Here is a 144,179-nt window from a genome sequence, read left to right on the forward strand (position 1 = left end):
GGAACGTGAGGAATGGCTGAAAACTGTCGGTGATCTTGTTAGGAAACAAACCATGAGTGTCCGGTATGTTTAACTGAACATTTCACCGCTACCGGATCAGCCTGTTAGCGACGCATTAGCAGGCACCGCTCGTTTAGTTTTTTTGGTTATTTAATGGGACAACGAAAACGCAAAAAACGCAAGGTAGGCTACCGCTCCTGTCGCCAGCCCTGCTACTTTATTTTCATGGACTAATACGACGCACAGGGGGGTTGAGAAATGTTTAACAGCAAGGTAAAATACTCGTCTTCGAAGACGATGTTTGGTTTTTAACGCTTGCCAAACCGTTAACGTGGATATTTTTTGGTCGGGCTCGTTAATGTATGAAGTGCTCGGACGTTATATTTTGTTTTGAAAAGCGTCGGTTAGGCTTCATCTCTTCATGCCTCAACCGACCAACCACATGAGAAGTCGACGTCCGGAATAGCTAGATTAAACCACAAAGAAAGGCCCCCTTTTTATCGCTTTCACCTGAACCTACGAGCAAAAAATGCGTGTGGATTTGTTTTGGATGTGTTTGTGGTGTTTCCTTCGTCCTGGTGCCACCGGTCAAGGGCAGTCGACGGCCGTTTGTTCGCCCTCATGCAGCTGCGATGAAGATGGGGGTGCAGACTGCTCCGGGAGAGGGCTGACCACCGTCCCAACTGGGCTCAGAGCTTTCACCTACTACCTGTAAGTAGCTACTAACTAACGTCCACAGTGAAATAGAACCTCAAAACATGTCTGTGCACTTATGAATGCCTCATCGTAAAGGCCTGAGTATGGGATATTGTTGTGTTTACATCGTAAGTGAATTATGGACATAAAACATCATGATGTAGCTAGGTTAAACTTTCTGCAAATGGCCCACCAGAATAAAATGTCCAAATGAATATGTTAGGAAGAGCCTAAGGGTTTCTAGTCATTATTTAATATGGCATAACTCTAACAGTTAAGTTAAACCAGTGGCTTCCAAACTTTTTCATGTCAAGGACCCTAAACTGACTTAAATTAGACAACAAACCCCATTTAAAGATTTTGTCCCAGGGTGCCCCATCTGATAAGATTTTTAATTTTTGTTTTATTGCAGAAAGGGTACATTTTGTCATGGTGTTACTTATGGATGGAATTATAGTCAAAATAATTATTCCTTTTTGCCAGAGACCCCCCTGGAACTCCCATAAGGAGCCCACTTGGGAACCACTGAGTTCAACTAAACACAGTTAGCTAAAGCTTGACAACTTGTCACCAACTTTCAACAAACAGTAATCTTTTTCAGAAACATTAAATCAGCTCACAGTTTCTACTCATGCTAGACATGAGTAATGTAGGGCTGCAACTAATGATGATTATATAGCCTACATTATTATCAGTTATTCAATCAATTATTTTAGAGTTGAAACAGTCAGCAGATTCAGCGAGCTACAGAAAATGTATCTGCACCCATTCTGATAATCCAGCACGTTTCCTCAAAGTGTTATTTTTTTACCTGGTGTCCAGCAGCAGATTGCATCTTTAGAGGTATTTTTGTGATCTTAAAGATATACTTTTTGCCAGGAATGATACATTTTATTCAAATGTAAACATTGGTTTGGCCCCTGACAAACATTTTATTTTTTACGGACAAAAAGAAAACGTTTTAGGATCACAAAAATACTCTTTAAAGACAATTTGCTGCTGAATAAGAGTTGAAAACATAATGTCCAGATTTGTTCCCCCCTAAGGTTGGGGTAAGGCATGCTATGTGACTGAACCACCAAGTAATGTACAGAGTGTAAGAGAGTAATGCTGTGCGGATTGTAGCCAGCGGTATGTTTAATCTAAAATAATTTAGGAGTCAAGGTTGTGCCATTTTCGCATTCTCACCACAAGTCTGATTAAGAGTTTAACTACTGCTTCATGTAAGGGCACTATTTTTTTTAATAAAAGGTGGAGCTAAATGTATACCAGGTAGGCTAAGTCATATCGTTATGGGTGGTGCAGATACAGTTGATGATTGCCCCATGAAGAAACTCCTCAGTTTGTTTCACAACCTCTGGGTTAATCATAAACTACAGTACCCACCTCAGCAACAGCATTCAAAACAGCAATTTATTGTGGCTTTTTGTACTGTGCACCCTCAAGAAGTTATGACTTTAAGTTTACATAGGCACTTGTCTATTTGAAATGTTATTTGGATAAGAAAATAACCTGTATTTTTTTTTCTGTCACCTTGGCTGAAAGTGTTATGGTTCTTGTTCTTGTTTGGGGAAACCTCTGTGCTGTTTTACCACCTTTTGAGAATTGTGGCCAAAGCCTCGCTACACCAGAACCAATATTGTGCCACTTGAAATCACCATTGTTTGGAAAGTGTTAGGTAAAGTAAACAGAGGAAGTGGACTCATATGCCAGGCTCTCAAGACATGTCACACTAAGGCCTACTCCTTACAGCTGGAACTCTCAGCATACCTTTTCCTTATTATGGGCAGTCTGACATCTTAATCTCAACATGAAGCATTGTTTTCACAAAGTGATATCATTGCTTTTACTGCCACTCTGCTGGCCTATTTCATTCCAAAATGGAAAACAATATGTTGTTTCCAGATTGTGTTATCTTCTTGTCTCTGCTCTGCACATTTCTATCTAAATGCTCTGTGACAGCAGTAAACTGCCTCATATATTCGCTTCAACCTCTTAAAAGTATGTGAAAGGTTGCTTGTCCCTCTCTCTGTCCTACTCTCATTTGTTCTCCTGGTCTCTTGAACTTAAGTTGTCCTCTCCCACTCCCTCCGTCTTTTGTATGTGGAGCATTGGGGTTAGGGATCATGATGGATTAGTGAGACATATTGCAGCTGCAAGGGCTCCTTCTCTCAAGGCTAATGCACCCACCATGGTCTGCTGATGTGTAAAGAAAAAAATCTCATGAGTGTTTTGTCAATACGTTTGAACTGAACTTGTACAAGTTTGTTTGCAGTTATCATGTCAATATAATCAGTTTGATGGCTTAGACAAAAAAAATCTAGTCTAGTCAGTGCCAACAGCGTGAAGGAAGGTGTATGAAGATACACACACACACACACACACACACACACATACACACATATACACATGCATGATAGCAGGAACAGACAGATTTAACATAGTGGGTTGTAAGCGTAGCAATGCCCAAAGGTCAAGAAGTCCTCATTACAAGGACGAGTATTTTAGGCTAGGCTATTTCTATTATATTGTTGCCTCTCTACTGTTGATTTGTGTCTTTGCTTTGGAAAAATATAAACTTATGGCAATAGAAGACCACAGATTATACAACAAATCATATGACGATGTTGGAGTGGACTCTTACCTACAGCCCACAGGGGCTTGAGATTTGGCATCTGTAATGGAAACAGCCCTGTCACAGAAAAGCAGATGAGAGAAAAAAGGGAGGCCCCTCAGCCAGTAACAAAGCAAACACTCCTTTTGAAGGTATGTAGTTTACCTGCCACCGACTCTCTGCACAGGTTTTAAACTTTTGTGCATTTTAAGGGAGCAAGAGGGGGTTATTACAGCTTACATTTCAGTTGTGGTAGGTCCTTTCATAGCGTGAACAAGGTTGAGACTGAAAAAGAAGGGGTGGTGTCAGGGTCTTGCACTCTGCTGGTGGAGCTTGCCGGCTTCACCATTGATGCCCTCAATCCATTTTTAGCTGAATGATACTTTTGTTCTTGGTCAGCAGAGGTGAAAGGAGCCAGTCAGTGGTTCCCAATCCCAAACAGGATGACTTGTGGATGGGAGAATATTAATGTTCTCTCCCCCTCTATATCCCCAACCCTGTCCTCCACTTAAACACCTATTCCCATCACATCCCCCCCATCACACAGTTTCTAACTGCTAATGGTTGCTGGTTTTCTGAATTTGTGCTCAGTATTCAAAAATAAAATGCTACCCCAAGTAGAGTTTGATAGAGTTTTTTTTTTTTTAGGTTTTTGACTTAAATGGTTTGAATAGTAAATATGTTTAATGTTTAGTAGTATTAGCAAGCAAAATCTTAGGGCACGTTTACTAAAAATGACTGATGAAGTAAAGACCATGATGTCTAAAGGCAGTTACACACCAACCAGACGGCCGACTGTTGGCAGAAAAGGCAGCTGGACTAATCAGTCTCCCCGAGTTGGTCAAAAAAGTGCCTCGGAACACACCTAGCGACGAGACGTAATACGTCTCCATAACAGCAGGCGGCGCTAATCTGTATTGTCGCCCAAAAAATGAAAACCGGCAGCTGATTGGACGAACGAGTCACATGGTTCTGGCTGCTGCTTCCGGAATTTGGATTTTTCAAACGGCCATTACTGGCGACTCATTCAGATTACGATCTCATATTGTACTAAAATAGTTCTCCGAAACGTGTTTCTGAAAACATTTTAAGCGAGAAATAGGCCATGCAGTTGCTGAATCTGTCTTAATTTCAGATCGACAAAGGTTAGTTTAAAAGATTTTCGTCAGATTTTGAGGGGCTTAGTCACATTATCGGCCTGGTGTGTAACTGCTTTAAGTTGTAGAGGGTTGAAGGTAATATAAGAGTTTTAGCAAATCAAGGACTTGTGACCACCATTCTGCAGGTTTTGGTAGTTGACCTTTATTCAGGTGGACTATGAACAACTTAAAGTGTAGTAGCTGTAGACTGGAGCAGAAGGAAGAGCTGCTAATTTTGCTTCCCACCATTCATCCATACAGTAACTGTGCTGAACCTTTTCAGAACATTTCTTTGCCTAAATGTAGACCTACTCTGTGTTTCTACATCTCTAAGTCTTCATTTCTGACATTTATTTTCAATTTCTTGATTAATCTTTTGATCTTCAAAACATCATAAAATAGTGAAAAACATCCATCCCACATTGGAGAAGCTGCAGAAAAAGAATTTTGGCATTTCTTTTAGTATCCAAATAGTGATCTGATCTGTGGATTGACTAATCTATTAATCAACTAATCGTCGCAGCTCTAAAAAAAAAATGAAAACTACTTTTATTTGTTACAAAACCTATGCATTTCCTTTTTAAACATTATAAAAAGGGGCCTTCACAGGGGCATAACATCATGAGCGGCTGAGTGAAAGGGAAATAAAAAATAGTGTTTGCAGACTGTAGAGCTGCTCCTCACATCTGACCATCTGACTGACTGAGTGAGTGATCAATGGAGAGCCTGAGTCACCTTACTGTCCTTATGTCCATTACTAACTGTGACAGAAATGTGAATGAGAACATGTGACAGATTTGTCTCTATAAGTGCCATCAAATGTCTCTATGAGAAGAGGGGCTTTTGTGCATTTTTTTCTGGGGTCCATTAAGATCATATAACATGATGTGAAACTGTGGTAAACCGTTAAACCACCATCAGTATGTTGGTATTTAGAACTAAAGACCAACAAAACAATATATTATGCAGTAATATAGTTTTGTTGTATCGTTATATTGGTTTTACACACTTGAGCATATGAACACTATTAGAAAATGCTGGTCAGTCAATTCCACAGACTCTGTATGTACTGTACTGTATGTTTCACTTTCCGTTTCTCCTGTTCTCCTTTTTCATGTCTTATTGTTTTACAGCAGTGAATTACATGATATGCTTTTTTCACTCCGATTGAGAGAAAATAACTTTAAATGTCAAAGTGAAAACAAATCTCTACCAATTGATCTGAATTAAGTACAAATCTAAAATAAATAAAATATTGATTGCATAAGTTTTCTTGAACTTTTTTACATGATGGTGTTACAAATAGGGCCGTGATGGTATAGATTCTTTCTTACCGCAGTGAAGAACAAACGTATCACTGCGATATGGCGGTTAACCGCAACCCCTTTTTACGAGAGTAGCGTAAGTTAGAGCGAGAATGGCAGGTGCGTTGAGTGAGTGACGTCAGTGCCTGTGTGGTCGCGCAAGAAGAGCGAGCGGTGATAGTAGTGTATGAGTGCAGCTGTGAGGAAAAGCAAAAGGAAAAAGAGATAGCAAAAATGATGTAAAGTCAGTTAAAGTAAACAATAAAACAACAAGCTGCTCAAGACACAGTGGCTTCATATGTTATCAATACAGCCGGTAAAGGGTGTTACCCCCGAAAAAGCATTGGCTTAAACCTTCCGACACAGACAGACAGAGAGCAGAGAGGGCAACTCTGCAGTCCGCTAAGTTGTTGCAATATAAGCTGCTCTGTTTTAGGCTACAAAAACGTGCAAGCTAATAATTAACCGTGCTGTTTTTTCGGGGTAAAGCTATAAGCACAAGGCAACTCCGCTAGCTGCTAGGCTAATGCATGCAGTGTAAAGTGCAATGGTAAAACACCGCAGCGCTATGCTGTGCACTTTAGCTGAGAACGGAGAAATGACCTTACCTTCCCTACTGTGTATTATATTAACAAGTACACAAGCCTAGAAATAATTCATAACAATCGGACACACAAAATAACCCCTTACTCCACATAAAATGCTACATTACATCACTTTCAGCAAACTTCATGGAGGGCAAAATAGCATCACTGATCTGTTTTTACCAAATATTCAAACAAAACAAAACACTAAATCCATCAGCACGTTAGCGTGTCGTTCACTACCGAGCGTGTTTGTAACCGACAACGCAATCTTCGTTTGGATAACACACTCGACTGTCCTGCTCTTACAGACGTGAACTAGCCACAGACTCGTTCATGGACTCATGGCAGTGCGTCGCAGCAGAATGAATATACGGGAAACACTAAGTATTTGGCGTTATTTTTGGCATTTAAAAAAATCAGAAGATTTTTCTCGCCCGGCGGGGTTCCCGTTTGGTCTGGCAACCTGCAAGGCATGTGCAATTATAGGGGAAACACTGGTTTTGGTTTCCACTCACTCCACTCATGGTTGAAATGTTGGATAGTAGTTTTATCAGACCACAAGATCTTTGTTCAAAGCATGTGCCTTTTTCTGTTTGTTTTGTCCACTCTGCCACGAAGGCTTGATTTGCGTGCTGCATTGATTGTTGTCCTTTTGGTGAAACCTCCCACAAGAGGCAATGAACTCTAGTTATGTTAGTTAGTTACTGTAAGTGTCTTGCTTCTTGGCAGTTAGTAGTTTTGGTCAATTTTCAGTTTATTGTCTGCAAATACGTCGGGTTGTAGGAAGTGTCAGAGATGTAACAGATCAACACGTGTTGCTGCCTGGTTGGGCAAGTGAGAAAAAAATTCTACTTTCCCGAAGCCAATTTTACTATACAAATAGTTTTTTATTAGTGGTTATCAAGTAATGACAAAAACTCAAGCAAATTGTTCTATTTGATCTTAATTTACAATTTATAAACACACTATATGTCCATTCAGCTTTTCTGATATCACACATAGCTAATAAACAATTCCAGATACATTTTGCAATATGCATCTCAGATCACATTTTCAGACTATGACCACTACTACTTTCATTACTAAACATTGTGCCAAAATATGAACAATAACGTTGCCATGAGTGGCCTTATTTGCTTGCTAACCACCGTTAAGAAAAATAAAGCACATAGATGGCACCTTAGAATAACGTTAAGTGAAACGTGATTTAATGTCACCACTCATTTTACATACAGTTTAGCAACAAAACAAAATGCTGTGGGAACATTACTAAAAAATGCCATGTTGGTTTTGAGCGGTATGCATCCCCACTAACCTGGAAAACATTTTAAACAGTGAATGAATACAGCGTGTCCTGCAGCGGGGAGTCAAAGGCAGAGAGACCGCAGGGTTCGCTAACGTTAGCTTCTTGTCTCATCTGGGGTCTGATAAACAGTAACTTAATTGTTTTCCAAGCTACTGTAGCTGTCATATTTCACGGGACCTGCGTGACCGCAGTTTTAATGGTAAATCAGCCTTTTGTTGCTGTTTTTCACTCTGCCTGAGGAGAAAATGCTGTACTCGCGCTGCTGTTTATTTGGTTGTCTTGACTTTATGAGTGATGACATCCTGTCACTGTTCCAGTTGCTCATCCTCAAAGGGGAGAGAGCAGATGACTGTTCTTGAGTTCGGTGGAGCGGCCACTTTCCCAAACGGGCAAGTGGGTTGTTATATGTACTTAGCCAACGTGGCGTTTTGCTTGCCCCCGGCCATCAGGCAACCCTTATTGATGAACCCTGATACGTAGTATTTATATATATTGTATATTGTACTTTTAAAGGGGTTGTATTTTGACTTTTAGAGTATGTTCATACTTCACCTTAGCAGTCATATATAGTTTTTCTCAAAGCATGTCTGCTACCTTTTTCAGATCCTCTTCTTCCTCTGGTCAAATGAAGCCAAAATGGCACATGGGATATACATTTACTGATACCTGTTTGTAGAAGCGTTTAGGCTTGTCACCATTTATCACAGCTGCATTTTTAGTGTCCCCTTCAATCTATCTTAGCAGGGACAGGCCAGGACCTTGATGAGTAAAGCAGCCAGACACAGGAGGAGGGAGGAAGTGTGATAGAGTCATGCAGGCCTCCCGTACTCCCAGCACTGCATGTGGTTCAGACCAGTCAACAGTCTACGGAAGATTTTGTCAAACTGTTTAAAATGTGGTTAGGGATGTATCCATCTGGCCACCAGTGGTGGCAGATGTGCAGCAGTGGTTGCAGAACACCACCAGAGATGTTGTCTCGGTAGGAAAGAACGATAAGGAGTGGGTGGATGTTGAAGGAAGTTTAGCTGCACAGTCTGTATGGTAATTGGATAACCAGGTAAGTGGAGATGGGACACAGGTCGCAGAGATGATTAGGGTTCTGTCAGGGCCCACCTTTAAGGCTTCTCTGTGTGTGTGTGTGTGTGTGTGTGTGTGTGTGTGTGTGTGTGTAGTTTGGACTGCAGAGGAAGGGCAATATGATCCTTGTAGGATTCAGGGGCCCACACACAAGGTCCTAGGGAGATCTGGCAGTGAAATTCAAGATGGGCAGTTGGAGAGTGAAAGGGGGGCAGGGGGTTGCTTCATTTGTGAATCCCGGATGTTTTTTCAGTCTTGATATGTGCCGTCTCTTTACATATGGCGTTGAGGGGGGCTTTTTTGAAGCAGGTTATGGGGCCTCCTAATCAAGATGCAGAGCTGAGTTTGCTATCACTGTATAGGTATCTTCAGCCCAAGACAGCATTTTGTCCCCTGTTTAACTGTGACAGTCCCTTAATTTAACAAATTTCCACTAACATAAACTTAACAGAGTTTTTTAAATTATCATTATGAAGATGTAGACCTATATACTCACATTAGCTTAGGTGTGGAAGCAAATCAAGTCCTGTGTGCATATTTTTCATGCTGCTACATGCCTATCTTTACTTGAAGTTGGTTTGAAAATGAAGATCCCTGGGGCTAAGGAGAAGGGCTTTTTCAAGGCTATTTTCTTTGGTTGAGGTTACACTCATGCAGGCATAGTCAAAAGATTTAAAAGTGCCATATGGGATGGGTGGCTATTGCTTGTAGTTTACAAATACAGTCAAAACCTTAACTGCATGTATGCTATAGTTTAGTTAATAAAGTAAGGCCTCAAACACAGATGATTTTGAGAATTAAGTCTGTTATTAAAATCACAGAAAATGCTATGTAAGTACATTTTTATTTATATAACACTTTTCAAAACCAAGGTTAAAAGGGCTTCACCATAACAAAAGGCGAGGCAATACAAATAATTTAATTGGCAAAATGGTTAAAGAATTAAGAACAAAATCAGAGCAAGGAATCATCAATAAAATATCTTTTGAGAATAAAGTGAAAGTGAACAAAAGTGACCTGTTATTGGAAACAGCTTGAAAACTATAGAAGTGTTTTTTTTTTTTTTTATGTATAAGAAAGGTTAAAAACTGTGATTTTAAGGTTATCAATGAACTAAAAAACTGTCTTTCTAACATTTTTATTTTTTATTTCCACAGTGACCTGAGCATGAACAACATCACTGAGCTTCCAGCATTTGTATTCAAGAACTTCCCCTATCTGGAAGAACTGTGAGTACATGCCTCGTTTTTCTCTTGCTAATGATGTATTTACTCTGTACAATGTTGACATGAGGGCTTATGATATGCACCTGGGTATTTGAGTTTGCGCTGCAAAACACACAGTATAGGTGCACAACATGCCCTTCTTCTCAGCTGGTGAAGATAAGCGCAGCATTACGTGAGGTTACGAATCACTCAACCATTCATGAGTTGAACAAGGGCGGTTATAAAAGGTGCAGTAAAGCTCAATTAAAAAGATGAGGTGAGACAACATGTATTGAAGCTACGATCATGTGACATCCTGTGTGGATTTTTGCTTTTAAGGGATTATCAGGGTGGCAACAGCACATCTGTGCTCTGGGGCTTTGTTGAGTGGCGTACATCTAATCTTAGTGGGTGTTTGTTATTTCTTTACTCTTTAAACACTCCACTGTCTGGCTCGGTGCTGCTGGAAGTCAGAGATAAAATCTGTCTACCTGATATCAGGTAACATGCAGCCCTGAGAAAGCAAAATGACCAGTGGAGTGAACAAATCCAAGCGCTTCCAGCTCCACTTGGCCTTTTGCGGGCATGGGTTTTTTCATCTCTCGTGCATCTTTCAGCCGGCAGAGTCTTCACCCTCTTCTTTTCCATACACCACTCCAATCTGCTTTGTTGAAAGGCAATTTACTTTTCATCGCATTGTGTGGAGGAATGCAAGGCAGGAAGGAAGAGGGCAAAACAATGGTTTCCATGGCAACAAGGGTGAAAAAACCACACGGTCTCGTTACTACTTCTTTCTCATAGGTCATCATGATGGATGGACTGTCATCAGGGAGTCATTGATTGACATATACCCTTAGTTCATATGTGTGTTTGTTTAACCTTCTTTCTGAGAACAAATCTGCAGGCTTGCCTCAGTGAACTTTGGTCAAAGACTTTTTTTTCACTTCAGGGCTGCAGCAGTGTCAGTGAACCAGAGCCTGGGCCCTGAGGGCAAATACAGGGAGAGAAAGAGTTGACAGAGGAAGAGATCAGGGAGAGAAGAGAGAGCAGGACATCCTCATACAAGATAGGAATATTCTCTCCTTCATAGTCATGCAATCTCCGCTCTCTTTCTTTCTTGCCAAAGGCATCACAAAGCTCAGCAGACGTGATGACAGGTATTCTCTGTCTCCTTAGCAGTTTGTTTATAGTCTTGGAATCACCTGTGACCGATAGGCTCTCTATATGTCTTCAGTAATTTGTGGTTATGACATCTGGGTCAGTCTGTTGTCGATAAGGTTGCATGTTGTTGACAGAATGATTAAAAGTGTATTTGTTATTTTAATAATGTTCTTGTAGTTTCGGTTAAGTAACTGTGTATTCTCCTATTTTTCATGTTTTGTAAAACACATGGTATTGCATCCATTTTGTGATGTGTGCTATAAATACAAATTTTTTCGTTCTTGCTATTTTTAATCGGTATGAATCTGCCTGAGTGATATGCCATAAAATCCATATTGGTATACTTTATCCTAGGGCTGGACAATTAATCGAATCCAAAATTCAGAACCTCTAACCAACGTAATTTTCCCATGTCGGTTATTTTGTTTTTTTTAATCCTGTTAATACTTTCCCTACTGTGTGTGTTCCTGTACTTTCCCCTTAAAAACATACTACCGCGTGTGTAGTCACCATCCAGTCTGCGGCATGGAACCACCATGGAGGAGAATTCAAACGCAGAGTCAACTGAGCAACAGGAGCAGATTGTACCAAAGAAAAACATAGTGCCCGTCGTTTGGACACATTATGGCTTCAGTAAAGACAACACCGAAGTAGTAAGTTTAGCCGGTAAAAGGTGACCGTGAGCCGGTTACCGGTCACCGTGAGGTTCCAGTCGTTTCAGTTATCTTTACATTTAAGTTTAGCCGACAAAACGTGACAGTCAAGCGGCGACGACTAGACACGTTACGTTTAGACACCAAAACAACCAGGAAAATTACAAACACCTGTTTCCTGGGTAAAAGTCTGGTTAACTTTTCCGGGACATGCACTCCGCTCCCCTGCTTGAAAGTCTTTTCTTTTACTTTTGACATGGCAATATTTTTCTTTACGAGAGATGCTGTTTACTTTCTACTTTTTTAGGAAACTTGCCTTTTCCATTCAAACTAAAATGTAACTTTTTTCACAAGACCTCTTCATTTCAAGATATTAATTAAATAACCGTAAATAGTTTGTCTCTGTGTGTTTCCTTCAATTATTTTAAAATCACAAGAATGAGACATGCACTCTTTTAATTAGAAATAAATATCCTACCTTTAATAGTTTAAAAAAAGCTAAAATGAAATAATCTTTCAGTAATCGTAATCGAGGTAAAATGTTAAATTAAACGTGATTTTAGGTCATATCGTCCAGCCCTAATGTATCCTTTACCTTGATAACAATAATGTAACAATACCAGAGATGTGGACTTGAGACTTGGTGACTTTGACTTGAGTCAACTCGAGTCACCGTTTTGATGACTTGCGACTTGACTTAACAAAAAATAAATGACTTGAGACTCGACTTGAGGCATGATGACTCGAATGACTTGCGTGTATTCATAAGTTTGAATGTTAGCTGTAAAATATTAAATAATATAATTTAATGTAACAGTTGTTGGAACAGTCTGATGTCGCTGTTTTGGTGTGGAGTGGATGGGGCAAGGAGAGCGTGCTTTACATGTAATCAGGAGAAAACTTTTGGACCCACAGCCCGCTGCTCTGAAGCCTGGCATCACCACACAGCCAGGGTACGGTACTGTCTTCCATGAGTTCAACTGAGACTCCCAGACAGCAAGCATGTTTAGTTAGTCCGTTTCTCTCTGCTGTTGTTGTTTTCACATAGAACCTGTCTGGTTAAATTCAATTATATTATAATTTAATGTTGTCACGTTTCTGTCTAAGTATCAAGTATGCTATGCAGCGGTGGCAGCGCAAACTGTGAATCATGATTGGATGACTTAAAAAGCTGCCCGGTATGTGATTGTCATGGTTGGATGACTGGCTGTCAGTCAAACTCCTTGCTATGGCAACGGGTAACATCAAAGACCCCTGATGAAGCCTCTTTAGTCGAACCAGACCACCACAATGGCTGTGTCTGTGCCACGAGTAATCACTTCTGGATTTAAAAGTAATAATTAGTTTTTGCTTTGATTACATTCATTTCACTGAATATCAATACATGTGTATATAATACAGATTAAATTCATTGTCATACGTTTTGTACTAGTTGTACAAACTAGCCAATCATTTTAGTAGATGGGCTGCTATACCTTGTCTTTTCTCTTTATAAAGACAGGATACTACAGGTAAGAGTACTGTATCATGGGTGTAAAAAAAACTTGATTGACTTGATTTGGTACATTACTTGCTTTAAGTAATGACTTGACATACATGCATTTAAGTTTTTGACTTGTCTTTACTTCCAGCAGTCAACTCCCCTCATGTCCACAGCTGTTATATTTTACACATGCGGCTGGCGTTGATAAGCCAGCTAAGCTGCATTGTTTTGACTTGACCTGAACGCTCTGCTGTGAAGCTAGCGCTAATGGGATCTCAGTTTTACGTCCAGAGTCAGGCTGTACCAGACTCTGCCAGTGACCTTGCTGCCTGGGGAGCGGCGGCGCAGTGAGGAGCCGCTGCTGTCGGGCACGGAGCACTCAGCCTCCCGCTGGAGCTCCGACTGCTGTTTGTCCGCGGCGGGCTGCCTAGCCGTCTGATGGCATCACTATTAAATTGAGACAGTATTAATAACTGGTTTTAAAATGTCTCTTTAACAGTAGCCCAATTCCGTAATTTGGTACAGTTGGTTTTCACACCTGATGCGAACCATAGGGGAGTACACATGAACTTTTTCGTTTGCAAGACCACCTTTTCAAGTGGACTTGGGCACGGATCGACCAACCGTGCCTGGGTACGGTACACAATGTTCATACTAATCAAACAAACTGGACTTTGGGGTCAAGTGTATAGTCGGATCCGCACCCATGTCCCGGATGCGTAAGCCCCCTTAGTGCATTATATTCCATTATGGAAATGATTTCACCCCAGACCACACTTCATATGTGTCCCCCCCAAAGGCCTGTTCTAAAACAGGAAAAACCCTGGTATGTGTATGCTTAGATTTGAATGTTGGGTTCTTGCTGCCTCTCCCTAACTGTGACATAATAGGCATAATAAACTTTGAGTTCTGTTTCATACATTGACCTGTCGTACATGATAGAGATTTATTCCTCTGCAGTGGCAGTTAACATAACACATTGGCCCGCCAATTACTGTGCTGTATTCAAAGTTTAACAAGATATTTAGGGCTGAGACTAACAATAATGTTAACATAATAAACAGCAGGGTTAAGCTATGTACTGACACTCCCCCACAGCAACACGCTGTAAAGCCTCTCGTAGTAGAGCGGCTAGCTTAGCTTTAGCACAGGTACCCTCACAGTAACTCTTGTCAAAGGACCTTAACTGTGCTTCTAGTGATCGTCTAACCCTCTGTCTTTCCAGCAAAAAAACAGAGAATTTGTCTTAGAAATTTATAACACTTTGCAGTTGGGAATAAAACACAGCTGCTGATTTGATCCAAAATTAACCAAGAATACAGAAGAAAATTGATTTGAAATGCAGATGGTAAAATGTGTTTTTTTTTCAACAGCATGATGTTTAGCATGCACTGTGCTCAGCTTGCTCCGCAGTTACCTTGGTGATTGGATGTTTCCTGCTGATATGCACCTTGGAGGTCATAGTTAACTTCTTCCCTGAAGTTTTTATGAACACAGACTTAGTACCTTTTTTAAATCAAAGAACAAGATACTTTAATATCTAACAATGTTGTTTATCTTTTGTACTGACGAGTTATCTGACAAAGTTGTTAATCTTTTGTACTGTTGAGTCAACCAGGAAAGGGTCATGCTGTTCCAAGCCTTAGGAGTGCTCTAACTTTGAGTCACATTGTCTGTGGGAAAATGAATACAACTATTACTTCTTGAACCAGAGGTGCCTGAAATAGCTCCTCTCACTTCACAACTCTGTTAAAATGACATGATAATTGGAAATTGTGATATAAACACCCTTTCCATCATGAACATAGGACATTAAGTCACAGGCTTATTATCACAGCTACCTATACCAACAATGGTACAACAAGGTGCGTACTGTGCATGTGGGAGCATGTTGCAGGGGATGGCTGCTTGTTTGGGCTTTGCCACAGTAGTTTCCTAAATAGAAAGTTAAATTGTATTGTTTCAGCAAAATTTGAAGCCCAAATGCTTTTTTATTTTTTGGTGGTAAATCATTTGTGTAGCCCTTTACTGTCTGAGTGCATAGCAGGGCTCTTGGTGAATTTGCTATTGACAAAGGTAGACCTGTGGGAGTGGTGTTGCACAAGAAGAGGATTTAGCCTTTCCTCAACGAGATTTAGCACATTCTTCTTTCCTCATCGAAGCCTGGGGGGGCATGTACTGAATTTGCTGAAAGATGCAAGAGGAGGAGAAGCTCTTTGTTGTGCAACCTGAAGGATATCTGCATGATTTGTCAAACCATGTTTGCATGTGGTGGTTAGCGGCTTGTGACAGTGATTGCAGATTCTTGGTTGTGTGAGTTCTAGCCACATAGCCTAGGTCACTGTATGTTGAAAAAAACCAAGAAGAATGACTCAACAGCTAAGGACATAATTTGTGTCATTTTGAATTTGTTTGCATCCATCTGCATGTGACAACATGTACTACATAACTATAACTGCAGGTCATAGTCATGAATGGCCTTGGAATTAAAATCTTATTTTTTATTCAAGCTGTCACAAGACATCCTCTTGACAATTTGTGGTTCAATAGAGACACATTGATTGGCTGATTTAGCTGTATTGTCAGTTGTGGAATGCAGCTTTGGAAGTTATTTATTGGGGTTGTCTCAAAACCAAGTCAACCTGAATTGACAGCCTTTTTATAAAGCTAGTGAACATTCACATCCTAATATTCTGGTGGAGGCTCTTGTATAAGACATGTTGTTTTTCACATATCACATTCAACATCTTCTAAATGAATGTGCAAATATGAATAAAAATACAGTAAAAACTAAATATTAACATGTTTTTCAGTTTTCACAGGGGGGGTTTAGTTTTTAGACTAACTAAAAAGCATGTTTAGTTAGTCTGTATCTCTCTGCTGTTGTTGTTTTCACATAGAACCGGTCTGGTTAAGGTTAACTTAACTGACGTTGAATTTTGGTACCGAAGTACCCGGTCTGGGAACAGGTAATTCACTCAATACTTAAGTCTCATCAGGGACTCACAGCTATTCATACTTGTCAACTCATAGTTTTACTACCAAATGCCTTACAGTGGACTAATTCAGTTAAATTTATGGCAAACAAACAAAAGAGCAGTTTTGAGTCTATATGAAGGGTATGTGGTCTTCAAACACAGCCTTGATTCTCAGGCTCACACCCACCAGCTCTTGTTGCAGGGAATTCAGCCTGGTCCGACTCACATTGCAGAGTGATAAATCTGTTGCTAATCTCTCAGGTCAGATAGTATACTTGGGCTGTGTGTCCCAGTCAGCTTGTCCCATGCTTATTTACACCCCTATTTCCGATACACTTCCTGTTCCCATCAGGAAAGGGAGGTGTCCCCCTCAGTCTCATGTAATTCATGCATGGACTGAAGAAGCTGCCCACTGAAAAAGGTTACAAGGCAAAGACTGTTACAAGGCTACACTGCTTGCATCGACCTCAGAGAGGTGAATCACTTTTTCACTCACTCTATAGGGAGCACTGAATAGTAATGGTTGGGAGGCTTGGAAAGGGAGCTAAGGAGGGGATATCCAGGAACAGCTCTAATCACTTGTGGGTGACAGACGAAGTGACAACAGGACATGGCACAGACACATGTCTTTGATACCCCAGGCCCCATGTTCAGCTTCAGAGCTGGAACCTAATCTACTGAGGTGCTGGATGTGGAGAAGTTTAAACACTATGCATTACTTTAGTCAGAAATATAAATGTTCTCAGTGGTTTTGTCACAGTGTGTTCTTTTAATGCAGAAATGTCTCCTGTAGCTTTAAAACGTTTGAGAAATTTCCAAAATATAAGCGTGACTCTTTCTCTCACCACAGGCGACTTGCAGGGAATGACCTGTCATTCATCCACCCTGAAGCCTTGTCTGGACTGCATCAGCTCAAAGTCCTGTAAGCATGCATCCTCCCTGTCACCACCACCGCCGTCAACATACACAAACACACACGCTTATGGCTGTGACGGTGTGAAGTTTTCCACACACTGGGGGAGAGAGTAAATATTGCAGTTTGTGGTAACATTGTGGTGCTGTCAGTTATTGCCACCCTAAACATAGTCATACCATTTACATCCACTTCGAGTAGACTAAATTCCCTTTTCCATCCCTTTCCCAACAGTATCTGTGGCTGTGAAAACACTTAACAGAGCATTGCATACAGGCCCTGTGTAAAAATTAGTTCTGCATAATTTAAGTCGGGCAGCACACCCTAGTGTGCTTGCACAGACTCGAACACATTGTGCGTCACACAAAGCACTGCCCTGTTGATTCTGCAACGGGCCAAGAGTTCAAAGTCCTGTTGATCTACAGGTGAGGTCTTGATTACATGACTGAAAACACAAACACATGGAGGTATTGTATATGCTTATCATATCAACTGATTTATTCACATTGTTGCTTGCAATTACACAAGTAAAAACAAACTGAAGTATTTTGACTACATGCAGCTCAAACAAACCCCATTCACATCAGATTTGGGTCAGTTTTGACAAATACTGCAACTATGTAAGCATACATAATTTTACATTATCTTAATAAACCAAATACTTAAAATAAAGTCTAAATAAAGTGATCGTTGTATACCTTTATTGGTGTTAAAAGTTTCTTCATTAGCTTGGCAGCAGTTTGTAAGAGAATTCTCTGATATTCTGGAGTTGTCTGTATTGTTTTTTCCATTTGTAAACACAAAGATCTGGAAAACTCCATGAAGCTAGTGTCTCTTCCAAAGAGAATAACTGTAACCAGTGCGAATCCATATAAACAACAGGAACACACAGAGGACAAAGCTCACTTAGAAAGTTAGCATAGCAAAGAATTTATCCGTGGATACATACTGTTTTAAATTCATGGTGCAAGAAAATGTGTTGTGGGTTGAAATCATAATTTTTTGCCATTTTGCCTTCAGTATGCTCCAGAATAATCAGCTGAAGACTGTACCCAGTGCAGCCCTGAAGAACCTTCACTCTCTGCAGTCTCTGTAAGTCATCTGACACACACACACACACACACACACACACACACACACACACACACACACGTGCGTACATGCACACATAAACACATGTAGGGTATTGTCTGCTCAAAGAACCTTTGAGTTTCAAGTAGACCTTTCCATCCTGCATTTATTGTATTAGGGAAACACTCACTGCTATTACTGCGAGATTGCAGTACTGTAATTATTTGTCAATGTTATCATACTGGTAAATTTATTTTGTTGTAATAATGTAATTTCAAATGGTTGTAAACTGCCAATCATGGCAGAAGAGCTACAGCCTTGGCTTTGGACGGAACAATGTCTCTTTTGAATTGCTGATGTAACATTAACATGATCGAAAGGTGGTGGTGGTGGTGCTGCTGCTGCTACAAAAATCAGTAATTCATGTTTATTTGTAAGAAATCACTCTAATCTGACAATCTCAAGCCATAATATCATACCAGCCCTGTTAGTGAGTTTTATGAATATCCCCCATTTTCTCTAGATGTTGCACTTAATGGGAAAGTTATTTTGTCCTGAATTCCTGCACAGGAAGATACGCTGCAGTCATCAGTGCTGTTGTCAGGAAAAGCACTGCAGTGTATTTACACAGCTTACTATCCAAAGTGGAATTCATAGTGTTTGTGCCAACCTAACAACAAAACATTTTCGACAGTTACTCACTAAGATAATATAAAACGCAACAGGAGTACTGCAGAACAGTTTATCTACTAATGTATGTAAAGATCTAAACGTTGTGGTGCTGAAGATTTGCTAAACAAATGTATGCAAAAATAGGTATATAGGCAACAATGGAGTTTAGTTTAAGCTCACTGGCCACTGATTTCTCACTGTGAATCACAGAAGAGATGCACTAAAAGTTTGTGTAGAATTAAAATCAGTACTGTCAGACTGTCATGATTCTTTTTGTCAGTTGTTGAACTTCTTATATCGAGGATGAGGGTGTTGTTCTTGTCCAGACTAAAATATCTAAACAACTACTGAATGGATTGCCATGAAAAATTGTATAGACATTCATGGTCTCCAGACGATGGGTCCCAATGACTTTGCTGATCCACTGACTTTTCCTCTACCATCACCATGCAGTTCACATTTTTGGGTTCAAGTGAAATGTCTAAACAACTATTGGATGGATTGCCATTAAATTAGCATGATAACATGTTAAACTAAGATTGTGAACATGGTAAACATTATACCGCTTGAACTTTAGCATGTTAGCATTGTCATTGTGAGGATGCTAGCATTAGCATTAAGCTTAAACTACCACTGTGCCAGAGTAAAATGTCACATTGCTGCTAGTATGGCTGTAAACTTTTAGTCTTGTTAAAAAATGTGCAGACTTTCTGACAAATGTGCTTGAAAATCACACTTTAAAATCAGGTATTTTTTGCACCAAAAACAGAAATAACATGCATTTCTGCCACATTTTAATTTGCCAGAATTAAAGTTCACACTCGAAATACCAAGTTGCATTGTGTTACAGTTTGTCAAACTTCACAGACCAGACTGTACAGACCAAATTCACACAGATGGCTGCCGTTCACCAAGGTAGTTTTATATGTGACTGCAGCCATCACTTACAGTATTTAAAATGTTCCACTACTGTAAGATGGCAACATTATGAAAGTTAAGACTTTATTTTCTGTCAAGTCGAGAATAACTGTTGAAATACCAACTATTTACTTGAGACATTTACTTGACGTCATTTAGGGGCGGTTCCACTCATATCACCTAATTTACTCCTGCTGCAGTTTTTGTTGTGCTATAAACCCAGCAATAGACCTGTGCAAATGTAATTCAGTCTTATTCAGCAGATCTGTCGCTAACTTTTCTCGTCTTATGTTGGATTGTTGAGTTTTCCAAGAACTTGTGTTTTTCCATGTCTTCACTCAGCCCCCTCACAATTTCCTGCTCCACTTGCCCTCAGTCTTCAGCATTGTTTTTCTGTGACTACTGAATGTCATTATCATTGTGCATGGCTCTATTTTTGCCACCTCCAGGGACTAATGGAGGAATATACCCAGCTGGAGAACGCACTGAAAGTCCAGCTTTCAGCTATTATCACCCCTCTATAACCCTCCCCTTGTCCCTTGCTTCCCCTCTTCTTTTTTCTCCCTTCTTTCTTTTTAACAGATGTCTTTTCTCTGTGAGGGTTTTAATGTCTGTAGCTGAAGTAATATGCTTTGACAGAGCCAGGACTTGGTTTGTACAAAGTCTTAGAGAGCTAAATGTCAATCAAGACTGTTTTTCTTCCAGCCCAGACACTTGAGGAATTTTGAGGGAGGACGAGACACTTAGCGAGGGAGGTTAGCAGGAGAAAACAGGATGGTGATGGTGAAAAGAACACTTGTGCATTCATAATACTGCTTGAATAAAAAAACATTTTCTTTTTTACCGCCAAACTCATGGCTCCTGATCAGAATTTCAACTGTTTGTAGTGTCACTGCTCTGTAGTATAATATAGTCAATGGGGGAAAATCAAATATTGGATTCCGTAAATATTCACATCATGAAACTTGAGACTATTGCTAATTTTACGTACAGTTTGTTAGAAAATGTCAAGTTAATTTATCAGATTTACCTTTCCAGCTTCTGCTCCTCTGCATTGAGAGGACCTGTTTTAGGTGCAAACACTTGGGTGCCTACTTTTGGAGGTATACAGGTTGTGGCTTATTGGGTAGAGTAAACATGAGTTGTCTGGTCAATGCACATCAAAATTAGGTGCTAGTTATTGCATTAACATACATCCAAGACCTTTCAATTCCTTGAAGGAGTTCAAGTGTGGTCAAAATGTTACTGGTTAAGTTGGAGATTCAGATTTTACTCACAAAATATCACAATTAAAATATGATGCATTATTATTCGTTACAACTATCCAGCGTTAAATTAAAGTTGAAAACTCTACCTTGAACAGACGTAAATTTAAGTACATTGTGCTGACATAATGCCTCTCTTTTCATTTGAAGTAAATATTTGAATGCAGGACTTGTACTGTGCTCACACACACACACACACACACACACACACACACACACACACACACACACACACACACACACACACACACACACACACACACACACAGGGTCCTCGCTTTATAGTTAGATGACCATGACCTAGAAACGTGACAATAAAATTAGGGGAAGTTTTGAGTTAAAAAAAATCTTGTAATATGATAAATGTGAATTTTTCTTTGTTGTTTTCTTTGCTGTTTGTAAGGCATGTATAGCAATGTCATATGCCTGAGCCAATGTCAATATCATATTCATTAAATGAAGCAATGCTTTTTCCTTGCTTCTCTGTTCTGCAGTCGCCTGGATGCGAATCACATTACCACAGTTCCAGACGACAGTTTTGAAGACCTTCAGCAGCTGCGTCACCTCTGGTTGGATGACAACAACCTGACGGAGGTCCCCGTCGGTTCTCTGAGACACCAGGCCAACCTTCAGGCTCTGACGCTGGCGCTTAACCGCATCTCGTACATACCCGACAACGCCTTTGCAAACCTCACCAGTCTAGTTGTACTGTAAGTTATATTAAGCTATTGTTCTAATTGTGGTGTAGAGTTAAAATTTGCACAGTAGTGTTAAAGTACAAATATTTACTGAAGAGAAAAGGTCCGGAGTGCTCGGAAGTTGAAACAAATAATGAAGGTGCTCATTGGAAGGGAACACGAGTTCAAAAAGAAGAAAGGTCCAAGGCACCCTTCATGGCAAAAAGTAAAAAATCCTTTATATTAGATGGCTATTTCATGATGAAATTACTAGTACATGTTAAAATAGACCTGAGTAACATCCCACACGTAGCGGCACAAACCTTTTTCAGATGTTATTGTATATATTCACTGTATATCTGTTTTACTAATGTTATTGGCCAGTCTGGGCTTTGCCACAGAATGCAGGGTGGATAAAAAAGACCATAGGCATCAAACTATTCGGTGCATTCAGCTGTATTTTGTGTACTTTACATCACTATTAAAAAAAAAAAAAAAAAAAAAAAAAATCTAGAATGCGACAATTGTAAGTGGATAATTAGCCCTATCGTGAAACCGTCACTGCATTAATTTCTTTAAAAAATAGTTTATACTTTTACATACCAACCTTTTGGTGGGACGTCATTTAAAAGCCACAGTATTTAAGTAATAAACTGTTTCAGAGTCATTAAAGTGAACTCCCCAGGACAGCCAGGAGAACTTTGCATGTAGTCTTCATAGACCTATACTCTGAATAACTCAGCAGGAACAACCTGCTGGTGTACTTTTTTTTAAAAACCTTAATTAACCAGGCACACTGACTGAGAACATTCTTTTGTTGACTAAAATTACCTGAGGGAGTAGCTGAAGAAGTCATTGGGTGTTAAGTAGATCAGGATATTTCTCAAGTTGAGAGCCAACACATGCAAAGTCTACAGTGAGTATACAGTACAGCAATGGTTTCATGTCTCTTTAGCTTCTGAACCATGCTGTGTAATAAGTGGATGGACAGTTTTTTGAGTTAACGTTTTTACATTTTTTTTGGGGGGGGGATTTTTCCAATTAACTAACTTGAAAATCTATTCCCTACCTGACCATGTAGATTACCATCCAGTTAGTAAAATATGGCTGTACTACTAGTGCTCTGCTCTAAATAAAAAAGAAAAGGTGCAATTCCTATTTAGTTTTTTATGCATTATATGCATTATTTTGTCACCACCAATCAATGCAAAGTACCTTTCCTTGTTTCCTGCTCTAGCTCTGAATGTATCCTCTGAGCGATTGCAAATCAGATTCGAAACACAAACATACTGTAGTATTTTTTTCCACAGCTTACAGTTAATAAGTTAACAAAATGGTTTGCTACTCACACCCTGCTGTGTTTTTGCATGCACTTTTTGCAGTGAAATGTGCCATTGGGATTTGAATTTGATTGTTAACGACATTTTTTTGTTTTTGACTATGAGCAGATTTTGTTGTTTTATGCATGGGAGGGAAATGCTAAAACCTTCTTTCAGAGAAACTTGCAAATATGTGATGATTACGAATCTGAGGGATTGTTCCAAACTGTTATACATTCACACAAACACACACACACACACACAAAAACACACACACACACACAGACTTACATTGAGTGGTATTGCTGCAGGGTTAGTATAAACACGTCAGGATAAACAGGAAGAAAAGACCTGGAATCTATTAGGCAAGGAAAGCCTATTGCATACACACAAACAGTATAGACACCTGATTCACAAATCACACTCTGGCGTTCAGAGATGATTTGTGGAACGTCTCACAAAAGCTGCAAACCAAGACTGGAATAAAACCCATGATGAATGTGGAAGATTATTTGAAATCTGTCATGGTATATAAAAAGAAATCTCACAGATATGTGTAAAACTGCTTTTGCTTTTCCAGACATCTTCATAACAACAGAATTAAGGAGATTGGAGACAACTGTTATTCTGGACTTCTGAACCTGGAGACACTGTAAGTGCACAGCAGTCATAGTCATATAGTAGTTTGTGTGTGTGTGTGTGTGTGTGTGTGTGTGTGTGTGTGTGTGTGTGTGTGCGCGCGCACAGCTCCCCCACCCACCTCTGCTCCGGTCCTCTAGACATCATTGTGTCCACTTCCTCCTTTAATTGCTCTAGGATAAATAGAGCAAAGTACATGATGCTTATCAAATCTGCCCTCCCACTGTTCACTTCCTCCTGCCACACAGCTATGAAAAGTCTTTTAGTGGCAGCCTTACCTAATGGCTAACAGCTACTGTACAGGCCTTCACAGGAGACTAGTAGTCATGTCCTCATACTTTGTTGTTTTTTTTGGTCTAAATCCCAATCTCATTCATTTAAAGTCAAGTATCTGCTGATCCAGTGTTTACATTTTCCTTCATAATAACACCGCACAGTGGGCTCTTAGCCACAAGAAGGCCTATATTAAAATTTGAGTTCAGTTCTGCAGTCCTGCATTGCAGTGTCTTCCAATGGTGTTTTATTGCCTATAGACGTGCACCATGTTTCTTTAACCTGAATCTGGTTAAAACCTATTTAGTCATATGCCATCAGTGTGGATACTGTATCATTAAAATTGTTGGTCTGCTCTTTATTTGCTTGTGTTGCTTCATGTTGTGCTAAAACAATAACCATTCACCTGTTAGTCGATCGACAGAAAATGAATTAACATTTTTAGTAATGGATGATCATTTATGTCATTTATTAAGCATTTTGGCTGTTCCGGTTTTTCAAATGTTGTTTCCTAACCTTGGTAATTGATTACCTTTTAGTGTTGCAATAAACAAGCAGTGTGAAAAAAAACAAAATCAAAAAAAAAAATTCCACACATTAAGTGTTAATGAAAATAATCATAAACTGCAGCACTAGCTCCGTGGTCCAGTTGCTTGCAACATAGTATGTTAACAGTGCAATGGGATGTTTTTTACAGTAGGCTCAGATTCCCATTTAACAATGGACCAGTGATCAGTTAATCAGGATTATGTATTTACAGTGAGTATTTGTACTGGTCAGTATTTCATTGCATATTGCTGCTTAAAGAGTAAATCATTCAGCACCGTTAGCAAGTCATATATTTTGTTATTAGGACTAATAAATTCTAGTAATCCTAGTTATTAATAATTAGTGCATGACTTGGCGCTGACAGCAGTCACAGAGGGAACCAGATAATTGAACACTCCTATTAGCAATGTCAATTGTAGACATTTTTGTTTGAATGTACCATTAATTAGTTGGCTTAGGGGGGTGGATTTGTTAATGTCACAATGCAAGAAAACAGCGCTGACTTCCTGTGTCTCTCTGTGTGTCTCATCCTAGAGATCTTAACTTCAACAACCTGATGGTTTTTCCCAAAGCTATAGAGGCCCTGCCCAAACTCAAGGAACTGTGAGTATATCGTCCTGTTTCTTTTCTGTGAGGGAAACATTTTGTACTAACACTAAAGTCAGGGACCGGTTAACTCATCAGAGCGTGAAACACAATTCTTACTTCCTGGTGTTCCTGAGGAGCACATTCATTATTTAATTGAAAAGATGATTTAAATGAATTGACAGACCTCAATTTCTGTAGCAGAGATTGAAAGTTAATTGACACCTCCAGTTTGTGCTTGGTTGGTTGAACTGTGTACTGTTTGCCTTCCGCATCATTACTTTTGGTGTTTTTATTTTGCATACGTCAACTTAACTTACTTATTATGTCATGGTTTCATATTGAGCAAAGTGTCTTCACACTGTCTCCGTGATGTTCTTCCCACAGCGGGTTTCACAGCAACGATATTGCTTCCATACCTGAAGGGGCCTTCCATAACAACCCCCTGCTGCGAACCATGTAAGGTCAAACTCACTGACACTAGCACACTAATAACTCACATTTGTACAAATGCTACTATGCCCAGTGTACAGCAATGCCTTCTGATAAGCACACATAGAGTATTAGGCTTCAGTAGATGAATGTCCAGAAGATGGTGCCATTCTCGCATAGTAAATGATTTGGATTTGAACTCTCCCCCTCTGCTCTTTCTGCCCTCCCAGACATCTTTATGACAACCCTCTGTCCTTCGTGGGCGCTTCGGCCTTTCAGAATCTGTCTGACCTGCACTCCCTGTAAGTCACGCTGTCAGGCATGACTCCTGACAAATCAGTGTTAACAAGTTTTGTTTTGAACTTGGTGTCCTAAACACTTTAAAGGGTCCTTGTATCTTGTTTCATTCATTCTGACTCATGCTTTGATGTTCCTGACTTTGTGATTTTACCATTTGTCATTGTGTGTGTTTCAGGATGCTGCGTGGGGCCAGCATGATGCAGGACTTCCCCATCCTTACATGGACTAATAGCCTTGAGAGTCTGTAAGTGAACTTGCAGCATCTGTTCCTGCTTGTGCATTTGTGTATCTCAGGAGTGACTGATTAGGGTTTTTTTTAATTTCCAGGACCCTGTCGGGAACCAAGATATCGTCAATCCCCGCTAATCTTTGTGAGGACCTCAAGTTGCTTCGGACACTGTAAGAGACTTTACCTTTCCTGTCACCTGCAGCAGTGCTTAAAATATATCTACTACGGGCACCTGGGTAGCTCACCTGGTAGAGCGCACGCCCACATATTAAGGTTCACTCCTTGACGCAGTGGCCGCGGGTTTGACTCCGAGCTGTGGCACTTTGCTGCATGTCATTCCCTCTCACTCTCTCTCTCCCTTTTCATGTCTTCAGCTTTCCTATAAAATAAAGGCCTAAAATGCCCAAAAAAAAAAAAAAAATATATATATATATATAAACTATGGTTTTTAACACTGGTACAGAAAGTTTCAGAGACCAATTATATCTTACAGAGTGGGACATGACTTACAATCCATCCTTTTGTCTTCATTCTTTCATTGTAAATTGTCCCAGTTGTCTAATTGTTGAGGTGGTTTGTTTTCCTCCATCAGAGACCTGTCCTACAATGAGATCAAGGAGCTACCATCCCTCCAGGGCTGCGTCCGGCTGCAGGAGATGTGAGTGTTGAACATGTAGCAGTCAGTGCACAAATCATTTCAGACAAGGATGGTTAAAAGTAGGGCTGGGCGATATGCAGAAAATCAAATATCACAATATTCCTGACTAAATACCTCAATGTCGATATTGCGACGATATTCTAGGGTTGACAATTGGTGCTTTAACAAAAGGTTATTTATACAATGAGATTTTTTATAAATTATCATCAGAAATGTCAATTTAATGACTAAGTGGGTAAAGGCAAATAATAGAACAGCTAGACCAGTCGGCTAAGTTCAGAAAAATACATCACTTTACTCTAATGCAGCTTTTGAAACCAGGAAAAGACAACACTTACCATATTACAATTTTACGATATCCAAAATCTAAGACGATATCTAGTCTCATATTACGATGTCGATATAATATAGATATATTGCCCAGACCTAGTTAAAAGACAGATTCTATCATAAACTTTAAAGATTATATTGTAAAAGCGAACAACTAAGGTAGTAATAAAGATAATCTTTATTCTTTTTTTTTAGAATTTATTTTTATTAATTTCTGTGGGTCATCATTATTAGGTACCATGAATTACATCATATAAAGGCGAAACAAAGAAAAATAAATAAAGACAAATTTCAAAATTTCATCAAAATCACAGTTTCGTCAGAATTTCATCTCTATTTTTATATACTATGCTTCCCTCAATACATTGATTATATGGACCCACCTCTACCAACCCACCTCCCTTCCCCCAACCCACCCTACCATCCGCCCATCTCTCCCAACCCGTCCCCATTTACCCGCCTACCGCACATTTCTGGTCCTCATTCAGGACAGATCTCTCTGTCTCTCACACACACACACACACACACACACACACACACACACACACACACACACACACACACACACACACACACAAAAACAACAAATAAGTAAAATAAAATAATAAAATAAAGGGGGTTCTAAAGACATGCTCTAGAGGGCATTATAAATTTGGCTCCATTGGCTATCAAATTGTTTATTTTTATTTTGGTCCTCTGACATTGATCTTTCAATACACAAATAATACTTTGTTAGAGCCTTCCAATTCCTATTAAAGGTGCTTCTTTATTTTTCCAGTTTTGCAATATAAATTTTTTAAATATAAGCGAGGAAAAAAGTATCTGCCAACTAGTTGGATATCTTATTCCCTCTATATATTGAAAAATACACATTTTTGGAGTGAATATGATTTTTCTGTTAGTATACTTAGATAACCAAATTTCTATACTCTCCCAAGTCTTCTTAATTGCTTTGCAGTACCAAAAAGCATGCATAAGGGAGTCACCATATAGGTTACATTTTAAACATACTCTGATGATGTGTTATCAAACTTGTACATTTTATCTCTAGTGTAATATATTCTTGTCATTATCTTAAACTGTATTAGTCGCAGATTTTCGTTAGTAGTTAATTTGTATGTTAGTGACAAGCTTTCTTTCCATTTTTCTTTAACGTTAACCCCTAGGTCTTCCATCCATTTATTGTATATACTTTGTAATAATGCATCACTGCTTTCCATGCTTATCAGTAAACTGTACATAGAGCCGATCAGCCTCCTTTTTTTGTTGCTTTGGCTTAAAATGTTAGACATTTCAGGGCTGATGTTCTTTTCCAAGTCAACATTGCAGGTAATCCAGTTTTTCAGTTGCATATACCGAAATAATTCTGTATCTTTTAGGTTATATTTGCTTTTTAATTCACTGAATGGTGCAACAGTGTCGTGGTTTGTGACATCTAACAACTGCTGGATTCCACCTTTTATCCATGTTTCCCAGTAAAGCTGCGTGCTCTGTATATTTATTGATGGATTGCTCCAAATTGGTATATGTCTGGGAAGCCCTATTTCTTGATGGAGAATTTTTTTTATTTTGTTCCAGGCCTTTAATGTACTATTAATAACAACATTTGTTGATTCAATATTGTCCTTAGAAAAAAGTGCTAGCAGTAAACTGTTGCACTGTAATTGATTGTTGTTGATTGTTGTCTTCGTTTGTTTTACTTATTATGCGTTCAATATAAAATGACTGAGCTGCTACATGATAGAACTCTAAGTTTAAGTAAGTAAGAGATTTAGACCCCCTTCTGCTCTTGAGTGATACAAAAGTTTCCTTTTCAATCTACATGCTTTATTTGACCAAATGAACAAAGAAATTATTGAGTTTACCTCTTTAAAAAAGGTTTTAGGAGGCGTTATAGGAATAGTTTGAAATTTAAATAAGAATTTCGGTAACCACACCATCTTAAAGAGGTTTACTCTTCCTATTAAATTAATCTTAAAGTCTTTCACAAGTGGCAGAAAGTTATCTTTATACAACTTGGTCTTATCGTGGCTAATATAGGTAATAATAGGTAATAAAGGTAATCATTTGCTTGTTTATAATCTGTTAAATTCTTGTTTTCAATCTACAGAAGTTTTCAGCACAACCATATTCAACAAATTGACAGGGGCACTTTCCAAGGTCTCTCTGCTCTCCGTTTACTGTAAGTCCACTCAGTCACACACTCTGTAACATAAATAGTAACACAAGTTGGATGCTGTAAAAACAAATGTTTTATGGCTGTGATTTTACACAGAGACCTGAGTAGAAATGCAATCCGAGTTATCCACAGAGACGCTTTCCTCTCCCTCACTGCGCTCACCAACCTGTGAGTATGATGTGTAGTATTATTTTACCACCTCCCATCATAATGAGTACAGAGAATAATCTTTTCCTTTTTTGCAGAGATTTGAGTATGAACTCTCTCACTGTGATTCCGACAACTGGACTGAGCGCGCTCAGTCAGTTGAAACTCTCGGGGAACCCGCAGATGAAAAATGTGCTGACTGCGAAAAACCTGCCCAAACTCAGGTGAGGAAGAACTTCTGTTATCTGACGTGTTTGGTGCTGACTATGTAATTGCAACGTTCCCCTTTCGATTACTGAGAACCTTTCATTGCATGTGATCCCCCACCTTTCTCTCTCCTCGTTTTCTGTCTGCTCTCTACTGTCACTCTCTAATACAGGCACAACATGTCCCCAAAAATATTTCAAAACATTGTGATTTGTTGAATGTTAAAAAAAAAATCAAGCTATATTGAAATAAAAATATTCAGCAAAAGAGACATTTCATTTATGTTGTAAACTGTGGAAAATGTACAAGGATTATCTTCAAGATTGGAATAAATCCCTGACATTTCAGTTTTCGAAAGAAAGATCACATCATTACAGGATGTAGACCATACACAGGTATGGCCAATTTTTACAGACTGATTTCTGGCCGTCAAAATTGAGCTATATTGGGAAGGCTCTGCATAGCAACATCAGGCCTCTGTGGTGTTGAGGAAGTCAGGATGTTCTGAAGACTGTACCGGTACTGATGTATTCAGTCAGTGTAATTAACCCATTTTTAACCATTTAGTTTCCACACCTTTTGGTTTTCAATGGGTAGTGACAAAGGGAACACATCTCTGCGTTTTATAAATATACTGATTTTTATATGTATTTTTTGATTGTATCTTATCGTTACACCTCCTAAATTGCCATACTGTATATATACATAAATATGAATTTCCCCAAGGAAATTAAAGTATTTCTTCTTCTAACTATATTTTTCACATGGAAATACTTCTCTCATGATGTGAGTGTGCAGTGTTCTGCATCTAAAACAGACTTGCTGTAACACACTGAGTCCAAAATGGTGATGTAGAAAACACAGCATACATGCTGTGCTGCACAAACTTGAGCCAAGCAGTTGAGTTGTTGTTAATCAGTCCGGCAGATGAACTGGAAACGCTCGCCAATGCTAACTTTGTAAACAATATAATTCGAACTAATCATGTAGTGAACAAAAGGTCTACAGAAGATAATAATATTCTATTCTATCTGTTTTTCTGTCTGTTGTGATTTTATGTTTGTGGCAGACTGCCTGAAAAACAGAGACAAACTCCACCTCTTCTCTTACGTTTAATGAGCAAGCCAGCTGAAGTTTAGACACGCTATGGAAACATCCAAATGTTATTTTTGAAAAACATCACGAGCCAAATATTTGCAGACAAACGTTATTTATGCTTTTCCCAATAAGGTATTAAGATCCAGCACCATCTGTATTATCAACACTGGAGCTCAGCAAGATGCTCACAGCCTTTCTAAATGACCAATGTTTGTTTGTAGGTCCATCTCCCTCCCTTATGCCTACCAGTGCTGTGCATTCGTTGGCTGTGACTCAATGACAAGTTCTTCCGAGGAATATGATGTAAAGAAATCTACAGGTGGGAATGCTGCAGTCAGAGCCTTTTCTTTGGAACAGTTGACATGTTAGCTAAACTTTTTTGGGGAGTTTATTTACATAAAAACAACTAAAAATATCAACAGTGTTTCACATGAGCATCCAGGTACATGAGCATACTAACAGCATTCATTCTTGCCAGACCACCAGTTATCAGATGTAAATATTGTTGTTAAATGTGTAAAACATTTTTTGCCTTTTTCTTTTACCCACTCTGGCATTTACCTGCTTCAGATATACAGTATATGTCTATAATTAGTTTAAAAAAAGTAACTGTAAATAAATAACTGTATACAGAACATGAATTTCAGATTATGGAAGCTGTCATAATTCAATAACTATTGTTGATTTTTGTATAGCAGAAACAAGAATTTAGAAAGTCACACAAATGCACTTGTTGACATACTTCCTGCTGTATACACCTGACTCCTTTTTTTTTTTGGCCAGGCTGCTATCTTGAAATAAGATTGTCTTTTTCACATTTGCATTTCTTACATGACATTTTTTATTTTAGGCGGGGAGGATGTGGAAAGAATCTCAATGATTATGCATTGCTCTCCTTCACCAGGTAAGCATTAAACAGCTTTCATTTCGTTATGGGTCTGTGTTGAAGAGATTTGAAATAATCTAAAAATCCAAATTAAGCCAAATGAACCGTCTAAAAATCCAAATTAAGCCAAATGAACCGTTAACCTTTGAGCAACCACATTGTTTCTGTCTTCAGGAGCCTTCAAGCCTTGTGAGCACTTGCTGGGTAACTGGATGATTCGTCTGACAGTCTGGTTCATCTGCCTGGTGTCGCTGGTCTTTAACAGCCTGGTGCTGGTGGCCACCTTCTCCCCAACACACCGAGCCACAGGCCATTCCCACTCCCTCACTCCGTCTCTCTCCCCAGCCCGGCTGCTGATGGGGCTGCTGGCCCTGGCCAACCTGCTCACAGGCCTGTATGTCGGCGTTCTGACCGTGCTCGACGTTGCCACCTGGGGCTCGTTTGCCGAGTTTGGTGTGTGGTGGGAGATGGGGCCTGGCTGTCAGGTCACAGGAACTCTGGCCGTCTTCTCGTCCGAGTGGGCGGTCTTGTTACTCTCACTGGCAGCCGTGGAGCGCAGCGTGGCCGTGCGGACAATTCTCGGGAAGGTAATGATGTCACCCAGAAGGAACGGCGGCAGCCATCGCAGATGTTGGAGAGGAGATCAACGCTTCAGCCTTGCAGCAGGACTACTGGGGCTGCTGGCTGCTGCTGGAGCCTGCCTGCCTCTCCTGACCTCCAGTGACCAGTCCGCCTCTCCTCTCTGCCTGCCCTCGGCTGGCGGAGAGGGTCCCGCTCTGAGTGTTACAGTTGTTCTGGTGCTGCTCAACGCGCTGGCTTACCTGTTCACTGCAGCTGTGTACACCCAGCTGTACTGCCACCTGGGCAGGGTGGAGCTGGCCGATCCAGAGCAGACAGGCGCCCTGCGACACGTTGCCTGGCTCATCTTCACCAACTGCATCTTCTTCTGCCCCGTGGCAGCTTTCTCCTTCACCCCTCTTTTGACTGGCTCTACAGCCGGCGGCCCAGAGATTGCCAAGTCCGTCACCCTCATTTTCTTCCCACTGCCTGCGTGCCTGAACCCAGTGCTGTATGTGTTCTTCAGCCCGGCCTTCAGGGAGGACTGGCTGAGACTACGCGGCCGCGGAGGAATGACCAGGGAGGTGAAGGCTTGCGCTGAAAGTCACGGAGATGATGGTGGCGGAGGGTCGGAGCTCACAGACGGCGGCTCCTCCACCCACCTGGGCTTTGACTGTGGTGTGTACTCACAGCTTTGTGGAGAGACAGTTGTATGCGAGCAGTGCGAGGCTGCGCTGCATGCCAGAACCTGCTCTTCTCCCTCATCCTCCACGGTCTGTAGACACTTGGTGAAGTCTCACAGCTGTCCCACCCTCCTGGCGGGAGCTGCAGTGTGCCAGCACGCTGCAGGGTTTTGGGCAGACAGCGGCACACCCTCTGCTCAGTCTGAGTACGCAGACGAGGGGGACTCGTTTGTGTCAGACAGTTCAGACCAGGTTCAGGCCTGTGGCAGAGCCTGCTTCTGTCAGAGCAGAGGCCTTCCTCTGGTACACTACTCATACAACATACCTCGAGTCAAGGACTAAGGACGCTTCAGAGCTCCAGTACGTCTGTGGGCACAGATCTCTCTGTCATGTGAAATTAGACCCTACAAGAATATGTAAACATTTTTATATCGAATAACAAAATGTGCCAACTAAAACACTATTCAGCAAGCACTTATGTTTGTAATTACTGTGTAAACAGAGATGCAACCAATCATTTAAAGGGAACTTGGTATGCTTTATGAACTTATAGACCAATTCTACGTGAGCTGAACTGAGCACATCATGTTACAAACTAGTCGACAAAGGATCTCGCAAAGGAAAATGTTGCCACCAGTGCCTGCCTCTTGCTTTCGATTGGATCTCCTGATGTTGCGAGCCTCAATGTTTGTGTCAAAGGTTTTGTGATTTATCTGTTTTACCTGTACTTATAAGCTTTTTCAATTTTATTGGCTACACATCTTGTCAATTTTTAAAGTTTCTCCACAGCAACTGTTGATTTTATACTTTGATTTTTTGTTTTGTTTTTACATAAATGTAGCAAATGTAATAATCATTGTAGACTTTTCTGTGTGAATGTAACTTTTCAGGTGGTCTTCACCTACCAGAGCGGGATAATGTAATGTCAGCAATAACTTCTGCCATGCCTGCCTGTGATCGTAATCAGTGTGAGAATGGTATAAGTAAACGCCAGTCTATAATAAACACGTCTTTGCTTTAAGTTACTAAGACTAAGAATGTGATAAACGTAGCAGATATCACTGTTATAGCACAGCTATGCTTGGTGGTGGTGAAAGATGTTATTTATTGTTTGAGCAGCAGGACGGTGGAGACAATTTCAGGTGGCCTTTGAATGATGAATATACAATATACCCCAAGCATTCACCAAAACTACAGGACTTCTCTTTGTTTAATTCTTCACCAAAAAATAGTACACACATACAGGTTTGGGTCATTAGTCTGAAAGATAATTCCAGTTATTTTTTTTTTAAATCTGGGCCTTATATTCTGACTTGTTTGCTATCATGCTGTTTGATTTGGATCAAACTTTTTTCTTCACTGCAGAGCTACACATTGTATTTTCCATTGGACAAAGAGATACATCAAACCCAACAAACATTGCCTTTTCAGTACAATAACGCTTAAATAAGACCTGCTTTTACCTGATGTTCAGATTTCTGGCTGACAGAACAATTAAGAAGTGTTGACTGTTGAATACAGTGTGTTTAATAAGCGTAGACTGTTTCCTGTAAATAAAACCTGCCCAACATTGATCAAAGGAATAATTTAACATTTTGGGAAATACGCTTATTTGCTGTCTTGCTGACAGTTGGATGAGAAGATTAATACCACTCATCACATATCTGTATGCTAATGTTTAGGCTATAGCCAGCAGCTGGATAGCTTAGTTTAGCATAACGATTGAAAGCAGAGGGAAACAGCTGGCCTGTTTAATTTTTTCAAAAACTGAAGGATTAAACAAGTGCGATATAATGTATAAACTAGTGAGATTTAGATGCTCTGGTATGTAACCTTTGGACAGAGTAAGACTAGCTGTTTCCCCCTGTTTTCAGACTTTATGCTAAGCTAAGCTAACCTGCTGCTGGTTTTAGCTTCATATTTAGCGTACATATATGAGAGTGGTATCACTTTTAAAATTTAAATCTCGGCACGAAAGAACATTTCCAAAAATGTCACTAAAGAAAAAAGTAAACTTTGGTTTTATTTTGCTCCCCCAATTGTAGAGGTTTGGTGAACAACAAGCAACAAACAGGAAATCCCAAAAATGCAACTGTATTCACACTTGAACTTATGAGAAGAGTGATAGCTGACATACATTTCTGCTTGATTTAAAATGTATCATTAAGCATAATTTGGCTTGTGAGCGACACATTAATACCGTCCAAGTAAAACACATGAATGTAATCCCACTCTTCCACTTCTTCCAACATGATGTGAACACAGCACAAGACTGGCAGCCAGCTGAGTCAACAAGAACATATGCAGTGCCAAAAAGTATAAAATGGACCATTATAATTGAAATATGGGTAATTATTATTCAACCACAAATATTTAAAGAAGTATCTGCATTGTGGATCTTCACTTTTTGGCTCTACAGTGCAATAATTGGCAACATTTTGACCACAATAAATGGGCACGATGGTAAAAAAAAGTATGAAAATAAGGCCTATCTTTAAACTAATTCACTGCCTCCAGTGTCTTTCCAATCCAGTTGCATTGTACACACTTACTGTATGTTCATTTTGGTCTGTATTATTGTACAGGTCATCAAAAGAGCAATTTTATATAGTAAAGTATTTTAATGTAGATGTCTTTTTACCCTGAGAGCTGACCTGAGACTGCGTGTGACGAGGGATTGACTGATGTTTGGTGTGTTGGAGCATGACTGTACACATTAAAGGTGGATACACCCTCAGAGCGTGTATCCACAAGTGTATGTCATGTGAGTGCTCAGGAATTTAGGCAATGTAGGGAAACGTTTTCTCCCACCAACAAGACTTTCTTGTGTCCTTATAATGCACCATTTCATTTGAATCTCTGAATTTTATTTTCTGTTTTCCATGTAGTCATTTGTCTCGACTGGGTATGTAAATTCTTGCAACCAAAATGTCCGTTGATTGTTTGAGATGTCCCATCTGGTGAAAATGTACAAATATTTTAGTAGGTTGGTTATTGGTTTTCTTTTTTGTATTTGTATGTAAATTATTTGAAAAGAAAACTAGTAATCAAGAATGGGATGCTAACTAAGGAAGCTACCTCCTCGACTGCAGTGGCTACCAGCAGTGCTTTGTAAAAGAAAAGTCTGTTTTCATCTGTTGTGATTCTTTTTGTTTGCATTCTTAGCTTTATTTTGACACGTGGTTGTACACCATCATTTTAGATAGGTGCAAATTGTGGGAGGAATCTATGTACTGTATACTGTGATTATTATTTTTTTTAAACCTAACTATAAACTATGAAATTATTTGTTTTATATTTTATAGATACAAACTTGCAGAATAATACAGACTATAAAAAGAATCTCACTTAATTTCAGTTCAAATTAAAGTCTTATTTGTAGTTTTTCATGTGCGATCTCCCCAAGTTGTTTTATTTTGTTCAAGTAGATAAAAAAATTCTATAAATTGTGAATGAATAAAATTGGAAGAACACAACCATTTTTATTTACCTTGGTGTTAAAATTAAAACACTGCAGCGACCGTTATCTTTATCAAATATGTTATATATGTGAAATTATTGTACATTTTAATTTTGTTTAATACTTGTTGTCATATCACATCTTTCTAGCTAAAGCAGCTCCGCCACTTTTAAGTCGCTGCACATATGTTTCCTGGGATTGGAGATAATATAGAAAAATTATGTTTATTGCAATATGGCATAGAAAGGTCAAATCGCCTGAAAATGAAAATATTGACATATTTTTTTCTCCCAGCAGAGTTCCCATTGGACTCTGAATGTCAGTATGACCAATCAGAAGAGAATTTACCATGGTGATGAATAAACTTTGAACTCAGTGAGGACTTATTGTTCTACTTACCAAACCTTTGATACATACTCCAAACTGAGTACCGTCAAGTAGTCCGATCACTAAAGAGAAATTATGTAAACTTGGTTGGCAGTAACGATAAAGTGTCTAATTTCTGCTTAGAAAAATGTCCCAAAAAGCAGTTTTTAGCAGCTAGGCAGTCCATCACTTTGGTCTAGACTGAAATATCTCAACAACTACTGGATGGATTGCCATGAGATTTTGTATAGACATTCATGGTCCCCAGAGAATCAATCCTAATACTTTTTACCCTGACTTTTCCTATAGCGTCCCGGTGAAGTCAAAGTTAACATTTATCCAGTGAAATATCTCAACATCTACTAGGTAACAATGTAAGCATGCTTAAACGATGAACTAAGATGGTGAACATGATAAGTTCCTACTAAACATCATCGTGTTAGCATTGTCATTGTGAGCATGTTGGCATACTGACGTTCCGTAGTGGAAAGTTATTCAGTGAATTTATTTTAGTACAATATTGGGGTACTTGTACTTTACTTGAGTATTTCCATTGCATGCTAATATGTAGGCTACTGCTCCCCTTTTACTCCACAAGTATTTATTTGACTGCTTTAGGTACCAGTTATTTTGCAGATTCAGATTGTTAATACAAAATCCACTAATAAATCATGATGCATTTATTGGCAGCACCTTTACCAGCTGCAATATTAAAGTGTGTACATTAATGCATAAAGAGTACTTTTAGTTTTACTTTTTGTTGTACTTTAAGTGTATGGTGAAGGTAATACTTTTTTTTTACTTAAGTAACATTTTGACTGCCTTTAAACTTGTGACAGAGTATTCTACACTGTGGTATTGCTACTTTTCTACTACTTCTTCCACCACTGCTGTTAGCATTTAGCTTAAAGCACTGCTGTGCCCCACAGAGCTGCTAGCTGTAGACTTGGTCTTGTTAAAATAGTTTCAGCTGCAAAGCCTAAAGCAGACATCAATTTAGGGATGAACTGTTTTGTCTAAACTGGACCTTTCCAAGCCTGTTAACACGTTTAAGACCCTTTGTGCCATTCGGTGGAGTTTCCTTTCACCTCCCTTTACTGGCTCCCTTTACTCGTGTAGTGAGCTGTAACTTGGTGATGAGTGAAAAATAACCTCTGGGGTTGTATAAAGAAACAGACATGCCATTTGAGAAGTCCTGTTTAGCTTTGAACCGTGTCGCCTTTTCACTTGTAATTTATGGATTTTGGTGAATCCCTGTGTCAAAACACCTGGCAAAAGTGGAGGCGCTGTAAGGCATTCGTCATGTATGTTAATAGTGGCCCGGTGACATGTACAAAGGCTCACTGGATCTTTTGCAGCTGTACGTTGAGAGGACACAGGAAATATTTACATTGAAGGCATCAAAGGAATAACTGCGGATTGATGTTACAGCAGCTCCCGCTCAAGAACACCACCATGTGTTCCTCTTCACTCACATGTCCCCAGTGGTAAAAGGACATCATAGCTATTCCAGCCCTTCACACGCATCCATCTGTGGTGTGCACATTAGGCACATGCCTCACACCTCTGGCTTTAGCAAGGCTTTGTTACAATAAAACTAAGCCCTCAACAACTCTTGTCCATTCCTGTGGAACTCTGAGTATCACTGGCATGCTCTCATTCATTTTATGAATGCCATGGCTGCTAAAGCTTTATCATGATGGCAATTTTACTGGTGTCCACTTGTGCACCACTACTGACTACACTGTAATGCCACTACTTGATAATATGACTAAATGAAATCACTCACGTGTTTTTGAAGGATATATATTGACCTTTGTAAGCACACAAAAAAATCCAAACACTGCAATCCATTTCTTTAGATCAGCTGAAAAGAATGAGAAACAAGATGACATTGCTACCTTCTTTGACTATTATGCATATTTACTGGACACAATTATCCATTAATCTCTACTCTACTAAATGAGAGTAGAATTCAGTAATCCAGTGGTACACATGATACTAACACAACAGTGACGAAGATACATGATGATTCCAGAAGATTAAAGTGGTGCAAACACAAAAAAGGATTTGTGATGCAGGTGAAGAGTTTGTCGTGACACAAAAACAGTCAACATGCAGGAGACAAATTGATCTTCTCTTCAGTCAGCAGCTCCAACCTCCTCACTTCTTCTCTTCTTTAGCAACTTGAGCTGCAAGCCAGGAACATAAGTCAAGATTCAGAGGCCTTGATAAGTCAATTGCACAAAGTTACATTTGTAGCACGATTTTCAAATGCAAATACATATTTTTCAACAGTGTATCACTATAGTTTTTTATAAAAAATAGTTAAATTGTATGACTTAAAACAAGCAATGGTTATAAGCAATAACAGATTTTGTTGTCCACTTGGGGGAAGCAGAAACAAGGTGTGAACACAATATTGACATATCATCACCTTCTAAGTTGAGATGACAAACTTGTTTTCAAGCCTATTTACACATCCAGCAAACATCTTTTAGCTCCACTATGTCCACCAGCTAGTCGCTAACAGTCTGTCTGCTGTTTGGTGCTAATCATGTAGTGTACGGTGAGTTTTTAGAGCTTTTCCAATGAAAACGACGCTATCAGAGCTGTGAGAGTGAATGAAAACAATAAAGTTGGTGGCCAAAACAATTAAACAATTATCTAATAGATGTAATACAAGTCTGTAGAGCTGAGGGGAACTGCATACACTGGTAAAAATTGTCTATGGGTTCATCACTAGTGACACCTCATAAACAAGTAGTCATGTGATCCATTGGTAATATAAAAACATTGATTATAGCTTCTTTAATTGTATGTATTTTTGTTACTATAGATACTAGATATAAACTAGAAATAGATTCAGTGGAAATTGAGAAACACGAAAAGCGTATAGAGATTCCACCACAGGAAAAACAAGTGCTATAATTTAACCTGATGAAAATTCGTACTATATTCTCACATTTACACTAATCAGAGGCATCAAAAGTATTCACATTCATTACTCAAGTAGAAGTATAGATACTAGGGTTTGAAAAGACTTCTGTTGAAGTATCAACTCAAGCTTTTTACTCAAGTAAAAGTGTAAAAGTACTGGTTTCAAAACTACTTAAAGTATAAAAGTAAAAGTAATGTAAGGGGGAAAAATGCCATTAAGGACAAAAGCTTAGCCCCCACAGAGGCCTATAGTGCACTACCCCACCTCCACAAAAAAAAGGAAGTACCTTGTTCAATTGTATTTGTCTGTTCTGTATGTTCAAAAATATAAAACAATAAAAAGTTGATCTTAAAAAAAAAAAGGAGCACAGGGCGACATTAAAGAACGGCTTGTGTAATAATAACTTATAACAATAACTTATTTCAGGCTGAGTCTGTGTTTTTCAGACAACGGCAGCTACAGTCTGGTGTTATAATCTTCTACAGTGAAATACAGCCACTTTTACACCGTTTAGCTGTCAGCATTTTAACCGTGTTTAATCCAGCTACTAGCTAGCGGTAGGCTAACATTACCTGCTGCCAACTGTAGTGTTAACTAGCGTCCCGTGCAGCAATGTTTCAGTTCCCTCTAACGTCCGTTTTCGGAGCATCAGAGAGAAGCGCAGGCATGTAAGTGGCACCTAATAAGGCACCGAAATCCGCGTTACTATTCGGTCCGGTAGATAACGGTCGTTGCACCGGTGCCGTATTAGCACCGGGTCTGTGCAGGTGCAATGGATCGCGTACAAACCAATAGGGTGTCGAAATGGTTTATGTTTATACTTCTCATCCAACCACAATCAAATTCACTCTATCTGGATGGCGCGATTTATCTGGATAGGTTTTTTTTGTGTGTGTGTGTTTTTTTGAATGATGACAAGCCGGAATGAAAACAAGCCGAACTGAAATAGGAGTAGGCCTAACGAGGCTTTTTTTAAAATGTAAGGAGTAGAAAGTACAGATAATTGCGTGAAAATGTAAGGAGTAGAAGTAAAAAGTCTGCTGTAAAATAATTACTCCAGTAAAGTATAGATACCCAAAATTTCTACTTAAGTAAGGTAACGAAGTATTTGTACTTAGTTACTTGACACCTCTGACACTAATATATATGTTTTTCTTTATGTGGACTTTCATGATAAAATATTTATTATTAAAAAAATAAAAAGTAGGGGAAAATGCCAGAGGAGGAAAGGACGTGTCTAAGTGGGTCATGAAAAAGAGGACACATGCGTTTCTGTCTCTGTACCACCCAGCAGGATACTTACGGCGGACCTCCAGTTTACACTCCACTATGTCCTCTCCGCTGTCATTGACTGCTTTGCACATATACACTCCTCCATCGAACATACAGGGCTTACGGATCTCCAGCGTCAGAACACCTTGTTTACTGAGCATCCGGTATTTGGCTTCATTCGAGATGTCCATCTTGTTTTTGTACCAGGTCACTTTGGGCTAACAACATAGGTAAGTATTATAGTACGTCAGGTGATACTTTTCACAATCTGCAATACTCTTACAATTAGGCCATAATTTAGTACTAGTCCATTAGTCATCACTGGGTTTATCTGGTGGATACTGTTTCACTAAGAATATGGTGTTTATTACTTCCTACTAATCCCCAAATGTCTGCATGAAGAGGTGTGTGTGTGTGTGTGTGTGTGTGTGTGTGTGTGTGTGTCAGAGGTTATAGGTATACGTGTCTGATGGTTTGTGAGTATTTTTTCTTTGCTTTAATTCTTTGTTGTTAAATGTTGAATAAAAATTATTTGTAGTATTTGTAGTGTGAAAGTTCATTCTTGGCTCTCAACTGTATGTTTGAAAACTCCGGAAAAAGTTGTTATTTGGAACTTGTTTGGATTGGATTTTCAATGTCAGGATCATGCTTAACTTTTAAAGCAAATGTCGACAAAAAGTCCTTAAAGTGCTCGAATGTAATCATACCAGCTACTGTAATATGGTAGAAAGCTCTGGAAGTAATTAGCTAGAAGTAGGAGTTGTTTTGTCAAAACTTAAAATGTCTTCCATTAATTTGTTTTTCTTTACAATAAAAAGTATGATAAGATTTGTGTTTGTTAGTGCTATGAAATCTGTAAATTTGCATATTATGTCATGAGCCTACTGACCTTTGGCATTCCTCTGACAGAGCAGCTGAGGGTCGTGCTGTATCCTGCTATGATAGAACGGTTCACCAACGGATGTGTGAACTTGGGAGCCTGTGAGAAGTCATGTTCCTTGTAGGTGGGCGGCTTGTACTCAATACCTGAGCAGAGAGACAGACCACAACTGGGTAATTGGATATTGTTTTCTTCAGGACATATAATCAGAACCACAATGGTTTTGCACTAATTATATATGTGCAGTCAGAGGCTGAGCTCACCTGTTTTCTGGATGTAAGCGCTGTCTGCTGTGTTGCAGGGCTCTGGGCTGAGACCCACCAGGTTGATGGCAAAGACTCGGAAGACATACTCATTCCCCATGATGAGGTCAGACGCGACGCAGTTGGTTCGCCTGTACTGCTCGTAGACTGTGTACCACTCCTTCATATGAATCACAAAAACATGTTGCACATTCAGTTTTTTTCTCCAGTTCAATATGTAGTTTATGTTGTACAGGTGGAAAATGTGAAGAAAAAAAAAATAGTGGAGAAATGGCATTATGAGGGGGTTACTAAATGATTTGATGGAAATGTTGTGAATCATATGCTGTGGCCTTCACAATCACCACATCTCAACCCAACTGAACACCTATAGGTGATTTTAGAGGTAAGGTTGATAGTGAGCTAAGTGGGGAGTTGTAATTAAGGAACTCCTTTATCTCGCTTATAATGTTAAAACATAATATGAAAAAACAAATTACTATTAATATAAAGGCAGAATAAGGTTAATCACATCAGATTTCCCTATTTTGCAGCCAATTTCAGTCATAAGGGTCCACTGTTTGTTCACTGAGACTAATTATATTTGCTAAATAAATTATGGCAAATAACATCAGACAATACTATTCTAGATATATCACTGATTTGATTTCAACATTCCTTCACAATGTACCTGAAACTAAAGGAGTTAAAGGAGTGCAATTGCTCACAGTTTTAAATGTATTTATTTAGGTACAAGAATGAAATAGGATATGGGCAGATTTAAACTGCATCAGCCATTATCTGACATCTAACAGGTACACAGCACATTGTTATTGGTAACATGATGATCAGCATCCCCAAGCTTGCTATAAAGAGATGCAAGGAAAATTAATTTGATCTAATAATGACTACAGTGAAACATGAACCATCACCCAAGCCGGGCAAGAAAACAATGGCCCTGCGTCACCTTACAGACAATCCAGACCAGGTCAAGGCTACAAGTATAAGATTAGGACATTCCTGGCCGATATCGTTCCTGGCAGCTCGAGGTGGAGGACGGTGCCAGTTGGAGGTCTTGCCAACATGCCCATGATGTATCGCTCCTGGCCAGCAGAGGAGACTGCATGCTCAGCATTGGCTGATTACAGTTTATGTGTCACAAGGGAGGCTAAAATATCCCTCTGTGTCCATGCAGCATTCATCCTCACACATGTAGAGACCTCCTCACTCATGTCAATAGAAAGGGAGTTTTGCAAATGTGGCTTTACAGCAGCTCAGTTGGTGGTTGACCTGCAATGGACCAGTTTCAGTGAGCAAGAAATTTAAACATTGCCTTACTCTAAAAATACCTCTGGATGTCATATGTTGTTGCTAGTAACTGAGACTTGAGACTGGAGTTAGGCCAGGTCCAAATTACTTTAAATTGAATCAGTGTGGGTAGTGTCAATAAACTTGTTGAGGGGACAAGTGCAGGAAGAAATGTTCTTTATTGTTACTCATTTTGACTGCAGCTTCTCATTATTTGGTGGCGCAACATGCTAACATCAACATTTGGATTTGGTCTCTTTAAAAAGTAAATTATTTATCTACATTGGGTTCAGGGAGGTTTTCAACACAGCCTTTTCAGCCTGGGTCCAAAGCTTTCCAGTAAAAACCTCTGATGTGATTTAATTAGCATAATAATTGCCTATACCATCAACATCAGAAACTTGTTTTCAGCTTCACTTGAATGTTATATAAAAACAGATGTAAGCTTTGCTGCTAGCACCCAAGGGTGCGGAGTCTCACCATGGTCTTCTTGTCAGCTTTCTGAATGGTGTAACCAGTTATTTCACAGTTACCGTTGTCCTTCGGCGGCTTCCACTCGAGTGCCACATTGAAGCCCCAGATATCTGTGATCTTCAGAGCCTGAGGGGGCCCTGGAAGATCTACAGAGGAGAAATCTGAATTGTGATTAACTGTCCACTACAATGATTATATTTATTCAAAACAATAACACCCACTGCCAGCCCTCAATGTGTTCAGTCCTGCTTACCAACAATCTGCAGTGTGATACTTGCTGTGTCTTCCATGTTCTCAATCTGCACCTGGAGTTCATACTTCCCAGAGTGTTTTCTCTCTGTCTTGCGGATGAAGAGGATCGTATCCGTATCGCTGTTCCTGACACTAGCGAATGTGGGGCTCAGAAGCTCCCCGTCTTTGCTCCATGTGACCTTTGGCCTGGGCTTACCCTGCATGACCAGAAAAGACAAAGTTTCAGTTCAAGATGCTATATGTCAGGTCAAAAATAACAAATGATTTCAAATGTTACTTAGCAAAGCTAACCTGAGGCCTGTACTACGAAGCAAGATTTGGCGTTAACGAGCTAACTTCAGGTTCAACCCAGGGTTTTCTGTACCACGACGGTGGATCACTTGTTACCGGGTTCAATCGCCGTGGTAACTTATGCTGAACACCTAACCTGGTCGGGAGCAGGTTATGTTGGAAATTAGAGATCAACTGGTGTAAAAGCACCGCCTACTGACCAATCAATACTCGACTGATAACGGCGTCACCGTTCTTAGAAGATCAGCTGGAGCTCGGTGGGCGGAGAGAGAGAGAGAGGGAGAGTGGGAGAAAGGGGTGCGCACATAAAAGTTAAAGTATTTAGAGACCGACAACCCCGTTAGCATTCCCTGATGTGTATATTTATGAAATACATAGATTGTAATGGGAGGGAATTACATATCGGCTCGGCTTCTTGAGCCGTGTGTTGCCAATGCGCACATCAGTTTGAATTATGTTTTTATATATATTTATTTGCTCTCACGATAGCTTCCCACTGCCAGGGTTGCAACTGAAATAATAGGCTAAACGATAGTTTATGGAAAGCACAAGTGTAATTATGGTCAGATCTTGGTCCTGACTGATGGGGAAGTGATATTGATAAGCGTTGTGATTTACGCATCTACAGCGTCGGCTATTTTTTTGCCAGCTTTCCTCCTACAGCAGCGACTGTATTGCGTTTTGCCTGCAAAACCGTGTCTGTGTTATTCATATTCATGTAGAATTATAGTTTGCTCTTCTTATGTAAAATATGCGGCTCTACACCGCCTCTTTAATGTGAACGCGCGCGTCTCTAGATTGGAAAAACCTGGATTGACTGAACTAGTTGTTAACCACTGTCGTGACACAGGTTATGCGGGACCGCGGTTGTTAGGTTAGGTGAAGCCGGGTAACTGAAATAAATCCAGGACATGTTGATCTTGATTCGTAGTACAGGCCTCTGGGCTTGTTGAACACAGAAACACAGCTACTAAAGGCTAACCTAGCTTGAAACATTAGTTAAATTATCTGAGACTAAGCTGGCCTGGATGAGTGTATACTTTCCAACCTAAGAGGGTTTGTGCTGTGTTAACTGACTCACCCAGCCACTGTTTCAAGTTTTTAGGTGTATTTACAAAAGGTTTTGCTGTGGGAAAATAAAAATAAGAATCAGTCTTCCAAAACATGTTTGTCTCCAGTGTGTGTGACCTGCGGCGTCCGTCCACTTGAGGCTCTCTGCCTTCCTTCCTGAATCAATCCTCCATGACACTCCCACCTTCCGCTTGAGCCGGGTTAAATCAGCATCACACAAACACGCCCCCTCATGTGTCACAAGTCAGTACTGACCCGTTCGGCACTAACTACATTCACTGAAAGACCTGTCGTAAGATTTTTCAAGGAAATATTGCCGTAGAAATATGGCCGTATAGTCTGTCACTACAATGTATTTGTTACAAACATGATGCTTGACCTTCCACGTAGCCACCAATAGGTCAAGATTTCCCCTGGCCCAACACTTTTTGATAGTTACATGTTAAAGTAATAATCTCGAGGAATTTCAATAAATGCCCCTTACTGTAAGTCACTATCTATGGCCGAATGAGGTAACAGTGGTGATTGAGCCTATGGCCCACTGATGAAAGCCCTTGCATTTGCAGTATTATGAACTGGATGTCTGAGGTGTCATTTCCCGGGAAAAATCACAAGCGGCGGCAGAGTTAGTGACGTGTTTTCCGTCACCCAGCACCCAGTGGTTGGTCCTCCAGAGAGGGTAGGCGGAGCTAACACAACAGTCCTGCTTTCATCTGCCAACTGAGCTAACTGATGTCACACACTGTTTGGATCTCTGGGAAGTGAGATCCAAAATCACACCTGCAATTACCACTTAGTGCCATGGGTTCCGCCAAAGAGAACCAAAAGGAGATCTTCAAGATTTAAAGGTGCTCTAAGTGATGTTGGGTGGCGTCGCTTCTTGTTGACGTTCGAAGTATTGTCAAACAAAACGGAGGCTAGCTTGCCCCACCCTCCTCCTCATCCCGTCTCCTCCCCCTCCCTTTCGCGCACTAACCCCCCAACCCCCACCCCCAAATCCTTCTTATCGGTTATTGGCTGGAACACTGTTATGTTTCATGGTGCAGGTTGGCGCAGTTTGTTTTTGTTGCCGTTTGTGGAGTTGGGCTGTCTACAGAGACCGTGTTTTTTTTTACAGTGTGTTCAGGGGACAGGCAGCTAGCGGATATTGAGGAGATGTTTGCTGTATGTGACAAAAAAAATGTAGCCTAAAAAACGTGTGACATCGCTTAGAGCACCTTTAACTTTAGCGTAAAGGTATTTATAGGTATTAGTATAAGTTTTCTCTGGCGCCACCTTCAGATCAAACTTTACATGTTTCACCCAACTGCTGCTATCTAACAACACTAAAGATGCCTTTCGGTTTTTGATATAGATACTAATGTGACAATGATACCATGAGGGTGTAGAAACTGGTCAGCCAGTTTGTCAAGAAATATAAAATTACATTTACCGTAATTGAGCATTTTATCCAAATCTTCGACCCTTACAGGTGTGTACATTCATGTTCGTGTTGTACATTTATGTTTCACCCTGATGTGTGCACTGTATAAATACATAAGAAAAGCATTGTGGTGTTTGAATGATGATTTCAAGAAGGTGTACTGTACTGCACCTGGAATTGAATCACAAGATTGACAATTTCTCCAACTGTCTTGATAAGAGTCTGGCGGAGATTTCTGGGGAGCCAAATTTTAGGGCGTTCTGTGAAAGAAAAAAACACAATAAGAGGCATGACGGGGACAAAAAAAAATGGAAGAAACTCAAGACTGAAGGGTGAGTTTAAATTAGTAGAAATATTTAGCTGAGATGCATTGGATGAAACTAAATGAGTCAAAAGTCACCACTCTATAAATACTCACGCATTATCTCTCTGATGGTGACAGGCTGAGCCAGAGTGGTGGGAACACTGGGTCCCGCCATGTTGTAGGCCCGCACACGGAACTGCAGCTTGTCTCCGGTGGTGAGATTTTTGATGGTCAATGATGTCCGGTCAGTCAGACCCTGAATGGCTGGTATCCATTCATCTGCTATAAACAGGAAACACACAACAAAAGGGGGACAACAGTTCATGACAGCAAATACAATTCAAATATATACTATAATTCCAGTCATAACAAATATCAAGTACAATACAAGTTTTTGGTAATCTGACTGTCCTGTATCGTATTGTTGGATATTTGGAGGGATCAACAACTACTCTTTACTGTGATTAACTGATTGGTGTATGTAAATGTTAATGATATATGCCTTAAAAAGCTTTTCCTTATCAAAAGCATGCAGGCGGGTGGCTCCAGCACTTACTGCCCTCCTTGCAGTACTCAACCCCATAACCCTCGAGTTCAGCTGAGCCGATCCTCTCAGGCGGCCGCCACTTCAGAGAGATGGAAGTGTCACTGATGTCATCGACACAGAGTCCAATGGGCTCACTTGTGGGGGCTGAGAGTGAGGCAGAGGGCAAATTAATGGTCTCTGTTAGTCAGTTAGAGCATTACTGAATTAAATTGGGAATGAATTACCGAACAAGTGGATGAACCTGATCAGGAAAAAGTAACAAAAACTGGATCAAGTGGTTTTAAGGGGAAATGAGCAGCATGACCATGTACATCTTTGGCGGCTCCTTACTTTCAATTGAACTTTTACTTACCTACATGCAACAGAATTGCTACCAAGGCAGCAATTTAGTTGATTTGTTGGATTTTTGAGCCAAATAAAAGGGAATCAGTTTGTGTCTGTGGCTACATGTGTCTGGTGTCTGTCTACTGTTTCTGTCCACACAATCTTAAAGCTTTAGTGCGTAACTTTTTGATATTAATGAACATCTGTTACATTCAAGCCATTGCCAAATTAGTTGCTACAAAATCAGTTCCACACAACTCTCTCTGTATTTCTCAGTATGGCTATGTTCAGAAGATTGTGTCGTCTGGTGACTTTCCCATGCAGAAGCTCGAGTGAAGATATTGACCTCTTCTGAAGAGTCCATCATGTTTTTTTAATCCTCCGTGTCCTCCTTGGTTACTAGCAATTGCGTAGGGGGAGGAGTGGGGGCGCGTGCGCGATCACGGAAGGCTTGTATCATGGACGTGGAAGCTCCGACAGTGTTGTTGTCATTACTTAGAATTCCTCATGGGGGAGACAGAAACTATGCACTATAGCTTTATAGCAAGTAAGTACTGTAGTTGTTCATCAGATTTGGTAATCTTGCGTTAAGAAATGTATTGGCGTAACTAAACAATGTTAATTATCCAGGGTCTGTGGTGCCTGGTTGTGTGAGAAATCAGAAATACAGTTTACATTTAATTTATGTAGTAAAGAGTGATGTAAATTAGTATATATTTAACAACAGACTGCAACTGCAGACACCAGAAAACGATGATGTCAATTTCAACATCAGATATTTGTGGTTGTGTTATCAGTTATCAAAACTCTATTAGCCTGTAAGCCTGTGTACGTCATCCTGGAAAGATGAGCCGGTTGACTGACCTGGAGTTCACCGCAAGGCTGAAGTCTAAGTGCCGGCTGTATTTTCCCACAGGGATTAAAGGACATGATTTAAATTTGCATCAAAAGACTTTGATTTATCAGTCACTTCCCACACACACTGTTTTCACCACAGAAGTGCCAAAAGCAAACAACCAGTGTCACAACAAGTTTAAGCTGCAGAGATTTGTTTTCAAGTAAAAAAGCAAACGATGAAGCAATATTATTATGACAGTGTTTAGCATTGAGATGTACTCTCATTTGAAATTTTATTTATGTCTATTGTAAAACTGTAGTAGTCAAGGAATTATGGAGGGGGAGAAAATATTGTATGTATCATTGACTTCTAATAGAGATAAATAATGGCCATAGAATTATTTTGAGTGAGACAGAATAAATGTAAAACATTTATTTTGTATTTAAATTAAAGATAAATCCTGATGACGCATTAAAAATGTCACTACTGATTCAGCATATCAAACTTTGTAAATTAAACTTTTGCCAAAGCCATTGCAACAAAAACAATTTAATCAAAAATTAACAAGACATCCCAAATATACAATATCAGCTACTAATACTGGAAGTATGATAATTTGGGGCGAGTAACCCACACGTACTATGACTAGTTTTGCGCATGGTGCAGTGAAGAATCCTCCAAATGGCAACAGAGACAAACTTTATCGTTCTGAGGTAATATTTAGTCAACCATATAGTTTCATGTTGTTGCAACAACTCCATGTCACAGGACACAAGTATTCAGTGTAGGCAAATTATGGGAACACCTGTATGGGGTCATGGGTTTCCTTGTGTGTAGAAAGTCACAACAGCAGGAATCGTTTGTAAAGTAGCTCAGGGTGGTCTGGACAAAAGGTGCAGAGCAAAAATCTAATTGAGATGTGTATTAAAAGCAAATCATAAACAGTGCCATGACTAAACCGTGCTCAACACTTTCAAACACCACTGAAAAAGAGTGGTTGGAATATGCAGTCAATTAAGTTTCATTTCTATTTCTAAAACCTACATGATGATCCGACATCTCAAAATGAATAACACTACTACCAGCAGGTTGTGGCTCTGGTTCAGCAGCAGGAACGGGCTCCACAGGGGTATCTTCTGCAGGGGGGACACTTTCTGTTGGGGGGGATACCCTCTGCTTGTGGTGTCTCATTCTCAGCTGGAGCTTCCTCTTCCCCACTGGGGGCTGCCTCTGCAGGGGCGGCTGCTGCTGGTGGTTCATTACTGGCTTCTGGTTCCTGATCGACTACAGGAGGTGGAGGCATCTCTGTCTCAGGCTTGCTGGCTTCCACCTTTTCTGGTGCCTCCACTGCAGCATGTTTCTCTTTTTCCACTGGCTTCTTCTCAGCTGTCTTTGGAAGTTTAGGCTTTGTCATCCTTTAACAGAGTGTAGCCAAAGAATTTCTAATATGGGAAGAAGTTCCACTCTCTCGTTACTTCCGGCTTCTGAACTGGTTGCAGTTCCACCAGAGTTCCATATAGGGGGCGCTCACAGGCCAGTGCAGAATGAATGGGACTCTATGGAGCTATACCCCTCAAAATCCACTTTTCTCAGAATATAATTTTTTGTCTAGTAATTTGAATGTTGCATTTGAAAGGGGAGGCTAAGAAAATACACACTGCTGGGTGTTAGATTTTTTTAAAGTGGCTTTTTTGTTCTAAAAAGCCTTTTAAAATGTCAATGACGTCATACACATATACGGCCAGAGATTCTGCTTTACGGCAAGCTCTGAGTTGCTTCCTTTTTCTCTCGAGGCATCGACAACACAGCTGACAGATTAGGCTCTCCCTGTCAATACACATGCTAGAAAGAGGTTTGCTAATGTTTTAAAGACCACGCCGAAATATTCACTCTGGTTCTGCTTCGGATGCCATCAAGCGGGATCTCCGATCGTAATCAGTCCTTCACTGACCAATCAGCATTCATTAGCAGAATGCTAGCGTGTTATGGGCAACAACGACTCAACCTGTAACAAATCGAAAGGGCATAAGTACTCGTTCATTCAACTTTTGACCTATAATCCATGTTGAACTTGCAAAAACTACAATCAAATCTGAGATTTCTCAACGACAATCAGGCGAAAGAGACAAATTTAGCCGTCTAGCTCCATAGGGTCCCATTCATTTTGCACTGGACCGTGATCACCCCCAGTGGAACTCTGGTGGAACTGCAACCAAAGTAGGTACAATGGGGCTTAATAGGGAGTGGAACGGCTTTCCGTAGACGGGCTTTGGTGTAGCAGTCCTGCTGCTGACTGAAGCTGGTGGCTTGTACGTGTCTGGCTCTTCTGATGCTGCCTTACTTTAACCCATGCTCTCATTCTCTCTCTCTCTCTCTCTCTCTCTCTCTCTCTCTGTGTCTCTCTCTCATACACACACACACACACACACACACACACACACACACACATACAGTCTCTCATTCTCTTTGCTGTAGCGACAACAATTCTTCCTCTGGAGCAGCCTCCACAGTAGCGTGAACCCCTCTATGTTAAGCAGCTCGCCCAAGCAGAGCCGAGTGCTTGCCATTATTTATAGAGAGGGAAGCCAAAGATAGTTTCCTTATCAGCTGTTTTACAAGCAAGTGGCCATCTGGATACAATTATGTCCTCTCTTCAATCAACAAGTGGAGAACGAGATGGTGGTTCAAGAATCAGTGATAGTATAGTAGACTAAGAGACAACGCAAACCTGAGCCCCTGCCTTATAGGAGGATACTGTCAGGAAAGTAAGATAGTACATCTTACTAAACTGGTCCCAGACCTCTGGATCACCACACCATAATGATTTGTTTAGTAATTCATATGGAAGGAAGTAAAACAAGTCTGATTATCAAGCTTGCATCTTAATCAACCTCCCCTCTCATGTTTCTATGTTCAGGACCAACATGAAGAATGCCCAGGTGCTGTATGGAATACCATCCTTGACATATACAGTGTATATAGTAAAGATTTAGACGAGGAGTCTAGAAAAGAACATCATAAACGAAAAGGTCTCCTTAGAGAAGTACAGTGGAGGCTGACTATGTGATCAAAAGCGGACATAAATTCCTCATTGAAAAGGACTTAAAGCCATCAAAAACTTTGATTTGAATCTTAACTATTTCTCTATAACATTTAATATTCATGGTCAAATAAGCAACAATCAAAGTTTTTAAAATATCTTGAGGTATTATTTATTGAGGATTATCACTTAAAAACACACTTAATATGCTTCATCAGGACTGCGTGGGTGTGCTTTGATCATATATATTTGATTGATAGTGATGAAACAACCCACCAACTGTAGAATTCTTAAGTCAAAGTCTCTTAGTTGTGACTTCGTCAGTTTAACAAATTTCAATTTTGCTCAACTTTCAGACAAATCGTTTGCAAGTGGTCATATATGGGTAAGTATTTGTTTAGGGCTGTTCAGGCTTTACATGGATGCATTATTGTGAATGCTATGGTAGAGAGGAAAGGTTCTTTGGATTACATGCACTGCAGGTCTTGTGGAGTACTAATGCATTTGTGAAAAAGCTGTATGAAGCCATTTGTGACTCCAGAGGGAGCTGTGTGAAGATAAATTGCCTCAACTGATGTCACTTGAATCAGCGTCGGTTGGGTCTGAAGACTGAAGTTTGAACATGAAAAAAGTCTGGAGATGTGGAGTTAAAAGAAGGGATCGTACCAGATGTCTGTAGCCCACTCCTCATCTCTGCTTAAGGCTAGCGGCTTGGGGCTACATTAGCCGCTACTAGCATAGCTCACCTGAATTTCTGTCCGTGCTCAAGTTGCATTGTGTATGTAATGTAGGCGGCAGGTGTTGACAACAAAGAAGAATGCATGGAATAAAAAAGACAAAAAATTTTGATTCTTTTTTATTAAACTGCCAATTGAGAGTCTGACAATGCTGCACTGTAAACCCAGATTTAGTTGTAATTAAACTTTTTAGAGGTCACTACTTATTCTTTCATGTTTTGTTAAAAACCATTACTAAATCACATTAATTGTTTGCAATAATCAGCTTAAGTATGCAGTGCACAGATCACATTAAGCAGAGATAACTAAAAATCTTACGTTTTTTGTATGGGAGGAGTGGGGTCATTTGAACTGTTCTGCTCTGAAGCGGTGCAAAGGCTCATGGGGGAAAAGAATATGTTCTGAATGGTTTCTGTCCTAGTTAAAGTGTATTTTTTATAATGTTCTGTTATTGTTTTGGGTGTGCATTTATCTGGGTTTTATTTTTGTATGGTTGATTTAGAGTTCATGTTTATCTACATTTATTGTATCATGACCGAGACCCGGGTGGGGACTGATGGCTTCTGGGCAGTGAGAAAATGGTTAAAGGTGCTCTAAGCGATATCACGTTTTTTAGGCTACAACATTTTTTTTCACATACAGCAAACATCTCCTCACTATCCGCTAGCTGCCTGTCCCCTGAACATACTGTAAAAAAAACGCGATCTCTGTAGACAGCCCAGGCTCCACAAACGGCAACAAAAACAAACTGTGCCAACCTGCACCACGAAACAAACAGTGTTCCAGCCAATAACCGACAAGAAGAAGTTGGAGGTGGGGGTTGGGGGGTTAGTGCGCGGAAGCATGGAAGGGAGGGGAAGGGGACAGGATGAGGAGGAGGGAGGGGCGAGCTAGCCTCCGTTTTGTTTGACAATACTTTGAACGTCAACAAGAAGTGACGTCACCCAACATCGCTTAGAGCACCTTTAAAGTCATATGCAGATTGGAATCAACAGCTCTGTCTCCTGAGTAAGACCCTCTTTGCAGCACAGTATGCCTGAAAATGTTCAATGGTTAATGTTGATTGATTTCCTTTCTGTTTCTTTGGAATAAATGTGTTGAATTAACAACCTTGAATACAAGGAAAAAAATATATTTTCTAAACAAATTATTTCTTTAATAGTGATAAGTAGCCTAATGTTTTACATTTGTAATTCTCTTCATGTTTAACTTAACATGCTTATTTTAGACAAGATGACTCTAGAAAAAAATAATTTATGTTTACTAATGATTTTTTTCAACTGTATGACTTTGCTGTGTTATATATTCTCGTCATCTGGTCCATGTGGTGATGTAACAGAAACACACACACACCCGCATGACTGACATTACTCAGAAGACCTGTGGCTCATGTATGCGCAACCTATATTTTTGTTACACAGACAATCCACAGACTTCTTGGATTACAACAAACAAAGATGACCCCCTCCTGTCATGACCACAAATCAACCAGGCTCCATGACCAGAGTGAAATCTTAGACTGACCAAACCAGGCATGCCACAAACATGTCAACGTCATCACCATCTATCATTACTCCTTTAGAGAAATCATCATCTTCATGAGACTGTAGTGTGTACAAGAATTTATCTTTTGTTTTTCATTTAATCTACTGATAAATGCATGATCTCTTTTATAGAATAGTTTCAACAATAAACAGCTCATTGAATATACAGTGGAGCAAATGTCTGAAAAAGATTCATTGAATGCACCAAGTGGGATAGGAGGCGGAATGAACCTGTTGGTAAAGACTCACCGATTGGCACGAAAGGCTGTGAAGCTGAACTGTGACGAGACAAGCCAATGCCGTTGACAGCATAGACTCGCATCTCGTACTCCACTCCTTCAATCATCCGCTTGGCTTCATAGGTTGTGTCCGGATAAGGGTCAAAGTTCAGTCTCATCCACCTGTAGCTCTTCTTCTTCTTTCTCTCCAGCACGTAGCCTGAGAATCAAAATGTTATTGACTAGGCTTGTCAGAACAATAAAGGAAGAGATGACCTCCAAATAATTTAAACAAATGAAGCATTTTGATGTTTGTTCTTTGTTTTTCTTACCAATAACTGGCTGTCCACCATCAAACAGAGGGGGGTCCCACTGGACTACACAGGAGTCCTCTCCCACGCTGAGGATTCTGGGAGCCTGGGGAGGATCTGGAACATCTGGGGGGGAAAATGGCTCACGTCTTTAGAAAAGAAACGTGTTTTTACACATACAGGTGATAAACTGATTGGCCAAACAGATTTACAGATTTGTAGCTGTATGACTATGTGTGTGGTAAGATTTATGTCTACACGGTGATGATAATGAAAACCCGACTGCTGACAGTTCAGTCTTACCGACAACTTTCACGTTGATATCTGCAGTGTCCTCCCCAGCGGGGTTTCGAACCACAACGGAGTAGATTCCCTCGTCCTGCCTCTCTGCCCCCTCGATGGTGAAGACACAGTGTCCTTTGGTGGTTTCCACATGGATCCTGCCGTCTCCGTCTGTGACGACCTACAGTACACGATGAGAATCCGAGCAGAGTTGCTGGATTGAGTCTCACTCTAAACAGATTGAAAGTTTTGTTGCACATTCTGTAGGTAAAGATGCTGGTACAGTACATGTACTATATTAACATCATGCCACATTTGGAGATATGATAAACACTTCCCAACACAAAGTTTCTTGAAGTATTTGGGCAAATCATGCTTTTTAAAACACATGTTGATTTGAACACACAATTCCAGATGTCACCTTGCAAATAGGACCAGCATCTGAAATGAAAGATCAGGATTTGCTCAAAAGGGCACTTGTGTCCAGTACTGATTTCTTGTAGGTTGAATATTAATATATAAATATTGATCTGGTTGACAGTCACGGGTCACTAATATGACCTCAAGAGAAACCATAAAGATGTACGGGAAAAACAAAATACTTGCAGTACTTTGACAAAACAAATGACTCAAGGTCCACAGATGTGTCTTTTATTGCATGTGACAGTAAGAAATGGTGGACATTTTCTCTACAGTCACTGTGCCAATACCATCCCAACATGTTAAATTTAAATAATTTCAAAATTCATTTCAGAATATTCATCATGTTACTTTCTTTAATTATATACTTATGTATTCCAATGTGTAATCCAAGGATTATTTCACAGAGTCCCTTTATAAAGTTTCCATAAAAAAAACAACTTACTGCCCAGTTTCCTCTGACCTGTGACTGTTAATTGGAAGATTCAGAACATGCTCTTACCTTATTGACATAGATGGATACTGACCACATGCAATGTTTTGCTTACCATGCTCTTAATGCTATGTAAAACTTAGACATAAAAGAAAATTACGCATGTACATCAAGCCACTGGAGAAGGTGCTTTTCATGTATTTGTCTGCATATGGTTGTTGTTGTTGCTGCTGCAGCCTGTTCTTTCTCCTTAAAACAGTAAATCAATATAACACACAATCTGTTAAGTCAAGCAGCCTTGTGATCAATGTTTTTCGTGTCTTGAAGTCAAGTGGTAACGCAGTTGCAAGTTTACACAGGGTGAAATGCACATAGGGTGCATCTTCTCCACTGGCTATATTTGTACATTCAATACACTTCAGATGAGCCTATGATTTTTTTTTAGAGACAAGGAGGTAAGCTTATTGTTTAGAAGGCACACATCGGTACAAGTTGAAAAACAATGCTGGCAACATACCGACTTGGATTTCAGACTACTACAAACATGCATACATGTATATATTCATACAGGACATGCACACTTACTTCCCCATCGTTCAGTGTCCAAGAAGATGTCGGCCCTTCTTTCTTCTCTCCGTCAGGTTTTACCGAACTAGCCTACATTTGAGCAGAGCAAAGCGGTAAAAGCTGAAGAGAAAAGAGAGGATGTGTAACCCTCTCTTTCTCCTCAACTCAAAGATCAGTATGCAGGTTGGCATCATTGAATTAAGCTGTTAGTGGCTGATTAATAACACAAGTCTATCTGTGTGTTTTACCTTCTCTCCTTTGGTCCAGATCACTGTGGGTGCAGGGTCTCCAGTGATAGGGACATCCAGACGCAGTTTGTTGCCAGCCACCACTACAATGGTTGACTCGGCAGTGCGACCCATACAGTCTAGGTGGATCTTAGGAGGATCTTATAGAGGGAGAGAAATGGTTAAAAGGAACAGACCCTTGAATTCCATCTGGTTAACAACAATAGAGTAAGTTTGGGGTACCTTGGCGCGGCACATAATCAATCTTCACCTCTAGGAAAGCAAGAAAAAAAGAGAGTGATGAATTGTTTAAGTAAAGATTTAGCTTGTCAAACTATAAGTGATGTTAATTTTGAAGTGTTAAAGCAAAAGCATCAATATTACCCAGGAAGTTGAGTTTAGCAGAAAGGTTAAAGGCGTGGCCATCTGGCACAAAAGTGTAGTCTCCCTCATCCTCTGGTTTGACCTCATCAATGGTCAGTTTGTGGATCCTAAAAAGGTCAAAGTTTTTCAGTTCAGTTTATGGTTTTGAGGGATGTATGCAGCACATTTAAAGCAGGTGCAAAAGCGTCCTCACCTGCCAATATGTGTGATATTTATTCTGGCATCGGGCTTGACTTCTACACCATTCTTGTACCAGGTTCCCCTCACATTCTCATCCGACACCTCACACTTAAACAGCGCCTGATCCTTTGCCTTCACTGTGAGGTCTGCAATGCTCTGGTAGACCTCCAGGTCTTTCTCTACACAGTCAGAAAAAAACACAAGCTCAGATGGCAGATAATGGAAACTATCGAGGCCTTCAGGCTTCAGAGGAGGCTCTACTGTACAAGACGGCGGAGTAAGATGCAATGAGATGATGATAAAATGATAATAAATTAGATGCAGCTATTGTATGTGAGAATAATATAGTAATAATATGTTCGAGCGTGGGGTGTTCATTATCTTTGTGTGGCCCTTGTGTGTTGTATCTTAGCAACAGGCACAAATGGAATAGTTCATTGGATTTAGTGTAGAAAATAAAGTGGGAGGAAATACTAGATGCAGGAGCTTCGGGCTATTACTGTATATCACAAGAAAAAATGTATGTAATGTAATGTATCCCAAAAGGAATTGTTATCTGGGCGAGATAAGTCACACCTCGCTCCTCATAAAGGTTACAGGAGTGTCACGTCAGCTCGCTGCCAGGGACAGTGAATAAAGGGGGAATGACACTACAATGGGAGATCTGCTGTTGACTGAGGTGTTGGACACACACACACACACACACACACACACACACACACACACACACACACACACACACACACACACACACACACACACACACACACAGGGGGAGTATATAGCTTCAATATATATAGCTTCTACAAGAAAATTCAAATTATGATCAAACATCGATGGCTTTGGATTTTTGTTCATAATGAATACTTCTGCTCTGTGAGATAATAATGGTACTACTGTCAGATGAAATTATTACGGGGTGGTAACAAGGAGGATAAACCTAGCTGGGATTTATATATTTTGCCTACGTCTATGTACGGGTGAGTTTGAACTGTCCCCATCCATCATTTTTAGATCACCTGTAGATTGAAATTAAGCATATTTATCCACCTTAAACCTTCAACTGCAAAACATGCCATGTGTTAAATACACTAAAAACCATCATATTATTGACAATGAAAAACATCAAAATCTGGACACTTAGAAAGTTCTGAGGTGCCCAGTGCAGATCTTTCATCAGCATCACCAGGCTGTTGTGACTTGGTACTAGAGGAAAATCTATCATCTAGAAATAAAACCTACTTTAAAAAACTCACACAAACACACAACTTAGTCTTTATTTAAAATAAAGACTTGTTTTTCTATTCTTATGGAAAGAATATTGTAGATTTTTGAAGCAAGTGAAATATGAGGTTAACTGAGTATCAAAAAGTGAAAAGTGAAACATTACAAGTGTGAGCATTTTGTTTTGCCTGGTTACACATGGTGATGTAGCATCTAGTTAATGAAAAAGTGGGACATTATATCAACACAACAAAACAACAGAAGAAAAAAAACAGACCAGTGAGAGAAACCGGGTCACTTGCATAGAACTGTGCACTTCAGGTGAAATATGGTCAGCGTCTTCTAACTTTAACTGGCATGTGGACTTCGCAGCAGTAACCTTGGCAGAATAATGCGGGCAAATGCAAGAGCCACTATACCCCAAAGATAGACAGCATGCCAGGACTGGAAAGGCCACACGACTATTGGCAGGGTATGAGAATGTACACTTGGAGCGTTCATCACTGACAAAAGTGACTCATACTGTACTCAGCACTCATGACTGACACTCACCCTGCACCAAGAGTTCAGCCATAGACTCGCCACCGTTCGTTTTAACCTTGTAGTGGCCGCAGTCTTCTTTTGTGGCCTCATTAATTATCAGGACATGTTTACAGCCATCTTTCTTGAAGCGATACTTGAAAGACTCGTCTCTTGTTAATTCCACACCGTCTTTCTCCCTGCACAGAAATTCACACAGCATCCAGAATAATTATGACTAATAATCATATGTGATAAATGTGATAAATATCTTATGTGCAGGTCTTTTAAAGGTTAATACTGATATTTTGGAGCTTTCAACCCCATCTCATGTTGTTATGATCTCCCGCCCATTCAATATATGAACCCTTGTTTTTAACAAGGTGGAAAGTCCACATTTAGGTCTTCTGATGAAAACTAAGTTAGCTCCATAAGCTGAATGAAGACAGTGAGATTTGGTTGAAAGCTCAGAAAACTAACAAATCGACCTTTGAGCTTAGCCAAAATACTGTTCCAAAATGTCAAAAACAAAGGTTAGTACACTACATTTATCACTCATATTGTGCAATGTTTTTTGTCAATTTTAGATCATGACACTTCATGACACTTCTTACTTTTTGCAATGTTAAATTTATCTCAAGTTAGACATTAATCGTTAGACTTTTTTCCCCACGTATTGATCTTTGGCCACTGTTTCAAGAAATGTTTTTCGGTTTGTTTTGTTTGTCTGCTTGTCAGCAGGATTACAGAAAAACTACTGGCCCGATTTCCATGAAACTTGGTGGAAGCATGTAGCATGGGCCAAGGAAGAACCCATTCAATTTTGGAATGGATCCGAATCACGGGTCGGATACACAAATTATATTTCACTTTTGTTAACATTGTGAGATAGGGTATGGTCTTGGCGGAGGTCTGCGCTTTCTGAATGCCCTTCTAGTTTTAACTATTTTGGGCTCAAATAAAAGCCAATAAGCAATTGCAGCAACTATCTCCTTCAGATAAAGGTCACATGGGACACATACAAGAATGCTGATGTGACCTTTTCATTGAGGTGATGAAATGTCCAGCTTGCAGTCTGTCACAAAGACAGTGCTCTGTATGGCTCAAATGCCATCTGCTGGGTGTCTGAGAAAAGAAAGGTTTAATTCTACTCGTTTTGATTTAGTACAAATTAACATTGCAGCATTCATTTATCAATCCATTCATGACAAATTGATTGTACATCTAAGCATTTTTAATATGTCAGATCCAATAACATGCAAATGTAACTTCTTACAGAGAATGTGTAAAGAATATCTAACCATTTAACATTGGCTCCTTCCTCTGAGACTTCACACTCCAACTCCACCCGCTCACCCTTCATGACCATCTGATCCTCCAGATTCTTCACAATCATGATGGGAGGCTCTGCAGAAAGCATAAAAGAATGAGAAGGGGAACTGTGACTCTTGTGACGCGTGGGTTTCCTCCGGGTGCTCCGGTTTCTTCCCACCATAAAGACATGCATGCTAGGCAACTAGGACTACAGTTGAAAATTAGCCGACTGGCTAACACTGGCGCATTTACAGAAATGTGAAATTGTCCTAATCAAATAAATAAACAAATGAGAAGAGGAACTGTGACTCTTAATCCTGAAAATGTATGTTTTGTTTTTGGATTTGTTATGTTGTAAATTTCCTCTAAACTTAAAATACCTTTAACAAAGAGCTCAGTGGTGCATTTCTCCTCTCCCACCACGCAACAATATGCTGCATCATCTGCCAAGGAGCAGTGGTTGATGGTGAGGTAGCGCATGTTGCCAACACTCTCAAAGATGTACCTTTACAAAGACCAGTAAGATTATTACACATTGCTAATTATTTTTTTCCAGGGCTATAAAGCAAGTGTTTCTGTTTTTTTTACACTTACTTGCTAGGGATGTTATGAAAGATGGAGTCCATCCATATTATGATGAAAGCAGAGGCAACGGAGAGACAGAGAGAATTAAAAAGGTTTACTGACATTATCAAGGATTGCTACTGTATTTGTTGAATGCATCATGATGTACAGGTCCAGCATGTTTTATGGAGTTGACGTTATAGTAGTAGTACTAGTAATAATAATAATAGTTTCCATCTCTTCTCTAAATTCTAACCTTCCAGTTGGTTGAATTGCTTGTCCATTCTTCAGCCATTTCACCTCAACATCTGGATTGGCGACCTCAACGGCCAGTTTTATTTTATGTCCTTTTGTCACTTGGTAAGCAGGATCCATCTTTTTGAGGAAAGCTACGTTTCAGAGAAGTTAGAAGTACAATAATCAAGTTACAATTAGGTCTACTTTACTTTACTTTGTTAGAATTAGATCAAGTGCAGCCTACTATACACTCTGCACAAACCTGCACTTTTCTTCTCTTCTTTCTTCATCTTCTTCAGTCTCTTGAGCATGCCTCTCAGGTCGGTAATGCCGTGCTGAAAAGCAATCTTCTCATATTCTGAAGAAGGCGCATGGCTGAGAATATCCCACACGTCCAGGTCCGGCTCTGTGCTCACCTGGACGGCTCTAATACAAGTAAAACAACCCGAGGAGGATGTTAGAATCAGTCACTTAGTGTTTGAAATTCACATTAGTTTGGAATTCACATTATGAATACAGACTAAAGGAAGTATGCTATAACAGAGGTACAGTAATATTAACATGCTGGTAATACACATTAACAGATTACTATTTTATTCACGATGAATTCACTATTCATTTCTAATGAATAAATAATAGCAACTGACGGTTAGTCAACTTCATACATTGTTTACTAATTTACAGCATATAGAATGGTAACAAAAATTCAAAAATGATAATTTCTTGCATGACCAAAAGGTGTTATAAATGCAATATAATTGCTTAGATTCAATATTGTTTTTTTGTGTGGTCATGAACTTCATAAAAAGAGACTCTATAATGTTCATGTATGTTTAAAGCCCTCTTGTTAATTAATTTAAGCAAATATTATATTTATGATTTCTGTACGGCCCAGCTGTAAGCAGCCCATACCTTCCTCCCTCATGGAAGTTGTTTTGCTAATTATTGTGATATCTTTGCTAAAACAATGAGGTGCTAGAAACTATAATCCCCATTTAGTATAAAATATAGACAAAAAAAGGTGAAAGAAAAACTAATGAAAGAAGGAACACAAGCTAGTTATGGCTGCAGTGTCCTCCCTCTCCTCTCTTCCTCTCACTAGTCTGGGTGTTTTTACCTCACCTGTCCACTAGGTGCCCTCAGCAAATTTTTTACCTCAGCCAGTCATCTGACCAAGTGAAGAAAATGCTGTTTATTACTATTGTGAGAAGCATTATGTTTTAAATGATAAAGTAATTGACCTGCACTATTTAATCAACAATCAGGGTACAACATACTGTAAAAAAAACCAACATATATATAAATAATTAAATATATATAATAATACATAATAATAAAATGTTAATTGTTTTCTACTGTAGTAAATATTGTTAAAACAACTGAATCCTGACAGATGAATGCATGCACAACAAATTTTTCCTGCGACACTCAGACAGCATGTCAGCAGTTTCTTACCGATTTGAGGATTTTAAGAAACTGCTGCTCATTCAAAGGTAGAACCCAAGAGGCAAATATGGCAAAACAAACCAGACATGTTAAAACACAGCATTTCAACAGCAACACAATCAGCATATTAGAAATATGCCTTTAAAACAAATAAATAATATACCAATGGTTAAACTGCAGGGAAGCAAGCATGCACGTATTAGTACTAAAAAACGTAATTCTTTGTTTGGGGTTTGACATGGTGTCCAATTGTATTTCTTGCACAGGGGACAATAAGTATCTGGTGATGGTGTGTGATGCACAGAAGTGAGTTCTTCCATGTGTTGGGAAGGTGACTTGTGTTTCTGAGCTAAGACTGCAAATGTCAGAGAAAGAGGGCTCATCAACAACATGTAGAGGGGAGAGAAACAAAACTCTAAAAACTGCCTGATTGGTAAAGAAGTGTTGCTGTGGGAGTTATTGTGGTATGAGTGAGAAAGCAAAGGCAGAGAAATGAAATGATTTGAAGAAGCCTTTGCAAACTCAAAAGAATGCCAAACCTCATTTTCAAGTTAAAATCTGTGGACACATCATGTCACCCTAACTTATCATTGTGCTCAGGCGTATTTGCCTGCATGTAAGTGTTATCAGGCGATCATTCCAGATGTTAGTTTGTAAATGCAGAAGTAGCTTACTCTCTGAAGATGCAGGATGATCCAGGAAGAATGAGAGTGAGACAGAAACAGATTATAAAGTGGGAAGGAAAAACAAAGTTACCTTATTCTGAAGGTCTAGAAATTACTGTCAGATATTTGAAATGCTTACCTCTTTTTTAATAAGGTACTGAAGTCCAGCTCTCCCGAGTCTTCCTTTCCATCTGTACTACTGCAGAAACATCAGCCACCAGCAGCAAAACATCAACATCAACAGCACAGTAGGCTACATGATTGCTCCAAAAAAAGATACATGTTAATGCTTTCAGACATGGTTTGTTTTTAAATAAAACCAATCCACATTTCTAGTCTTTTACACAATATAAATCATTTCCTGTTTACCCATGCTCTAATGTGCAAGATGAAGATTCTAAGATTACAAAATAGAAATTGGATTGGACAGAGTCATTCTGAAGACTGAAAGGAAATGGTGGATAAAAGAAGTGCATGAATAGGCAGATGTTTTTTGCTGGAGAGACAGGTGTTGCCATGTTTAAAGGAAAAATAGTTGGCACTTTGGGAAATACGCTTATTTATTTATACCAATGTTTGTGTGTTAACTATGGAACCAGAGCTGAGAGTCCATTAGCTTGGCATACAGACTGGGAGCAGGGTGAAGAAGCTAGCCTGGCTCTCTCAAAATCTACCTAGTGCTGTTAATAAACACATTTATGTCTCATTTGACATCTGACAATGTGTGTGTTTTAGTGTGTGAATTGTCATAGTATGTGTATTTCCTTTTAAAAACTTTGTAAAGTGTGTTTGAGTGTTTAAAAAAGTGCTTTATAAATAAAATGCATTATTGTTTCATCAATACAAAAATGTTGTGTTTTTACTGGTAGTTGTGTGCTGTAACAACAGCCTAGCTAGTACAATGACTTGTCGATACTGTGAGGTTGATACTGTGAACTTGGGGCACCTGTTAACTAGCCAGGTTTATACCTGCCTCCAGTCCTGCTACGCTAACTTAATGGCCTCCTGGCTCGAGCGTCAAAGTTAACACACACATATGAGAGTGGTCTCAGTTTTCTAACTCCGCAAAAAAGCAAATGCATAATGTCCAATTATTCCCCTAAGCCATGAGCAGCAGCAGCCATCCAAGCAAAAACAATACAAAACACTCAAGGTTATAGAAAACAAAGGTCACCATAGGGTCTGCTTAACTTTAATCAGTGGGATAAAAGATTAAAAAAAGTGCGCTTGTCTCCTGCCTTCTGATCCAACAGCAGGATTAGAAGCTGAGTCTCTGGTTTATGTGGTGAATTTACAACACACCATAGCTGCACTTCCTCTATGTGGCAACCCTGTGGAAGAGTTCATTTACTGAAAAGCCTGTGTCTTAGCACATCCTGTCTTTTCAGTACGATCAAACCACCGTCAAAGCTCACTCTGCCGGGTAACTGTTTGTGCAGCTGGCTCTGCTGTTTTGATCAAGACCCAGGGTTAGATCAGAGAGAGCTGACGGCTGCAACCAGCACATGTTACTCAACAGTTTAATAAACAAATCTCAAGGTATCAAGATCTGCCTGAGTCGAAGGTTAACACAGTGACAGCTACTATAGTTGGCTACTACAGCCAGGATTTTGAATTTGATTCCTCTCAGCTCTCTCATGGTCTTAATTCTGTGGTCTCTCAAAATCCAGCAGGTTGGAGGCTGCACCATCCACAACACTGGTTCTGTTTGACCTGATTTAGAGAAGAAATAGGCCACAGGAGAGAGACAGGGTCTCTGATCCTGGTCCTGGTTTCTCTTTTTAGGCTTTAACAATCAGAATCCTCAGAGCTGGAATATGAGCCCCCATTGTTGCAACAAACCCCCTTTACTACCTTGTTGGTGGTCCACTTCTCTTCTTACCGGATTCACTCCTAATAGGTTAGCATTTCCACAGTTATTTGTTACACAAAACATGGTAATATTCCACCTGAACACTGACGTTTGGCATCTGTGTTAATCTCTTAAATCCTGATCAGCCAATAAAATGATAAATATTAAGTCTGACCTAGTGTTGATTGAGTCTGACAACAAACTAATGGTTACAATCTGCTCCTAATCAACTTTGCTATATGCACAACCATATGCAAACGTTGTTTGTGTCTTTTTGCTACTTAAATGGCTACTGACGTCCTAAAGGATGCAAGTTTCAAATACTCCAGCTCATCTGGACACTAATTACTGCTGCAGCACTTTTCAACCCATGGATTATTTAAAAAAAAAACAACCTCTTTGTCCCGTCACTGTGCTGTTACTATGCAGTATATATTAATATGCGGTGTATACAGTACACTGCACTGGATGGTGCTTACAATATGATTTAAATACACCTGTCCTGGAACAAACCTATTCACAGAGTAGTAAATAGCAGAACATGGATCATTTTGTTTAACTGTATAGTAGTTTGGTGTCTGTTTTATCACATAATTATCTCATTCGAAAAAGAAACTTCATTTTAAATCAATTTGAGATTAGCAGATATTAAATGGCTGAAGTTAAAAAAACAAACAACTGAAGAAGCACTGGAGCAGAATAAAGTATAATTTTCATATAGGCCTACTCTTCATTAGAATCCATAATTCCGAATCGGTCATTGTACTTAGTTTTAAAATCAATTTAAAGCAGTATATGTATTTATTATTAAAATTATAGTATGAATCAACACTGTATGAATTGTATTTGTAACTGATCAAGTATTTCAGTATCTAAGGTACAAGGGTTTGCTCTTGCACTGTAAAGAAAAGAAACCCAGGTTGACTTTTATAGCTGTGTGATACTAGCCAAGCAGCCAAATGCTTAATGTGAAACTAATATAGCAAAAAAGGAAACTAATCAATCAGCATATAATCAATTTGAATGTGACCAAAGGTATTTTGTATTTCATACAAAGTAAATAAAGTCTTATAAACTTACGTGCGCCTAAAAGCTGCTCTTATGTCGAACCCTTCAGCAGCACAAGCCTCTGAAATACAAGAGAATCATATAAGTGACTGAAATGAGGATAGAAGCAACATTAATGAGTGCCACAAAGAATCTAGCATGTACCAACAGGCCCTCTCACCATGTACAGCCAACTCAAAATTACAGCTGTCAAACTTGTCCCTGGATGTAACCTCACATCTGTAAGCTCCAGCAAAGTTAGGCTTGGCTGCGATGATTTGCATCTCAAACGTGTAGACCTGCAACCACATGCATGAGGAGGGATGTGAGAAGGCTAGTGTGAGGTTTGTGAGAACATCTTTGATTCAAAACCTTATTGTACATATGCTTCATATGTATTACATTATTAGTCCTTGTAAAGGTTTGTTTCTCCATCTTGTTCTGATATTCTTAAATTAAAGTTAGGGGGAAACTATTTAGTCTCCCCAAAACATTACCTCTAAGGCTTAGGATAAGCGTGCCTGCGGTATCGTGTTATCAGGATGAGTGACTGAGGCAAGAGCTTGCAAAACTGAGGGTTAGAAGGGCAAGACTTGCAAAACACCTTTGTTGCCTCAAAGTAAAACGTTACATATTGCAATTTCTAACTTAGTCTAATGCCAAAAATAGATATCATGGGTAATTGTTCATGGGCTCTTTAAATAAAGCAATACAATCACACATATATTATGTGTCTTAAGACATCAAAATATGACCTCTAGACTATGTTTCTGTTTTAGTGCCTGCAGCAATAGTCTACAGTACCTTACTGCTGCGGTCATATGTCTCCTTTAGCTGCAGGTGTTTTCCAGACTTGCTGGCGAGGTCCATCCACTTCCCTTTGAACCATTTGATGGTGGGTTTCTTCAGCAATGACTCAGCATTCACTTTAGCCACAAATGTGATGTTTTCACCTGTACAAAAGATGAATTTGTCATGTGAATTAACACATTATCCTTCAGATTCTGATATCCAATGAAGCATGGATATAATGTTATATATCTCTATGCATATAAAGTTAAAAAAAAAAACTGTATTTATCAACAATATGGGATGAATTGTAGTTTTAAAATTAAAAGCACCAATTATATTTATAGCACCTTAATATTATTTCCATCAATTTCCCTTTCTCTTCAAATTTCTCAATACCTTGCCCAGCTCAGTGTTTGAACTGAAAATATATAATAATAAAAACACTAATGTTAAACCTTGTTAAGAGGTGAACAGTTTATTGCACAAAATGTGACACCCACCTCTAATGATGCAACTTTCTGCAAGGGATAATTGACACATAGTTTAGATTATTTCACTCACCTACATTGACCTCCCCACTCTGGGGTTTCTCTGTGAACAGTCCAGTCAGGTCCTGTCTGGTGTCCGGAGGCTGTCCGTCTGAATAATCCAACAGGGTCAGTGCAAAATGCCGCAACACGAAGTTGGGGATCAAAATCAAACAATGTTTAATTCAAATGTACGTTAGAAATTAGAACAGGTAATGAAAACCATTTTCATTCAGCAGACTGAAGCAGAATATTTTAAGTAACTGAATTTCAATTGATTTGTTTATTTTTGTTATTGGTGGTTATAAAAATGAATACAGAAATGTGTTGCATGGAATTACAGGATGCAAAACCATTCCATTTTAAATTATATTATTTTCAATGGTTATTTCAGGGTGACATATTGGGTGTATGACACTTAAATACTTTTTTATTATTTTATATATATTATACACCCAAGGGTTCTTCGGCTCATACAGGTTTACAAGATACTTATTTCTCTACATACAGAGGCAAGAGAAATCAAAAAGCAAACCAAGCAAACATTTAGTACTGTATGAATATGTGTCAAAAAATAGAATATACGATGTAAACGTATGGCAGGAAAGCCCAATGCCTTTTATTTAAACATGTATTGTAATGTATATCTATGTGATGTTTTTGAGTGTTTGGTTTTCAGAAAAAGCTTAACTCAAAGATCATGATATTGTGATGGACAGTATGATGTATATTAATGACTGAACAAAGGAAAGGGAATGAGTAACTCACCCTCAGCTGGAGGAGCATCACGTGTTGGGGCAGCGGTCTGGTCCTCTGTGGGTGCTGCTGCAGACGGAGCAGGAGCCTGTTCTGGTTCTACACCGGACTCCCCAGGTGCATCAGCAGGGGTCTCAGCTGTGTTCACATCATCACCAAAGAGATTAACAAGTCACAAGTAAGAGGTACAAAAAACGATATTGGGTCTGTGTGCTTTACCCCTATTAACAAGTAATCAGCTCTAAAAAGGCAAATGACCTATGTACCAAACTTCATTTATTATTTATTTTTTTATCTTTCTCTTTTTTTAAGCAAAACTTTAAAGGACTTAACGTGTGAATATTTTGTGTACCAAGGCACATCATCTGTGAAATTTGTATTTTTTGTATACAATTTAATCTACTTGATATTCTTTTAAACACTGTTCTGTCAAAGTTAAACTATTCTCTGGCGAACATCTTCACTGTAAACGCATATTTAGTTGTAATTAAACTTTTTAGTGGTCACTACTTATTCTCTCATGTTTAGTTAAAACCATATTTATTACTAAATCACAGTTGTTTGTAATAATCAGCTTAAGTATGCAGTGCACAGGATCTGAAGTTCTTTGCATGGGAGGGACAGGGTCATTTGAACTATTCTGCTCTGAAGCGATGCAAAGGCTCATGGTAAAAAGAAAACATGTTCTGAACGGTTTCTGTCCTAGTTAAAGTGTGCTTTAATAATGTTCTGTTAATGTTTTGGGTGTGCATTTATGTTATCTGGGTTTTAGTTTTGTATGGTTGATTTAGTGCAGCCTGGTCTCACAGAATTCCTTGAAATGATCACGAACTGTTAACACCGCATTACGTGGTGGTGGCACGGAATGTGTGAAAATTCTGTGTGGCCACCACGGAAAACAATGCCAATGTAAAGTCAATGAGAAGATGACGTAGCATTAGGAGCGACTACGGTAGCGAGTAGTATGAAAGCCCGAAAATCCGCGTAGGGAGGTTGGTTGGGGTGGTGGATGGGTCACACACAGGACCATCACCCAGGAGACCGGGGATGGTGTCCCGCGTGTCACGTTTCCTAAACCCAACCGTAACCGTCCCGTTACTCTTTTCGTAAACCCAACCGTCCTGTTGTTGTCCCACGTGTCATGGAAACGTAAGCCCACCCACGACCTTTTCCTTAACTTAAGAGGCCGTGGGCCCATCACGGAATTTTCAGCGATCCGTGTTAATTTCATGGAATTCTTCCGTGGGCCCATCACGGAATTTTTTGCGATTCCATGAAACTGAGCCCGATTTTGAGTTAAGGGGCTGTGTTCATTTCACGGAATTCTGTGAGATCAGGTTGTTATCTACATTTATTGTTGTACCATGACTGAGATCCAGGTGGGGACTGATGGGAACTGGACAGTGAGAATGTGATTAATGGCATATACACAGATTGGAAACTAGTAGCTCCGTTCCCTAAGTGAATTTATCCACGCAAAATTACAATGATTTGTGTGTATAATTTACCCTACCATTTTGTTTGAAAAGATGTGTTGAATACATTGTTCTTAAAGTCACACTGTCATAAAGGAAAAACATTATTTATGTAAACAAATTATTTCTTGGTACTGGTAAGTAGCCTAATGTTTCATATTGTGTTTCTTTGCATGTTTAAAGCTATAGAGCGTAAAGCTTTAACTTAACATGCTTATTTTAGACAACATGACTCCAGAAAAAAAATATTTATGTTTACTAATGGCTACTCTGTGTTATTACAACTTGACCTGTTAAGTTTCACCTTGTGTAAAAACTTAGACGGTTTAAGGCAACGGGTTTCCACGCAAACTTCTAGTAAAGTCAACTAATTCGAGATAACAGTGTATCGCTCAAATATTTCTTATGTCTTATCATCTTTGAATGGCTGGATGATTTTCCATGTGTTATCAGCTGCCTCTCATGCCTATCCTGAGCACCAGTCAAGTGGTGGTTACTCATGAGGAAATAATGTGCTGGTGTGAGGGTCAAGGTCTCCGTGCAGACAGAGTACGGGTGGCTATGATATGAGCCACAGACAGCTGTGGGACGTCTCTTGTTGTAGCACACTGGGCCCATTAGTCTGCTGCCTTTCTTTAGGATTTGTTTCCACCTTATCAAATCCAAACAAACGACCTCAGCGGGTCACACTGACAAACTAATGGCCATGCAAATGGCACAGACGTTGCTCTGTGATCCACTACAGCACACAGTCATTGCAGCATACAGAACAGTGTAAAGTCAGTGATTGCAAATATCCAGATCGTTAAAGGAATAGTTTGACATTTTAATAAATCTCATGTCTGTATGGTAAATATGAAGCTACAACTAGGAGACAGTTAGCTTATCTTAGCATAAAGACTGGAAGCAGGGGAAAACAGCTAGCCTGGCTCTGTGCAAAGGTAACAAAATCCACGACCAAAGCATATTGAACATGTTGTTTGTTTAGTATAAAACTTCAAGCCCAAAAGGGTTTAGCCTACTTACTTACAGTTTTGCTTCCGCGTTGTGCGGCCCACTTCACATGTGTATTAGTGTTTCTCCTGCTGCTGGCCTATAGACTTTACATAGGGGTTAAGTCATGCACATAAAAAAATGTATTGCAACTATTCATAGTTAATTCATACAAATAGAGAAAAAAGACTTTGTTTGCAGTTGGAGGTGTCCCGTCTAAAGTTTTACTTAATGTTTTTGGATTTTGTTACCTTTGGACAGAGCCAGGCTAGCTGTTTCCCCTTGCTTTCTCTTATGCTAAGCTAAGCTAATTGTCTGCTGGTTTCACCCTGACATTTGAGAGACAAATATGTGAGTGGTATTAATCTTCTCATCTAAGTCTCTGCATGTAAAGCTAATAAGCATATTTCCTAAAATGCCATACTATTCCTTTAAGAGCAAACACTTCTTAAAGACACACAAAGCTGTTTAAGAGACTTGCCGTTGAGCAGCAGTCACTGTGTAGAATGTGAGTTCATGTGCAGAACATTAAGTGCATGCAGTGCATCAAGTATTTACTGCCGCAGTGGTTTTCTGCATTGAGTGCTTTATTTTGCTTTGTGCTCTGTGACGACGCAGCCAGTAGGTGAGCCAACAGAGACCTCAAACACACAGCTAGATCAAAGTCTCGTACCTGGCTTTGAAACAACCTTCAGGTCAAACTTGACCTTTGACCCCCCAGCAATCACCGCATAGACATTGGCATCTTCCTTGGTAATAGCTTTTATAGCGAGGGAGTGCCTGTTTCCGTCGGCTGTGATCACATATTTGTCGCCACTGGCAATGTCCTTTGAGTTGCACTGCCATTTTACTTTAGCATCAGGCTTCTCTGTCTCTGCTTCAAAGACCACAGAGGCCCCCTCCTCTGCCTCCTGAGTCTTTGGTTTCTTTGCAAATGCTGAAACTGAAGAGGGAGGGTGGGTTCAAAATAAAAAGTAAGCCTTTTGAAGTGTCAATTAGACTTTGTTTTAACATGTCTGCTGTAAGGGTGTAATCAAATCATATTGAGGAGTAAACACACATGCTATAATTGTCTTGCTGAATGGACATTAATAAGAATTTTGTTAAATTGCAAGAAAAACAAGTAACAGGTAAAAGTAACCTCACACTTTGCACCCTAAGTGTTTTTTTTATTTTAAATTTTGTTATTTTAAATAAAATAAAAGACCCCAAACAAAACGTTTTTTTGTTATTGAAAGCTAATCTAATCATTGATTTAGAAACAAATGCCACGCCTGAAGAAAGAACAACACATATACTCTAACAAAGGCCATTCATATTTTAGCAAAAGAAGAAGAAGGCTCATGAGCTGAAAAAATAGTGTTGTACAGTCTGCAGCACACTGGGTGGGGCTAGCTGAAAACCAACGAATTTGCCTTTTCTATTTGTCTCAAAGCACCAAGATCTGGCTTTATGAAGTCTTATTTGTGCATTATTGTTATTCTCTTACATAGTATTTACTGTACAAGAGAATACTGAATTCTAAAGCATACAGTTTGGGCTTCATTTGGGGAGTCATGGAAGAGTAAATGTAAATACTTGAGCAAGGAATAGCAGATCGTTGAAAAGAACAGAAGGTAAAAGGACTGAAACCATACAGTTATTCAACATAAACACCAATTAATCATAGTCATGACTAATTTGAAGGTATTCCTAAGAATGCCAACTGAGTAGTGATGTCCTTGTAGAGTGTCCTTGTGTTTATAATGTGACCTCTTGCGCCCATTCACATTGTATTTGTGTAAAAAGGCCATTGCACTGTCTGAGAACAGACTATTCACATTGATATCTTTCACTAAAGTAAAAGTAGCATTACCACAATCCAAAAAATAAAGTCCTGCATTTGATATTATACTTAAGTACAAAGATATAAGGCTAGATCTAGCAAAAGTACTCCAGAATGTTTCTATTGTATTCATATTATTATTATTACTGATTCATAAACATATAAACAGTATTTTAATGGTTTATCTCCAGCAAATATGGAACTAATTTTTATAAATGACATGGAAGTTTAATCTATAACAAGGTATTATACCTTATAAACTGGGCATATGTTTTATATGTATGTAAATGTAAATCTGCAAAGTAACGAATGCTGTCAGAAAAATGCAGGGAAGTAAAAAGTACATTATTTTCCTCTAAAATGTACTATAGTAGAAGTACAAAGTTGAAGAGAGTGAAGTTAAGTGCAAGTACCTCAACACTGTACTTAAGAACTGTACTTGTTACATTCCCCAACTGCCTAAGAGATGTTGATCATCACAGGATGGCACACATACTACATCCATCCAGTGAATTAAAGTCCATTTACTTTCATTAATTAGCATTCAATCAAAACATTAGCTTGTTTTTGATTGGGGCTTTGAGTGGAACTAAAATGGAGAAAAGTTGAATGAAAATGAACCCCAACAGAGACACACCTGGATCATTTATAACAAACTCAACATCAGCACACAATCACAAAACTATCTACACTTATCAATAACAGTAACAGGCATGGGTCGTGATCCTAAATGAAGAAAAAAAATCAATTTTGACAAGGTGTCTACCGTCAGTCTATTAATAGTAAGTTTTAAATACATTGTGTAAAACACCAGCTACAGGAAAGGCAACAGAGAGGTATTTTCATCTTTTAAAACAAGTTATAAAATGTTCATAGCAATGTCAGTCTCCAACACTTGTCTTCTTTAGACCTAAAAATAGTGATTGTAAGTGACAGCCCTGAGAGTAGCCTGTGTTCAACAGTAACATCAGGTGTTTGGAATCATGAAATGTAAGTAGGCGTATTTCAGATGCATATTGTTTCTAGGTTTGAGTTGTGAATAGTTCAATGTACAGACAGAACAAAGAAACACCATGTGTTGCAAGATGACCTTATGAGTTTATATATAGGATGCATATGTACTGGACTAATGAATGAGGCTCGCCGACTTCAGCTGCAACAGGGACGCAGGTATCATAGTCAAGGGATTAACTGGATTCTATTTTTGTGATTCTGGAGGCACAGAATGAATGATATGCGCTCAGTCTGTCTGCAGCCAGTGATCTCCACTGTTGCGACACCTCTTGTCATGTTGTCAATGAGTCATGCTGCTTTACCTGTCACACCATCACATTTGAAGTAAAATCCCTTTCCTAGTTTTAGTTAATATAACATTTAGTTGTAAATTACGGTTCACTCCCAGGAAATATCTAGAGGGTATACTTTCAACTACTTTGTTTAGAAAGGTTAATTTAAGAACATAACATTTGTATTGCCTGTTAAGATGACAGTCAACTGACAAGTTGTACAGAGCTAGCAATCAGAAAGCAACTATTTTTTTTTATTTTTTCTACAGTCTTTAATGTTGATACTACAGACTTTATAAAATAATTGATAATATTACTTGACAAGGTTTACACTGGTATTATATATTTAGGGATGACTTTGTATGGTATGGTTTTTGACTACTATTTTGTTTTTAATTGTTTTATTTATCCATGTTTTATTTTTTATTAAATGTTTTATCTGAATATAATTGTAATTGTAATTGTAATATTAAGTTGATATGGCAAACTTGTTTCTTATTTTCACATCCAGGAGTTATAGAGCATCATTGTCATTCATTTAGAGTTGTGTTGTTGGCCAACTGATGAATCTGTCCAATATTCACTCTCTTGAGTAAACTCTTTTAGCTCTGTCTTTGGTCTCCTGAGGGAAATATCTGGCTCTCGGCTGCTAAATGCTCTTCTATGTTCATCAACTGGTCACTTAATGTTTTGAGAGCTTTTTCACTAAAAACAGCTGCCTGCTGCAGCTGAAAACAAAACTATGGAAGCGCTGAGACTTAACCAGAACAGTAAGGTTGGGGCTCAGACAGCTAAACTATGAGCTTGAACTCACTGAGCTAATGGAAGTTGCAAGTTCAGGTGACAATTCTCTGAAGGTACCTTACTACGAGCAACTCCTTTAACAATGTCACATTATTTTCACATTGTCATTTAATACACTGTTATATAAAAAATGATTAAAGACGCTTTAACATACATATTGCATTGCTTTAAAGTTGACAAAGCATGCTTATTTTAATACTACAAAACACTGAAAAGCATCATGTTAATTGCAGAGTGTTGATAATAATTGATAAAAATGTAACAGACGCAATGTGATCATACTGTTATAGTCTACCAAATCCACAACACTAAAGGTCTAGCACACACAAGCTGGCCATTTGGGCTGCAATGTGTCATCTGATATGTGATATGTCGAGCCTCTCACTACACAAACAACAATACATTCCCACCTAAGAGAGGAAAAACTCATTTGTCAAGTTGCAATCCTGGCAGGCATTTTTGGATCAGCGATGCATTCGTGAATGCAGTGATGCTGGAAATGTGACAGTGTCGATTTCACATCAGTAGATGTTTCAACCTGGATGTGACGTGTAACTGAGTTCCTGACACGGCCAAAAGAGGATTAGAGTAACTATCACACCACGTAGCTTCTGGCTACGTGAGTATTTGCACCAAGCTAATTGGGTCATCTTAATAAGCCATGGGATATATTTGAATTATATATAGTACAGTATTGGAAGCATAGACAGTTACTTTACTTGATCTAATGCTTTGTTATGACATTCCCTACTATCTGCAGGACATTTACCCATCATGCAAATACATTTTTGTCTCAATAAATGTTAAAGTTACCAAACCTATGTGGCCTCATGCCTCATTTGTATATAGAAGGATTTCATGTTTTACTTATCAAAGCATACATTTTTGTCCTACTGCTGCTGTGACTTCAGTTTCTCTGTGTGGAATCAATAAAGGTTATTTTAGTTTATCTTGTTATAAAACATAATTTTAAAAATTTAGTTTCTCTATTTTACAGATTTTATTGTCTGGAAATAAATATTGTATTGTCTGGAAATAAACAACCTGTAATTCAAGTGATCATTGTATATACTAGTTAATGGCAAGAAATGTGCTTTTAATTGTGACAAATGATAAAAAAATAGTGACTTAAAAATGTTGTGGGTATGCAATTTAAAAAGAAAACATGATACAATCTTTAATTTTTCATGTGAAATGTAATAATCACATTATTCTGTAAAGAGTCAAACAGTGTATTGTTGTTTATCATGAAAACAGCTTGCAGGTCTCCAGTGAGCGGTTTAGATGTGGTTAATAATTGCTTAATAGGGGCGTGACCAAACACAGTAGAATATTTTCTCACATTGTTAGTTTCTTAGAAGAAGTTTGTGTTAAAGGAGAATATTGCACAATGGAAGTCAACTGTTAGCTATTCAGTTTCAGGATGTTGATAAATTCACAGCTCATATGCACTAGACTTTTTTAGACATTTGGTCTTACAACAGGATTATGCTAATATCAAGACATTTTTAGACAATGTACTGTAAATTGTTCCTTCTTCACCAGTTAAGGACACTTAATGACACCTTTTTCAAAAGTAGCTGAGTGAACACACTTACCTGCTTTTTTGACTGGCTCTGGCATCCTGAATGATCTCCTCTCCTCCACAGTGTGACTCACCCAAACAGTCTGCCGTCTATCTCAACCCCGTGCCTTTAATAGTGCTGCTGATTCCAAAAAGCCCCCCACCCCCCGCCTCCTCCTCCTTCATGAACCATCCCACCTCTCCTGCCATTTTATTTTTCCTAGGCCCAACACAATGTCCAAAAACGCAATACCCCCCCCCTCAGGTCTGACCTCGAGCTATATTTCAACCATCCTTTCCTCCAACACCTCGGCTGAATGACAGGCCTTGAGAGGGAGGGGACGGGATGTAAGGCAGTGGTTAAATTTAGAGCCCTTGAATCCTATAAACAGTTTGCTCTTTCCACATCTGTGCTGCACCCAGTCAACTTGTGAATCTAACAATGAATACAAGAGGATGGTTGAGAATACAAGAGGCTATCTAGAGGTTTGTTTCATCCGTTAGCAGAGATGAGTGTGTTTTTGATTCATTTGGGTTGTTTTGTTTGCAGACTTTACATTCATATTTGTCTGTGTTTAGCACCTTTAAACTGTCCTTTCCCCACATGCTTTGTGTGCTTTTTTCCAGCACAAACTCAGCTACAAGTCTGACTTACCATTTTGTGATTTTAAAAAATATAAAGCTGTCAGGGAATCAAAATACAAGAAAATTGACACAGGCACTTATACAAATCTACAAATAATTCTAATTCTTATATTTTACTGTACTATACTATATTTACAACATTATACAATACTAGTTTAGTACTATAACACATTGTACAATTTTACTGCACTGTACTGTTCTATACTATGATATATGTTACCATACTATAGGCTACTGCAGTATATTTTACAATATTATGCTATTCTAGTTTTTACTGTACTACACTTCATTACTATGTACTGCACTATATACTTTATTTTACGTTACTTTACTATGCTATATTTGACTGTATTTTTTTGATAATATAGGCCTATTATACTACATTTTACTACACTATGTTATATTTTACTTTACTTTATTGCACAGCCTCGTTAAATACTCGATTCGGATTGGTCGATTACGGCATTCTACGGTCAGTGGTTGTTTCTGTATAGCAGACCATTTATTATTGATCATCAATATTTATGCTCATATGGAGCTTTGCATCGGGGTTCTGCATCCACCCCGTCGGGGTTCTGATTCACAACAATGACCGGCTCGCTCTACATTATCCCTTACATACTATACTATATTTTACAACATATACATACATATATATATACTACTATACTAGTTTTTACTATGATATCCTACATTACTACATACTGTACTATACTACTATATTTTACTTAACTATACTATGCTTTACTATATTTTACTTTACACTATACTAAACTATACCATACTACTGTACACCTACAGTATGTAAATCTCATATGCACTAAGGTATGTAAATATACTATATATTCTTAATTGTAATTACCATAAATTAGACGCCGAGGAGAAGAGGCTCTCTTCTCACAAGACTTTTGGTGTTGCAGACTCAATCTCAATCTTTTGCTTCAAGATCTTAATCTGGAAAACATACTCTGTACCAACTGAACCCTGCAGATGGCAGCTGGACCAGTCATCAAATTACGGGAAGTGGTTTTAGTTAGACCACAGCAATGACCAGTGCTGTACTCAGAATTTGAACTGAGAGCCACATTTGTTGCTTAAGTTGGTTTATTATGGAGCCCTTGTTGTGATGTATTTACTGTCCTTTCTAACAAACTCAGAACTCATCCACCCCTGCCTTTTAATGAATGGAAGTAAGTAAAACCAGCTCTGGTTAAGTTCTATTGCATTGTATTGTTTTAGGTATCAATTACAGCTTGACCATTGAGGGGAGCTGTTGGCTCTTGGGACACCAGGTGCTGTAGTATTTTTATATTTACACACTGCACATTTTAGCAAATAATTACTCCTTGTTATGGCAGTGTTTTTGTTTTGTGTTATATATTATTATTTTATTTTATGGTTTTAGTGTTGTTTTATAAAATTTTACTTAAGTGAATTTCATCAGCAAATGTGGTTTTGGAATGTGGTAAATAAATATAGTTCAGTTCCTATTTTTCTGTTAAAAGGGAGGTATGATGGTTGTGAAGTTGATAAGCATTGTATTAGTCTCATAGTGTTCAGACAGATTGCTAATCAATAGGAAAACAACTATGATAACTATAGAAAAACACAGAGATACGTTATTGTAACATGATCAAGCCATTCAAGAGAAACTACAGTATTCAATGCAGACAAAAGAGCTGAATGCAAAGCTGCAGTGCATAGTTGTATACTATTAAGCTGAAAACTCCAGATGTGTCACTTTGGGCACTCTGTTAGCCTCACACCACCAGCTCACCAGTTATCTAGTTATCTTTATAGCTGTAATGAAACGTGTGAGACCTCATCTGTGAACCTTAAACAATACAACTTCATGTAATGTTTACTTCTTCTTCTTCCTGTTCTTTGTGTTCTACCTCTAATGTGAGATGTTATCACTTACAAACAGTTACTATACACATACTTTATTAAGCAATTCTTAATTATAACATACAGAGTTTTATGTATTTGTACAAAACATTTGTAATGTAAGTAATCATAGTAATGGTCTTATAATGGTCCTCCAAGGTTAGTCTATCCTATTAATGACTTCTGTGTGTCTCCTTGCTGTTTTAAATATGAAATTGCAATTATATATACATACAGTAGTACACATAGGATTATCCACAAGAGAACTTAAGCCTGTCTATCACAAGGAGAGTTAAACACAGTAGGAAAAAGACCTGGGCCAACTGGAACATTTAAACTCTCACTAGTTACATGTTATGAAACAAAAATTTAATAAACAAAAATAGAATATGCACTGACATGTGTGCGCACACATTTAGAAATGCATACTGGGAGCACAGTAACCCAGGGTCTAAGAGGCATACAGTGTAACTGCAACGTTCCCCTCTCTCTTTTCCCTGCTGCATTTTGACAGTACACTATTAGCTGTTTATCACACTGTACAGCAGTATAGGTGCTATTCACAAAATGCAACCAACCACATCAGCAAGTTTGATTAAGCATCTGAAACCAGAAACTACACCTCAACACTTGACATTTCAGTATCCTTACATATATTTTCTCTCCAGATGACTCTTCCCCAGCACCTCATCACTGAACTGGTACGTCAGCTTCTTCTTAATCTTTTTCACCTCTCCAGTTTTGCCATAGTTGCGTAAGGCACGAGCCATCTTCTGATAGGTCATTTTTTTGCGGTTTCCCTTCTGGATTCCCCAGCGGTGTGCAAGAGCCTCCTTGTGTTTGGATGAAAACTGGAATGTCCCTTTGTCTCTGTCCACCCACCAGATACTGTCCTTCATATCGCCGTTCCTTAAAAGGTCCAACAGGAACTGGTACAAACGGATCTTCTTTTTATTGCCTGTTGGAAACATCAGAGAGTTGCAACATTACTTTTTGATACTGATATGCACTGTAATGATGAGTTGTATTACTTGTTGAATAAAAAAAAGTAACAACAACAACTTGTAATTCTAAAAACCAGCATAAAGCCCAATATATTGGCTGCGGCACAGTAGTGACACTATAAATGAGGTGGTTCAGTTGTTTTTGTGAGTTTCAACCAGTCTAGACTAAACATATCAGTTTATATTAGGGCTGTCAATCGATTAAAAAAAATAATCTAATTAATTACAGACTCTGTGATTAATTAATCGAAATTAATCGCATACATAATTAACGGTGCCTGAACCTATACTTTTTAAGAAAGTAAAAAAAGAAAAGAAAACAAAGGGTACTAAACAACAGTTGGTGACATTTAAAGAACGGCTTGTTTATTGCTAAGGCCATATGGTCAAAATTAAATGATTTAATAATAATGTATAACAATAACTTATTTCACTAGTAAATTGCTGTTGAACGACAAAAACAACCACCAAGGACATTTACAATAACTTCAAATGTTAGTTTACCAGTTTCATTGAACGCACCGTCTGTGTTGTTTTTCCGACGGCAGCTCGGCAGCTGCAGATTGTTACATCCCGCTGTTGAGTCACAGTCCTCTACAGTAAAACACAGTCAAACTTTACACCGTTCAGCGTTAGCTGTCAGCATTGTAACCGTGTTTAATCCAGCTACTAGCTAGCGGTAGGCTAACGTTAGCTGCTGTCGAGTATAGTGTTAACTAGCTAGCGGTAGGCTAACGTTAGCTGCTGTCGAGTATAGTGTTAACTAGCTAGCGGTAGGCTAACGTTAGCTGCTGTCGAGTATAGTGTTAACTAGCGTCACGTGCAGCGGTGTTTGTGTTGCCTGTATCGTCTTCAGAGCACCAGAGAGAAGAGCAGACATATCAGTGGCACCAGATTTCAGTAGCCAGGGTTGGCAGGAAGAAGATTTTTACAAGTAAATGTTCCAGTTAATGATCCAGGCAGCACATTCTCGTCTCCCTCCTTAATTTTACAGTCCAATGGTGGCTAGAACGGCTCCGGGTCAAACGTCAATATGGAATGGATTAATCAGCGTTAATTTTTTTTTTAACGCGTTATTTGTTTCTCAGATTAATTAATCGAAATTAACTTGTTATTTTGACAGCCCTAGTTTATATATATATATATATATATGTAAGAGATCTCAAAGAGGCAAATTAATAACATGGAGCAAAGGCACAGTTTTTGTTTACTCTGCCTCTTTCATATCTTTTTCGTATCTTTTACATCTTTAATTGAAAGTAACATCGTAAGACAATGCAGTGACTACAAAAGAAAAGTCTAAAATTCTAAGAAATACTGGCAGATGTAATCCTCCGTGAGTCATTGTTTTAGTGTTTTCCACATTGTCATTGTGCTACGTGATAAACCTAGTTGACATGTTAACTCTTTTTGAAATAGGTTATTCAAATTCTTAAACATTAAGATAAGATAAGTGAATAAGTTTCTACAAATGTCTGCCTGTACCAATACAGAAAATCAAATCTGATTCTAGTTTACAGGAAAGTTACTTGACAGTCAAATGATGAAAACTGTCATTGACAGTAACATATGTAACCACAGTTCTCTGAGTTTGGAGACTTTCCACGCTACTTGTTACATGTTTGTGATTGCAGTGGTTAACTTGCAACACATTGCAATTTAAGGACCATGCATGTTGCCTCTGGTTAATCTCGTTTGGAACGTGTTACTGAGATGCTCTGAGCCGGACAAACTTGGAGAACCGTGTTTCAAGGCTGCCTTGATGTGGGGAATGTGCTATAAGTACTGCACCAGTGTTGATGACATACAATCACTGCCACAGAAATGCTTACAGGGGTGCGTGAATAAAAAAGAAAATCATGCAAATATTTACAAAGGTATTTTAGAATCAGAACACAAAGCTGACCCAATGTCAAACCTCCGCCAACCCAATGCTTGGAAAACAACACTGGTCTGCTGCAACACTGCTTAGACACTGCTTAGTGACTTAGCACTTCTAGATATACCATGACCTGGATGATTGAGAATCCTCACATGGCCAGCACAGTTGGTTTGTCCTAAAGTATATGTGTTAACTGCTCAGTAAAGAGCTGGAGTGTTGCCCTCACTGCACATATGACATGGCCTATAAAATCTATATCCTTACCCAGCTCTCCTGGTGTGACATAAGGGATTCGATCTCTCAGACACTCCTCATCAGACACCTCCAGTGGGGGACTTCGTCCTCCATGCTCCTCATCATCAGAGCTGCGCTGTGACACTTGTGGTGGAAACACAGCCCGAGGGAAGAAGGCTACCTACAACACAGGAGTCAAAGTTTATAAAGTCTATAGTTTGACTTAGGGTGTTGATCATAAGTCCCTTCATGTTGCTCCAAGTTTTTGGAAAAAATACAATTTTCCATACTGTATGAGAATGTTACACATTTAATCAGTATTTGTTTAGTTATGCAATTATTGCGAAAGAGCTTTTTGGGAGCTGACTGGGAAAATAAAGCAAAAAGATGTACATGTTATGATGCACTGGTAAATCTGGGACTGAACAGATAAAGAGTGAGTCAATTGTTGCTTAAAGCTATGGTGCGTAGTTTCTGTCTCCCCCATGAGGAATTCTAAGTAATGACAAGAACAATGTCGGCGCGTCCACATGACACAAGCCTTCCGTGATCACGCACGCGCCCCCACCCCTCCTCCACACAGTTGCTAGTAGCCTCCATGGTAGCCACAGAGGATTAAAAAAACATGGACTCTTCAGAAGAGGTAATCATCTTCACTCGAGATTCTGTGTGCCAAAGTCACCGGATGACACAATCTTGTGAACATAGCCATACTGAGAAATACAGAGAGTTGTGTGGAGCTGATAGTCTTTATTAGCTTTGTAGCAACTCATTTGGCAATGGCATGAATGTAATGGACGTTCATTAATATCAAAAAGTTACGCACTACAGCTTTAAATTCAGAGAGTACATTCACTCTAAGATTGTACTTAAACAAAATGTTAAGGTACTTGGCTATTTCCATTTAAGCTACTTCATACTGCTACTCCACTAGATTTCAGAGGGAAATATGTATTTATCAGCTAGAGTTACTATTTCTCAGATCAAGATTTTACATATAAAACATATGATCAGTTCATTTAACATGATGCATAAATGATGCTAAGTAACGCTTACATGTTAATGCATCACTAATAACCCATTCGTATAGAAATATAACACTGACAGGGACCATTCTGCATTATGATTACCTTTACTTTGATACTTAAACCTATAGTGCACAACAATTTTATAATAATGAATGTCAGTTACATTCAAGCCATTGCCAAATGAGTTGATACAAAGCTAATTAAGACTATCAGCTCCGCAAAATCCTCTCTGTATTTCTCAGTATGGCTATGTTTAAAAAATGGTGCCGACTCGCACACAGAAGCTTGAGTGAGTGAGAAGAACAACAGCAACAGTCAGCTTTGGAGACAAAGAGGACATAAAAACTATAAAATAATTACCTCTTCTGAAGAGTCACTCATGTTTTTTAATCCACCGTTACTAGCAACTGGTAATCACCGAAGGCTTGCGTCATGTGGACAGGTTTGTTGTCATTACTTAGAATTCCTCATGGTGGCGACCGAAACTGCGCACTATAGCTTTAAATTATATTTCATTTCTAATCACTTGAGTCCGACTCAAGTCCGACTCGAATCGCTATTCTCTGGACTTGTGACTCGACTCAGACTCAAACTCAGGTTATGGTGACTCGACTCAGACTCTTCTTTGGTGACTCGGACTTGGACTCGGACTAGAACACTGGGGACTCGAGACTTGACTCGGACTCAACATTTGGTGACTCGACTACAATACTTGGTCCTAGTTAGGAAACCCACACAGATTTTGTGCCTAAACTAAAAAACTAATACTCGTACTGTCTCATCACATGATCAAATAGAGACTTGACATTGGACAACATCAACATACATATTACCCAGCATTCATCATTGCATAGCTGTATATGAAAAAAGGCCAAAGAAAATAAGAAATTATTCATTTCAGGGGTGAAACATTGTCACCTTTCAGCGAAAATCGCCGTTTTGAATCCAAAAGATGTCATCTGTGTGATTCGTGTTGATCTGATGAGTTCATTTATTTTTGTAAGTACCTTGAACAGATGTCCCCTTAACATTTGTAGCAGTAATTACATGAATTCTAGGTTGAATCTTTTTCCTATGTCCTCATGGTAAAATCGACTGTAAATCCATTTTGAAGCTAATATTAAAAAAGATTCTTCCTGCAGTATCTTTGTCACCTTTTCACCCCTTTTCTGCATTTAATTGAATAGTTGTTTTTTTTATTTATTTTTTTATAGTTTATAGTTTTTGTAATTTATGTAGAATAAGCCTATAATTTTGTTATAAATTGCTACTGGCTATTTTACAAAGAAAAATTAAAAGCAGGGCATACATAGCATATGGCAGTTTGTTTAACGTGATTTCTTTCAGCACAGGTGTATTTCTGAGGTGGCAATCAGAATCACTAGCAAGTCACCCTCACTCTCTGCCCAACACATTGTTGGAGGGCCTGCTCTGTCTGCCCTGCTCTGCCCCAAACCTACGGGCATCAGTGCAACGATATTGCCTACACTGTCTATAATTACACTCCTGGTGCTAATACCTCTGTACTTTTACTCAAGTACCGTTTTGAATGCAGAACTTTTACGAATAGAGCATCGTTGTTGTGAATTCAATGTGTGAACTGTGGTTTTTTTTATATTGTTTTCTCATATCATGAACATGCATTAACATAACACCTTTTTTATTTTCCACACACAAACACATTTTCCTCATGTTGTAAAAATGGCAGCTTTATATATATATATATATATATATATATATATATATATATATATATATATATATATATATACATATTCATAGCAGTGCTAGATGCACATGAGAAAAATACATGAAATTAAATGCAATTTTCAAAATGAAAATCATCTACTCCTGGAAACAACGTGTGATTATTGCTAAAGATGTTTTATCATACGGAATATACGTTATGTTTGATATTTAACTACTTTACATATACTTATCAGCTTGTTTCAGCCCATGTTTCATCGTGAGACAGTGTGAAATATTTAAACCTATGACACCTTTTGCCTCACTGTGACCTCAAATGAAGAAATTGAAGGTGCGTTCAGCTGGATGTATTTGGCAAATGTAGCCTGTAATCTTGACTAGAATTTAAAATAAATAATAATAAAACAAGAAAAAATGTAAGCAATGAATTAGAATTGTACATTTTCTTTTAAATATACTCTTTTGAAGTCCATATTCTTTCTTTTAATTGCATGTAAAGCACCTTGGAATTGCCTTAAGTGTTTGAATTATTTTATATAAATAAATGTGCCTTTTGCCTTTTTCACCTCTGCTTATCTGCACAACAAGAGCTTGTAATGTTGGACCCAACAAATTATAAGTGGAAGTAAAGAGGTTTCAAATTTGAAAATGTTGACTTGATTTAAGATACTGCACTTTAATACAGTCCAAAACCAGATATCTCTGTTCTGGTCCACTGGTTCACAACTGGAGGGGGGGGAGCGTGCATTTGTGACACGGAGGGAGCTTAATTTAGCCTTCAGACTTAAAAATAAATGTCCTTTTTAAACTGAAAAAAAAGAAAAACCCTAAAATTTCGTTTTTCTTCCAACTCAAAGAGTCACTTCCTGATTTTTTTTTCACAGGAACCTAAAAGGCCTCAGATTCCCTGAATGTTCTCTTTGATTTGAAAACCAATTGTGACTTATGTTGAGTTCGAAGACGGTTGCAGTGAGCTAGAAGGATATTTGGAGATTTACAGGTGTGTATGAAGGTCATAAGGCCTCTGTAGAATATTTCCCTTCAATCTTCAGTTGTATGTTCCTTTTACTTTAGTGGAATAAGTACTACGCTATGATAAGGAAAGCCTTGCTTTAGTCTTTATCACTTGAACAATGAGTGATTACAGTCATTGCATTGAAGCCCCTGACTACAGTACATAATCATTTTTTTCATTTTAATTCAATTTAAATATATTTGATTTATTTATATTTGAATCTGTGTTTGTTGTGTGCAGCTACACGCACCCATATGATGTACTATTAATTCCTTTAATGTATGCTTTTGTTGGGTGATAAAATGACTTACTGGTTGCTGTAACACATGTGGATGTGCCCCAAGATTTGGATCAAGCAGGTTTTCTGCGTCGTACCGTATGGCGTCGTGTCGTATGAGGCTGGGCGCATGGAGAGCCTGCACACTCTGCAGCTCTGTGAAGTTGGCCTCTTGGAGGTTTTCAAACTCTACAGGGTGTACGTGAGGGTGAGGGTGGTAGTCCCAGTGATCTGAAGAGAGAGAAGGGAGAAACAGCATAATGGCCACAGCTTTTTGTTGTTTCTATTATCATTACTCTCCTGTAAAAAAAGAAAGAAATGAACCACAGCAAGGTTATCTAGAACACACAGCTTCATACAAAAGTCATGAAAATGCCTTTAAAATAATTTGGTATCACAGAAATACATGTTTAAACAGTAAGAGATGACTCATGAAAAAAGCTAGACTGTATGTCTATTTAAACTCATCTTTGTCATAAGATATCTAAAACCACTAAGGCAAAGCAACTGGACTTGATGAGCTGCTTACTCATAGTGCTTGAGTTTGCATAAACCGGGTGAAATGAAGAGAATAATAGATAATTCAGCATGAAGCTCTTTCCTGTTTGATGCCTCACTAGCAGTGTTGTCACAGCCGTTGACTTTGAATTTGCACTCTTTTACATGTCCTATTTTTTTCTAAAAAAAAATTTAACAAGAGAAGAATTAAACAAGATAAATATACTGTTTCTAAGTTCATCTTTTACATATATAAAGTTTAACTATGGGAAAAAGGAGAGCCAAATAATGCGTATTTCACATGCAAACTACTGAAACTACTACCATTGTATACTCATGTCACACATCCACTGTAACACTGTACCACAACGGCTTTGTATTTCAGTATATTTAGTGTTTTAATTTTTTTTTTTTTTTTTTTTATGATATTAGATATAGATATGAAATATTTAGATTTAAGACATGAGTTTTTATCACAATGTGAACTGGTGCTTTTTTAGTGGGGGTGTTTTTTGCTATAAGGTCAGAAAAAGACCTATTTGGATTGTTTTGGTGCAATATTCAAAACAGTTGATTACAAGGGAAAGTAAAGCAACTCTCTTGTATCAACAAAACCCCATGGGGCAAAAGTTTGTTCTATGTCTGTAAGTTGTAGCGGCCGAAAGAAATGGCATCTGTTTCCTGTGTTCCATACACCCTAATGTGGTGCACTCCAGCTGCACACACTGCAGGCTTTTTCTGTACAATGCACCAGAAAAGACAGTGTCACCACATCAGTTCATGGTGATTCATTTGAAGATTAAGACTAGATAACTAAAAAGTATTTTCTTTTAAATTAAAATTGAAAGCACTGTATTAAAAACAAGATTTATGTCGGCAGATTTAGCCGCCACAATCCCCATAATTCATTTGCATTTTAAAATGATTTTCATTTAAATATCACTCACTGTAATTTAAAAGAACAAGTGGCTGTTTCAATTGGAACACTGTTCACATGAGACAAAATGCATGTTGAAGTAAAACTCACCTGCCTGGATATCTGCATCTAGGACATATGGATTGTAATATTCTGCAATTTGATGTCTGTAGATCTCAGGATCGTACATTTCTTCTGAGTGCTGCAATAGCAAATAATAAAAACATTTTTAGCCACCAAATTTCGTGAAAGGAAAACATTTTACTGGCTAGTGTGTATGATGCAGATATCACACATTACATCATTACTTATTTAATCCTTTAAAGGAAATAAAAATACACACCATTTGTCTTATCCAAAATGTTCACATTGTGTCTAAATATGTTTTCATTTGTAAATCAGATTAAGGATTAGCAATAACTGTGTTATAGTAATGCCTTTTTTTTCTTGCCACTACTGTTCTGAAACTCTCAGGGCGTCTTGAGTTTCATTCTCATGTTGCCCGTAGTATAAAAGACTCTTACAGTTTGTGTGCTGTATTCAAATTGAAGTAGCCTCACATTAAGTCATATAATTTGAAAACAACACATAGTCCATCCTCTTGATTATTAAATGTGTTAATGCTGGATTAAAAAGCAAACTACTCAAGGAACTATGTTAAGCTTTAGATGCTTGAAAGTCTCCAGAGAGTTTACATAATAATAAAAAGAAATGATACTTACAGGCGGGATGAGATAGCTCTCCATTCTGTATGGATGCAACATGGAGACCTCTTCTCCAACGGACCGACTCTCAGACGCTTTGCAAGCAAAAACGTTCTCACAACCTTTCAAAACTTTTGCGGCACCATTGCACAATGTTTCAAAATTTCCTCTCGCTCAACGAAAAAACAAAAAATGTGTCCCTCTCTCTTACTGTATAGCACACACTTATGACCTGAGCTACTCTCGGAGGCTTTCAGCTGGGTCAAATAAAATGAAATAAACAAGGCCCGCTGTTTGACTGTAAAGTGAAAAAGGAACTTTTGACTTCTGTAAAATGTGTGTGGGTGGGAGCAATAGAGTGTGTCTGCTAAAGGTTCCTGGCCATTGATGATTTGTCAGGGGAGACCATGAAACTTCACATTTATCAGGGTCTATGCACTGTCCCCTCCCTTAGCAGCCAATCATCATCTGGGGTTTTCATCTCTGTCAGTTTCTCCCCCACAAAGAAAATGTGATTAAAAAGAGGGTGCATTGCGCCATTGAATGTTTAATGTTTTAAGTTTGGTTGACTTTATTCATTTCCTTTGCTTTTAACATGTTTTTCATTTCAATTATGGCATGCTTTGGTCTCAACAACAGTAGAGTCATACTGTGAAAAAATGTGGTTGTTGCCATTTATAAGTAGGATATAAATACTGTAAATTATTCAACACATAAATGTCTTTATATCTGTGTATAACTACATTACTGGCTTATAAATGCTAAATTAAGGGGTTTCAAGTGAATTGTTACCAATTTCAACAATATTTTTATTACAACAAACTGATTATGTTCCCTTAATGTATAATATAATACTGTATGCTTTATAGCCAGTAATCAAAAGAATCAGAATTAAAATGTTTGTAAGCATACAATGATTTTGACTCTGTTTTCCTTTCAATGTACTTACACACAGTGCCAATTAAAACATTAAGATGATTCTAGAAAGACATGTTTATTTGAAAGATATGCTAGAATTTACAGCTCATACGCACAACAAAGACAGGATTTACTGTGACAATGGAAATTATTTTTAGTTTTTAGCACACTGAGTGTGAAGTGTAAGTGTTGGACTGTAAACAGTCATACGCTGGGTTCTGACTGCAGACCTGAAACTGACGGACTGAAAGTTTACACTGCAGCAAAAAGGCTAAGACATGGTGGTGTAAACAGGAGTTTGTCAAGGAGAAATGTCGACACGCACACACACACACACACACACACACACACACACACACACACACACACACACACTCACACACACCACACACACACACAGCTGGTAGATAAGATGAAGGTGCAGTATCTGTGTTGTAACCACACTGGAGGTAAATGGAGATTATTATTATCACAACAACTCCTGGGGAGGAATTGATTCCCTCTGCTACTAAAAACTCCAAAAGTCTGTTTTTTTGGTTCAATAAGGCATTGCTATGCAATATATTATGGTTAAGCATTTGGTTAACTGTACGTTCATAAGGCAATAAGGCAAAATAAAAGTTAAATATATTGGTTTTGGCAACTGTAACAACTAAAGGTACTGTATATTTCCCAGATGCCGAGATAACTGTTAAATAGCACAGTAACAGTGTAGCACAAATCTGAGTGTATATTGTTAGCACTGCCTGTTTAAGAGGAAGACTGCAGCAATGTGATAAGGCAATGCACTGAAAATATTACTTTCTGTAAGATTAAAAATACTGAGGTTATGTTTATCTACTAACCAAGGTCAGTGTGTTTATTCCAATAGGTGCTGAGATCTCAGCTACACATTAAAAATATGGTCAAATCCTCTTTCAAATACTGCTTTCATACTTTATGCAACATAAAGTATGAAAGCAGTATTTGAAAGTATGTATCCGACAACATGTCGGGTACATTAATCACACAGAGAGACTTAGAAGCTGCAGCAGATAGTTGGACATATTCACAAATAGTTGTACTGTGTGCAGACCTAACTACATTTATCTTCACATGCACATTCAATGTTACATGTTGTTTGACTAAACTGTAAAATTCTGTCTTCATTCTTGTTGATCAACATTACACGCTTGTTGGATGGACGTCCACGATCCTCAGAGTCTCTTTTTGAGGAGCTGTTAAAACCACACAGACTGTGGGCAACCTCGACTGGCCCCATCTTCATCACAGCTGGCTGAGCAAAACTGATGACATATACAGTAGCATTTTCCAAGAGTATTAATACACAGAGTGAGCTGCAGTACGCCAGGCACTATTTTCATCACAACTATTTTCAGTTAAGCCAAAGGATAATGTTTTGTTTCTGGTGACTTTTTGTTCATGTCGTGCAACAAAACGACTGAAAAGTGTCTGTTCAAAACACGTTTTATGTTCAACATAAACTATTAACTGTTAACAAAGTAAAATCCAACTTACTGTAAAATACTTAGTCAAGTTTGATCATTTAATAATAAGGCATGTGCTATTAATTAAATTATAAAACGTTAAGTGTTAGTTGATTGTATTGTATGTAATGGGGGTAAAACAAAATGTAGTGGTGTACGTAGAAGTAAAAAGATGCATGAAATGTAAACACACAAACTGTACTGAAGTACAGTACTTGAGCAAATGTACTACTTATCATTTTATATGAAACCCTTTACTTTAAAGAAACGCTTTTTAAGAAAAGCCATCCGATGAGTCCAAGAGTTACGTCAACTGCCTTTTCCAGTCTTTTGTTTAAACGTATGCACAATACTTGCGGTGCAAATTGATCTGGAAAAGAACCAAAAAAATCATTGTTGATCACTTATACTCATTTTATTAATGTGTCGGTCCATTAACCTTCATCAAGTAACAATTATACAGGCAAACAGTAACCAGTAACAGTGTGTGCAGGACTTTTGGGTTCTGTCACAGTCAGTTTATGATCTGATGCATCTGTCTATAAGACTTTCTGGAGTGCAAAAACTTTGTGAAAACTGAACTGAATTAGAAATAATAGAAGTTAGTATTTAGTGGGACTGGATCTGATTTTCACTCTTAAAATCATGTTGACTGGGTTTGATAGCCTAATAGGTTAGGCAGCAGGACTGAGGTGCTGCTTTTGTAGGCTATGTTTGTTTCTGACCTCAAATACCCCCACACACCTTAAAAGCACAATAACATTATGGTGTGCAGTAGTTTATTTCAGACATGCAATACATATTTCACAACAGCTTAAAACAATGATTCAGTTGAGAAAACGCATTAGGCCTACAGTGTGGGCCAGTAGAGGTTAGAGTTTAGATCTGCCCAAGCCCGAATTTGACCTGCCTGCGGCCGATAGGCTATTTCCCGCCACTATCCTCGGGCCGGGCCGGGCCCTTCATCAAGCATTTGTGTTTTTTAATCATTCATTTATTAGCCTAATTGGGTGGGGATAAAGCTATGCCTCTCCAGCTTCTCCCGTAGCTCTGGGTAGGCCTATATGTCCTGCATTGACTTGAGTGTGAGGTAAACTGTGCCAAAATCGTGTCTCTCCACAGCTGTAGTCTTTGATAATTGCGCAACCATCCCAGATTGCATATCACGAGTCCTTTAGCAACAGATATAGTCTCTCCTATATCCGGTGCGTTGTCGCCCAGTGCGTCGGCATGCAGACCGTGGCGAAAGACAGTAGGCTATAGGCTATTAATTAGGTGATCAAGACAAGAAAGACTCCTATGGTTCCAGGGCTTTGATTATTATTATTATTATGATTATGCCTTGATCTGTTACCCACACTATTCGGCTGAGGGAGCTATAGGGTCGAGTTTTTTTTTTCTTTTTTAACGTTTCTTCATTCGGATCCATTTGCGATCCATTCCATGCTGAATAAACAAACGCAGTTTACATGCTTCGTCCTTGTTGCATTATTCATTAAGATCATTCTAAACAGATTTCTGTAGTTCAAACAACTCGGAATTGTAGTTGAGAACGTCAGTTATAACGGCCCATGTATTAAAAAAGTTTCGGGTTTAAATCGGGCTCAGGCTCATAATTAGGCTTACAGTTAATGTGTCGGACACAACGTGCACGGGCTCGGGTAGGGACGTCGGGCTTGATTTTTTGGGCCCGATCTAAGCTTTAGTCCTAGAGGTAGCCTATTGACTGAAGAGATTGTCTTCAAATAGTTTTTTTGAAGTGTAAAAAACAGTGTAGTTAAAACTGTATTTTATTCGTGATTATGTTCTAAAGCACAAACAAACATAACCACACCTCCGCGGGACGGTGCCACATTGTCGGATTATGAGTGAATGCAGTGCAGAGCTTCATCCTGTCTGTGTCAGTAGGCTAAAACTTGTGCGTTGATATGAGACATGAGGGGCAAAGCGGGAAAGTTGTGATGATAACGGGCTGCACACCCTGCACACTGTTATTGGCTAAGGGTTACACACCCTCAGCCCAAAAACGTCCCAAAAGAAAAGAGTGAATCCAGGCAGAGGGCAGAGTCTCTGCAGATACAGACACCACACACTTCTAGTGGGTCATAAGTGATGATTGATAGGGATTTCTTTTGTATTAGTCATCGTTTTTTGTTGTTGTTGAGGAAAGCATTGCATATTATACCTTTAACATTTGAATCTAAATTAACTTTAAAAAAAAATGATATCTCTGGTTTCTTCCTCTTCTCTGTTTCTGGAATGCCTTTTGAGGACTTTTATACACAGAACTACGGTAGTTTCAGTCTGTTTGTGAAATGTGGCCTGAGAGATGAAGTATATGCAGAATACAGGACATGCAGTGACATATTATTAAATCAGGAACTGGGAACTTGTCTTTCAGATTCAGTTCCTTGAAGGTTGCCTTTAAATGAATCCATTTACGTGTCATATGGTCAGGATTACCCAGACCTCTATACGGGCTGGTTGCCTTGAGGTCATCCTCTGTAAGAAAGAGCAACCAAAGTTTTAAATTTTGTACTGGAAAGAAAGTTAAAGTAAGAAAAAGTTAAAGAGACATTGCTAAATAATGTTATTGTCAGTGTCCACTATAAAATATAGCTCTCTATACTTGACATATAATGACAACTGAAAATAATTGACATAATTGTGTAAGATAACATAACATAAACTACAGTAAACAGAAGAAGGCAGATAACACTTTGACTTTATTATATCCAAATCAATCCGCAAATCAACTACAAGTACTGTCACAAACCATCATGTTTTTTATTTATTACTAACACATAGTCAAATACATGTAATTGACTCATTTTAAGCCTAGAGTGTGTTTAGTTAAGCCTTTTCCTCGTCTTTTTTCACTTTCTGCAGGCTGATTGCAACATCATAAAAAGGCCGTAAAGCCTGACAGATCACATGCCATCCATTGTTTTTCCAAAATGTTTCCATTGGTCATGATTTTATAGTGACGGTATCACTGTTAATGCTTTCAGTGATTTTGACTAGCATTGTCAACACTAAATGACCACTTTTATTAGACAATCCTATAATATTGCAATCCATACAGCTCAGCCATAAATTCCTCCTTTACAAAGATAATAATAATAGCTCAGTTTTGATTGACACTGTCAGAGAGGTACAGTAGTTCTTTAACTATATGTTTATTATTGAGGTTGTAGTTTGGTGTTGAACTGGATTACTTTATATAGCGGTGTTTCTATGTTTTGCCCAACCCATTTACAAACACTAGGGGTAAAGTTAGTACAAAGTTAGTACACCACTAACTACTGTACACCTTTTCTGACAGTGTCAACAAAAAGTGAACATTATAAACTTCATAAATATAGAATTTGTGACAGATCTGTTTGATTGCATGAAATATTATAGGAATACCAGGGATATTATAGGGATCCAGCTATATTACCCATATGTTGGCCTACTTATAATACAGTGGTGGACACACTTATATGAAAACTTGCTAAATATAGTGAATCCAATACAATAACCCAGCAAGACATGTGACACTCACAACATCCAATTTTGGCTAAGTATGTGTCATTTCAACACCCATACTGGGTCACAGACAAAATAACAGAACGCCTTATAATATAATGTAATGATGCATTGTTATATATTAAACTACCCAACAATATATAAAATACTTAGAATTAGCTCTACCTCGACCAACTACAATACTTCAATGCTACTTAAACATGCATCAGTAATGGTCATTCTTCTGCATTGAGTACTTTTTCTTTTGATTATTTAATTAAATTTAGCTTATGTATCCTATGACACTTTTGACGAGTAGCGGCAACTATTACTGCCTAATGTTATTCAGTCAAACAGCAATGTCTAAGTTATCTAAAATTAGCTAACATTAGCCACCATACTGGTCATGCCAGACCAAGTAGCAGCAAAACCTCTGAGTGTGTTTAAATGAGCAAAAGTTGTATTGCTCATAAATTTTAATTTGTAATATGAAGAATTTCGTATTTCTTATTTGAAATGTTACATAATCTCACTTTAAGTAGCATTTCCAAAGCTGGACTTTTACATGATTTTTTTTACAGTGTGGTATTGGTACTTAAAGGAGCAGTTTGACATTTTGAGAAATAATTATTTCCTTTCTTGCCAAGAGTTAGGTGAGAAGATCGATCGATAACTTTCATTTCTGTACTGTAAACATGAAGCTACAGTCAGCAGATAATTAGTTTACTGTAGCTTAGCACAAATACTGGAAAACAGGGGAAACAGCCAGCCTGGCTCTGTTCACGGTAAAAAAGACAAATTATAACAAAGGTAACAAAGGCCTACCAGCACCTCTAAAGCTCATTTATCAACATGTTATAATGGCATTCTGTGGTTTGACGGGGGTTATGTGATGACAGACTATTTCTTGGCCAGGCCCAAACGAGGTACAACATATTAGTGAGTTTTAGGGGTGCTGGTAGGCCTTTAAACAGAACCAGGCTTGCTTTTTCCCTATTTCCAGTCTTTGTGCAAATAATAGCAAGCAAATACTAACTATGACTGGCAAAAAAAATATTAAAAAGCTAATGTATTGGATTGCCTTACACTGAGCAGGTGTACATGTTATTGTGTCCACCAGCAGTGACTATAAAAAAACACGTCCAACAAGATATAAGTTTCCAGCATTGTTATATTTTTATATACACACTGTGAAGTTACATACTTGTGACTTGCAGTAGCTCTGACCGAGTGCTGCTTTCTGGTTTTGTCCCACAACAGGGTGTAACTGAGCACTTCACAGTTTGTCGTCTGAATGCAGTCACAAGATACATATCTTTGATGGTTGAAGCCCTCCCAAGCACGCAAACAGTTACATTGGCCCCTCAAGTCTTTGGGCCTGCTGTGTGGAGGTGTCAATGTTCTCATTACTATCTCTGTATGCATTTATTTTAAGAGGCTACAAATATTTTGAAGGAAGTACTGCTACAGCTTACTTAACAAAGGGATTATACAATAAAAAACATGTTATTTACTGTAGTCTTCCTTATCAACTTTTAGCAAGATAGACCAAAGTCATAGCTATTTCACAACAGTTCTGGATAAATTTATTGTGCTCTTAGATATTTTGCTGACATTCAGTTTTTTCTCAGACATGTGGAGTCTCCCTTAATTCAGTCTCATAAGATTCACACCACAAGGTCACAAGATTGTGCCAACACAGCCTCGCAGAGTGGAATGACACGCATGACCACTGACTGTGGAAAACAGGATACAGGCAACGTCGCAACAGGAAGTGTTGCACTCCTCCTCTGCAGAACATCAGTTTGACCAGAATGACTGCAGGTTGATGTCCACACTCTGTAACTCCTGTGGCAGTATTAACATTTCGTAATCGTCTTTGCTCACCATTTCTTTTGAGCTAGTTGAGTAATTCAGTTAAAAAGGTTTTGTCCGAAACAAAAGAAACATAAAAATCCCTCAGGCACAGTGTCCCATTCTTTATATTAGATGAATGCAAACAATAACTTATTTTGTTGTGTATAGCAAACAAATTTAATTATCCAAGACAGTACAAAGTTTATAGTTAGTAGGCTTTTATAAAAAACAGGAATACATTACTAACCACCCCAAAATAATTGAAACAAACTACATTTCTTGTTGATTTGGGCACTTTTAGTAAATACAACATGGTTCAGCCTTGCACAGGAAAACAATGCAACGCATTTAAATTGCCATCTATCACGTCAGGCTATCTAAGCAGGCTATTGGTAATAAACTAGTTTAAATTTTGTATGAATTCTTACAAAAATGGCATAACCAACAAAAAACACAGTTCTGTAATTAATAAAATAAAAGTATACTGCAAGTATAGTACTGTTTACCAGAAGTTTCAGATCATAAACTCAACACTGTATTCAATACACAAGGTAATACTAAAACACCATCTCAGCGTGCTCGTATAAGGAAAATCAGGAAGCGCCCGTAGTCAGACTCGGAGAACAAACGTGTTTGGGTCTTACCGTCGCCCTCTGTACAACATCCATTGATGAACTGTAAAGGTGTCCACAGGGGAGTTGTTGAACTACTGGAAGCAAATTGCCAAAGGTGGTTGAAAAATACAGGCTTTCTATATATCTCTGAATTAGCAGGGGAACTAAAAACTTCCTTAATTCTACCAATTTAGGTTGGTCCTATAAAGCTTCTTCTTCTTGTTCTTCTTCTCCTTCTTCTTCTTCCTTATTAAAACAAGAAGGTGACAAACTCTTCCTACAAAACCAGTTTTAAAGCTGTAAATACAGTGTGAACTCCTGATGCTGATGAGTTAAGTTCATTTTGTCACATCTTGACATCCTTAGTCGAAAGCCTGTGGCCTACATTAGATTTAAGTGCAGAACCTATTTTCATTTTCAAATTTGCTGTATATTAATGACTAAACATTCATGATACAATGAAAGCAACTATAATTCATAAAAGCAGAGTGATAGAATTAAAAAAAATGCATGTATTTACAGAGCTATGTTTGTAAAATGAGGCATGCATTTGGGTGTGACTAACAGATTTCAGGAGTTTTAACAGAAGCTGTGGTACACCTGTGTTATACAAAGATGGAATAATTAACAAGCATTCAAATCAGCTCAATCATTTTTTATTAGATCTCATTGCCTGAATAAGAGGAGCTCATTTTTTGGATAAGAGCAGCTGCTACAGTTCCATGGTGTTTTGTGGCCTTTTATCAAAATAAAACCACTTTTCATCTGCAGAAGGTGCAGAGTGACAATGTGCAATTATATGTTTTTAAAGATACTGAAAGGTTTGATCACACATAACACATTGCAAAGAGTTTTTAGAAGACATTGTAACTTACAATTATATAAACAAATAAGCAAATATTTTACAAAAATTAAATGTGCATGTTGTTTGTTTTGTGCACTAAAATGAATGAAAAAGAAACTCAATTTAAGAAGAGAGCTTGGTAAACATCTTACTTTTGTGATTATGTGATAAGGTTTCCTTTATATGCATATGAGCATTGGCCATTTAAAATAGCAGAATTCCAGTGCATGAATTGAATGCAAATGTAATCTAACTTTTAAAAAAAGAAATACATTTGTCAGATGATTTATTATATCTGCAGGCCTTATTACAGTGTGAGCCATTATGTTACCAGCCAAATTACCAGCCGACGGAAGAAATTGTCACTCTGACATGCAATGCAATTTTGTGCCGCACGATCTGAGCTGTCAACAGGCACAACATTATCAGTGAGCCAGACACGCAATCCAGCAAGCGTGCATCTACAAGGTTGTAGCCTAACGTTGGATCAACAAGTGGGCTTGTTTCACATATGATTCTTTTGAAATCTACAAAAACAAGTGAAAATCACATTGAATATTACGTGGTAGGACAGTCCACGGAGAGGGCCCATGCTTCCTGGCTGATAGTCACCAGAGGTTTCAGTGGCCATCATGTGTTTCACAATGACATGGAACAGTCGCCCGACATGCATGCAAGGGGACATCCAGCCCTCTCACTTCTTATTCCTGATTCCTCATTTTCTCTGGACTCCACAAGATTCAACTATCAGCCAAGGCTGTGGGTATTATTAGCAAGGGTGAATCACAAGGCACATGGACAAGCGTGCATGCTCGCACGCACACACACGCACACACACACACACACACACACACACACACACTTTTTTTTATTTTACACAGCGCATTAGAGTACAACTCTGCAATAGTAGGTCTGATCTGCTGTATCAATCTCTTTAATAACAGTTTTTGAATACACACACACACACACACACACACACACACACACACACACACACACACACACACACACAAATATACACATTTACCCCTATACACTTATATACGGCTTTAGGCCTCAATCCCACCAAACAACCAAGTTCCTCTTTCTTTATGTATTGCTCAAGTCAGACAAGGATGACTCAGTGCGGATATTAATCATGTTTTTTGTTATCTTCACATCTCACTCTGCTAAGTCCGCCTGTCAGAGCCGCAACTACCCGGTCTATTTTAAAAAATCGGAGAACTTAAAGATTCTTAAATGTTAAACAAAAACAACGTCGCTTTTTTTTTTTAATTTTTTTTTTTACAATTGATCCAAAATGTGAAATACACCTGGTCTGGTAGTCCTACTTTAACTCAGCAGAGACTGCTGTTTAAGAAGCAGCCAAAATGTAATTGCTGTGATAATACAATAAGATTTAATTTCTTGGCTGTCAGGGCAAATGTCATTCAATAATTTATGCAGTATATTACTGTCACATACACCACCTGCTGGTCAGACAGTTTATTAAGAACCCTTATTGCTCTACTAGAAGTGAGGTGGGGATGCGGGTGCTGACCACCTAGGGACCCAACCATGGGAGCAAGATGCTTGTTGTGGACCTTGAATACTTTTACTGATTTACTATTTCAAAACTGATTTTGTTTGAAAGATGGTTTAAGAGAGTATTCAGTATTCAGATGCTTTGATAAAGTAAAACTACCAATACATGAATTAAAAAACTACTAGAAGTAAAATTCCTGCATTCAAAATCCAGTACAGACATATTGTCAGCCAAATGTACTCATTCTGCAGAAAAATGGTACTAATATATTATAATATATAGTATTTTTAAGTTGTTTTATGTTTTGTTATTCATGTGTAAGCTGCGTTTTACTGTAGCTGGTCGAGGTAGAGCTAGTTTTAACAACTTTATATACTGTTTAGCAGATTTAGCTCAGTGACTCCCAACCTGGGGGTCAAAAAATAAATCTGAGGGGTTGTTAGATGATAAATGGGGCAGTAAGGAAGACAAAGCAACTTTCCACTAGGCTCTGGACCAAATTTGAGTAACAGTGATCATTAGGGGGCGCTACAAATACCAAACATTTATATCTCATAAAGGGCTCATGCGATCTTTACAGAATTTGGTGGGTACTATCTAGGGCCACTCCTGAGGCCATGCCTATAATGTTGTACTGATTGGTCAAAATGGGCATGGCCTATTACACCCCAAAAAATACATGAGTGCCATAAGAATGCATGTATAAAATGAATGTAAATGGAAAGTTTGCATTTTCAATTTACTACAGACCTGTCAAGTCACACGCTGCAATATTTCCTGACGTTCGCCTTACTGCCGTCACACATTGGGTTCGACTTTCGCGGACTCTGCAGGTCGTCGGGAGGGACTCTTGCAGGAGGCTTAGACCCCATCATAACTGCTTGCAGTTCTAGTTGCCTCTGAAATGTGGTGGAGCAGAAGTATGAAGTAGCATAACATAACATAACATAACATAACAGTTCTTGAGTTAATTTACTTTCCACCACTGATAAAATCACAAATTTTCCTGTGCAGTCTACAACCAACTGAACGGTGGATGAGCGGTGAAAGCACACTTATTGATAGACACAGGCTCTGTAATTTATTTACTACACAACTGCCTAGTTTCCATTTTCTCCAGATATCTCCTGTGGCTTGTTGCATACCAAAGAGAACATTGGTGTGAGGATGGTATGGGTTATACCAGTTATACTGTACATTCATGTAAAGGCTATATATTCTTTTTCCTGACTACTTATTGTTTGTCTCTTTCAAAACTATCTGGGTTTTTGTAATCAAGCAAAGCAGTAATATGGCTCATCACTGCATGCATTCTCTATTTAAAGGGGCGCTATGCAGTTTTGGCAATTTCTTCGCTGTTTTCTCGCTTTTTGCTCGCAGGTTTCTCTACAGAGCTCCCCCTACAGCTTCGGAATAGATATACACTGTGTAAAAACTCGCTCGGTCAGTCTGCCGTTTCCTCTTTCTCTGTTCCTCTGACAATGCTTTCCTAGCTTTCTGCTTCTTTTTTGCCAGCTCAGCCATGACGATAGTGTGAAAAACTCCATCGCTACCTTGTTCTTGCTAGCCGGTTCCTGGATGGGGGTGTGTATGTGTGCAGTGTCTGAAGCAATTCGTTACATCGCGAGACCTGATATCACGCGACACTTCCTGACGCTGAGGCCGGCGGCTCTCCAGCCAAAAGTTGCAAGGGTGGTTTTTCTGCTCACAGGCGCTAGGGGGGGAGTGAGACGACCACCATTCAACCCGAAAAAAGTCATAAAACCATTCCAATGACTCCGAAGCTGTTCAGTTAAGGTAAATCAAGCTATAAAAAAACTGCGTAGTTCCCCTTTAAAGGTGCACTGTGGCGTTTTTAAGGTTCAATTCCAAGTCAATACAATTTAGGAAACAATGTCAGTTTACTAGCATCCCCTCTGTATGAGATGTTTTGGCTCTTCATAAAAAGCATGTAAACATCCTACTTGGCTAATCCCAAGGTCTATCAATCTATAAGTGCATATATATGAAACACTGACCTCAAAGACAACATGGGAGCAGCTTTTTGAGAGTATTGTATGTAAAAAAAAAAAAAAGAAGAAGAAAAAAAGGGTTATGCCAGTGGTTCCCTGAACTGACCTGGAGCAGAACTTCAATTATTTTACTTCCTTCTAGTTAGTACAATGACAGTATACATAAAGATGATTAATTTGCTTGTAGATTTCACTCTCCATGTTCACTTACTTATGTTCACTTACAATAACACTTATATTGTGTAATTCTGTTAAAAGTCATATCTAACAACAGCAGCTCTAATGGGGCCTTTGAGGACAACATTGACAATGTACCTCACTATTGCATCCACTTTGGCTGATGATGTGTTGAATAGGTTGGTTCCTCAGTCCTTTGAGTGTTGTGCCTATGCACATAAGGTAGTGAAACCCAAACTGCTCAAATGGGGAACCCTATGTTTTATTGGGTATAAGACTTTGAGGGAAAATATTAGACATACTTATATCACTTTCTTTTTTACAACATTGTACATATTAGTTAAAACTGTCTGTAGTGATCCAATCCTGGAGCAACTCCAAATATGAAAAAGGCATTTTCCCAATAGACATTTCTATTTATTCATATGAATGAAATGTAATGACATATTTGTCGTAGTTGGAAAACTGGTGTTACTAATAACACTCACGATGGCTCTGTTTTAATCAAGTGTCCCAGTAAGCTATGATAGTGTGACATGCCTTTAATATTTACACCTGTGCTTTTCCTACCGTTGTTAAAATGTCTTCTGTGAAAAGGGCCTACTTAATTAGATATAATTTTATTCATCTGAAAGGACATGTTTGTGCCCAAGATGCTCAGTATACATATTAAACTGTACTGTACATACATAAAAAAGTAAAATTGAAAAAAAAGCCTGTATATACATCTAACTAATAAAGTCTGGCTGTCCATCTAACAAATGTGGTGACCTGCATGCAAGGGAATGCACAATAAAGGTTGAAAGAAAACAGGGAAATAAAATCACAAAATTATTGTTTTTGGCGAGACTAGATTAACTGAAATGGTCAATATAATATAATATTTTGGGGGCCCAGGCAAACAGTGGCTTGCTTTACTTTTCACCCTTTCTCTAACTGGTAATGTTGGTTTTGGCAGTGGTAGAAGAAGTACGCAAACTGTTTTTTTTTTCTGAAGTTAAACTAACATATTCAAATGTTTACTTAAAATGAAAAGAAAGGCATTACCAGGACAATGTACTTAAATGTACTTAATATCTGCTCAAGGTGGCGCTTTCAACTATAATGCTGAATAGTTTAATGAACAATAATGCATGTATTTTAATTGTTATATTTTGTGAGTAAAATCTGAATCTGCAACGCAGGAAAATGTAGTAGTTCAATGTTTTCCTCTGAAGTATAAATACACCGTAAGTCAGTAGTGTATGGTTGAGTTGCATATTAAGTGCTTTGGGGACCTTCTATGAGTTATTTTGGGGAAGAATGGTTCTGGAGAATGCTGCAAGCAGCAATACAGGAGGCCAAGCAATCAGCCTATTTCCAACAGGCACGTTTGAATGAGCAGCAGTGTAGAACAAAGGGAGTAGCAAATTACAAATAATGGTGCAATCCATACTGTCAATGTTGTCCTCAAGGGCCTCATTTGAGTGCAATGCTGTCCGGTATACAGGATACCTGTTGGGAATTTTAAGAATAATAATACTGTAGTGAAATGTGAATCAGTGTCACTGTGTTAAAAATGACAAGCATAGAAATATGGAGTGAGTTGTAAGTATAGTGCATCACTGACACATTTGAAACAGCTCCGATAGGACTGGGGTATATGAAAATGTTTCAATCCATATATTCAAATAAAACTCATGTGGGTGTTAAAATGTGTAAACTTTCTTTTAAATTCCCCTAAAAATGTATTTGAGTTTATTCTTAAAATTCTGACATAGAACTCAAATACATTTTTCACATGTGGCCCTAATCTTCTTCCGTACATGTCAATATAAGTTTTGATGCTGATTTCCAATTCAACTAGACTAAACTTGCAACTTGCAGGTTGATTGATATTGGATCCTTTTTGTGACTTTGTGTGTTATATGTGACCATCGACTACTTTGTTGCCAGCTTATGTATAAGCATGGCAGATGTGTTTCTTGATTAACCTTTAAACACTGTTTGTTGCTACCCCCCTTAATTTACTGTTTTCGGTCAAATTTGACCGGACAGTGGACAGTTTTAACTGCCCTTATTTTAACATAAATGCCAATAAAAATGACAAAAAGTATTTATAATAGAATATTTCTTGTAAAAGAACCTTATGAGAACATTAACATCTACAACGTGTGTGTGTGGGTGTGTGTGTGTTTCTGTGTGTGCATGCATGCATTTGTGTGCGAACACTGGTGGTTCACATGCACAAGTGGCAACATGACAACATGAACTGTGTGTGTGTGTGTGTGTGTGTGTGGGTGTGTGTTTCTGTGTGTGCGAACATTAGTGGTTCACATGCAGAAGTGGCAACATGACAACATGAACTGTGTGTGTGTGTGTGTGTACGTGTGTGTGTGTGTGTGTGTGTGTGCGTGCATGCATGTGTGCGAACATTGGTGGTTCACATGCAGTAGTGGCAACATGACAACATGAAATGACAACATGAAGTATGTGTGTGTGAGTGTGTGTATGTGTGTCTGTTTGTGTGTGTGTGTGGGTGTGTGTGTTTCTGTGTGTGCTTCTGTGTGTGCGTGCATGCATGTGTGTGCGAACATTGGTGGTTCACACGCACAAATGGCAAATTGCAGTCATGGTGCAGTGTCCCTTGCAAAAGGAAGCTTTGCACCTGTGAATGGGTACACAAGCACAGGAAAGTTGTAGGAGTGTGTGTATGGAGATGTCTTTTATCTCCTGGATGAAAGTTATACTCTTTCCCATTCATTTACTATGGCGGTCATTTTTGACCGTAAACAAAAGAAGTGTGACTAAGCTGATTGATCAAAATTCAAAGAAAGTAGTCACAATGAATGTTATGTGTTCAAATGCCTTTTGTGAAGGATATCATAACGTCTTGAGGCAATCTGATGAAAAATACCATATTTATGGTACAGGGAATGTGTAAATCGGTAATTTCTGACCGGAACAGCGTTAGAAGGTTAAGTCAATTGTTTAGCCACCATAAGAAAACTTCCCTCAAGGAGGCTACTTCTGGATGTGGAAAAAACTGTCCTTGGGGCACAAAATGAAGTTACTTCCTGAAATCTTTGGTGGGGCGGGATCCATGTCCTGGCTCTCCTCCTGTTCATAGGGTTTTCCCTCCTCCAGGATCCTGATACGTGGCTGTTTGGGAGAGCCGTGGTGACCTACTGTGCTGCAGCTAGCGGATCCCTGCCCTGCGCAGCTGGAGTCTGCTGTGAATCTCAGCGTTGCACTGCAAGCCTGTCCTCATCAAGCCGTCCTGGATGGCAGGGATACACTGGTGCAAAGACTGCCGAAACCACAAGGTATTTTAAACATAAAATATCACATGCATGTCGTTATTTAATGTTCTCGAGGGTTTCTGGCCCGTAACGTTAGCACTAACTTACTCAAACTGATGCTAGTTTTAGCAGGTATCGTTGATTTGCAGTGATTGCTTGTGTCGGAGCTAATCTCTAGCAGGCTGTGAGCGTCAACATGGCTCTGGATGGATGTTTACCAGCTAACGTTAGCTTGCTAACTTTTATTCACAGAGTTAGCTAACTAGTTCAGTATGTCGTTGTCAAAAGCACAGATTTCAGTGTAACGTTAATGCTGCATTGGTTGTCAGTTGAGGACTTTGGCGTTTTCATTTTCAGTATATTTATTAGATTATGTGATAGTTGAGAATATCTCACTTCATCCGATCGACTTTGTCCTGCTAACTGCCAGACAGGAAAAATGATGAGCAGCAGACGCTTTCAAACAGTAATAAATCTCTTGCAACCTTTCTGGAAAATTTTACTAATCATTTGCATTAAGGTTAACGATACGTAAACCATTAACTGTAACGTTACCTCGTAGCATGGCCAGATATCTAGCTACAGGCTGCTGCCAAAGAGAAGCAACCACTCACTGGAATCTGGGGTTTCTGGACTTTCTTTACCTGGCACAACTTAACTTTTAACACAACTTAATGTTGCATGTGTCAGTAGCTGGCAGCGTTGCCAACTCTTTTCCAAGGAAAGTAGCTAGCACCAGCTCCAAAAGTCGCTAAAAGTAGCTAGATGACGTCATACGCTCATTTGCATATTCGTGACGTAATTACGCAATCGTTTGCACAAAGCTTAGTGGTTGTGTCAGCAAGGTAGATAGCTGCTCATTGAGAATAGTAAGAACAAGTCTCAAAGTCTCCAATAACACCACAAAAAGTCGCTAGATTTGTTTGTAGTTGCTTTTTTTGAAAAAAAGTCGCTAAGGGGATCTGAGAAGTCTCTAAATCTAGCGACAAAGTCTCTAAGTTGGCAACACTGGCAGCTGGTCAGCAGTAGCGCCGTGATTGAAAAGTGGCTAATGCAGTGCTACATTAACTTTTTGTTGCACTTCTTTCTTCGGACAAGTACATTTACCCCATTTTGTTTACACCTTTCACTTGTCCAGGCACAAAAGTAACTGTTCATGCAGAATTCAGACGAACAGTTGGAAGCATCCACACAGTGTCAACCTATAAAGGAAAATCATTATCAAATAATCATCTTTGACCTGTCTTAAAAACCGTAAACTAGATAAAAACTGACTTTCCCTTTTTAAATGTCTCAAAAAATGAGTAAAACCATATGAACCTTTTGTATGGTCGTAGTCGTCAGGGTCATTATGAATAGGAAGGAATCCATTGGAAATTTCAGTTAACCTGGTTTTTATGACCTGGCACATATACCATTTCCTATTGTTAGCCTAGCCACTGTAATCATGTAGCCAGTCTTAACTAATCCATGACAGAAATTTCAAGCCATCTAACCACATAAAACTATATCACATGTAATCAACACTAATTACACATTAAGACTATCCGAAGATGGATCATAGTGAGAAAATACCCCGACATCTCTCATAGCTATGGTGGTAGAAAACAGCGTATGCCATGCTCATAGCTACCTGCTACTCATTCAAAGTATTTATAATATGACATATGCCTGGTCATTGTTTCACGACGTGGAGATTTATATGATGTAATGTGTGATTGCGTTCTACTATTAAACATGCCAAAAACAATACAAGTATTAGTTGTCTCTTTCTATTATGGATTAGTCAGACTGACTACAGTGCCTAGCCTAACAATAGCCAACTATGGCTAGCTTAATAAACTTTGGGTATATTGGCAATATATTTTTAATTACTGTCATTGTCACTGACAGTGACCTACCACTTTCAGATTTGAATTATTTATTTACTCTTAGACAGTAAGGAGTACAAAACATATTTAAGCTGCACTTGCTGTTACACGGTTTGTGGCAGTGGAATGCAAGAGGCGCCAGGGATACATTATCGGCATACAATCAGTCACTTTCGATCTTGGCGTCACTCCCGATCAGAGTAACAACAATTTTATCTAGTTGGATCAAGCAAAAATGCAAGCAAGCTGGTTCCAGTTTTTGAATTTCATGGAAATGTTGCTTTGCTTTGTCTTGCATGATATAAAATGCAGTGCATTTGGGATTTAGCAATCAGACTAGATAAGCTATTTGAAGACCACCTTGGGCTTGAAAATATTGTGACAGGATTTTCTGCTGACGTTTAATTTACCAAACTACAGACCAGATTAATCGATAATGAAAATAATTTTGAGTTGCATCCTTAATTAAATGCTTATTTAAAATGTTCATACAGGTTTGAGAAGGGCGCAGGAGAGGCCTGTTTTTCTGAAAGTGTGCTCCACTTGCAGCATTACTGGGTGCAAGGGCTTTTTGGACCGTGGGACGGATGAAAGGTGGAAGCTGTAGGAAGCCCAGCTGGGCTTTAGCTGCTCTGTTGATCCCAGTTACCCTGCTGATGCTGACCTCCAGGGGGGCATCAAGCAGCCACAAGATGACACAATCAGCTATGGCTCATGCAACAGCCACTGCTGCAGGACCCAGCCCCAGCTTGACAGATTACCTCCCAGACCTCCGGGCAGTAGCAAACTTCTTATACAGCGAACATGCTCATGTTTGGCTCTTGTCCCTGGTGGGCTCTGTTGCTGTTGGCCTCAGTGGGATTTTCCCCCTTCTTGTGATTCCCATTGAAGCTGGAGCAGCCCTTAAAACAGAAGGTAAGAGATGGCAACATGTAACCTACACATGCCTGTGAATTTCTCACAATACTATCACAATATTTTGCTTATGGCAGTAATGATAACACAACATAGACAGTTCTGTAATATACAGTATTTTGCAAGACATTCCTCAGTGATACTTATGATAATGATATCTTTGTAACTGAAGAGAAAATATCCCCTCTAAATCGTCATATCATTTTTTGAAAAAGCAGGAGGCAGTCATGTGCTGTATCTGTGCATGACGAGCTAGTCATTGTAATAATATTAGCCTTAGTATTTATAATGCATACATGTCAACATGTAACAACAAAAATGGCGCAATATAAATGTTAAAACGCTATACACTGACAAATGACTGCAGTGTTGAAAGCAGAAGAGTTCAGAGTTCAAATTTCTGCAGTAAAAGAAGAAAATAGTCTCATTAACTTGTTAACTATATACCTAAAATTCCAGCTCTGTAGTGGCTCCCTAATACTGTAAATCTCAGCTCTCCTCATCCCCTAACACATTCCATGTGGTGGATGTTGAGATTTTACCAGATAGATGAAAACCTTCACCTGCTGGTCGCACTAGATGAGAAGTCAGACGAAAACAAACTTTGTAGGCTTCTTCCTTTGGGGACCTTGAATGTCTGTACAAAACTTCATAGGAGTTAAAAAGCATTGAATAGTTGATTTTGTTTTTGTCTAGAAATGAAGTGTTGTGCAGACCGACATTGCCATCCAGACACTGTAGCAGACAGTAGCGCACACTGATTATGCCCAATACAAATATCATATCTCCTCTTTTAACCACTCCATGTTGATAGCAGTTTCATTTGGTTGATTTTTGTTCCTTAACTTATTCTTGAACACGTGTGTTTCAATACACCTATTTAAAAAAGAAACATGAGCGTAAACGCTTCAATAGTCTCGCTTTGCCAGGCCCTCCTCCAAAGCACGCTGGAGGAGGGCCTGGCTACTCCACACAGCATTCAGGGATGGGAGGAAAACGTGCTCTGGTTTATTGGCATTTCTTTAAACCAATCACAATCGTCTTGGGCAGTGCTAAGCGCCGGAGAAAAGCCGCGGTGCCGCTGCAAAATAGGCTCGGAAGGAACTTGTTTTGGTGGAACGTGTGTACGTTTAAAAGTAGTTTTAGTCGTGCAACAGTAAACTCAGATTGGACAGATAGTCTAGCTAGCTGTCGGGATTTACCCAGAGATCCCGACAGAGATCTGAGAAAAGGTTAACCATAGTCCTCATAAATCGACCAGAGTCTAAAATGCCAGCACAAAGGAAGCCCAAGGCAAGCAAGCAATTCTGGAAGTGGCACGTCAAGGATATACTAACGCTTCAATAACCAGGCCTAAGTTACTGTAGGTCAGTCAGAGGCCTGCAGCCTCTTGAGTGGCTCCACCCACATGAACGTGGCATTCCAGATGTATTTTAGGCCGTGGGGTTTTCAAGTGCAGTCCTGAATGGAGGTTAGTCATTACTGAGGAAACTCCTACAGCAGTGCGGAGCACATGAGTAATCACTGTATCACTATATTAGTAGCCTGAGCCAGAGACACTCAAATGTTGGTGTGTGCGTGTGTTTGTCATGAATTATTCAGAAAAGGTGTCCTTTTTAAAAAATAAAAATAAAAAAAATCTTATTTTGTGGCTGTGATCTCAAGCCAAAATGAAATGTGTCACTACCTGGCCTACTGTAAAGTCAGTGACAAAAAAGGGAATCACACATGAAATAAATTCTAAAACAATTACATTTTTTTGTAAACTTAAGGTAAAATAATTATGCTAGCTTGTGGATGAGTGTAGTGTATAATGAATGCAAACAAAACACATACCTTAACCAAATTAGTTGGTGGGGACAAGAAAAGAGAGGTTAGCGAAAAAGCCACTTAAATAGGCTGAGGCCCAATTTACTTAGGTGTATGAAGTTTCCGGATGTCCTTCCCCTCTCTCTCCATTGGCTCCTGAGCCAGGGCGTCACAATCACATGAAATCAATATACAGTTATTTATTAAACACACTATAATTCTCTCTCTCTCTCTCTCTCTCTCTCTCTCTCTCTCTCTCTCTCTCTCTCTCTCTCTCTCTCTCTCTCTCTCTCTCTCTCTCTCTCTCTCTCTCTCTCTCTCTCTCTCTCTCTCTCTCTCTCTCTCTCTCTCTCTCTCTCTCTCTCTCTCTCTCTCTCTCTCTCTCTCTCTCTCTGTGTGTGTGTTTTCTCAGCTGGTGGCCAGAAGCTGAAACAGCTCTTGAGCTTTGCTATTGGTGGTCTCCTTGGTGATGTATTCCTTCACCTCCTTCCTGAGGCGTGGGCGTTTTCTGGCTCTTCAGGTGGGTCTCCTCTCCAACAATACCATCACCACCTTTTGTACTTAAACAATTTATTCTTTCTTTGACCCCTCTTAAGAATAAGATATTTCTAGTAGAAATTGGCTGGTATGAAACTATATTATTACTGCTTTGTTGTCTTGCCTTACTAATAGTCTTCTAACATATAGCAACAAGACCGGGTATGTCAGTGAACCTCATTCAGGAACAGTAGTTTTTCAAATATGATATAATTTTGAAATATATTAATCATGCATTACATTGGTTTCAAACATAAATATTTATTTTGCAATGGGATTGCATTAATATATGTATTTAATCCAACTCTTGGTTTTAGTTACTATAAACCGTGTTTGTTGCACTCACCTATGTTGTAGCTCGGTTGTCACTTAGTGCATTTGCTCACTCAGTCTTATGTACAATCTCTCTGCTTCCGTCCTAGCTGGTAAACACAACCACTACATGACCCAGGGCTTGTGGGTAATCGTTGGCCTGTTGGCCTTTCTCCTCCTGGAGAAGATGTTCCCAGACCAAGATGGCCACGAGGACCCCACTTCAGATTCAGACCTGAATTCTAACTCTGCTGTAAGTGTTGCAGCTGAAAGGAGTCTCACTGCACACAGAACTGTTAATACAAACCTTCACCTTTTTTTTTGCTTGGTCTGTTAGTGCTCGGTCTGCATATTTGTCAGTGTTATCAGTGTTTTGGTGACTTTAGCATTCAATAACCTACTGTACAACTGACCTACAGTATCAGTGATCTCCTCTAACAGGGAAAAGTTTAAAGGAATACTTCAACATTTTATTTCTGTGACTCTGGGATGTTACTGTGCCCGGCTAAGAAAAAATCCAGCACATAACCCCTATAAAACCACAAGGAGTTGTTTTAACACAAGGTTTTTTTGAGCGCAAGTTCATTCCCTAATTTACCGACATGAGGCTGTGGAGGGAAAAGTCCGCTGTGCGTCGGGTGCAAAATAGGAATGATACATGCGTCGATGTACAAAGTCAATTGCGCTGGGTGCAAGATAGGGCCCATAGAGGTTTCGAACTTCTTGTCTAACTCTCAGGAAGAAAGCAAATAAGTTTGTTTTTTTTTACCCAAAATATCAAACTGTTCCTTTAACATCTTAGTATGAATAATTATGAAATTGATGTTTTATCAATGAGCAAACTAAACCACATGAGATATTATGTCTGCTCTGTACCACAGCTGTTCAGATTTATTTATGAAAAAAACTGTGTTGACTAGTGTCAAAATGCAATGCTTTTCCTAATGAGCATCAAAGTTGAAGTTCATTGTTTAGTAATGATATTATAAATAGTGTAACATGAAATTTGAGCCTGCAAGATTGACGAACAGAATGTTTTAACGCATGGTTTCTTTGTAGACAATGAATGGCTGGTTGCAGTATGTTTGTAAAGGCCGTCTCATTCTCCCTCTTGTCTTTGTATTGCTAGTGAGGGAGAAGATTGGAATCCACAGCTCAGCTCCTCAATGGTGTCTATTTATAGTGCCGGGGTGAAGCAGCTACTTCAGCTATTTCAGTGTCCACAGGAGAGCACTCAGCTTATAGACAGATGCAACAATAGAGCGTGACAGTGTGGGAAAGACGGTTATAAGTATTTGTCCTTTTACAATACTTTGTGTTTAGGCAAATCTTACCAAAATGTGCAAAGACTGTAACAAGCTGAACTTCTTTTTACTTGAATTGGGTCAGTGTGTTGGATGGATGCATCAAATGTGTAAAAAGCAACAATGCTTGATGTAAAATGCAAAGAAGAGATTCATTCACTTTATATTATTTCTAGGACATTTTAAATTGGGTGTATTGCAGCAACAATTTCGCTCTTACCTGTTTTACCACAGGAGGAGATTGATAAGTCATCAAGCTTTATTTCCTTATGCTTCAATCATAGACATGGAGCAAACATATCCTTGCTGCAACCAGAAGACAGCAGGCTAATCGCCTCTTCCTTCATTTTAATATCAGTCTAAATGGCAACGTAAGTGGTTTCAGATTGAGGGAATAAGGAAGTTGGGCTGTTCTCGGAAAACGGAGGCTATAGCCTGAAATAAATCTGTCTCTTCTTTTGTCTTCAAAATATAAACATGTTGAGCAGCGTTGGAATTTAATGGTAATCTGTTATGTCTGAAAAATGACGCAAAAGTACAAGTGACTGCTTATTACACGAAAATAATCAGGACTTTTTTCACCAGCTGTTCTACTAGCAGGAGGTGAAAGCCTTTGACACACAGTGGGAGCAACAATAAAATGCGTGTTTATTGCACTGTTAAACCCAGGCTACCATTAACTCACTGCTACCATCAACTGTTTTTTTTGTAAGACTGGTGTTAGTGGCTAAGGTGTTTGTTTATTTTAGGGGAGACAAGCCCTTTCGAGTTAAAAGCATATATTTCTGATGGTGGACACTAATAGTAATGGGAACATAAAGATTATTTATAAGAAAAACTTTGAAAAAAAGAGGTTGGAGTTATGGTGCATGTGGGGGAGAAGATGTTCATTTTTGCCTTATTTTTCTACCTTTTTTTTTTTCTCCACAGTCGCAGTCTAATTCAGCTTTCAGTGGAAAGGCAGTGGCAACACTCAAAAATGTGAATCATGCTGAGTCATGGAAATCCTCCAAGCAGCAGAGTCTGCAGGAAAGATCAGAGAAAATCAAGGTAATTCTGACAACCAAAACATTTCCCAGTTAACAAAAAAGACACCACTATAAGTAAACGCTTGATAGGGCAGAGTTTATGTAAGTTCTTCAATCCTCTAAACTAATAAATGTCGTTTAGTTAATAACCAGCAACATAGTTGGCTCAATGAAACCAAATCCTTTGCAACTGCCTTGCACATTACATGTTTGCACTTTTTCTTTTACATATATTTATAATATTTTATCTTGAATTTTTAGCCTTTCTTTTCCATTTTTCTAATTCTTATTTTTCACGCTAGTCTTTTAGCACGACCTAAGGAGCACACCACGTTGCATCTCACCTGCGCAATTGAACAGTGTATTACACCAACAACAAAATTGACCCAGAAATGTGTGGCACATCACCAGCAGCTGCCTTTTGTTTCCTGAGAGGAACGGATCATTTTCAGCCTCATTTTAAGGGGGTCAGACTACAAGGCTGGGAGTAACTTTAGCTGACACCATAGGATCTATTTAGTCACCAAAATTTCAACCTATACAAGTTTGCATATTGGATATTAAAGGACAACTGATCAAATTTAATCAGAATTGTATATTAAAGGAGAACTATCTTTTTTTAGCTTTATTTACTTTAACTGAACAGCTTCGGAGTCATTGGAATGGTTATATGACTTTTTTCGAGTTGAATGGTGGTCGTCTCGCTTCCCCCTTGCGCCTGTGAGCGAAAAAACCACCCTTGCAACTTTCGGCCGGCGAGCTGCCGGCCTCAGCTTCACGGCACTGCACACATACGGCCATTCAGGAACCGGCTAACAAGGTAGCGATGGAGTTTTTCACGCTATCATCATGGCTGAGCCGGCAAAAAAGAAGCAGAAAGCTAGGAAAGTATTGTCGGAGGAACAGAGAAAGAGGAAACGCCAGACTGACCGAGCGAGGAGTCAGACACAAGTAAACATAGGAGCTGCCAAATATCTATTCCGAAGCTGTAGGGGGAGCTCTATAGAGAAACCTGCGAGAAAACAGCGAAGAAATGGCCAAAACTGCATAGCGCCCCTTTTAAAAGAGAATGTTGCGACTGATAAATAATTACATTCCTGTTGACCATACTTCTTGTAGTTTTGACCAATCAAGGACAGTGTGAGTAACAGTGGCGTTATGTTTCGTGTGTCACAGATAAGTGGATACCTAAACCTCCTGGCCAACTGCATTGACAACTTCACCCATGGACTGGCAGTAGGAGGAAGTTTCCTGGTTAGCAAAAAGGTAAGAGGCTGTGATAATCTCAACAAGGAAATAAAATACTCTTGGAATATCTATATTTCTCACACACAAAAAAAATGTGGATTTTTTAGTGCCGATACCCATTTTTTTTTTTTTTTCATCAGCCTTAGCCAATGACCGATACGGGCTGCCGATTTTCTTCAGCCGATACTGCTTTTGCTCCCTCGATTTACATCATAAAATGTAAACCCTGCCACACTGGATTTGTTTTCGGAATCTGCTCTGTACGGTGGCCGACGGGCAAACGCCCTGCAACTTAAGAAAACACACGCAAATAGACAAAACACAAGCAAATTAAGAAAACAACTTCATTAATTTGACAACACATGCGCAGCATTCAGCAAACGCGCTGCAAATACCACAACACAACCAAATACATAAACGCACTGCAAATAAAAAACGATGCAAAAAGAAAAGCACGCAAACCCCGAAAAAAGAAGCGATGCAAAAAGAAAAACAACTTCATTAATTTGACAACACATGCGCAGCATTCAGCAAACGCACTGCAAATCACAACACAACCAAATACATAAACGCACTGCAAATACACACACTGCAAATACACACAACACAACCAAATACATAAACGCACTGCAAATACACACAACACAACCAAATAGATAAACGCGCTGCAAATATGAAACTTCCGTTGTGTAATCTGGATGCAGCGTTTTTTTGTTGCATTTGTTTTCTGGGTTGGTGTGCTTTTCTTTTTGCATCGTTTCATATTTGCAGCGCGTTTATCTATTTGGTTGTGTTGTGTGTATTTGCAGTGCGTTTATGTATTTGGTTGTGTTGTGTGTATTTGCAGCGCGTTTATGTATTTGGTTGTGTTGTGGTATTTGCAGTGCATTTGCTGAATGCTGCACATGTGTTGTCAAATTAATGAAGTTGTTTTTCTTTTTGCATCGCTTCTTTTTTCGGGGTTTGCGTGCTTTTCTTTTTGCATCGTTTCATATTTGCAGTGCATTTATGTATTTGGTTGCGTTGTGGTATTTGCAGCGCGTTTGCCGAATGCTGCACATGTGTTGTCAAATTAATGAAGTTGTTTTCTTAATTTGCTTGTGTTTTGTCTATTTGCGTGTGTTTTCTTAAGTTGCAGGGCGTTTGCCCCTGTCGGCCACCGTAGCTCTGCCATTTCTTTAAAAATAATAAACAAAAACACAGATCAGTGTCACTTCTGCAATCATCTTACATTCATATCACCCAAATTATGTGTGCAATGGATGGGTGCACTGCATATGGTTAACTGCAAGGGTAAAAGGCTTTCATCAACATCTACAACACAGCCTTGATGATGCATTGCTTGCTGACATATTATAAGACAGATATAATCAGGTCATCACAAAATGTCCTTTGTCAACACATTTAAATAATTTAAGAAAACAATAAACCTGATAAGTAGCCATTGAAATAAAGTGCTTGATTTGTAATTTAAGACTGCCATGGTGCTGGAAGCCTGCCAGTGCTAGTGGGGGAGGGGCAGTGCATGGTCTGCATGTGAACTGCAGCGTCTCCAGCAACACAGAGCTGCCTGTGGACGCCTGTCTGTAAATAATGCTGGAAAAAAACTATCGGCGAACGCAGCAGCCGCGTATCGGCCGACACACGTAAAAACGCAAATATTGGCGCGATATATCGGCCGGCTGATAAAATCAGTCTATCGCTACAATGAATGAGCACCCACATTCTTTCACCCTGTTCTACATTTAGAGTAATATGTAGTATGTAGATTAGGAAGTTGCTTTGCTTTGTGGTGCTCCGTTTCTCTGTCTTCATTTTTCTCTTGGATAAAGGCACAGTCTAGAGAATTGTTTTTATATTAACACAAAATTCCAGAACAAATTACAATAAAGTTTTGACACTCTCAGAATGCAGCTTATCTAATTCATGTTTAGTTATTTCATGCAGTCAGTTGTTGAATCAGAAGTTCAGACAGTACATTTCACAGTGAAATGTCTTTTAACTGCTACCTAGCAGTGAGGGAATTGTGTTTATAAAAAAAGAGTGCAGTTATGGATATGGGGCTCCAGCTATCAACAGTGTGTAAGCAGAGTTTTGTGCTAATAATGTTTACATTCCCAACCACACTGGCTTAACAAATGACTCATGCGTGAGAATGTGATTACATTCACATTGAGTCCTCAGCATGCATATTTATTATACATGAGCTCTTGGTCTTCATTAAGGATGATTGCGGGGGAAATAGCTCCCTGGGGTTGCAGACCAAATTAGCACCCAATCATGAACTGACAATCATTGCTGATAAATATAGTGCATACACTGACACTAGGCTGTCTATCATGTCAACATTTTAGGATTATTAAGATACTTATATAAATATGAAACTTCAAGTAACAGTTATCGTCCTCATTGACTGACCCCATAATTATTTCTTCTTGACCAACAGCCAAGAAAACACAAAATGTACTCAATTTATAATGATGGAGAAATGTGATTGTACAGTGAGGGACTTGTAGATGTGTTACCCTTTTAGATGCTAATAATTAGTTTGGGGAAACGCAAATCCTGACCCCCCCCATGGGAACTGAATAAGAGACTGGTTTTAAATGTCCATTCCATGTAAATATTAGGCTACATCTTCTATATTTCTTGTTGTTGCACTTCAAAGGTTGAGTGTTATGCAGGAGAGCTGCAAAATGGCCAAGGAGGAGCGCTGTAATACTGTACCTAATGAAAGCAAAGGGCACAAATGTGTCAGGGGAATTTGGGCACAAATGTATCTGGGGAATTTGGACACAAAATGCCTTCCATGAGAGGGCAGTGTTTGCAGAATCGCTGGCAGAGCAGCAGACCTGTTGTATCAGCAGTCCCACAGTCTTAAGAGGACCACTCAGTAGACATTCATTACAGGATACAACAAACGTTTTCACTTTAAAACTTATTCTTGTATCCCACAGGCGAGGTGCACTTTAAAGTGCAGTAACATGTATTTGCGTTGCTTCACTAGGTTACTGTATATTTGTAGCTGTGGGAAGGAGAGAGTCCAGCTGGAGAGACATAAGGCTAGCAGCATGAACTATGGATCAATGTGCCAGAGAGGAAGTTAACTCGATTTCTCAAACATACACATACAAGACCTCTCACCGGTGTTTTCTGTTATTTCTCATGCACATTTATCACAATGTGACTTTGCCACATTGAAATGCTGTGTGAAGATATGCATAAACGCAGTGTTAAATCAATATGAAGAAGTTCAGAGATCACATTTTTTTTATTTCTGAATGTGCCGATGAACATAGAAAAATGTGATGTTTTATTAGTAAATGGCACTTGAGGATATTGGGATATAAAATTTGTGAATTCCCCCTCGACAATCAACAAAGTCTTATCATAAAGTGAGCTGGGCATTGCTAGTACCATATTAGCTTCATGTGGCTTAAACTGCAAACCACATTACATCATTCACTTACATTCACGTTTTTTGGCCCCACCTTACCGATTTTGAGCTTCTTACATCTCCCTGCTTCCTGGACTAAGGTTATTATTATTACTGTTATTATAATATTTATATTATTGCCTTTTGTTTTGAACTGAATTTTATTAACAGATTTTTTAAATACTAATATTGACATACTAATACTTACAGTACACATTTCTCATTATTATAATAAGGTCTTTGGCTTTAATCTCCTAAAATACTTTTGAAATTTTAACATTTAAGAAAAAGAGTATGCAGAAAAAGTCATTAAGCTTTATTATGCCTCATGGCCCTTTTTTGCCTACTTTTTAATCGTCTAACAAATAACCGGCTTGAGCTTTGAGTTGTGCGGAGATTACCTCATCCGTTTTTACTTTTTTTATTTTTAGACAAAACTTAAAAATCTCCAATTAGGGCTGCAACTAACAGTTATTTTTATTGTTGATTAATCTGTTGATTTGTTGCTTGGTCTATAAAATGTCAGAAAATGGTGAAAAATGTCGATCAGTGTTTTCCAAAGCCCAAGATGACGTCCCCAAATGTCTTGTTTTGTCCACAGCTCAAAGATGTTTAGTTCACTGTCATAGATGAGTAAAGAAACTAAAAACATTCATATTTAAGAAGCTAGAATCAGAGAATTTTGACTTTTTTCATAAAAAAATGACTCGGACTGATTAATCGATTTTCAAAGCAGTTGGCAATTAATTTAATAGTTGACAACTAATTGCAGCTCTATCTTCAATTGCCTTTCACCTACATGGGATTTGTGTATGGTTATGCTCTTTACACAATCGATAGGTCTCATAATGCTCTTCATGTAGGATTCAAAAAACTTTGAAGGACTTAAAGAACTGTAAAGCTGTGACAGCTTAAAGCAGCTCAAAGTTTATACTTTGTCTTTTACATTTTCCCTCTTTGCACTATGCACTGCAGGCTGAACACACAGAGCGTAGCACTCAACTCAGGTGCTCTAAAGCAGGGGTCTTCAAGGATGTTTAGACCAAGGACCCCTTAGCTGAAAGAGACAGAGCAGGGACCCCCCTACTACATGTATTGTAATAAAACTGAGCTGCATATTAAACAGGGTGGATGGATTGATATTTACACATTATTCATACATCATGTTTTCATGTAAAACACATGTGGAAGGCACAGGGTTACATATTAATGTATGTTTTCAGACATTTTAATTTTTTTAAAAATGTTTAGAAATTAGCAAACAATAATTTTTGTGGCCCCCCTGGAGTAACTCTGAGGACCCCCTAAGGGTTGTGGATCCCCTGTTGAAGACCCCTGCTCTGAAGGATGAATTTGTCATACATATTCCCTTTTGATACTACAGAGCACATTTCTTTAAGTAAGACAAAGCAGTGTTAATGTAACTTTTCTTGCAGGTTGGGTTCCTCACCACCTTTGCCATCCTGCTCCATGAAATCCCCCACGAGGTGAGATTACAGAGTCCTTGGTTAAATTGTACAATATCATTGCTGAATATAGAAATTTGAGGTTCACTTAAAGGTTTGGTGTTTGCATAGCAGAAAGTACATGGGGTGAATCAGACTGCTACAGTGCTTGTACAGTGCTTGTGAACACGCTGAATGTTTAGTCATTCCTACACTGTGTGAAATGTTATCGTTTGCAGGTGGGAGACTTTGCCATTCTGCTGAGGGCCGGATTTGACCGGTGGAGTGCTGCCCGCTTGCAGCTGTCCACGGCGCTGGTTGGTGTCTTGGGAGCTTGCTTCGCTCTGTGCGCTCAGTCACCAGAAGGCACAGGTACTGTAAGAGCCTTAGTATACATACCATATACATACATACAGTTGCCAGAATGACGCATAAGTCTTTCCTACCGTTTCTAGAAAATGCCACTGCCTGGATATTGCCTTTCACCGCTGGAGGCTTCCTCTACATATCATTGGTGAATGTGGTGCCTGACCTGCTAGAGGAGTCCAGTTTAAGGTATGCATCCTTGTGAGGATTACAAACACATCAGGGCCCCCTTATAAAAACATGGCTCTGTAGCACTATAGTAGGCAAAAGCTCCACAGGGTACCTTTAACCTGTTGTGTGTTGTTGGAATTGAGACAATGGTGACAACGTAAGAAGGCCGTTGACAATCAAAACTTTGTATATCTTGTTCTGTGGTGTGGAAATAGGCAGATGCCGTATTTCTTTAATGTCCTTAAATCTGTCTGAATCTGTACCCTTTGTTTTTCTTTTACCAGGCAGTCCCTACTGCAGATCATGCTCATTTTCTGTGGCGTGGCTGTCATGGCTGTGCTCTCTGCAATTGTTGAGTGAACATGGAGGAAAACCCCCTCTCGCCTTAACCAAAAACTAAAACTCAGCATTCACCACCAACCCCTTATATCTGGTACCTTTCATTCCTAGGAAACCTTTCATTACATTACACTAAAACAAATAACTGACAGAAGAACGGCACTTTACGGATTTATAGTATGACTGAAAGGAAGACCTTCTCGATCTGCTGATGGGGTATTTGTCTGGACAAAATGTGCCAGGCTTAAAGCTCAAGGGAATTAATAGGGTTTGTATGGGTCTCTGTTACCAACTTGTCTTGTATTGTTTATCAGACAATCATTGTTTTGCACACACATTTACACAGGTACACCTGATGTACCAACTCCACAGAATAGGTATTTTTAGACCTCTACAAGGACCTTTTTTCTTTAAAATGTATTCAACCATAAATTGTTTAAAACATTGTATGTATTGTTACTGTTTCTGATGTAGCTGCTGCATATTTATTGAAAATTAGACAAGCAACATATAGTTTTATCAGACGTGCACCACCACTTCATCATTTTGTGTTGAGAAATAAGTGCCAAGAAGTCAGGATGGTCTGTTACACTAGTGACAGGTCTACACCAAAGTACAGTTTTTTTCTGTTTTGTATCTTCTCTGCACCTTTTGATCTTTGCTTAAATAAATAATTGTGATAAAGTTGAAATTAATTAAAGACAAAGATTGCTACCGTTTAATATTCAGTTTTGATTTATACTTAACACATTTTGAGACTAGGGACGGATAACATCAACTTATAAAAAAACTTAACCATGCAGGATTATTGATAGCATTATGTTGCTAAACCTTTTGGTGACATTTTCCACCCCTGAAGAAATAAACTAACATGTCTGACATCTATATAGAAGGATGTGCTGTTTATCAACTTTATGTCAAAAAGACCACACATACTAGCTCAGTGGGATTAAGTTATCCTGATATTGATTGGTAGACCTGTGTGAAGGTGCTGAGGCAGCCCATCGCTGCACAAAAACCTGTACACCGTGTGCATATGTTTTCACTGCAAATATATGCCTAAAATGTCATATGGTAATGGAGGGAGGGGGGTATTGATTGTATGTTCACACTTGTCCAATTTCAACACAGTCTGTTTGGCAAGCTTTTGTTGCCATAACGACTCCACCATGGGTTGCCTTCCTTAGTCATCAGCCTGTGCTGAGCAGCCTATTGTCTATGGGAGCCATCTTCGGTCACAGCACAGAAGGACAACAAACAACCACTATGTACACTGTAGTGCAAACACGAGTGACAAATAATTTATTCATAGTCAGCTGTGTTCCCAAAACTGCATAGTTTAGTCGTGTTACATTTCTGGAGTCTGAATTAAAAGGTCTGATCTTGTGGTTGACAAATATAACCGTTTGCTCAGCTGTCACAAAATCCTAAAAGAATCCATCAACTTTTTGATTTAATGCCTGTGCTGAAGTCAACATGTCATACACCAAAACTGTGATTGTCTCCAACATGACCCAAACTTTGAGTTTTGCACACATGAAAACAATCAGTTAGATCATGTTCCTGTGCTATCAGGAATCGTCTCAGATAAGCTCTGTAACAGATGGTCTATCATTTACAGTGGCTGAGTTTCGTTTAAGTGTGAGTCCTTTTTATAAATAAGGATCTAAAGGTGCATGTTTGTGTAACAATTAGGCTTCCTTTATTAATCAATATAGGCATTTAATCAATTCAAATGTTTTATTGCCATGATTTTAGTTAAGAACAGTATTTCCAAAGTAGCTTGTACAATGTTTACAATGTTATAAGAATTCAGTCAGAATATAACAAGCAAAAAAGAAACAAACATTATTGTATACACCATATTGTAAAGTGACTATACAACTATATAAATTATCTACTAATTAGTATAATATAATGAAAGAGAAACTAATTACAAATCAAAACGTTTAAAAAGATGTTCTAGGCAAACTATATACAGTATCTTGCATCTCAGACTAATAATAAAACATTTATTTTATATAGCGCTTTAAAAGGTACTCAAAGGCACTTTAGATCAGTGTAACAATAACAACTAGATACATTTTTAAAAGTTGCCGCAAAACAGGATAGAAACAAATGAAAACGGCTAATTTGATTAATGGTTCTATCTTCTTACATATAATACATGCTTAATAAAAAGCTTTTAAATGCTTTAATCCTTTCAGATGTTTTAAACTGATACAGGGTCTCAAACTGGATCAACAAATTTCCTTAGCAAACTTTAAAGTATTAATTGAGTCCAGAACTGACTAAACCTGCAACAGATCGTATCCATCACTGTTGTGTTCAAATGTATTTATTGCTGGGTTATTGCCTATCTTTTTATCTTCTATCTGTCTCTTGGGTTTCTTTTTTTGCCCTGTACAGAAGATCCCCATGCAAAAGAGAGTGCAGTACTCTCATTGGACCACCCTGTATAAAAAAAGGTAGTTTGAATTAACAATTTGTAGAAATGAAAACCATAGAGGTCAATATGCTTATGTAATTTCAGATGCTGATCTGTAACTTTGAATGGTACGTTTGATGAGTAATTTATACATTTTCTAAAATGTTATGTTTAATATTCAAACATGAAAACAGGAAGGTCATCTAAGCTGGCACTCATCTCATATCCATTAGGCTAATTGGCTGAGTCATAAAATCAAACACTGGAATAAAGTCACCAATAATATTAGCACTCATTGTTTATGATACCACTTTGTTTTGCTGCTGTTTAAATTTCGAGGTAGGAAAATAAATAAAGAAACTGCATATGATTAAATCCTCCCTCCACTGCACCTGTGTTTTACATGTTTATCAAATCCAAAAGGTAACCATTCAAGCATCACAAATTACCACTCCCCCATAACGGAGCAGCACTCTCCTGTCCTCCCCATCCCGCAACAACCTGGAGGAGAGAGAGCGCAACTACATCACTGCCCCTGCCTCCTCCTCACAGCGTTGGTCGCCATCCATCCCCTCTCCTCCTGTACCATAACAGATGGTGGGAACAACATTGCATCCACCGGGTACCACAACAATAGACCGCAGCATCCAGTCCAGACAACGCTGGCCTTGCACCATCATGCTCCTAGTGCAGGACTGCATGAGGCTGTGAGTGCCGTCGTGATTCATTTCACGCGGTACCAGCACCACCACGGCCACGGAGGAACCTTCTTGCGACTGTTTGGGCTCTCCATCGAGCGGGGGAAGATGGCCGCTATGAAAATATTAACAGGCACAGGGCTCTTCTTGGCTTTCTGTGCGCTCGGGCTGCTCGCCATGGCGATTTGCACCGATTATTGGTACGAGACCGACGCGAGGAGACATCGAGAGAGGTGTAAAAACTATGCCAACAAGCGAAACGATCCAGGGTACATCTACATTTCAAACCATAACCTCCCCCTCCAGATGCCTCCAAAGAGCCTGGAGAGGAAAGGTAACGGCCCAGATGCTGGAGCTCTCATCAGGGGGAAGCGGCACTTTCTGGCCGCTGCGTCTGCCATGGAGTCTCATTGCAGTCGGCAGTTTAACTCCACCATCTCCGGGCTCTGGAGGAAGTGTCACCGGGAGGGATTCGATCTGGAGACCGAGGACCTTATTTACAAAGGTAAACACGAGCAGTCTGGCTTCTCTTGTGTGCACCAGGCCGTGGTGCTCAGCGATGAGCTCACACCTAGCCTGACACAAACAGGATGATACAGAGGCCCACTCTCTCCTCTCACATTAATGTCTGTCTGCGTGTTCATTCTGCGGGTTATAAAACTAGATGAAGATGTCTTATTAGAAGATTATGTCTCTTTTCTTCATTTGTATATTTCGCTGTCCATGGTGCTGAGTGAACCCCCTTTTGCTGAGTCCCTCTCTGAGATAATGGCTGCTCCTATATTTTCTGAACCCGTTTTGCATCTATAAGAGACTAAACAACATCGTGGGTTAATGTCATTAAACAGGAGATTTCATGCTGCTAATGAGGTTGAATCATTGACACATTTGGTTTTAATTTTGGTCAAGAGCAGAGAAAACATAATGCACAGCCCCCCTCATTGAACAACAATGAGAAGCCATATTTCAGGCCTCACTCGTTTTTGCTGTATCTGATCCAGACCCAACATCCTAAAACTGAGCAGATACACAAATAGGGAAACCATGTGTAGAAAACATGGGCTTCACAAATTGTTGTTGTGATTATTGCTGTCAAAGTAGACCTCAGTTTACCTAAAAACAGACCAGTGAGTTTTCTCTTCCAAGCATTACACTCTGAAAATTGTCAAGTACACCATGTTGTATCAAAAATCCATCTATGTTTGAGCCCGCACCTCTTTACCTACCTGCATATAATGAATAATGCCATTTTACATTAAGTTTAACCATTGGAATTGTTGAAATGTTTCTAAAATTAACAACACAAGGTCTGTAGGCTCTGGAGCAAAATTAGTATAATGCTTTCAGCTCTTCTTTAATCATGATATAGTTACAGCAGTGTAGAGTTAATGTGCATAAAATCAATTTATATCCACACATAAAGTGTACATAATGGCAATACAGTTATGTTTTTGTTTAATTGACTATACCTCTTTGTCATACAGGGCTAGACTTTATGGTAGTTAATCCAATACAATACCTCTGCAACACATATTACCTTAGAAGCTTGTTATCTTACTATTGTTGTTGACATGGTGTTGATTTAGTTCTGCTTTAAAGTTTGAGGCTGTACTTTGTACTGTTTTTTTAACTGGATAGCATAAAGTATGAAAATACATTAAATGTGCTTGCTACTACCAGCTGCTGCACCTCTTTGTTATTATATAATGGAATCTATTTGCTATTCGTGTTAGTAGACCCAGACCTAAATACTATATGTAACCTAATGTAAGTGAACACACAATATAATGTAAATCAGCTTACTTAGCCTTGTCTGATTCTTAAGATCATATTTGTTCCTTTTCGATAATCATGCTTAGGGGCAATATTGGCGTCAATATCTGAGCAACTAATATCATATATTAACACTGTATTCACAAAGTTTTTATAACAGCCTCAGGGTTTAAAAGAGCGAACTGTATATAATACAGGTGTTGTAAAAGCTTAAGATAAAGTCAAAAAGGCAAAATACAGCTTTTGTCCCAGCTTTCCTCTGTCATTTGCCATGTTCAATACATTGGAGATACATTTACTACCATTTACACATTATATTATATGCTAGTACATACTGTATGTGATGTGATATGACATTTACGTACTGTACATAACACACATAAATTTACAACATTTAGTTCATGCGCATCTGTTTGAAAGCAGGGTGATCAAGTTTAAACTCATAAGAGAGATCAGATGTCAACATCCATTCAGATTTTTGTGGGACTACATTACTTTAAATTATGTCAGGGCTCTTACAGGCCAACAATAAATACACATCCTTCAAGTGATGCAAATTACAAAACTGTGTTCAGAAAATTGTTTCCTCGTGAACTTTGACAGTGCACAGATATAAAGGTGTCGTCTAATTATGATTACAATCTTGATGATCAGTGTTGTGACAGCATTGATGTCAGGGAAATAACAAATGATGCTGGTGTGGACACATTTACGCACTGCTATGGTGTCAAATTAACATTAATTTGAACATATGCTCCACATACAGTGCATTTTCACTGAGTGTAGAGTGTCATTGAGTGTTGATCTTTAAATGTCATTTTATTAGGACTTTCACACAAACAGGTGTGCAGGGCATTGAACGTTTTGCCCACTATTTTCTCAGTTATAGTAATTAAAAAACAGTTTCCTATGAATTGTGAAAGTCTTAACTGAAGTTACATTTTTCCATAACATGAGATGTACAGTATTAAATTGCAATTGCGCAAGCAGCTTGGTATAGGAAGCTGAATTGCTGATAAAAGATTATTTAGATGTACTGACGTCATCTCAACAGTAAATGGTGTTATGCATGCAGTAGTTTCCATTTCACACATCTGTTTCATGTGTGCTACTAGCTTTAGGTGTACCTCAAATGCCTAAATGTAGCAAGCTTCTATTTGGCATCACATGTTGGATTTTCTATACCAGAAAGATTTGTCTGAAAAAACATGAAATATTTGGACTAAAACGCCACCCTGATAATATAAACCTCTTCCTCATAATAGTAGCCTTGGGTGCCTCAACAAAGAATATTCAGATCAAAGCCTAGAAGATCACAAACCTGACTATGAGAAGGAAAGAGTTTAACAAAGTTTGACAAAAGGTTGGACAAAAAATATGGAAATTTAAAATTATCAAACCATTGAGCTACTTATTAAAAAATAAATATGTCTGCCATCTAGCCTGTTGTGACATTATGTAAAGTACTGTAGAAACTCCCTAAAATATATAAAGTTGTGTGTCTTTATGGAGTAGGAGCTGGACTTAAATTCTGAAAATACCTGACTCTGAATGCTTATTTTGAATTCAGTTTATTGCACTGACATCACATTCACTTTAAATCAGAACAATGAAGCTTCTTTGTGTAGCCTTCGGTAGAATAATTCATATTGTTTCCTAATCCCCCTTTAATAACAATGTAGGAGTGGTTGGGAACACGAGGTTAATAGGGCCATCTCAGTAAATTAAAACTCAGTGAGGGTGTAAAATAAATATTAAGCTTTTCTACCATGTGTTTATATTATTTCATAATCCTACAAGTTGGGCAAAGGTTCAGAATGAGATTTCTACTTCATTTTCTCTCTCATATTTAAAGATGTTTGGTCTCCAGTTGTAATTGTTTCCATCTTCTCTTCGCCAGGAATAATTCAAAGATGTACCCCAGTCAAGTATCACTATTCTTCGTCCATCCTACCACGAAATTTACCCATCAACATCACAAAGACCATACGACAGGATGAGTGGCATGCACTGCGTAAGTTTTAGTGTTGTCTGTCTTCATGTAGTTGGTAAGACTTGTTGATTTAGTCACTGATCTGTTCAGATCTGTTCTTTCACCTGTTCTGCTTTCTGCTTCTGTTTTCAATAAACAATCAGTTTAATTGATCATTTTAGCAATAAAAAGAAAGAGAAGAATAAATAAAGAGAAAAGGTTGAGAAAATCAACAATCGACCATCTAATAATGGCCAATACTTAATTTTAAGTCTTCTTATTCAATAACCATTTTAAAACGTTATGCTTAAGACATGCTTTTTTTTGCATTCAGGGGTTTAGTTGACTATATGAAATTTTGCGTTCCTCAAGGCACGACTTTGGGCCCTATCACTTCTCGACTATTGCTGCTCCCTGTACACGTTTCTCCAAAAAGTCTCTCTAAATCATACAAAATGCTGCAGCTCTGCTCTTAACTGGTTTCAAAAAAATTCACCATATTACACTTGTTTAAGCTTCTTTACATTGGCTACCTGTGGCCCTGTTTGTTTTGGCACCTTCTTATATCTCCGAGCTACTCTCCCCTTCTGACCAAACACGCTGCCTGAGATCCTCAGGCAAATCCCTGTTATCCGTTCCAAAGTAAACCTAAAAACTAAAGGTGATGGTGCTTCTGCTGTTAGAGCCCCCAGACTTTTGAATGCCCTGTCTGAGGAGATCAGGCACGCTGAATCAGTGCCCCATTTTAAATCACTTCTCGAAACTCACCTGTACAAAGCTGCTTTTAATTCTTGATTCTGTTGCTTTCATATTTGTTTATTTTGTGCTTTACTTATTTACTTACTTTGTCTGTTTGTTTTAATTTATTTTACTGTTTTTACATTATTATTTGTAATTGCTTATGTAGTACTTGCTTTGGTACCTGATACTTTGTCTTTATATATATATATATATATATATTGGGTTTTTTTTATTTTTTACAGCCATTTTCCCCCACGTCTAGACTCATGGCCAGAGGTTATCAGGTCATCACTATTAGGAAGCCATTAGCTTTAGTGTGACTTATCTGTGGACATTAGGTCTGACAGATCAATGATAGGCTTGTATTTCTTACTTGATATCCTTGTTCGTAGAGAAAGAGTGAAGGAGTTGTTTGACCTTCGATTACATCAGTATGATTTTCAGTTTTCAAACCCTTTTTTTCAGCATTGAATTTAGTGTTCTGCTCTGATATCTTATGTTTTAAACATGCTACATGCAAAGCCTTTTCTAAGCTATTATTCCTATTCTTAGTAGTATTTATATATACCCATACTCTAGATTTCTCTATACCTATTAGTGCTATATTATTAGCATCCATTACAATTTTATCATCTATTGTAGCTTATCGGGGTAAAAGTTGGTAGTGGTACTGACTAATTAGTATTACATTTCCATACTGTTTTTTTAATAAGTGACCAGCAGGTCAGCTGAATAGGCAAAAATCTGAAATGTATCTCCAGATAAGTATACATCTCAGCATACATGAAGTTTCTAAAAAACAAAATAAAGAATGAATATGTATTTGGGTTTAATTTTAGGTTTTGTGTCAAAGACATTCATATTTCCTTTCCTATTTCCCCGTACCGTTTCTTTTTAGAAAACTTGCAAGGAAATGGAAAATCACGGACCCATAAAATAAAGTGTTAACCTTATTGTTTTTTAGTTAGTTCTTTATAAGTGCCTATTAAGGATCCCACGTTTTCTGATTGACAGTGTAATTAAAGTAATGTTATAATAATTTTCAAATGAACTGGTGGGTTAAAAACATTTCAGTGTGGTAAATTGAAAGAGATGCTTCACCATCAGCTCTGCAGTTCGAGGGCAACAGATTCCAGCTTTGCCACAACGCAAAATTAGTAATTACCAATTCAAACAACAGTCTTTAGATTCACTGTTCAGTGGTCACGTTTTCCCCTCTGCCTGCAGATCTAAGAAGAATGACGGCTGGCTTTGTGGGCATGGCCGTGTCCATCATTCTCTTTGGCTGGATCATTGGAGTGCTGGGATGCTGCCAACAGCATGACCTCATGCAATATGTAGCTGGGCTACTATTTCTCATGGGAGGTACTGTGAGAGCACATATGCCCACATCCATACACAAACATGCAGACAAAATCCAATTTTGTTCAATTTCTGTATTTATTTGGTGACAAATCTTTGGATTTGCATGATATACTAGATTAATGTCCTGCAGTAACATGATTCCTGTCCTGCAGTAAGATGCACAGCACATGTAGGAATTTAATAATCAAACTGGAACAATTTTAAATCACTGCTTGTCTCTTCCGCTCACACAGGAACATGCTGCATCATCTCTTTGTGCACATGCGTGGCAGGAATCAACTTTGAGTTATCCCGCTACCCCCGCTACATGTATGGCCTCCCTGAGGACATTAGCCATGGCTATGGCTGGTCCATGTTTTGTGCCTGGGGGGGCCTCGGTCTCACATTGCTGGCTGGCTTCCTCTGCACCTTGGCCCCCTCCCTGAGCACACCCGCTCGCACAACGACCCACAAGCCGAGGCAGGAGAATGGAACCGTGTGACGGAGACGTCGTGAAGCGACTGACCCACCGAACGCACAAACCACACCCTTCCAACCTTGATGTTTAACTCTGAAACAGTTTTTGTCTGATCACCATCTCACACCACCCACGACATCGCCATCTCCCTTCAGTGTTCAGTGTGCCTGAGTTGTGACAGAAGGAGCAAAGTAATGACAAACTTACACACCTAATCTCGAAAATCCCAGAGGGACCTCCAGGAAAACCAAGACTAACACCTACAGTAATGTATGACTGGGACATGGCTCTCATAGCTCAAAGAAGACATTGTTGACAGTTTGACATGCTGACTTTATGGCGATCTAAAGGTGACTGTTTTCTCTGAAGAGAATTTGTCTTAAAATGGTGCTCTCTTAAATACATAAAGCCACACACACTCCCACGCAGCACACACACGCACACACACACACACACACACCAGCACATGCTTTTCCACACATGCTCAATTACTCCGGATGAATTATGGGAGACATCCTCCAAAAGGAAATAAAAACACAGACATCATACCAGAGCATCTTGTCAGCATTCCTCTTTCAGTTAGGTGTTATTGTACGTAATGAAAAAAAATCTGGCACTGACTGCCCATAGCTTATCTTTAGTGTAGCACACTAACTGATATCAACCATGAGCCCCAGGGGTAATGTCTGCAGCCTCTGCAGAGCACAAAATGGATCGATCAGCGTGGTCAGTACGATAAAATACACTAGTGGAGTAAATCTTCATTGAAAAGAAAATCATTTGATGCTTCTTTAAAGATTCTATATGTACAAATGCAACTCTATGTAGATCCAGATCATTGTTTGTGTAAAGTAGATTTTGAATAGGAATGTTTGTTTTTCTGTTTGTTTCGAGGTGATGATGGCTGACAGTTAGGAGAGGATAAAGAGTTACAGGGATCTATAGGAGCAGGAATCCATTATTGGATTCAGCAACGTAAAGGTATTTTGCGGTACCAAACTGACAGACGCGACCCCGTTGTTTGCTGACGAGAGCAAAACTAGAAACCAAACTGTGGAGGAAGTATTTGATTGCTCCATTGTTTACCCTCAATATTGGTCAGCCTTTTTGTGTAATACAAGCAAGTTAAGCAAATTTTAAAGGAAAAAAAGTACAACTTCAGCGTCCCGCTAAAAACAAAAGCACAAATCATCATCTGCACTAAGTACAGTAACATAGTAACATCACACATTGGTAGAGGGCCAAAGTGTCTGTCAATCATGTCTTGACTAAAGTCTGGCCCAGTAACGGCTGAAACAATGAAACAAGCAGAATATGGAAGATCATTTATGAGATAGACATCATTGTTCCCACAATGCAATGCACACAGGAAATGGAGAAGCTTGTTTTTTATAGATGTGGATGTAATAAATCCATAAAACAAGTTTGTTTAAAAGTTCAAGATTGATGAAGGCATTCCAAATTTCCAGTTTGATTGATGTGTTGAACACATCTTGTATCATTTCTTGAGCAGTAAAACACATATTTACTGTGTACTAAGTTACAGAATGGTACACTGTGTATTATGTAGTGTGAATACTTTTGTGATTCAATGGTTTGAATTAAAAATACCTCCAAATCTGGAATTAAAAAAAGCACAAATGGTAATTTCAAAATTACAGTATGCAGTAATGCATGTTAAAAGCTGTATTCCTGTGTACTCATTTTGTGTTTTTATTGGGGTGCGCTCACACATGGAAAATGACTAAATGAAGTGTACTTAAAATCACAAGTATAAAATGGTTTGATTTTGAAGTGTTGTGTTAATGGACAACATTTGGAATACAACAAAATAACGAGTGAAAATAAAGTAATACATTCTTGGAAAAACATTTTTTATTTAAAATCGGAAGTGCCATTTTAAAATTGACAGTTGGATTAATGTGTGGTGCCCATTTTGAATTGTGGGTCATTAGTACGAATCAGTAAGATACACCAGTTTTTGTGTACTAACTTACAAAATTGTACACATTATAGTATGTAGTATGGGATGGGGCAACATGAAAGGTTTTGAAAACGGAGTGTAGCAGACTTTAGTTTGCTCAATGATAAAGGTAGAAGCGGTTCTCTTGGTGACACTTGTGGATGATAATAACTCACAGAAGCTAGTTTTCTGTGACGCAGATATGATTCCCCCCCCCCCCCCCCCAGTCATTAGAACTCATTTATTTTGAAATCGTCACAAGTTCATGAAACAAGAATATTACAGCCATGTGTGATGACGTTTTTATGAATTGCTGGAGCTGAGTCATGAGATATTCTATCAGCTATGTCAAATAACTTTCTTAGAAAAAAAAAGGTGTTATAATGTGTGTTGACAACACTGTGTGTGATGTTCAGTCCTTTCACCATCACCATTAACCTCCTCATGAGGCTACCACTTTTCAGAAGTCGAGGAAATTAACTGAGGCATGATTGAAAACTGTATCTTCAGTGTCTTGTTGAATCTTTGCACTTGGCTGGTTTTGAGCAGGTGGAGTTATACATTATATGTTTGCAAGGTCACATACCGGAGCAAAAGATGATCAGAGCATGTAATAAGCACCCTGTTCTGTCTTTTACAAAGAGATTGGGTTTATACCATGTTGTGTGTTTAGGGTCAGTCAGTCTAGGCTCTTATTGTGAAAATATTTATGCCAGAAACAAGGACATACCATAAATATAAAACTATTTATATCTATGGTCATTACACTAACAACTGAGTCAGTTTATTTTCTGACATCCTGCGACTCACAGAATGCAATGCTGTTTGGTGTTTTGGTTTTATAAAGTTTTAAGTTCACACCCCAACTGATGCACAGTAATTTAAGTATTACTGTGAGCAGTAAACTGTAATGTATAAGTACATGATGCAAGTATAATGTGTTGTTAGGACTAAAGCACAATTGCACACAACTCTTACAAGTTTTTTGTTTATTATAGTTGGGAAATCTGACTTTTCCAGTACTGATGTGCCACCACTGCACATGTGCAGGACTTTGTCAAAAAAGTATTACAAGCAACAAATTTAAAGCACATATTAACGCCCCTATATCTCCAATAGTAAATTTCAAGGACACCAACAACATAACTGTCTGATTTTAAAATGAAGATTTTTTTTTTTTTTGGATTGAGTTTTAACACAGAAGAACAGTAGCACACAGTAGCAAGATTGACAAAACATTAATAATTACAGTATGTGCTTTAAAAAAGGAATGAGGTCAACACAGTGTAACAATGCATTTGAAATTGTTGTAAAATCTCTCTCAAGTGGCAACTTCCTGTGTTTCATGAGGAACTTAGAAATGTACTCTGTGCAATGAGAGATGCTCTGTGAAAACGCCACCGTTTAGAGTGGCACTTGTTTCAGTAGCACAGCTATTATTTTCTACAAGTCATTTATACTGGTTCAATCCACAGCAGATGTTGTGTGGGGACTAAAAAGACATAACAGTCTTGCATGATCTCATTACAGTTAGTTTCTTTCATTATATTAAAACGTGTCCATTTTTAATTTATTTATTTTACTGAAATAAAACATGTAATTACTAAAGTGTTGTGACTTTCTATGTTTGTATTCTGCAGTTTGCACACTAGAAAAAATGAATATGTGACTCTCCAAATCTTGCTAATGAGGCAGCAGTGTGTTTTGTACTGTACTCTCTGTGGGCACGAGGTACACTGTAAAACTTTTCACCCTACATTTACATATATATACTGGCAGCAGCTTTGCCAGTGAACTACTGTTTATTTACAGTACCCATACTGTTTTTAAATTTTAAGGTATTTCACTGTAAATAGACATACAGTTTCTTACTATATTATTTGAATTTACATTAATATACTGGCAGCAGTGTAATTCCCGCCTTTTCCTTTATTTTCCCAAGATGCATTGGTATTAACAGTAAATACCTGTAATCGGAAACATTCGCAAATAGTGCTGTAATATTATTATTTTCTCTCAGAATGCATTGCCCTTTACATTATGATCCTGTACAACATTAAAGTAAGATACTGTGAGATTTTAGCTGTAAATCAATGGTTTACAGTGTAATTTATGTAACTGGAAAGAGATTGTCTGTCCAACTAAGAGATAAATGGAGACACGATCGTAACAGCAGTGTTGACAGCACCTCCTCCAGATAAGCGACGAGGCTTGGCCTTTTGTCACTAAGGACATGGTGCCATCTAGAGGTAGGACCTGATGTGTTGTGTCTTTGCCTCTTTAAGGCTGAGGTGATACAATCTCTGCTACAGGACCATAATGGTCCAGTATATTATATAAATGACAAATGATGATACATACTACTAAAAAAAATGTTAAAAGCTGTAATTTAGGATGTGCAAGATTGTCTATCTTTAAAACAGCAAGTTTATTTTTAACAGAAACCAACACAGGTTTTATCCAGTAAAATACAGAAAAATAATTCCATACATTAAAAGTCACTATACTATGTGTAGTACTCAAACTGCTGCTGGAACAAAATACAAACGCTCAAATATACAAACTACAGTACCATGATACATAAACACATAGCTTTATGTTTACAAACTAAACTACTATCAGTACAAATGTATAATTTAACTCATAGTGACATTGCATACAGTACTACACAAAACCATCCTTGATAGAATATTTGATGATTCTGATTATATGAAAGTTATTATATACAGTAACGTGTGCTGCAACTAACAATTATTTTCACTACTGATCAATGCTGATTATTTCTCTATTTCATATTTAGTCTGTAGTGAAAATGTCTCACAGCCCAAAGTGATGTATTCAGATTGCTTGTTTAATTCACCCCTCAGTCCAAAATGCAAATATATTTAGTTTATTATCATATATGTCCCCCAAAAAAGAGCAGCAAATCTTCACATTGAAAATGCTGGAACCAAGGAATGTTTGGCATTTTTTCTTGAAACGTGACTGAGGTGATTAATCGATTATTAAAATCGAATCGCTGCCAATTAATATTATGCAGTCATACAGTATCTACTTATACCTATACCTATACTTATATCTACCTTTTAAATAGAAAATGTTTGATTTCTTTATAAACTTGAGGTAAAAAACTATATGTTAAATCATTGACCTTGTACAGTTTGGTCTGATTAAGTCAAATGTTCAGAACTATAAGCAAAAGCGAGCAGGTTGAGAGTCTACTTCTTGCCTCGGTAATGGGCACCGACCACCATGTAGCTGTCAGGTGAGATGTTTAAACTGGATGGTTTCGCTTTGTCCCTGCAGACCCTGACCTCGGATCTGCCCACTGGCCCTCCTCCCTTGCAGGGGTCGTGTTTCTGCAGGTAACTTATGAAGGTCTCCCAGCCTCCGCCTACACGTACCATTACATGACGCTCATTCAGCATCTGCAAAGGTGACACAAGAAAGCACAGTCAAGGAGGGGAATGCTGGGGGAAAAGTGTGCACATATTTTCTTCCAGGATGTGTTTATGAATAGAATTCTCAATTATATGGAAAGCAGTCCTCCCCCCACACACACATACACCAATCTAATATTTACAAGCGTGTGCAGCTCTGGCTATGAAAGGCAAATGATCTCTCGAATAGCTTTGTCAAAATCTCATTAAACCAAATGAAACAACATCTCATGGCACCAGCTGAGCACACACGCAGGACTAATCCACATATGAACATGAATACACACACATGCAGTGACGCACAAAGGCACACCCACACGGATCTGCAACACAGTATTTTGACTAAAATGACTACTGTATAGCCAGTCTATCTTTTAGCAGGAGAGAGGTCAGTTGTATTTGAATCAACACATTCTTTAAAGACAGCCGTCCTTACAGCTGAAAACTAACCGCTGCTATGGCAACTACAGCCACAATATAAAGCCTGGGGGAAAAAATGAAAGGAGAAATTGAGATGAGTTTAGTGCAGACCCTCAACTCCCAGGAGGCAATAACATTCTCAGGAGGCCTTGCAAAGCCATCCGTTGTCCTGTCAGCACCGGCCCACCCCCCTATTGCCTTATCGCCAATAAACCCTTCATTACGGAGCCATTAAGAATGTGATAATCCAAGCAGATATACTCTTCTTGGGGAGGTGTGTGTCACATGTATGGGATGAAAAGTCAATGGTACAAGCATGGACACATGCAACGCTGAAAGGAAAGCCCAGACGTGGTCCGTCTCAGCTGTCATCCTGCAGATTAAAATGTTGAGGTTGACAGGGGTCAAGTCTGACATCCTGAATAAACCACTTTCCTGTCAGACATGGAGCAATTGTAATTCTGACTGGTCTTCATTTTCAAAAATGCATTCATTAGCCAAAGTTGATTGTTAAAAAAATCAAATATAAATTAATCCAATTGTCAGTTTCGAATAAATGTTTTTTGTCAGTATTTATGCTCACCTTTTATCTATTTTTCATACAATATAGTGAACACTGTTATGTTTAAATATAGTTGCTTGATTCCCTTGAACCAGCTTAGAAAATTGGAAATGTCAAAGCTTTTCTCTGATGTTTAAAAAAAGAAAGAAAATTAAATTAATCATATAATTGTTTTTATAAATCCATATGTGTCACTTGATTGTTGGTTATCTGGCTTTATATGTGCTAGTTGTGTGGTTGTTTGACTATGACCGTTTCTTGTTCTGTTACCTGATTAAATAAATCTGTCTTTTAATACAGTACATGATTTGTATATTATGCATCATTATTATTGCAAAGCAGGGACATATGCTGCCAATTAATCTACCAAACTGATTATTTAATGAAAAACAAAGTCAGCCTCTGCACTGTAATAGTAATAGTCAACACAAGCCCTCTTTGTGAGGGAGACTCCTTTATTTCTGTCTCTACAACTACCCCCATCCCCCATTTAGGTCTCTGTACAAAGTGTGCTACGTCTGCAGCCCATAAACTACCGCCTGGATTCCCCTGTGTCCTCCCTGGCAGCTCCATTGATTCCCTCTCTCTCTCTCTTTTCTGCTGAAAGATACATGAGTGTACTCAGTGAGGAGGAGTCATTTAAACACCTGCCAGTAGGAGGCACGCTTTAGCCACATCCACTGCTTTTGATGGTGTTTTTGAGTACAGCTAGTCCTTTTTACTATGTACAGTAAAGAGACAAACTAAGCAACGTTAAAGTATATGAGCTGATGCAGGCACATGTGTGTCTTATCTCTTTTCTATATTTCTATTTCTCCTGCTGTACTCAGGTCTGAGACTACCTGAGATTAATTAAAGTGTATATACTGTATATATATATATATATATATATATATGTTTGAGAGCTCCTGGGCCAGCATATTGATTTGTTTGTAGGGTCTTTGCCATTTCTGATAGAGATTAATTATTAAAGATTTTTGACCTTTTCTTTCCTGAGAACAAAAGGTGTATGTTGTACAGTTTTTAAAGCCCTGTGAGGCAGGTTTTTGATATTCAGCAATATAAATAAAATAGAGTTGACTTATTTTAAAGGATGAGGAGAAAGATTTTAGCGATGCTAGCATCTTGGCCCTTGGGATGGCAATGTCAGTCGGTTGGTCCACCACTTTTGTCTAGACTGAAATATCTCAACATCTACTGCATGAATTAACATGGAATGTTACGGACATTGTACGGACATTCATGGTCCCCAGGGGGCAAAGCCTAATGACGCTGGTGACCCCCTGACTTTTCCTTTAGCGTTATTTAAATAACTTAGGTGAATCTTTTATCTAATGACACGATACCTGCAAAACAAATGACATCAGCATCAGCTGTACTTTGTGTTTAGTAGCAAAACTTAGCATGCTTACACCAAACTAAGATGGTGAACAGGGTAAACATTATACCTGCTTAGCATCAACATGTTAGCATTACCACTGTGACCATGTTCGTATGCTGCCGTTAGCATTTAGCTCAAAACACCAATGGGCCTAACTGCAGTCTCATTCCACTGTAAGGTCAAAGGTCAGGGTCACCTACAGAACAAAGACCCTGGAGCTTCTATGGAGTCAATGTCTTGCTCAAGGACACTTGAGAACAGAGGATGGTGAAGGGGTCTTCTGCCAAAATGCTAAGCTAAAGGCAAGAAAAACAATTTCATCATCCTCATTTTGGTCCTGATTTTGCCTTCGTCTTCACAACAAGATGTCTTCATTTTACTTTTTAGGTTTATCTCTTAGGTAGATAGCATGATGAACAAAGAATTGATGCGGCATGATATTGTAAGGTGTTTCAATGTGTTTCCCTTCCATTGACACAGGCAGACAGTGTCGCTGCTACAAAGCCGAAGGAGAGCCTAATTGGGCACAGAGAAGAAAGAAAAGCCTCCTTCTTTTTTAACACCAAAGAATGGCAGAGCACTCCAGGGCCAGCGGGATTGAATAGACTCCAGAGGGAATAGAGAAGGGGGAAGAGGTGGGGTAGAAAGTTTACACGTGAGGAGGGGCGGTCATGCTCAGCTGCTCATTAACACGCTGTCTGATTAAACCCCTCACTAATGACTTTGTCTTGGTAATCAATAGTATCTGCTCTTTAAAAAGGTCTGTACACAGTGAATGGCACGCTCTCCTAGGAGTTGCACAGGGGTTATCGTGGTATGGTAATTGAGGTTCATGGCGTTTTTCTCTGCACACACGTAGGCAGCTCAAGGTAATGGATGGAGTCAGGGTCGACGGGCTGCAGCGCTCTATTCACACAGCCACGGTGTGTTTGAGAAAAGGGAAGGGAGAAGTGCAAGTAGCATCTACAAACTAGTAATTATAGCTTGAAATTGACAGACGGACACAGAGTTATGGCGGAACATTGTATCTGCATGTAGGCTGCATGGGAAAGGTGAGCACAAAAGGTCAGCAGTTGAGACAGTTTAGAAAAACAATCCTTGAGATATTGAAATATGAAATAAATAAAAGTTGTTTTTTCTTGCCTTCTGCTGTACCTGACCATAAAGTAATAACATGATTTCATTATCACATCTTTATTGCCTTTCTTTGATGTGGTGTTCAAACACGTGCCGTTTTGACATTGACAGGTCTGCTGTGGAGAAACAGGTGTTCTGTGACTTGAAGGGAGGCATTATTCTAAAGGGGCAGTAAGAATATGTTGTCTGTCAGCCAGTCCAAAGTGAAGCTGTAACTATGTTATACACAAGCAGACGCTGACATTAGCGTTGATTACCAGGTAGGAGAGTGTTGGGTCAATACAAACAATTAAATCGGTTTCAACTTGTGACCAATTTGCCACCAAAGCTGTGATACACCTCTGTGAGGTCTATAGCCACGACATTCCACTTCCAGGATTGCTCCGTTGCTGCCGGAAATTCTGCCGGATTTCACTCTTTTCGGCCGGATGTCTGTTATCTAACACTTACTTTGTGTTGGAATTTTAAAACTCCGGTCGATTTATGAGGACTATGGTTAACTGCTCCTCAGATCTCTGCAGGGTAAATCCAGACAGCTAGCTAGACTATCTGTCCAATCTGAGTTTTCTGTTGCACGACTAAAACAACCTTTGAACGTACACGTTCAACCAAAACAAGTTCCTTCCCAAGGCTATTTGGCAGCAGCACCGTGGCTCCATAAGGCGCTTAGCGCCGCCCGTGACGATTGTGATTGGTTTAAAGAAATGCCAATTGTCAAATAGACGTTTTTCTCCCATCCCGGAATGCTGTGTGAACTAGCCAGACCCTCCTCTGCAGCGCTGTAGAGGAAGTGAGACTAACCTCTGTGTGACTCTGTTTAATAGAGAGGCGATGTCCCTCCCCTTCCCATGGATCACCGTGGGACCTTAATTTGGAAGAAATATGTACGGTAGAATGGAGAAAGACAAATTATTGTTTGATCCCATTTGAATTAAGCCATGAGTTACACATATGATACATAGCTAAGCTAGCTAGCTAACGAGCAAACCGAGCATCAAACAAGGTGACGAATATTGTAGGAGACGAGATATGTAGTTCACTGAGCGGTTTCACACAAAACTAAGTGGTACCAAGACAAACCAACTACAAACTGTAACTTTCTTGACTTGCAAAATTATCTTTTCAATTGATGTACATCATATGTGTAATTCATGGCTCAATTCAAACGGGATCAAAAAATAATTAGTCTCTCCCTGTTCACTGCCATTTTTCCGAATTAAGGTCCCATGAGGTCCATTGGAAGGGGAGGGACTTTGCCTCTCAATGATATATATTGTGAGATCATATCCTGTTCAAAATAAACTATTCTTTAATGTAAAGCATGTACAGTACATTTTAATGGATTTATGGATAATGCCTTACAGACAATACACTCTACACAGTGTAAACTAAATATACACTGAAGGTGTTATGTCGTTTCTCTTTGAATGGATGGATGGATGGTTGTATACAGCCAGTGAAGTAAAACCTTCTTTTATTCAAAACCCTCCACACCTCGGTGGACTTGGACTCCCAAGTGGGCTGCCATTTAAACCGCACACCACGGTCATATCTTCGCCAAATCATCCTGAAAGAGACGTGTTTGTTTTTTCCTTCAGGTTTGAACTCTTTGCTGAAGGTCTATGTGCTGAATAAAATCATTGTCAGCCCAGTCTTATCCTGACCATTGGTTGCCAAGCAACCCTGCCTCCCCGAAGGCCATTCCTCAAGCCTTTGTACAGACGCACACGGGTGGTGCACGACTCAGGGAGGCTGAAAGGCATCGACGTCTCCATCCTAAACGATTGCTAATCAGTCGCTCTGACACACTGCACTTGTTGCTGACTCAGCTGTTGATTAATAACCTGAGGGCCTTCGCACCTCACATCTCATTATGTGGTGTAGCATCTATGACTCATTTTCATTTGGCCAGCCATTAGATTTGGTTTATATCTAGCAAGTCATTGTATCAAATTGTCAAGTTATAATTCCACACATCAGATTTTACATGAATGTCTCTAATTTCACATAATGTATTCATTTTACTTCCTTAATAGCTTATAAAACAACATATTAGCAGTATTATTGTCAATCTAGTGGAGGAGGTGTGTGTGAACAAACCTTGTCTTCTAGAAAATACATTTATTTACGACTAATTTGTTTTAACTGCTGTGTTTTGATGTGAAACATAATTGCAGAATTGATTATGTTCAGTGGCAATCTTTCCTCAGGTGTAGAAAGTGCTAAATTGTTTGCACTGCACACACAAGTCATAGAGAAGAGGTCAGAGTAGAGGATGGACGTACAAGTGTGGTTCACATATTAAATATTGTGTGTGGTTAGGTTTAGGCAACAGAAGGATTTTGATTATGGTTAGGGAAGGTAGTTGCGGATAATTGCTGTCTCATGCTTCAAGTCTGGACCTTTTCAATATTAAACCAAAACCACCATATTTCCCTAACTTTAACCTACTGCAAGTGCCAAAACATAACCATAAGAAGGTTTAATCCTGCTTTAGTTGCTACGAATAAAACAAATGAAATGCTTTTTCAGTGAACAATTTTCTTATTTTTAAGTTTTCATAATGTGTCTCTCAAATATAAATATAATTTCTTGGAGACAGGGTTAGCGTGAACATACTTACCCGTATATATAGAACTTTATCCCCAACACGGTAGCAGCCTTTAGGTTGCTTCTCAACAAGGAACCTGGTCGGACAGCTGCAGGGGGGATTTTCAATAATCTTTCTCACCTGGAAAAGGTTAGACAAAGAGAGGGCAAATCATACAAGATATGTATCTGTAAGTAAGCTCAAATAAGATAACTTTAACTGGAAATAAAATGACGTACAATATCATCCAAAATGTTGTTGGTGCCTGTGCTCCTCCTGCTTTTGGATGTGCTAGAGGAACGAGGAGCTGCAGGTGGGGAGGTGATGGGAGCTGTAGCTGTGGGAGTGTGTTTGGTTATTGCGGTAGAGGAGACTTTGGGAGTGGATACCAGTGTTTGGTCTGGCAAGGGTGCTGACAGTGAAGCTGAAGCAGATGTGTTAGTGATGCAGGATGAAGAGAACAAAGGTGTTTGTGTTGAAGCTGTGGTTGTACAAGGGTTAGAGGCTGAGAGGAAGGGCTGAGGAGGGGATAAACATGTAGGTACTGGGTTTGTTGTGGCTGATGGAAGATCAGAGGCAAGGGAGGCAGCGAGGGGTTCAGACAGACAGATTGTGCTTGGAGTGAGGGGCGCAGGAGGAGGAGGAGGAGGAGGAGAGGGGGCTGGGGGTAGGGATGAATGTGATGGTGAATACAATGATGCAGGAAAAAAGGAGAGGGGCAGAGGGGATGATGGAGATAAGCACCCTGCCTCCTCCCTCTCTATCTCTCTCTCCAACTTCACCAGCCCCGGAGGCTCCACTCCGTACCTAAGAGAGAGTTTTAACAAATATATTTCAGCAATCGTGAGGATAAATCAACACACAGGAGAGGATTCCAAACCAGTGAACTGGTGCAGTCACCAGGAGATGTGGAAAGACTGAAAGTGGATTAGCTCGACTAATTTGAAAAAAAAAACACACATTGCTATTTGATTTTAAAAACTATATTCACATATTGAGTCATCTGTAACTAAACACCGTGAGTTGCAAGTGTGAGCGAAAGTTTTGCAAGTGACAGATAAAAGTATGGATAAATACTTAATACTTAGAATAGGTCATTTAAAGTTATAAATAGATGATTGATAAAGTAGTGGATAAAATGCTTAAATTGGTAGCTAAAATGAATGGATAAACATGGTAAAACAGGTGATGGAAGGTGAAGTGATGGATGGCCAGTTGAAATAGAAAAACTAAGAGTATAGGATAAATGGATGAAATGCCCAGCATTGTTTAAGCATGTTGCATCTTTGGGCATTTAAAATAACATGTAAGGCATTTTGTCTTTGTCAGCAGATGAAGGACACTTTCTTTGACATCATGAAAATTTCAACCCAGAGAGTTGATGATTTCTGCTCAGTGTGATTCAGTTGTGATGTACTTTTCAGGAGCTGTAACACAGGTAGGGCAGTTACCTGGCTGCAATCCGTCCCAGCTCCATCAGGCACAGGCACACCTCGCGAGGTTGCTTTTGGAGCACTTCACACAGCACGCGCAGGAAGTACAAACAAAGGGGTTGGAGGGGTAGAAATAAAAAAAAGTCACTCATCTGAATTGAAAGATGTCTCGGAGATAAACTTTTGTCTGTGTCAAAAGAAAACAGGAGGTGCAGTCTGAACAGAGAGGGCCCATTTTCATGTTCATTTTCATGTCTCTATTGTGCATCTCTATCTTTGAAGCTGAGCAGGAATTCCTGTGGATGTGCAGCTGAGGGCATGAGGGCATGAATGCTCCATAGACAAGTCAGCCTCTCCTGCCTCCAATCCACTATCTGTACATTAAAAAGGGGGCTCTGTGCACTCAGTTTGGACCAGAAAAAGTCCCACTTAGTTAATCTGTTAGGATGATTTGGTTGAGCATGCATGAAACTATGTTTAATATGTGGCAACATTCATGACTGAAACAAACAAACAAACAACAAAGCACAATTGTAATTAGCAGAGTATGTCACTATCACTGGTATTTTATTTTCATTCACCTGTATTTGACATCCACCATTACCATCATCATGGCTGCAGCAAGAAAAGGAGACGAGAGAAAAGAAGAGTAATCATCTGTTCTTTGTGTCACTGAGGCAGAAAACTGAAGCCTGTCAAAGTACAGTAAGTTTACTCTCGCCATCACCCAATTAGTCAAGTGAAGTAGGATAGTCTGCCTGCAGGGGAGGGGGATGGGATTTATTGTTGGTGGGGATTAACCTGCACATTATCATTCTCACGCATCTGACACCCTGCGTAGACATGCCCAAGTAAGAAGTGCATAGAGGAGAGTTCTTTTAATGATACAGAACCATGTTAGCATGTTAACTGCATGTTGTGTTCTCCTCGGGCACACAGTATATATAGAGTATCATACACTGAGTGTGTAAGAGAAATGATACAGGGAGTCTGAGAGCATAGAAACATATAATCATCACATTGACGTAGTCACATTCATCTTGAAATCTTAATTTTTTTCGTGTTCCTTTTTGCTTCTGAGTGGCTTATTTTAGTGAGTTTGTGAGCAGTCTGAGTTGAGTTATATGACTTTTAGAAGTAAAGCCATTGTAAATCACCAATAATGCCAATAATGAGAGAGTAAAACAACTGCACAGGAAAATTGGAATTTAAAACTAAGGGCTGGTCCAAACAAATGAAAATGAATGCATTAATTTTACAAGCATGCATTTCATTTTCTACAAGTAACAAATGGTGTGCAATGTAACACTGTATCTTTTGACAAATAAGACACATTATGCTGAGTGCATCAAATGTATTCAGCATAATACATTATGGGTCAGAGGTGGAAAAAAATATTTGTCACTAAACACAACAGCACTGGAGGGATTGAGGAGGAATGGAAATATTTAAGAAGAAATATAAAGGACATGATGTTCTCATGCAACAAATGGACTGCATTAGAGAGATGGACAGAAATACTTCATAAAATGTCTAGAAACAGCTCTTGTGATTTGTTGTGTAATTCTACCTCAGTGAGATGAAACTCAAAGTCTAAAGATTTTAGTGTAATTAATACTACAAGTGTTGCATGACATGATTCACTTTAGAGCTGCTTATGTCCATAATGTTAGGCACAATCTCTGGTCTTAACTCACCCAAATCCTCTGACTCAAAAAGGTAAGCCTCATCAACACCAATCTTTCGACACCAGTAGAGGAAGTTGGCAGCGTTGTCTCGGGCGAAGAATGATCCAGAAGTTGCATCAGCTCGCCAGTGGATCACTCTTCTGATTAAAGGCTGTGAATGTTTTCAACACCCACATACACACACACACACACACACACACACACACACACACACACACACACACACACACACACACACACACACACACACACACACACAAACAAACAAACACACACACAGGAAGTGAGTACGCAGTGGAAACATGTTCTCTGAAACAACACAAAAATCAATTCATATTGTATTTGTGTGTGGCGGAACACAATCTTATCAAAACATAATCTACTGTAGCAAGGTGAGGCTAAGTAATTAATGAATGCACCACCAGATCCTGACATACATCCTCAGACTTACTGTAAATGTTTTCTGTAACAAACTTTCAAGCAAGTTTTCAAGAGCCTATATCTAATTTCTGAGAACTGGACTGAATTTGGTGAATCTATTATGTAAGAAACAGGGTCGTAAAGTCACAGTGACAAAGTGGTGGAAGGAAATGACTTGTATGGTGTGGTTTTGTGTTTCTGTGATTTGCTTGATTCTTCTCTTCTGTATGCATGTGTGAATGTGTGCGTTACTTTGTCGCTGCAGCACCTTGCCATTGTTGGTGTGCATCATCTTGTCCTGGAGCAGTTGTGCAAGCTCACAGAGGACAACGCCGTTATCCAACCTCTCCATCAGACTGTCTGCTGTGAGGTCCACACCTGAGGATACACACACAAACACTGAATTATGTAAGGACATTCATACTCAAGGCTCGTCATCTTGCTTTTTGCCAATTTTCACATAAAAACACTGAGAGCTTTCCAAAAGAGGAGTTTAAACGATATAGGCTATTCCAATGCAAAATGATACAAATCTCAATAACATAACATGCAGCTCAAAGAAGTTTGTTGTATTTCTTGCAGCAAGAGACAAAAGTGTCCACTACAGTTTTTTTTCGTAAGCTGGGTCTTCTAAAGCTGATGAAAGATCAGAACAATGTTGAAGAAATGTAAAGAAAACAAGGTAAAAATGCAAAGGATTAGCTGATTATGCTGCCAGGTGTCTCCTTTACTCATTAAGTGAGGGTGAAAATGAATTCTAACCCAGATGTTTGAGATATCTGCTGAATTTCATTATAAAAAAAGAAAATTCCCAGAAATCCTTTGATCGTGGTTGATAAGCTGGTAAACCTCTATTTTTTAAATATGTTCCTCTCTTATAAATACACATGG

General features: G+C 38.8%; 6 protein-coding genes and 2 long non-coding RNA genes across 19 annotated transcripts in view; 4 read left to right on the top strand and 4 right to left on the bottom strand.

The window, feature by feature from the left end:
* The first annotated feature begins 529 nt into the window (after positions 1–529).
* On the top strand, positions 530–35,000 carry lgr4 (leucine-rich repeat containing G protein-coupled receptor 4). Its single transcript, XM_031324359.2, has 18 exons — positions 530–711; positions 9,881–9,952; positions 17,054–17,125; positions 18,137–18,208; positions 21,537–21,752; positions 23,619–23,690; positions 25,034–25,102; positions 25,472–25,543; positions 25,747–25,818; positions 25,992–26,060; positions 26,144–26,215; positions 26,638–26,703; positions 29,144–29,215; positions 29,309–29,380; positions 29,458–29,583; positions 30,886–30,983; positions 31,515–31,568; positions 31,725–35,000. The coding sequence occupies exons 1-18, from the start codon at positions 530–532 to the stop codon at positions 33,131–33,133; spliced, it is 2,937 nt and encodes a 978-aa protein (XP_031180219.1). The 3' UTR covers positions 33,134–35,000.
* A 3,406-nt stretch (positions 35,001–38,406) lies between these two features.
* Positions 38,407–76,240, bottom strand: mybpc3 (myosin binding protein C3). Of its 11 annotated transcripts, XM_035999507.1 has the most exons (34): positions 76,052–76,240; positions 71,212–71,481; positions 68,083–68,208; positions 67,349–67,426; positions 66,800–66,948; positions 66,177–66,294; positions 66,029–66,077; positions 64,951–64,989; positions 63,236–63,295; positions 63,106–63,108; positions 62,441–62,464; positions 61,248–61,411; positions 61,005–61,137; positions 60,779–60,781; positions 60,565–60,689; positions 60,172–60,277; positions 58,904–59,070; positions 57,141–57,306; positions 56,948–57,054; positions 56,807–56,836; positions 56,585–56,724; positions 56,355–56,426; positions 54,938–55,097; positions 54,656–54,760; positions 54,355–54,543; positions 47,632–47,766; positions 47,190–47,357; positions 46,943–47,031; positions 43,988–44,183; positions 43,741–43,880; positions 41,974–42,133; positions 41,720–41,856; positions 40,862–41,048; positions 38,407–38,809 (listed from the first exon to the last, which is right to left on the bottom strand). In XM_035999507.1, the coding sequence occupies exons 1-34, from the start codon at positions 76,074–76,076 to the stop codon at positions 38,781–38,783; spliced, it is 3,849 nt and encodes a 1,282-aa protein (XP_035855400.1). In that variant the 5' UTR covers positions 76,077–76,240; the 3' UTR covers positions 38,407–38,780. The 11 variants fall into 11 exon arrangements, with proteins under 11 accessions (XP_035855400.1, XP_035855404.1, XP_035855401.1 ...); XM_035999511.1 differs by lacking the exon at positions 64,951–64,989; XM_035999508.1 differs by lacking the exon at positions 63,106–63,108.
* LOC116067782 lies at positions 66,004–82,425 on the top strand. The gene is made up of 3 exons (XR_004109311.1): positions 66,004–66,013; positions 76,473–76,476; positions 82,275–82,425. It is a non-coding gene; the product is annotated as an uncharacterized LOC116067782 (long non-coding RNA).
* spi1b (Spi-1 proto-oncogene b) lies at positions 78,590–88,221 on the bottom strand. Its single transcript, XM_031324363.2, has 5 exons — positions 87,833–88,221; positions 87,222–87,312; positions 85,731–85,927; positions 81,700–81,850; positions 78,590–79,507 (listed from the first exon to the last, which is right to left on the bottom strand). The coding sequence occupies exons 1-5, from the start codon at positions 87,872–87,874 to the stop codon at positions 79,197–79,199; spliced, it is 792 nt and encodes a 263-aa protein (XP_031180223.1). The 5' UTR covers positions 87,875–88,221; the 3' UTR covers positions 78,590–79,196.
* An 8,615-nt stretch (positions 88,222–96,836) lies between these two features.
* On the bottom strand, positions 96,837–103,916 carry LOC116067677. Its single transcript, XR_004109288.2, has 4 exons — positions 103,812–103,916; positions 102,194–102,252; positions 99,320–99,468; positions 96,837–97,801 (listed from the first exon to the last, which is right to left on the bottom strand). It is a non-coding gene; the product is annotated as an uncharacterized LOC116067677 (long non-coding RNA).
* Positions 103,814–119,511, top strand: slc39a13 (solute carrier family 39 member 13). Of its 2 annotated transcripts, none has more exons than XM_031324152.2 (10): positions 103,814–104,063; positions 106,460–106,825; positions 109,047–109,154; positions 109,594–109,736; positions 111,718–111,837; positions 112,992–113,081; positions 117,936–117,986; positions 118,184–118,316; positions 118,400–118,499; positions 118,766–119,511. In XM_031324152.2, the coding sequence occupies exons 2-10, from the start codon at positions 106,498–106,500 to the stop codon at positions 118,839–118,841; spliced, it is 1,149 nt and encodes a 382-aa protein (XP_031180012.1). In that variant the 5' UTR covers positions 103,814–104,063; positions 106,460–106,497; the 3' UTR covers positions 118,842–119,511. The 2 variants fall into 2 exon arrangements, with proteins under 2 accessions (XP_031180012.1, XP_031180013.1); XM_031324153.2 differs by having other exon boundaries at positions 103,893–104,063; positions 106,405–106,825.
* Positions 119,512–121,737: 2,226 nt separating this feature from the next.
* si:ch211-150g13.3 (transmembrane protein 178B) lies at positions 121,738–131,413 on the top strand. Its single transcript, XM_031324154.2, has 4 exons — positions 121,738–122,451; positions 125,620–125,733; positions 127,660–127,797; positions 128,031–131,413. The coding sequence occupies exons 1-4, from the start codon at positions 122,055–122,057 to the stop codon at positions 128,276–128,278; spliced, it is 897 nt and encodes a 298-aa protein (XP_031180014.1). The 5' UTR covers positions 121,738–122,054; the 3' UTR covers positions 128,279–131,413.
* A 1,890-nt stretch (positions 131,414–133,303) lies between these two features.
* The window catches only part of gas2b (growth arrest-specific 2b), a 16,530-nt gene continuing 5,654 nt past the window's right edge, over positions 133,304–144,179 (bottom strand). The window contains exons 3-8 of the mRNA XM_031276629.2: positions 143,557–143,666; positions 142,878–143,019; positions 141,199–141,262; positions 139,987–140,554; positions 139,781–139,888; positions 133,304–133,645 (exon numbers count right to left, since the gene is read on the bottom strand). Of these exons, the coding sequence (XP_031132489.1) occupies positions 133,436–133,645; positions 139,781–139,888; positions 139,987–140,554; positions 141,199–141,262; positions 142,878–143,019; positions 143,557–143,666 (1,202 nt within the window). The 3' untranslated portion in view covers positions 133,304–133,435. The remainder of the gene's footprint in view (positions 133,646–139,780; positions 139,889–139,986; positions 140,555–141,198; positions 141,263–142,877; positions 143,020–143,556; positions 143,667–144,179) is intronic.

Source organism: Sander lucioperca, chromosome 3 (genome assembly GCF_008315115.2).
Source record: "Sander lucioperca isolate FBNREF2018 chromosome 3, SLUC_FBN_1.2, whole genome shotgun sequence".
In the NCBI taxonomy this organism is placed as follows: Eukaryota; Metazoa; Chordata; class Actinopteri; order Perciformes; family Percidae; genus Sander; species Sander lucioperca.

What these genes read in the sequence shown, in the direction of transcription:
- lgr4 (XM_031324359.2), top strand. Translation starts at nt 530, where the DNA reads ATGCGTGTGGATTTGTTTTGGATGTGTTTGTGGTGTTTCCTTCGTCCT. An exon ending in CTCACTGCGCTCACCAACCT is followed by an intron (nt 29,381 to 29,457) that starts GTGAGTATGATG and finishes CCTTTTTTGCAG; the next exon opens with AGATTTGAGTATGAACTCTC. An exon ending in AAAAACCTGCCCAAACTCAG is followed by an intron (nt 29,584 to 30,885) that starts GTGAGGAAGAAC and finishes GTTTGTTTGTAG; the next exon opens with GTCCATCTCCCTCCCTTATG.
- mybpc3 (XM_035999507.1), bottom strand. Translation starts at nt 76,076, where the DNA reads ATGCCAGAGCCAGTCAAAAAAGCAG. An exon ending in CATATGACCGCAGCAGTAAG is followed by an intron (nt 66,295 to 66,799) that starts GTACTGTAGACT and finishes ATGTGGTTGCAG; the next exon opens with GTCTACACGTTTGAGATGCA. An exon ending in TATCAACGTGAAAGTTGTCG is followed by an intron (nt 54,761 to 54,937) that starts GTAAGACTGAAC and finishes TTTCCCCCCCAG; the next exon opens with ATGTTCCAGATCCTCCCCAG.
- spi1b (XM_031324363.2), bottom strand. Translation starts at nt 87,874, where the DNA reads ATGTTGCATCCATACAGAATGGAGAGCTATCTCATCCCGCCT. An exon ending in AGAGCTATCTCATCCCGCCT is followed by an intron (nt 87,313 to 87,832) that starts GTAAGTATCATT and finishes TTGCTATTGCAG; the next exon opens with CACTCAGAAGAAATGTACGA. An exon ending in TGTCACACCAGGAGAGCTGG is followed by an intron (nt 79,508 to 81,699) that starts GTAAGGATATAG and finishes TGTTTCCAACAG; the next exon opens with GCAATAAAAAGAAGATCCGT.
- slc39a13 (XM_031324152.2), top strand. Translation starts at nt 106,498, where the DNA reads ATGAAAGGTGGAAGCTGTAGGAAGCCCAGCTGGGCTTTAGCTGCTCTG. An exon ending in ACCTGAATTCTAACTCTGCT is followed by an intron (nt 109,737 to 111,717) that starts GTAAGTGTTGCA and finishes TTTTCTCCACAG; the next exon opens with TCGCAGTCTAATTCAGCTTT. An exon ending in AAAGATCAGAGAAAATCAAG is followed by an intron (nt 111,838 to 112,991) that starts GTAATTCTGACA and finishes CGTGTGTCACAG; the next exon opens with ATAAGTGGATACCTAAACCT.
- si:ch211-150g13.3 (XM_031324154.2), top strand. Translation starts at nt 122,055, where the DNA reads ATGGCCGCTATGAAAATATTAACAGGCACAGGGCTCTTCTTGGCTTTC. An exon ending in CGAGGACCTTATTTACAAAG is followed by an intron (nt 122,452 to 125,619) that starts GTAAACACGAGC and finishes TCTCTTCGCCAG; the next exon opens with GAATAATTCAAAGATGTACC. An exon ending in GGATGAGTGGCATGCACTGC is followed by an intron (nt 125,734 to 127,659) that starts GTAAGTTTTAGT and finishes CTCTGCCTGCAG; the next exon opens with ATCTAAGAAGAATGACGGCT.